The sequence below is a fragment of the Camelus bactrianus genome, chromosome 2 (genome assembly GCF_048773025.1).
Source record: "Camelus bactrianus isolate YW-2024 breed Bactrian camel chromosome 2, ASM4877302v1, whole genome shotgun sequence".
Classification (NCBI taxonomy): Eukaryota; Metazoa; Chordata; class Mammalia; order Artiodactyla; family Camelidae; genus Camelus; species Camelus bactrianus.
Genome location: NC_133540.1, coordinates 110,243,490 through 110,365,385, shown reverse-complemented (window position 1 = coordinate 110,365,385; position 121,896 = coordinate 110,243,490). Strand labels below are relative to the sequence as shown.

The 121,896-nt window shown below is 36.6% G+C and overlaps 1 protein-coding gene across 2 annotated transcripts; it reads left to right on the top strand.

The window, feature by feature from the left end:
- The first annotated feature begins 725 nt into the window (after positions 1–725).
- DTHD1 (death domain containing 1) lies at positions 726–62,231 on the top strand. 2 transcript variants are annotated; one of them, XM_010962714.3, is made up of 10 exons: positions 726–1,185; positions 3,493–4,105; positions 7,471–7,801; positions 10,352–10,531; positions 11,599–11,843; positions 26,655–26,819; positions 27,737–28,026; positions 33,678–33,922; positions 57,036–57,093; positions 61,730–62,231. In XM_010962714.3, the coding sequence occupies exons 1-10, from the start codon at positions 915–917 to the stop codon at positions 62,089–62,091; spliced, it is 2,760 nt and encodes a 919-aa protein (XP_010961016.3). In that variant the 5' UTR covers positions 726–914; the 3' UTR covers positions 62,092–62,231. The 2 variants fall into 2 exon arrangements, with proteins under 2 accessions (XP_010961016.3, XP_074205543.1); XM_074349442.1 differs by lacking the exons at positions 726–1,185; positions 10,352–10,531 and having other exon boundaries at positions 3,362–4,105.
- Positions 62,232–121,896: the final 59,665 nt, after the last annotated feature.

Sequence of the window (121,896 nt, the reverse complement as noted above, 5' to 3'; positions counted from 1 at the left end):
CATGGCAATGGCCTCATATATAGTGTGTAGACTGAGGGGCCAGCGGTGGTGAGAACTTGCTGTACCTGAATTTCCATCATACATGGTGAAGATGCCCTGCTGGTTCAGAGAAAGACACTCTTCAGGTTTGCTTTCTCTTAGTGAAGGAGCATTTCATCCAATTAGAGAGGAATGATCAGAGAGTAAAGAGGCCAAGGACTTAGCTCCATCTCCCAGGAGACTTGCCGGAGGAGAGGTACTAATTAAACTTACCTAACCAGTGCTAATAGACTCTGCTCCAGCAGAGGAGGAGTTTTTACATTTAAAAAAATAAAAATATGATAAATATATGCTAATTAGAGAGAATTATCAAGACCCCCCCCACCCCATGTAACCGTATTCATCTTCAAGGATTATTAACTTATTGCCAATCTTATTCATCTACACACTACTCTCCAAGCTCCCAGATAACTTTGAAGCAATTCAGATATCATATTAGTTCATTCATAAGTATTTTTGAGTATCACATAGAATTATTATTAGCAATACTTTTAAAAGAATTTACCTTTGATTAATATACTTCTCATCCTACCACAGAATCCATATTTTGTTGCCTCAGAACTTGACAAGTATATGGGGCTTCCTTCGTACACTGAAGTGTAAGCCTTACAGGGAGAGTGGGATAGTGTGAGCCAGCTCTGTCCCTGCAGTTGATCTGTTCTGTACACAATTGCAGCCGGGGTGCAGGAATGCCCCTGCTTTGGTCACCTAGTAACTTTTCACTAGTCAACAAGAAGCTGAACAAACTATTATGTTGCAGGAAAGCACTTGGCTAGCTGACTTGGATCGTCTCCTAGGTTTTAGAAGGAAAAAAACTATCACCAAGCTTGAATTTGCTAAACCTTTAGGCTTTGTTGTCACTCTTGGAGCCTAACATGGATACAGAAGACATAGGCTCAGGTAAACTAGGCCAAACGCTGAAGCAGATTTGGAAACAAAACCTGATGCTAAAGCAGGCGCTGCTGGGCAGTGACCCTGGCGCAGGGGCTGGTGGGGCCACCTGGGTAGCCACGGTGGTCTTTCTGGGTCAGGAGCTCAGCGGGGCCCTCCACCAGCTCCTGGAGCACGCTGCAGGCACTCTGCACTCCGCCTGCCAGCAGCTGTACGTGCTGCTGGACAAACAGGATCATGGTACCTGGAGACAAGGCAAGTATTTCTTCTGTTTATTCTTTCTCTAAGAAATATTGATTGATAGCCACTCTGAGAGGGGGCTAAGGAGCATACAAAGGCTAAGATAGAGTCTTTGTCCACAAGGGACTAACAATGCAACAGGGGAAATTAGGTAAGACAAACACACGATAATGCAAGGGACGCTGAGGCCAATTCCATGAAAGATATACAAATGAAGTGGGTTAAGTCTTCTGAAGTGGGTGAGATTCTATTTTTAGAGTGGGGAATTGGGACTATCTCTAGAACAAATGTAGTATTTAATCTGAAGCTTAAGGAATAAATAGGATTTATGCAGCCAGAAATTGGGCACCTGGAAAGAGCATTCCAGACAGAGGTGTTGTTAGCAGGATCCAAGGTTTAGATGTAGGAAACTATAGGCTTAGTTTGAGACAGAACAAGCAGTTTTTCTATATTGGAATATGATATTCTATTTTTATACTTATTTAAACTTGAACCTATTAGTCGCAAAAACACTAGGAAGACTGAGATGGGATGGGATATGGAATTAGACCTCTACACACACTAAGAGGGGCACAGGTTCTCGGCAATAGGCTGAGTTATGGATACTGAGAAGTACAGTGCGCAGGAAGAACGTGATATCCGATGCATATGATCTTAAACAACAACAGTTACTCTAGATAAGAAGATGGGTGGCATCGTGAAATCCAACTCTAAATAATATACTGTCCGCAAAAAAATTATTTACAAAACAGAGACAGACTCACAGATACAGAAAATAAACTTATGTTTACCAGTGGGGAAAGCGGGTAGGGAGGGATAAATTGAGAGTTCAAGATTTGTAGACACTAACTAGTATATATAAAATAGATTTAAAAAATAAGGTCTTGCTGTATAGCATAGGGAACTATATTCAATACCTTGTAATGGCCCATAAAGAAAAAGAGTATGAAAAAGAATATATATGTATAAATGAATGACTATCTGTATAATCAGAAATTAACACACATTGTAAATTGACTATACTTCAATAAAAGAAAAAAGAACCCCCCCCCCCAAAAAGACACACACACAAAAATGATGTCAAGGCAAGTGGGCAGGTCTCATCAATCAGGAATCCAGGGCAGATAGTATTAAGAAATTCAGTCTAGAAGGCAGATAGTGGACATCAGGGGAATCTGTCCAAAAGCGTGTGACCCAGAGATCATCAGCTAGAGTACATAGATAGGAACCGAATCTCTGGAGAAAACTGAATGTGGTTCTAGGCAACATACAAAGACAAATAATTACTCATGGAAAATGAGAAGGACTCAGCTACCAGAAGAGGAGTTCAAAATAAAGACAGGGTCTCAGACATAAGACAAAAAACAAGTTGTCAGAACTGGAGCCTGAAAATAAAGTTAGACTAGTGAAAGGATGATTTAGTGATGATTCTGAAAACACTAACTATGGGGCCTTAAGTGACATATTCCCGAGTTCAGAACTGAATTCTAAAGATTGGAGAGTCGCTAAGCCTGTAGGAAGCCATCAGGTGACTCCAGCTGTGAGGAGAGGAGGAATGGACAAATAGGAGAATAACAAGAAATGGGGATGCAGGGAGAGAGTACATCAGATCAGATCATGGTGAGGGCTTATACCAGGGTGATGAGGCTTCACTTGGTTTATTACTTCTTGAGTAGCCAGGTTCTAATCAGAGAATTGGTATGATAAGAGCTATTCTTTGAAAGACTCATTTGAAAATTGCCAATGATCACAAGCTCGGCAGGAGGAATGGTGTGAACCTAATCCAATCACCATGACAAACAAAGTACTCAATAAAATATACCATCTTCACCAGCAGAGGTAATGTATCTATGGTATGCCTACTACCCAAGTCTCATCTGAAGAGCTCTGCTAAACTTTAGGCAAATAATTACAGATGGATCATTGATAAACTGTATAGTATATCCAAAGAAGAAAACAATTCTCAAAATCATTCTGAATGAGGAATGATTGAAGATGTTGACTTCAATTGAATAGTATCTTATGGAGGGGGTTATGATACCTGTCTTCAAATGTTCAAAACATTTTCACATGCAAGAGGAATTAGATTGACTCTTTGCTACTATATTAAAAGACAACATGTCCCCAACTCCTAGGTGTGTTAAAAAAAAAAGTTACAGTTGTACAAGTGACTTTTTCTTCAAGAGGGAGAGGGGCTTAAATGCCTGGTAAGGGTCTTTGTAGATTTCTGGGTGTATCTCTCCATACCTCATGGCATATCATTGGAGAAACATAATTTGGTTTAGTTTTGTATTAATTTTTTTATGTGTCTTGTGTGTGTAGAAATCATTCCTTCCATAGACTGCCTCATGAAAATAAATGAATGTTTGGGGAGCACTGCTACATTTCTAAAGAAAGAAGAAAAGGAGATGTGTAATTTATGCGGCATGCGTGATGAATGTATTCCACGGCAGACAATGTCCGCCATTCAAGATATCAAAGCAACAGACATTGCTGCAAGAGGGGAACAAAATGTCATAGAAACAGTTCCTGTTTCTCCCACAAATGGAGAGGAAAGTCATTACACAAACCAGGTTCAGTTTAAAAAAAATAAAATACATAAGGGTTCAGAATTAGTGGAAAAAGAAAACAATCCATTATTAAATGGAGATGTAACAGGGCAAGAAGAGTCACAGAACAAAATGTTCCCAGATAATGCAGAAAATGAAGATGGTAAACAAATAGAACACATGACTGTTGAAAACATAAATGCCAACAGGGAAGAGACACATGACGTAATCCAGACAACAGAAAGAGAGATTCAAGAGACCTCAGAAAGCCAAAGAGAAGAGATTACCACATCCTCAACAGCATGTGATGTCTCCAATAAACGCATGAATAGTCTTCTCAGTGATTCAGAGAGTCTAAAGCAAAGGAAAAACATAATGGAAAAGGAGTAAGTAAATGCAATGTGAGAGGTGCTTCTATATGCCGACTTACAGGTGTGTCTCCACTTGTACATAAAACATAGCTTTTATACATGGATAAAATTTTATATTTACTTTTCAGATCTCCAAAAGATATTACATGTCAATAATTCCATGTAAATTAATCCCATAAAAATATATATGGCTGCTATTTCTAATATTGTTTAGTTTCAGTAAACAAACATTAAATGTTTCTTTAAAGGAAGAAGGAAGTAACTGTGTAATAAAGTAGTCAAAATGAACAATTGTCCAGAATGGACACTTTTCTAAATAACTACTCTTTAGTTATCATAAGAAAAACTAGGAAGCTGCAGAGTTCAAATATTAAAAGAGAATTTTGTAGCCTCAGATTTATCTTATTTGTATCTTCAAATAAATTCCCAGAATCATTTTACTTATAAATCATCATGAATTCTTACCCCGTGTCTGGAGAACTCTAGGAAGGCTCATGGATAAGCTTTGGGAGGTTCGTAAAATTGAATGTATATTTTCATACCTATTTTATCTCCTTGGGGGTGTTCAGAGCTTTCACCAGGTTCTCAGAGAGCCCGAGCCTTCAAAAAAAATGTTGAAATTGACTGATCTATTTAATGAATTATCTCCCCTGTACAAAGGAATAATAATCCATACTTGCCAAATAAAATATTCACAAGCCTTACTTTCTCGGTAAAAATAAGAAACTTAGAAGGCAATGGGGAAAAGTAATTTAAAAAATCACTGATTTAGGAGTCAGCTTTAAATTTTTCTCTAAAAATATGATATACGAGTTCTATGATCTTGGGCAACTTGTTTTATTTCTTAGCCTTGTTTTCTTATTTGTAGAAATTGTATATACTTCTTGGAGTAGTTGGGAAGGTCAAATGAAAAAGTCATGTAAAGGGCCTAGCACTTGTCTCTTGGCAGATGTTCCCACTTAGCTCAATAACAGTGTGTTGATTTATCTCACCCCCAGCAACCCTCACTTTCTCCACCTCCCACACACTACCTCCTTTCACTGAGCCCCTCTGCTCTTTCAGACGTACAATGCCATTTCCAGCACAACATCACAAATGAGTCAGTGCTCTTAGGCAAGTCATTTTAGTCATTTTGCTCACTTTAACTTTAGTTATCTCATCTACAGAATGAAAGGGTTGAGCTAGTTTAGCTGTGAGATTCCCTACACGTCTGAAAAAAATCTAATGAATTCTGCAGATGTCACAGAACTACATTCAGTGCATGAAAGACCCCCCCTGGTTTGAAAGACTTACTGATCCTTTAAAACAACTGTTAGTCAATATGTGGCCGCCCATTTCACTTGAGAAAAACATTAACACTTTACATCTTCACATTCAGAAATGACTCAAAGCATCAACTAATGAGTCACTGCTGAACCACTCCCTCTGACACCTCCTTTAGGTGTTCCCTAGTGAGCGATTTCCTCTCTGTGGCATGCAAACCAATTTTGCTTGGCTTGCATGTTTGAGAAGATGACTACTCATTGCGATCCCTCAGGCTAGGAAGCCATCATGCCACAAAAAAGATGAATCTCATAAACAAAACCTAGCTTGGAACCTCTTGTGCATCCTCCCTGGAGAGCGTTCTGAAAAAAGCCCCTCTCTTCCAGGGTAGTTGTCCTAGTGTGTACAAACTCAAAGGGAAACACCACTAGAATAAACCAATGTGATCGTTTTAGTGGCTGGACTAGATCTATTTGATTAGGGCTAGGGGAAATAGAAGCATTTACAGGGTTCCTCACCCTACTTTGTCTGTCAGCCTTTTGGAAGAATGCATTGAGATGGTTGTCCAGGGCACGAGGAGGGTCATATTTGACGTTACATAAGACTGGATCATTGTCTCCTCTATTAAACAGTGTATCTCATTTTCTGAAGTACCATCATCACCATTATCAGAGAATACTCAGACAGAACCATGTGCTGGGTCATTTTCTATTCCTTCTAAGGTCATGGGTTCAGAATTATAAATACAAATAACTCTCTGCAATTTCAACATTTTTTTTAGATTTCTAGGCTAGAGGGCACTGTAAAAGTCGATTGACTACTAATTGAAAAATAGTTAAAACCTGATTATTCTACAACTGGGTACTAATGCTGCATTTTACAGAGATCCTCTTATTTTTAACACTGCTTACATTTCAATCATTTCACTGGTATGAAACGAGAAGTAGCAAGGAGAAACATAAAGTGGTAGTTTTAATGTAGAGATATAGCATTTATGGAGCACTCATTTTGTGTTAACTCACTATTATAAGAAGTTCAAATATTTTATCTTATTCAATCTTCACACTGTTGTAGATTTAGTATTAGTTTCAATTTTGTAATGGATAAAGAAACCAGTGTTTTGGAATGATTTGAGGAAGTATGATATTATACTAGGAAGTCTGGGGTTTTGAGTTAAAGATGGATGGATTCAGTTATTGATTCTACGACTTACCACCTGTATGATCTTCAGCAAGTTAAATTTTCTAAACCTCAGTTACCTTATCTGTAAAATGGTACTGCCTGACTCCATAGTATGAGGATTAAATGAAATAATGTGTAGCCTAAAACCTGGTTCATAGAAAGAGCTAAAGTATTTTAATAATAATTATTAATGTTGAAGGTCAAACAAATAGTAAGGGACTGACCTCAAAATTGAATTCAATCTGTAAGACTCTAAAATCTTTGGCAAAGGTGATGGTACAAAAAGCAACAGTAAAACCAATTGTCAAAATAAGCTTTTGAATTGATTCTTTGAGAATTGTAAATATTCTAATTACCTTGATTAATCATAAATTCACAGTACTTTTGTACCTTTCTCAATTTTTCTTAAAAATACAATAAACATCATCATTAGATCTAAGGTGTTTAAACAATTCCAATACTACATATATATATAAATTCAAATATCAAAATTTAGAAAATTACTCAGGTATTAGGACTTGGTTTATCAAGAAGCTTCCAGCAATTTTAAGATTCATATTTGAATGAACAAAATTGAGGAATAAATCGACTGCTTAAATAATTATACTAATAACAATAGTAACAAGAGTAACAGTAGCTAACATATACAGTATCTACTATGTGCCAGGCATAGCTTTTTAATTTCTTAACTCATAATAGTTCATTTAATTCTCACAGCCTTCCTATGAGATACATATTATTTTATCGTCACTTTACAGTTGATGAAACTGAAGCACAGAGAGGCTGAGTACCTTGCCCAAAGTCACCGTCAGTAAGTGGGAGAGTGGGAGTCATAGCAAGACAATATGGGGCTACGACTTGTGCTTCTATGCATTTCACTGCATAGTCCATAATTCAAATAACTGAAAAAATGATGTCCTTTTTTCCCCCTGCAGATTTCTTGATGTGCTGAGTGACGATACTGTCCCCCAAGTGTCTTGTTATATTACAGCACCATCCTATGTTCTACAACATCTAGAATGCCGGATAATTAATAGCATGAGTTCTTTAACAGTGAGCGATAATGAAGAATTGGTCAGCAATGTCATCACTGTTAAGTGCTCAGATATGGAAAAGAGAATTCCATTTCCAATAAGCATTGCAATTCCATTTGCTGCACGTTACAGGGGAAATTACAGAGACATCATGGTGAAAGTGTCTGACGTAAACATGCAATCAAGTTACCTGACTCCAAATTCACTGGAAGGAATGAGAGGAAGTTACAAGGTCAGTAAATCCTTGGCTACATCTACATTTGCTGTTTCACTCCTCTTCTAAATATTATACAGGCTAGTATAGATACAGTTGCTCCACTGGTAACAAATGGAAGGGTTGATTAAGATTTATGCCAGTAAATTCGTGCTTTTTCTGTTTTTTCTCCTTGCCGACCATAAAGGTCACAGAGCAGAGCTTATTGGTCAAATTAGGGAATGAAGAACTTAAGTGTAGGGCCCATAAAGTGTTATCATTTTGCCTGGGAAGCAAAGCCAACATCATGGTTTAATCAGCTTCAAGCCTTTGACTAGCTTTAGATGAACATTTCTTGTGATGGTCTAAATTTAAAAATTCTAGAATCCCCAGATGATAGTAGTTTATTTTTATCATTCATGGATTGGAAAAATATGTAAAAAATAAACAATTTGTTTGTGTGTGTGCCTTGAGATAGTTATTAAGTCTACAAATCATGTTTTTAGTCTGTGCATGGAAAACAGTATATGTGGTAGTTAGGAGGTGGGTTGTGGAGGAGGACTGGCTTGGTCTGAAGTTTGGTTCCTACACTTTCTTGCTATGTGAGCTTGAGTAAATTATGTAACCTCACTATGACTCAATTCCTTCATCTAAAAACTGAACACAACAGTGTCTACCTGATAGGGTCATAACGATTAAATGAAAAAAAAAATGCTCTTAAGAAGATAAAAGGAAGCCTATAAACACATGCTAGTAGCTAATAAATTGTCATTTTTCATGGTAGACTTTTTTATAATAACTCCAAAGCCATCTACGGAGATAAATTCATATGTTTTGAAGAAGATATATACACAATTATTAAACTTAGCATAGAGTTGATGGGAACTAAAATTTAAAGTTCTTCTGTGGACCACTGAACTTACTTTTAAACAATTAAAATATTTCTCTTTTCAGTTTTATATAAGTTGTCATTATTTGAAGAGGAGGGCAAAGAATAAATATTAAAAAAAATCCACTCATACAAACAATTTTTTAATTCATCTCTTCCTTTTCTGACTTGGGTCTTTTCTGAGCTACAAACAAGATTATACATTTGAATATGAAAGCTAAGCCTGTTCTAATTATTTACTACTGTTCATGCAATTAAGACATTTTACATTTAGTCTAGGAAGCCTGTAAGTATAATAATCTAGTCAGCATTGCCCTTGATTGTGGCTGTTTAATCTTGACCACTCCACTGACTGTCACAAAAAAACAAAAACTTCATAGCACATGTGCTTTTCAACAAATAGACATGCAAGATGTTTAGTAATACAAGAGAAAAAAAGTAAGAGAACCATTGTCTACTGAAAAAACAAAGCATACACTTTTCTTTTTATGTTTTTCTAATTGTAGTTATCCCTATTTTTAACTAAAGAGAATTTAAACTCTGGATTCCTTCCAAATGTTTATGCGGTTCATATGACATTTATGAATTCTAATTCTGGAGTCAGATAAACTATCGTCAGAGTTCTATTCATGACGCGCCCCCACTTAAAAACCCTTCCGTTTCCCCAGAATCTGCCAAATACTCTAAATGCATGGCAACCACCACCAGTTCCCAGAAAACCCTTCTCTCTCTCTCACTGTTTCCCTCCAGCCAATTAGGAACATTCATCATGCCCTGAATTTTCCTAGCGATGGATTCACACAGAGAAATTGTGAAATCTCTTTCTTAGTCAGTTTTCAAATGATAGATTATTTTCCATTGTGATTGTCCTTGAAATGTTTGTGTGTGTGTCTGCATGATTATCCACTCATGCCAGGGTGGAGCCCGGCTGGTGTTTAGGGAAACATGAATAGACCAGATTACTTCTAAGTCTTCCTCTTCATTTTAAGCTTTGGTGATTATCTGAATAGATAATTCTGTTTTCATTTATGTACTCAGTTCCTTTTTGTGTGACAAAAAAGCTCGAATATGTCCCTGCATCTATGCACTCCAATTTTAAATGTCACTATGTGAAAAAGAAACACAAATGTGTCTCTTTGCAGTCATCTGCTCCCACTGCATGGAAGAGGGAAATAGAGAAAACGACTTTATCACGAGATTGTGAGTTGTCAGAAGGAGGAATTTACTGACAGTACGGGTGCTACAGTACTTGTGTAAACTACCCAAATGATGAAATTTCAGTCCTTGTAATTCCTAAAACAGTGTTAAATCTTCTGAGTAAAGGCCAATATTTAAAGTCCATGCTGGTAAAAGAGGATAGGATTCCAAAATAATTAATATTTGTGAAAACACTAAATGTGATTGCCCATTATACATTTACACTTTGGGGGAAATAATTTAATTTTAAAAATACATTTCTCTCTTTTCTGCTGTGTAGTCCAAATTTGAGAAACTCCTAATATCTACTACTTCATCTCATGAAAGGACCATCCTTTTGGGGTTAATGAAGTAATTCTCGACTGTGGGAGATTATAGGGACAGCATATAGTTTTTAGGGGTCTTTTTTCCCTTTCCACAGTCATACACAGCATGTACTCCCAGAACACTGCTGTATTGATGTCTTTTAATCTTATTGTCTTAATGTCCTTTAATCTATACAGGGGGCCTGTGCTGAAGTGAAAGTTTACAAGTTGGGTATCTTTTCTGTTGTGTCTTGTTTAAAGAAAGAGTCTTTTACAGTAACAAAGAAAGGCCTTACTCTTAAGCCAAGCATGGATCCCAGAATATCCTTAAATTACCCTCCAGGAGTTTTCAGCTCACCAGTGCTTGTACAGTTAAAGGTAAATATTAAAAGCTGGTGGGTTTCTTCTCCTAGATTTTGTGGGCCATCAAACATGGTCCTAAAAGGATGAAGAAGACATAAATATGTAAAATAATAGTAAATGAATTTTTCTCCTATAGTTTTAATGATCTAACGCTAGTGTCATCAGTGATACAGTGACGATTTGGAGCATATTGAATCTCATTCCAAAATAAATCCTTGCCTTATTTGAAAGTCTTTTCTAGCTATTTTTTTTTTCTGTTGTTTTGTTTATGATATTTGTTGACAAAAAAAAAATACTGAATATCTATGATAGAATTGATGCCAGACATTGGGACTTTCATCTGATTCAAGATTTCCACCTGAGAGGATGGCTAAATAAGAGGCTAATCAATTAAAAATTTATGATTATGAATATTTGGTTACATTTAATTTGGGGGATGAGGATTTAATACACACAAACATTATTTGCAAGGTGTACAATGATGCATCAATGTACAGTTTAGAAGACATGTTTCCTCAATATTTCCTATCCTTCTGGCCTCAACTCTCCCTCAAGCTCTCCCTGTTTCTCCATTGTTACTGTAAGTGGTAAATGAAGAAGAAAAGTTAGGGAGAAAACATAAATAATGTATTTATAAATATTTTCCATAAACGTTGAAATTTTGGAATTATGCTAGATTTTTTGTTAGCCATTTTTATATGAGAGGAAACAAATAAATATAGTCTTGTTTTTCTAGTTTCTGAAAATCACCCGCTCTAACAATAGTTCTAATTAGAAATTATGTAAAATGTCTATTTTATTTTCTAGGTCACTTTGTTGCCTACAATTAAGTGTGTTTCTCAGTTATTTATAACATAGGAGAGGGAACCTAGATTTCAGAAAGGCTTTCTAAAGAGAGGACCAAATGCTGTGCTCTTTTATAAACAATTGTAGTGTTGATTCCAGCCAATAAGGTATAGAAAAAGTATAAAACTATGTTCTATTAAATTTTCAGAAAACTGACTCAGAAATGTGCTGATATTTTGCATCCTTTGCTATCAAAATACAGGAATATATATATATATATTTTTTTCTTTGTTTAGGTCCAACCAATTGACCCATCTCTGGTGGCATATTTAAAAGCTCAGCAAGATACTTTCTACTCACTACTCTCCACAAGCCCTCTGATTCATGTTCAGCACCCATCAACACACCTTTTCCAGAAGCCAGTCACTGTATTCCTACCTTGTTCTCCACACCCTGATAAAAAAAATCTTGGATCTGAGATAGATCATAAAACAGCAACTAGTGCCATGACAAACAGAATCATACCTTTATACCTCAACCGGTGAGTTAGACCTTACTGTCACTAATTAACTTGATGGTAAACAAAGAAACTTAAGTGATTAAAAATGTAACCAGATGTCATATTTAAATATCAGTACTGATATTATGAAATATTTTTAATGTAGAAAAAAATATTGTGGATCCAGAAGGGTAATGATTTTAGCTGTAAAGTGTCCAAATGTATGCTATGTGATAAGATTGACACAAAAGAGGTAAAATTAATCCTTGATTTCAAAAAAAAATTATATGATTAATTATAAAGATATGATATGATGATTTTAATTTCTGTGGTTAAGAGTGTTCTATTAATGTGGGGAAAAGATTAACCTGATCGTCTACAAAACAAGTTAAATTTGAGTCTATATTTACCATGTAGGCAGTTTCCTTTCTCTCCTAATTTCTATAATTAAACAAAATCCTCATGAATAAGACTAATTTACATACTGAGTAACTAGCCAGAGATGAAATCAGAAGTGAAATGCTAATAACAAATAGGGTACACTGAGTAATACTAATTCTGATCTTAATTCCTGTCCTTTCATTTAATACTTTTTTCCCTAATAAGAAAGGAAGAAGGGAAACTTTCTATTCTTTGGTTCTGAAGGGAAATTTTTTTCTTCTTTGAAAAACCATCGGAGGGAGAAACAACTTCAGACATTTGATTGAAATAATAACTACTATTAACTGAGAAGCTACTATTTGCCGGGTTCCTTTTGTAGATTCTCATCCAACCTCCCCACCACCTTACCTTCATTTCATCAGTAAGAGATTGAAACTCAATGAGACTAAGAACTAGTACAACTATCTGTAGGTTGATACTACTTTCAACCCTACTGTGGGGTGAAAATTTTACAAAAACAAAAAAAAATTCTGGAAACTTCTCCAAAGCAAAACTTGAATTTGCTACAAACTGGCAACTATTTACATAGTGTTTACTCTGTACTAAGTATTATAAGTAATCTTGAAATAATTAAAAGTATACAGGAAGATACGTGCAGGTTATATGCAAAGACTGTGCCATATTTTACTTGAGGGACTCGAGCATCCACAGATTTTGGTATCTGTGGGGTCCTGGAATCAATGTCTTGTGGACATCGAGGGAGGATGGACTAAGGCTTGGTCTGGACTCAAGTATCTCCATTTCTAGTCATGACTATATGTAGTCATCATCTGTTCAGTTTGAGGCTGCAAAACTAGCAATTGAGAAGTGGAATATTTGCACTTCCCACTGTATTTCTAATTTAGGAAGCTGGCAATAGTAGAACACTGGGTTGTGGCTAGGAGAAGTTAGACTTCCCCTAGTGTTAGCTAAGTGAGAGGTGACATAGAAATATAGGCATGATTCAGATTTTTGCTACTTGGGAAATTATACTCCAATTGGCAACTGAGTTAATCCGTGTTCCTGTCTATCATGGTAAAGTAAGATTTAAAACCAAAAATATCCTGGAACTTCCAATTTAAAATGTATTAGTCTAACAGATTAAGACATTCACTTTCAAATACCCCCAAATACATATACATATGTATTTTATATACATATATACCAGACACACACACACACACACACACATATATTTAAAGGTGAGCATGTAACTCTAAAAATTGATTCCAACTGTTGACCTATTGCTAGAATCTAGTAAGAATTTCTATTGTCCATTTGGTAGATTGCAAAGGATTAATGAAAAATAATTTGTGCCTGACATGTACTTTACATCATAAAACAAAGCAGCTCCATTTGCCAGAAAGATGATAGAAAAAACAATTTTCCTGTCCCTGATTGTTAATCGCATAGTCTGTGTATACTAATGAGAATATAAATGTGTCCCTGTAATACACACATATTTGTGGAAGTGACTAGATGAGAGTTTCTTTGCCCCTCCTTTGCTATATTTCCACATCCCTCAGAAACAACAGGGCAGAATGTGGAAAGAAATTGGAAATTTGTAATTAAAAAAAAAAGTGAAGTTGCTGAAAGCATAGGGGTAAAAGTAGAGGCAATAAGAGGCCTAATAGACATTCATGCTGAGGGTGGCATGTTTTCACACACTTAATCGATTCAAAGCATCGGAAAACTAGTCAGCACAGATAGGAGAAGGTTACACCTCTGCCCAGAGAAATTATACTCAGTAAAAATGACTAGACACTGAAAATTGGTTTAGAAAGTATGCACACGGATCTGCCCTCTAGATCTGTGAAAGAGATTTAAGTGGCTACCAAACTGAAAAGTGGGTGGACAAATATTCATTCAAAGATAGGAAAAAAAATCCAAATTCTCCATGATGTCTTAAGGAAAAAAAATCAATACCAATCAACACCAAGATTTCAAAAGAAGAACAAAAATAACAACAACAACAACAACAAAAAACTATAGACATAAGGAAATAGGACATCATCCTGACATTTCACAGTAATTTGAATAATGAGAATTATAGTTACCTGGAGAATATTATAGAAATCTATTTTGTAAGTTTGGTAGTACCCAGTAAGCAAAATTTCTAAGAAACAGAAAGCCATCAGGATAGACCAGGAGAAGTGTAAAGGACAACAGGATGAGACACAAAGATTACAAGCTGAGATGAAAAGTCACCAAGTATGATAAGGACTCATCTGAAGTTATGTAACCTAATAATTACAAGAACCATTGAAAAAGAGACCAAAATGACCGTAAAAGAAGCAATAATCAAAGGCGTAGTTAAATGTAATTTGCTGATGTTGATTAAAACTTTGAGTTAGAAAGTCTGATTTCAAAATTTATGAAAAAATCCCATATTTAGACATAATATGGCAAATTAAACTGTACATTTAAATAAAACATACATTTTATAAGCATCCATTCAGCAGAAATAGATTAAGTAAAAAGGATAAAATCAGTCTAGTCCCAGTTTCATTCTTTGTAGCAGTGAATATCAAGGAAAAATGGACTAAAACCTTCAAAGGGAAGGGTTTTCATCTAAAAAAAAGTGTTTTGTTTTTTTTTTAAATACAGGGGCTCACAAAATGTGCTACTCACATGTTCTTACAATAAATCAGTAGATAAAATTAATGGGCTGATTTGATAAAATAAAATTTAAGAAATCAAGAATAGAGAGTCATTCTTATTTTCAAAAATCTGGAATTGAACATAAATAATATAAAAGCAAAAAGAAAAAGACAAAGTAAAGTTCATATGGCAAAAAGATAACAGAAAGAAAACAAGAAAACAGTATGATGACAAAAAGATTATATAAATAAAATCATCAGTTGTATTAAATAAATATAGATGGGTTAAACATAACTTATACCATTGTCCATCTTAATCTTAATGTTTAATATTTTAAAAAATATTTTATATGCTGTATTTGTAAAGACTTCCTTTGGTTTATTATATATTTTACCAGTTTTACTGTCAGTTTAAGCTGCTTATTTTAATAATTAGAATTGGCATTTCTAAAAGGCTATTGCTGTATTTTAAAAACCTTTTTCCAAGTTACCCCTGTATCAGTATGCTTTCTATTTCTTCTTTTATTCCTTTAATCATTGCAAACAGTTACATTTTATTTCTCATTTGGATTATTCGATCACCTATTAGCATGATGTTATTAACTATGATACCTGTTAGCATGGTGTCATCTAGTAAAATGCCTATCATCACTAATTCCGCTCCGTATCTCTTAGCTTTAGAAATTCATTTCCAAGTATTGATTATAATTTTTGATCAGATCAGCTTTCCTCCTCCCCTCCCCTTCCACGCAGAGAGCTTCTGTGTGCTTCACTGGTGCTTTCTTGAGCTAACATTCAGTGGGATTTGGGTTGTTTTTGTTGTTTCTTATTTCATGGCCAGTGCTGCCCTTTGGGGATTCCAGTTTTATGAGTGAGTTAGTTCCAGCTAACAACAGTTGGAGGCTGTATCTCATGTGCCTGAGTGAGTGTTAAACTCCAGCCCCCCCACCCCCAACATCGGGCGTGTGTGCATGGTTGGTGGGGTAGGGACAGCCTGATAAGAGTGGGAGGGTTCCTAGAATCAGTCCCTCACGTTCCCTAGGGAGGAAAGAGAATCCTAGCTTTTTGCAATTCCCCTCCCCCCAGATTTAGGGGATTTTCTTTCCACTTTTTGAGTTCCTCTAATTTGTGTGTGTGTGTGTGTGTGTGTGTGTGTGTGTGTGTGTGTGTGTGTGTGTGACATTTAGTCCAGTGTTCTAGGACTGCCATTTGTCATTGATTCCGTTGGCCAAGGTCCAATTTCGTTTTTTTCCTCCATTTCCTTGCCTTCCTTAGTACATGATCTCTCTGCTAGGAAACCCTTTTTCTACCATGTTTAGCTGAAGACCTCTCATTTATTCTGTAAGCTGAAGCTCAAATATTTCCCTATCTGTCAAGACGCTCTGTGATCTCGGGGAGGGACTGACTGTTCCTCTCTTTGTGGCAGCCCTATTTGTGAACATCCTCTATCATGCTGTAATGCTAGGATATTCCCTCTCCCATCTATCTTCACTCAGCGTAATTGCAGCATAGTAGCTGGCCATGTTGAATTCGGTGAAGCAAATATATTAATGAGTAAATTTGTGGAAATGTAAGTTGTGCTATTAATTCTCTATACTTTCTGACAATACTAAATTGGTAAGTTACAATATGCTCTGTTGCTATTAGTGCTAGAAATGGGAGATGCATTTTCCCTATCCAGTGGAGCAGACAACGATCAAATGAGAACCTATATGAATTATTTATTTAACATTCTTTCATCAAAGGGTGAATGTCAGTTGAACATTTTCTGTGGAAATGGAAACACACTGAAGCAATCCATGCCCCATAAAACGAAAAGATAAAACCAATTTGAGGCAAAAACATAGGCTGAATATAAAGAATAAAAGATCTTTATTGCAATACATTCTTACATGTGTGAATGATTTCTCGGGGGAAAAAAATGAGTCACTTAATTATGAGCCAGAAAAGATTTCTTGACAGTAATGGAAGGAGAAATTAATTTACTGAATAGAAACGTATTCCATATTATGCAATAAAATATGTTTGAGAGTTAGATGGGAAATTTTTTTTTGCATGAAAAATGCCATTTCTACATAGTGCTATTGGTTTTAAGGTTATCTATTCAAATGTAGTATGTGAGTCGTATACAAGAATACCTGTACAATATATGCATCATATCACAAAAAGTATTAAAATGGGCAAATTGGTACAGCTACCACATAACTTCAGAAATGAGATAACATCAATACAATAATATTTCCTTAGTTGGCTCCTCATTCCATTTCTTGCCTCCTTAACATAATTGCTCTTCATTTTCACCAAAGTTAACCACTATTTGGAAATTTTAAGTCATTCCTTTGCTTTTCTTTCATTCTTAGTTTTATCACATACGTTTTTATTCATCCCTATACAATGTCTTCTTTGGCTTGCTGTTTGTGAAAATGACACCCTACTATGGTCTTATGGTCTTGCCCTTTCATTTATAGTTGGATAAAGTTCATTTTCATTTCTATATAATATTCTGTTGAATAATTTCATATTTCACTTATCAATGTTCTTACTGCTGGACATTTGAGTAGTTTTCAATTTTTGCTAATACAAATAGTACTATTATGATTAGTCTTCACTCAAAGTACTTCACTACAAGTACTTCTTTAGAGTGTATACCCAGAAGTCTTGTTGAGTCATGGGGGTATGCACATGTACAATTTCACAAGTTTTATGAACTGGTAGAACTAAACTTCAAACTCCCACTCTTGCCCCTTATCTTTTCTAGCTTTGTATATTTTCAGACTTTATAATTTTGAAAATCAAATAGGTGTAAAATGGGTCTCATCTGGTTTTAATCTGTAATGCTCTGATCACAATGAAGGTAACATATTTCATAATGTCTTTTGTTAGCCATTTGTGTTTTCTTATGTGAAATGTCTGTTAATTTCTTTGCTAATTTTTTAATTTTTTACACTGATTTATAAGATTATCTATATTCTCAATGCTAATCCTTTGCCAGTTTGTGGCCTTTATTTTTATATTCATGTGCCAAATTTATTATACTTTTCTTTTATGATTAGTGCTTTTTGTCTAGTCCTAAAATACTTCTATCTCCTGAAATTATAAAAATGTTCTTCTCTGCTATCTTATAATTTTAAAGACTTTAATTTCATGTAAGTCTTCAAGCCATCTGAAATTGGCTTTTATATACAGTGTGAGGTAGGAATTCATTTTTTTCTAATGCGGGTAATGTTTTAGCAGCATGATTCATTGAATGATTCTTTCCCCAACAACCTGCAATGCCTCCTCTGTCATATAACAAGTTTCCTTATTCTGAGTTGTTCCTCTGGTCAGTCTTTTTGAGCCAATCTAACACCATCATAATTATTAAGGCTTTATAATAAGTCTATATATGGTAGGTAAATCACATCACATTCTTCTTATTTAGGAGAATTTTTGTTCTTTTTTTCTTGAAACTTTCCCATTCATATAAAATAGAATCAGTTTATTAAGGTCCACAAGAACAAACTCTGTTGGGATTTTGCTAATAATTGCCTGTGACATATGGGTCAGTTTGGAGAAAAATGACATCATTAGCATATTAAGTCTTTTAATCTATTTCCTACAATATATGCTTCTATCAGTGTAGTTTTCTAATGTCTTTCATTGAAGTGTTATAAGACTCTCCACACATGTACTACACATGCTTTGCTAGGTTTATTCCTAGATACTTTATAGTTTTGACTACTATTAACAATATTCAAAATTTTGGTTTTCTCTATTGGGGATATATATATTTATATGTATGTATATATGTGTGTGTGTATATATATGTATGTATATATGTGTGTATATATATATATATATATATATACACACACACATATATGAATATATGTAGTGGATTTTTCTACAATGGTATTGAAGCCAGCCACCTTTCTAAATCTTCTCATTATTTCTAATATTTTCTTTTTGAGAATTCCTTCAAGTTTTCTATGTAAATTCTTGCATCATCTTTAAGCAATGATAATTTTGTTTTTCCTTCCAGTCATCATGTTTATGCATTTAATTAATTTTGAGTTAATTTTTGTATGTGGTCTAAGTCCAATTTCATTCTTCTGTATACAGATATCCAGTTTTCACCAAACCATTTATTGAATAGGATAGCCTTTCTCCATTGTGTGTTCTTGGCATCCTTGTCATAGATCAATTGACTATAGATGTGTGGATTTATTTCTAGGTTCTCCATTCTGTTCCATTGGTCTATATGTCTGTTTTTATGCCAATACCACACTGTTTTGATTACTGTAGCTTTGTGGTACCTCCAGCATTGTTCTTCTTGCTCAAGATTGCTTTGGCTATTCAGGATCTTTTTTGGTTCTATATGAATTTTAGAAATTTTTTTTCTATTTCTGTAAAAAATACCATTGGGATTTTGATAGGGATTGTATTGAATCTGTAGATCACCTTGGGTAGTACAGAATATTAATTCTTCCAGTCTACAAACATGAGACATTTTTCCATTTGTCTGCATATCATTTTCCTTGAATAGAATTTTGCTCGGTGTTACAGTTACCTATCTCTTCATATCAAAATACTCCCCCAAAAAACCACTTCACTAGTTCTCATGATTCTGTAGTTTGTTTGGGGCCTCAGCTGGAAGGTTGTTTTGTTTATCTTTTTAGAGTCTGTTATGCATTGCAGTAAGAGAGTGTCTGATGTTGGGAAGTCCAAGATAGCATTATTCACGTCTGGAGGCTTGGCAGTGGTAGCTGGTATGCAGAAGTGGTTGGGCCTTGTTCTCTCTCCAAGGAGTCCCAAGGACTCTTTCTTTCCACCTGACTTCTCCATATCACCTCTTTCTGTCATGTGCTCTTTCCAGAAGAGTAGCTGGATTGCTGACATGAGGATCAGGACTTTCAAAAGTACAAAAGCAGATGCTGTGAGGCTTTCTTAATTCCTAAGCCTGTTATCAGATCATTACTTCTATAACAGTCTACTGATGGAAGTGAGTCACAGAGCTGACCCTAGTTCATTGTGGGGAAGTGTTACACAAGGACATGAATATTGGAGAGGCATGGGGAGTGTCTTTGGAGACCTGCTACCACATTTGGCGTAAGATTCTAGATTTACATTGTTTTTTTTTTTTCATTTCCTTGGTGATATTATGCTACTGTTTATGGATTTTACTACTGCTGCTGTGAAGACCTCAGTAAATTAGATTTTCATAACTTGACGGGTGATCTGCTTTATCTTCCTGGCTGCTTTTAAGATCTTTTCTTTGTACTTGGTGTTCTGCATTTTTCTATAATGTATCTAGATGTGAATTTTAAAAACTTTTTGTGAATATAATACATTGTGCTTTCTAACTGGAATTTTGTCCTTTCACATTTATGAAAAATTAATATATGTTTTCCAATCAAATATTGCCTCACCTCCACTTTATGCACTCTATTCTTCTAGGTATCCAGTGAGTTGTATGTTAGACCATGCCCTTCTAAATTCCATATTTCTTTTCTTTTCTTTTACATTTTCCATCTTCTTGTGTCTATATGTAAATGCTATATCCTGTGTACTGTTTTCACATTTCAGTTCAAGTGCCACAAATATTATATACTTTAAAATACACTTTTAATTTATGGTTGAGTTATTGTTTTCAGCAATTATATTTTTTACATCTTAAGATTCTTTGTAGCTCATATCCAGATATCCCTCATCATTCTTGATAGTCTCTTGCTGACTGCTTATTTTTAGACTATTCTTTATCTAATTAAACTTTTCATACATAGTTGTTTTCATTTGGTAGCTACTCATTCTAAGAAGTGTAGTTTTTGAGGGTGTTGCCTGTTGCTTCTGCCGACTGTGATCTATGGTATTTACCTCTTTACTTGTTTGGGGACTTTTGTTTGTGATCACATATAGATGAGATTCCTGCAGGCATAAAAGGAGCTGCTTTGTTCCAGATGGCATTTATTTCTGTCTTTGCTGAGAACCAGGTGCTACTTCCCTGGGACTACTTCAGCCTCCTTGAGAGTCTCAGTCAAGATCTCAAGTTCACCTTTTATGATGAGGATCTCAAGGATCACAGTTCTTTGTTCTGCTCACTTGATTATCACTTACAGTTTTATTCTCCTGTATCTAAGTTATTGGAAAAGAATTTGTCCTTATAGTAATCCCATTATTCCTGGCTGTTTGTTCCCTGACATTCAACCCTGGCTGCACTCATGTTTTGGAGGGGAATTTGAGACATTCCCTTAACATTCCTCCTGCTAAGTTCAAACCCCACCCCCAAATGCATTAAAAAGTATATTTATCAGGATCTAGTTGTTTAATATTAGGGACGGAGAGGCCTAGATTACTTACTCTCAATTTGTTATTTATAATCTTGTGTTTTGTGAATGTAATCTATAATATTTAAAAGATTCCACCTAAAAGGTCATTTTATTTATTTATTTATTTATTTATTTATTTATTTATTTATTTATTTATTTATTTATTTTATTTGTTTGTTTTATTGAAGTATAGTTGACAAATAACATTGAAAAATATTTGAAGCATAGATCACAGTGATTTTACATATGGATACATTGTGAAAAATTCCTTCAATCTACCCATCTACCTAATTAACACATCCATCACCTCACATACTGATCTTTTAAAAACATTTTGGTGGGAACATTTAAATTCTACTCTCTTAGCAAATTTCAACTATACAACGCAGTGCTATCAACTCCAATCACCATGTTTTATGTTAAGAAATAGTAGCTTTATAAGAAGTAAAGCCACACATGCCATACTTTTCTTTGTACTGATCAGCCAGTACTATACTGTCAGCATAGGTTAACCTCATTCAATAGAGTGAAATGGGTTTAGCAAAATTTTGAAGCAAATGCTTACTGAGAAAATATGATTTTTCACATTTATTAAATATGGAAATAGGATACTGGAAATATTTTTAGTTCATTATATACCTTTGTATGCAAAAGCATGTAATGTTACCTGTGGATTTGAAAGCCAAGCAAGGATGAATTTAATTTTCCAAATCAAAAAGAAACTGTCACCTAGAATAGCCAACACAATATTGAAGGAAAAGGACAAAACTGGAGGACTGACACTACCTGACTTCATGACCTGCTGTAAAGCTATGGTAATCAAGACAGTGTGGTACTGACAAAAGAAGAGACACACAGATCAATGGAACAGAATAGAGAGCCCAGAAGTAGATCTACAACCGATCTTTCACAAAGGAGAAAAGGCAATATAATGGAGCAAAAATAGTCTCTTCAACAAATGGGGCTGGAACAAGCGAATATCCATATGTGAAAAAATGAATGTAGACACAAATCTTATACCCTTCACAAAAACTAACTCAGAATGCAAACATAAATGTAAAACACGAAACTATAAAACTCCTAGAAGATAACATAGGTGAAGGCCTAGATGATCTTGGGTATGGTGATGAATTTTTAGACACAATACCAAAGGCATGGCCCTTGAAAGAAATAATTGGTATGCTGGACTTCATAAAATTAAAAACTTCTACTTTGGGAAAGATAATGTCAAGAGAATGAGAAGATGAACTACAAACTGGGAGAAAATATTTGCAAAAGACACATCTGATAAAGGACTGTTATCCAAAATATACAAAGAACTCCTAAAACCTGATTCAAAAATGGGCCAAAAATCTTAATAGACATTTTACCAAAGAAGAGATGCAATTGACAAATAAGCATTTGAAAAGATGATCCATATCATATGTCATCAGTGAGATGCAAATGAAAACAACAAGGAGATACCACTACATACCTAGAAGAATGGCGAAAATCCTGAACACTAACAACCTCAATTGCTGGTGAGGATGGGGAGCAGAAGGAATTCTCATTTGTTGCTAGTGGGAATGCAAAATGGTATACTCTGGAAGACAGTTTGTTTGTTTCTTAAAAAACTAAATATAATCTTACCATATGATCCAGCAATAGCACTCCTTGGTATTTCCCCCAAGGGAGTTAAAAATGTATATGCACACAAAAACCTGCACACAGATGTTAAAGCAGCTTTGTTCATAATTGTGAAAACTTGGAAGCAAGCAAGCTGTCCTTCAGCATGTGAATGAATGAATAAATAACATCCATATAATAAAATGTGTTTCAGCACCAAAAAGGAATGAGCTAACAAGCCACAGGAAGACATGGAGGAATCTTCAATGCATTTTGCTAAGTGAAGGAAGCCAATCTGAAAAGGCTACATACTTTATGATACAGACTGTGTGACATTCTAGAAAAGGCAAAACTATGAAGATAGTAAAAAAAATCAGTGGTTTTCAGAGTTTGGTGTTGGAGAGGGATGAACAAAAAGAACACAGACTTTTTGGGGTAGCGAGTATTTTCATGACCCTAAAAATTCTCTGTACTATGTGATAATGATAGATACATGTTATTATATATTTGTCAAGCCCACAGTATGTACAACACGAAGAGTGAACTCTACTGAAACTATGGACTTTGGGTGATTATGATGTATCAATATAAGTTCATCAACTGTAGCAGATGTACCACTCTAGTGGGGAATGTTGATCATGGAGGAGGCTATGTATGTATGGGGGCAGAAGATACATGGGAAATCTCCGTATCTTCCTCGTAATTTTGCTGTGAACTTAAAACTGCACTAAAAATATAGTCTAAAAAACAAACAAAGCTTTCCTTGAAAAGTTTCCTATTATGTCTATTTCTACTTACAGAGACAAAATATTGAGGTACCTTGGAACAGACCATTTTTATCTTAGGAAAAATCTTCTGCATGTCTTTCCATTGTGGCATTAAAGGCATCAGGACACTGTTAGATGTGAAAAAGGCAGCCTGGAGTAGATACCTGTTGGTTTGTCTATCTTGCCACTTTATTTTTGGGTAATTATACTGGAAATTATCTTCTCTATCCATGTGGCTCTAATGGGAGCTTTCATGTTCTTCAATGTCCCTATTATAACTGAATATTTAACCCAAAATGGGCCAATCATATTCCCTTAATGCCTGGAATTTTGGACATGGAGAGAGTTTTGTACTCAAGAAATAGCAAAATCAGTTATTCCTAAATAAACAAATTGATCTAATAAAGGTTGATTATGTTTTATGGAACTATTAGTACATAAAAATGTCATCTTTTGTGTTGTATGATCACGTGCTATCCACTACCAGGCAACACTAGTTGTCAAAGTTTGCTAATAGCATCCATGAAAGGAAGAGGTTAGTTGCAGAGCTGCTAAGAACAGCTGAGATAAATAAGGACGCCACTAAATTATTTAATTTCAGTATGAGTTGTATCTCTTATCATATTAAAGTCTAAATTTGAGGTGATAGATGTGCTCTCTAACCTTATTGCAGTAATAATTTTGCAATATATATAAGTATCAAGTCATCACATTGTACATATTAAGCTTGCACAATGTTACATGTCAGCTGCATTTCAACTGGAAAAAAATAAAGTCCAAATTTGATCTTTATATCATTAAGGACTTTTTTGACTTTAAGTGACAGAAATGCAAACCCAAAGTGCTCAAGGAAAAATGAATTCTTTGGTCCATGTAAATTAAAAATCTGGAAATGTATTTATCTTAATAGCTTTCTTGAACTAGAAAGAGCCCAGTCTCTCGTCTTCTCTGTCTGCCTTCCTCTGTGGCAATTCCATTCTCCAACATGCTTATTCCTCATGCTGGCAATATGGCTACATCATCAAAACCACAAGTTCAGTAGAAAAGAAGAATCTTTTATTCCCTGTGAGTATACGTAAAAGCCTGGGTCTTATTCTTACGCCAAATCTGTCACAAACCCGTCACTGAACAGATCACTGAGACTAAAAGGAAGTACTGGGGCAGACCAGCCTAGTTTATGGTATGATAACAATAACCTGTTTCACCAAAGACAGGCTGCTACCTGGTCATCCTCACCCCTAGACTGAAGCTGAAGGGCTCCCACTGTTTGGTTGCTATCATGGTGGTAGAAGAAAGAGCTTTGGATAGACCCGCACTAGCAATTAAATGCTTAACCTGAAAATGACAAAATGACTTTGTTCACTATTCATTAACCAGAACTAGTCACATGGCTCCACTCAACCACAGGCAACAAGGAAGTACGACCCTATCGTGCTCAGAATGAGGGGAAATTGGATTTTTTTTGGCAAAATGAATGCCAAATGCACTATTTGGCTCAGATTATATCCCCACCTACACCTGGGAGTAGGGTCAGCCCCATTACAATTGAGAACACGTAGGTCTTCATGGAAAACTTAGGTGATGAGCAGAAAAAATGTGAGAGTTGTTAACAGAAAAAAAAATTACATATAATTAAGTCAATTTCTAGTAAATGACCAAAGTTCTCAATTCAGTATGAATGTAACTTCCTGTGTTAATAAATTATTAACTTACAAGGGTTAAAAAATTTACCATATTTGTGGTTATAAACCAAAAGCCAAAAACTGTTCTGTTTTCCCCTGTCCTCCTGATTTTAATCTGGTTGATCGACCTAGTCTAAAGTTTTCAGAGTAGACATTTAAAATCTAGCTCATTTCCTAATCTTTGGTTCACAGGACAGCTCAACCTGTGAAACTAAAGTAGTTTTAAAACCGTAACAAATTCTATTCACAAATAAAGATGTGGGATTCACACTTGCATCTTCATTCTGAGTACCTCGCTAGAATGGTTCTGTCCTCTTGTGGCTTGTAGCACCATTAGACCAGGTTTTGTTTAGGTTTTTCCAGCAAGCTGTTCAGGATCAAGGATTTTTCTTCTTTTAGTTGTGAGAAACAGATATCCATTCAAGTGAATTTAAGAAAAGAAGAGTTTATTGTAAGGCTATAATAGCTGCTTTCTCCAGCTATAAGACTACATTGATTCTTTCATCTTGATTTTTCTCCTTTTCTCTTTTAGCATCTGCTCTGTTTCCCCTTTCTTAACAACCTCTCTGCTTATTCATTTTCATAGCCAGGACAACAAGTTACAATCTCTGGGCTCTTCCAAAGAAAGGAATCACATTGTCTGGGTTTTGGAAATTGGTCTCCTGCTAGTAAAATCAGCTCTGGTTGGGGAAAGTATCACATAGTACACGCAACTGCCTCTTTCATAGCTTCTGGGTGGGCAGGTTAAGCAAGAGGGAGAACTGTATGAGAAACTAATTGACCATGTCTGCTGTAGGAGTTAGGATGAGGTTATCGATACCATTTATGCTTATTATAATTTTAAGTGCTTTACAAATATTAACACATTTAACCCTATGATATAGATAGTATTATTACTCTCATGATACAAATAAAAAGACTGAGATACAAGGAGATCAAATAACTTGCCCATGGTCATACATTTAGTTAGAGGCAAAGCAGAGCCACTCAGAAGTTGAAAGTAGGCAGGATTGCTCCAGAGTCAATGATTGCTATACCACGAGTCTTGGCTATCCTGAAGCATCCGGTTTACGTTATTGAGTTTATTAATGTTTGGAGTCCTTTAAAAAGCTCTTTTGCCAGTAGTAAAATGCTTCTCATTCTCCCAAGCTCATCTCAGGTATTAGCATTTCCACTTTGCAAGCTTTCCCAAGCACCTTTCTTCTGCTGTTAAACAACCCTATACATTCCCATCATTGCCACACAGATCTCCTTGGCCTGTAACTGTTTCATATTGTTAATACTGTGAGCTTCTGTAGGGCAAGAGCAATATATTTCTTATCTTTGTACTCCTGGTGCACAACATAATTACTGGCACATAGCATATACTTAATGAATTGTTATTGGATTATTCACTTAATAAGAGAATGAATGCATTAAATATAATTTATGCTACTCAAATTTCACCAATTTCTCTCCTGCTACTGCAATACAGGACAAAAAGCACCTCCATAAGAAAACCTGGGAACAACGCCTGTGAATCTTTGAAATTATTGGGATTCAGAAGCCGAGATAGTGGTTGGTTTGTGCTTGACGGGGTTGCGGTGAGAACCATGCAGAGTGGCTTGATATCATTTGAATTGTGTGACCATTTAGAGAGGTAATACTACAGTAAACAATACCAGTTGATGAGATGATATCCTCATGGTTCATAATTGATGTTTACAGAAGCACAATCATAGGACGAGATTTTTTGTTCCTCAAATAGAATTATGGATTGTCCTTTAGGGTGTGCTAAAAATGCAAACTAGATCCGACATGAATATGCTATCTGTAATTTCATTCATGATAGTTTAATAAGTGCTTCTGGAAACCACTCTTAACTTAGATTTATTTTTACAGCTTTCTTCTAACTCCAAAATAGTTTTAAAATAGCACCTTCATTGCTGAAATTCCATGGAGATAGTAATTAACTGTTCATATTATGCTCATCTGCTAACTATGCATATAGAAACTGAATTTGTTACTTCAGTGTCCTGATTTTGCTTTCTCATTTCCATGTTCTCTAGACAGCTCATTATGAGAGGAGTTTTAGACAATTTTAAGGTTCACAAGAAGTAGACACTCATAAAGAGAGGGCAGTCATATGTCCAAAGATAGCTTTTATCTCATAAAGGAAAAGCTCACATCTACAGTTGTCTTGGGTCAGGGTCCCTAGAAAAAGAGATTAAGATGAGAATGTGAGTGACTCATTGAGAGAGGGCTATCAGGTGACTCCTGTAAGGGAAGGAAAGAAGCAGGCAGGGCAAGGGAAGAAATGGGAAAAACTAGGGTTTGGGCTCAGCCTGATACCTCAGGGAAGCTCTGAAGCGTGAGTACCAAGGGGGCTGGCTTTACACGCCTGCATCAGTTTGTCTTTGTGAATGTGCGGCTGTTCTAGGGGAGGGGGCGCTTACAGGCAGTTTTCTGGAGAATGACTAAGTGACGGGTGGTCCAGCCCAGGGAGAGGGATTTGTTTTAGTAGTATTTTTGAGACTGGATACTTCCCTCTGCTCACTCTTTTTTCCTTCCATGCAGGCTTATCGTGCTTCACCTGTCTTCCATGGTGGACAACATCCATTTGGTTTCTTTCGTCAAGTCTTTGGAGGAAGCCACGCTCAGCACCACTGCCTGCGTTGTGCTGTATCATGAGAAAGACAACCCACAGAGAGTCGTTATTTTAGTGGTGCCTGCTAAGGATTTAAACCAGGTGCTTAGGAATTTGCGCTTGGAAGGGTTCAGTGGTCCTCCAGAGCCATCTCGCCATTTCCAAGTGAAAGAAGGAGAACAACTTCTTTTAAGGTTTACTGGAAACATATTTGCTTCAAGTAAGTATATAAAAAAAAACTTTTTGCATATTCTGTGGGCTACTGGCCACAAGCTTCAGAAGGAGCTCACTAAATGTGTTTTACTAAGCAAATCTTCAAAGGATTAAGTGGAGGCTTTGGAAAAGTAGGAAGAGAAAAGAGACCTATGTGCTTCTTCCTTTCCAGTCTCTTTCTTCTCTTTTCAGGGTATGCGTGTTCCTTTGTGCACAGACATTCTTTTAGAAAGTTTCCTCCGTAGTCACTGTATCTGAGTCCAAGCTAGGATCATCTCTTTCTTACACCAGTGTAGCCACCTCCTAAATATTCCTCAGCTTTCACTATTAGCCACATGAAATGTATTTCCATACATTAACAACAGCGGTCTAAAAATATAAATCATACTTTATTACTCCCCTGATTAAAACTCTATAATTACTTCCCATTCTACTTAAAACAATATCCAAACTCTTTATGTTGTCCTACAAAGAATCCAATCTGGGGTCAGTGGACTCCCACGAGAAGTGTCATTAGTACTATATTCCAGTATACTTGTCCTATTTATCATTCCATTCATTCTATTTTATATATTTAAAAGACTACCCTGAGAAGGAATCCAGAAGTTTCACCAAACTCCAAAAGCATTCATGACACAAAAGCTGTTCAGAGCCCCAGATCTAGATGACACACCCCAGCTTCCCTCTTACCTTTATCTTTATCTAGTGATTTCTATTTCCATTATAAATCTTACCACAACCTGCAATTACTTTATTTATTTATCTGTTTACTTCTTTTCATTCCTATACTTCAGTTCCTCACTGGAATATAAATTCCATGGGGGCAGGGACTGTGTCTTTCTTGCTGTGCACCCCCGAGCCTGGAATGGAGCCCAGGACATCGCTACGTCATCACTACCATAAATACATAAGTAGTGAATGAAGGAAGATATGACAACGCTGAGGAAAACAAACAGGGTGAATGATGATGAGAGGTGGCAGGAGAGGTGGGGAAGGTGAGGGAATGGACGAGACAGAAGAGATAAAAGGAGAGAAAGAGAAAGAGAAAAGGAAGCCGAAGGAGAACACAAAGAAAGCAGCTGTGAGAGAGAAGAGAGAAAAAGATCCTTGGGGGAGTTGCCAGCACAGCAATTTCTTTTTCATTAATCCCGCCCCCTCCACCCCCCAGCCCTTCTAACTCCTTTCCTCAAGGTGGAATAAGATCTAACAGGTACACATGTAAGGATGAGGTGTGAGGGGAAATTCAGGAATGGGTTTTGTGGGGATTTCTGGTCCAGGGGTCTTGAGATAAACTTGATTGGTAATATTCTCTGTTTACTTATAAATTAGTATAGATTCCATTGATTTTTAAATAGTGCCCATTTTCTCTCTGATTCCGGAAATTACTCCAAGCTCCACTGGCTCTTTGCTCCCTCTTGCTTCAGAAAGCATGTGGCTTTGAAGCCGAGGCTGCCTTTTTTTCTAGTGTCCCAGAAATAAGTGAGAATCTAGGTGTCTCAGTTTGAAGTATCTCTTCCACTTTCATGTGCAGAGTTGCAGTCCTCTGGGCCAGCTGATGGGCCACAGTGTGAGTGACAGAATGTCAGGAAAAGGGGAAGGGAAAGGAGAGGAGGGCGGGGAGGAAGGGTGGAAGAGATCCCTTCCTACTTGGCTTCCGGAGCAGAAACCACCCTGAGACAATCCCTCTAAGAAAACAGTCAAAACCTGGAAGTGTTCCACCCAAACTCATGATGCAAATGACTTCCTGTAATACTTGGGACAGCAGCTGTGTTTCCCTCTGGCTATTTGTCTGTGAGATTCACAGAGGTGACCATGAGCCCTCATGGAAGGATGAAGTATCAGTTCCTTACTGAGGGTCTTGCTCCTGTTAGATGGAGAAAATCCAGTGAGGTTCCAGATAGAGCCTAGGTCTCTAGGAAAGGCAAAGCAGAAAGGATCCCAGCATCCTGCCTGACTCATTTTCCTTGAGTGAAGACGACTTCTCCATTCCTATATGGAGGAACTGCACACGTGCTGGCTACCTCCAGGCACTCTTATTTTAGCAGATGCTCCACTCCCTACCACAGGCAATAGGACACTCAGCCCTTGCCTATGAGAAGGTCAGTAACCCTCTCTTGTTTAGGGCAGATTGTGTAAGGCAAGGGTAGAAGCAGGAAGACCAGTTAATGTGCCACTGCAGTGAACCAAGCAATGGAAGATGGAAGCTTAGATGTGAAAGTGTTGAAGATCATGTCTGATACTTTCACCATCACTATCTTTCGCATAGACAGCTAGCCACAAGCATTTTTGCCGTATAACTAACTGGCTGTAAGGCAATTTTGTTATAAAAGATACAATTAAAAAAAAATAAAAGGGAATTTAAAAGGACATAATATAACAGGAGAAATAAAATAACAAAATTTTAAAGACTGTATTGTGAAATAGAAAATATTTAAATACAATGAAAATGTGCATAGATTCATGGCAATGCTGCACAGATAACTGATTTTATTTTGTGGGCTGTACCTAAGATCTTACCTTCCAAGTCTTTTGTTCATAATATTTTAGACATTTTTTTAAAAACTTGTTGATTAGTCTCTTTGTTTAGCATCACACTTTTTCTTATTTGCTAACGCTTATCCTTCATTAAAAGAGATATCAGTTCCCAAATACAAGGATGCCTATTTATAACTGAGATTTGTGTTGCGTTGTGAAACCTGTAGACACTGTGTGCCCTTGGCCTACTGTCACATGTCCATTGGTAGATGTTCCAAAGTTCTGCGGGAAATGGAGGTTCAACTTTGAGCTTGTCAGGCCCTTCGTCTCAGCCTCTTTCTCCCCCAATTTAGTATGTTTCAAAATGAGAAACCAATTTTTGGGGTAAATCACTGTCATCTGTCATGATTTTTTTGTTGTTGTTGTATATATCAAACCAAACTACTAGCCAGTTATTTTATCTTTTATGGTAAAATTGCCTTCTAGCCAGATATATGGTAAAATGTTTGTGGCAAAAATGCTTGTGGCAAAGATGTCTACAGCAAAGATGCTTATGGTGAAAGTACTTAAAACTGGTGGAAATGTGTTAGAATATAGGAATATTCCGAGCCAGTGGTTCTCATAGGAGTCTTCTGGGTCTCCGGGTTGCTAGCCTGTCACCTCCTCATCTGACTTTTCTAAGCAAAAGCATACATTTCTGCATTTGTAATTCCTATGTCTTCAATGAAAAATAGTTTAATACTCATTATTGAGAAGAAAATATATTGCTATAAGAAATCTCTAGTAACTCACAAAATATAAATAAATTCTGTAGTTCTTTATATGACAAATATTTATTGTATAGCTGTTAGCCTACTATCCTTACTAGGAATTATACACATAATATGTTGAGGAGAAAGAGGTTCTCAAAAGGTTAGCTAATGATTGACTTCATAATTTTAGTATGCAATAACAGCTTTTGGGTTGACTTCTCTAAATATGCCAGAGTGGGAGAAAAAAAAAAAAACACTACAATTTCTTTGTGCTATTTGTCCTTTTATCAGTTCTCTTTTTTTTCTGTGACAAAGGATCTCCAAAATATAGTGTGATATCTTTTTAAAAAATCTGCATAATGCTTTCTGTTTATAACACCAAAATCATGCTATTTATTGTTAGTAAATCCTCAATAATTTCATCCTTATTTTATATATAAGTATGACTCAGAGATTTGCATTACATATTTTTGTTTTTTAAAATCAACTGGCAATAAGAGGTAGATACATTTTATGTCTAAATTGAACCTATGTGGCTATGTTTCTTCCTCAATCCTTATACACTGTATATAAATTATTCCTTATAAGTAATTATGTACATGGAGGGAGTATCTTTCAAGGGGTGGAAGGAGAAATTTACTAAATTTTATTCTATTGTGACCAAAGTAGCAACAGATTTCTTGATAGTACTTTAGTGATATGGAAGCAGAAGTGTGCCAGATGTTAGTTACCCCAGTGATCCAGAAACTCTAATTTACTATTTACTATTTCAGTGACTCCAAATAATTTTTCTTTTTTCTTTTCTTTGTTTTTTCCTTTTTACCAGAGTGAAACTTAAGAAGGCAAACCCTGGCTAGCCATAACTGTCCTAGGATGTCCTAGGAATCTGTTTTGTTCAAGGAGCCAGGTTGCCTGTAAAATAGAAATTTGTGCAAAGGAACATACTCCTGTACCTTCCCTAACCTGAGGTATTCTAAGTCTAGAGTTAACCGTGCTTAGAAATTCACAAAAATGACCTCTAGCAGTTACAACAAGGAGAAAGGTATTGGTGTCATCTACATCTCTTACTCTTATTTCACTGGGCAAGATGGAAACCTTCCCATGAGAGAGAGGGAGAGAGAGAACTCTGGGCAGTCATCTTTCAGACCTCTCAGAGCAGCAGGAAGCTGCAACTTAGATATAGAAGTTTCATATTAACATTTCTTTAAAAATTTTAAATGGGTTGTTTTTTTGTCATACAAATTCAAAACAGTGGAAGAGTCCTGCTTCTTTCTTCTCATCTGCTATCACCGCTGTTATTTGCTGTGCCCTTATTATGTGCCAGGCCATGTGCCAATCATTCTACCTATATTATCTCATTTCATTCCAAAACAATGCTAGAAGATGAGTTTCATTTCTCTTGTTTTAAAGGTAAGGATATTAAGACGTCAAGAAGTTCAGAGACATAAAAGAAGTGGATAAATATGACAGAGGAGATTAATAGTAGAGGCTGAACTTGAGTCTACATCTTTATGTTTCAGAAACATATCATAACTGCTACATTGTAAAAGCTTACTTTTCAATTTGCAAAGGGTAATGTACTCTGCCTTAGGAAATACGGCAGTGTCTGTTGTACTTTTGCAGTGACAGGATCAGATATCCTGATTGTCATGGTAAAACCCCTGTGAGTGAAACATTATGTTCACTAAAGTGCCATTATTTTCAGTGGACAGTAGAGAAGACTTTTACATATCCTTGTTTGGGAGGAATTCACCAGGTTTTAATAGAAATTTTAGTAACTATTTAATCTAGTAACTATTCCATTTGGAAGTTCTAGAACAGCACTGTATTCCTGCGATGGTGAAAATGCTTTATATTTGTACTGTTCAATAAGGCAGCTACTAGACAAATGTGGCTACTGAACACATGAAACGTGACGAGTGCCTATGGAACTGAATTTTTCATTTTTTAATAAATTTTAACTTTAATTTAAAAAGCCACGTGTTGCTAGTGGCTACCATATAGGAGAGTGCCATTCTAGAATGTCCATTGTGAGGTTGTGATGGTGGGAAACATTGTATGACTACTTAAAGGAAAGGAAAATATAATTCTTAAGAAGTGAAAATAATTTTTTAAGTAGAGAAAGAGCGGGATATACCCAATGGTTTCTTGTTATAACAAAATGGAATTGAAAAAGAAAATGGAATAGAAAAAGAAACTCAAAGATTATTAGATCTAGAAGCAGCCAGAGAGCTCTTGGTTCAACCAGATGAATCGTTTCAGTAATCTGTAGTCTCAGCCTACTGCTGCCCTGTTAGGTTATGTTTTGACAAGAGTCAATTACACAAAAAGGATGCATTTTGAAAAACAAATGATTGTTTGGATTTTAAAAAATTAAGTAAGGAAACACGCTATGTCTTCATAGTAACAAATGCATTTTACTTCTATTTAGGCAATGGGAAGGATTATGGAAAAGACTACAAGCTTATTTTTCATTTACAAAGGAAACCTAGACTGGAACTCCAAATCAAAGAGGTGGATGAATTTGGAAACTATAGCTGTCCTCATTATAAGGGCACCCTGGTAGTTTATAAAGTACCTAAAGAAAGGATAGCCCACAACTTGGATCAATCTCTTATACTTAATGAAAATCATTATCAGTTGCCAATTTGCAAATTACCATTGAGACTGCCAAAGGTGAGTTATTTTACTTCCATAATTACTGTGTTTGGTCAGTTCTTTATAATTATCTACCAGAATCAATACTGCAGACATATGGATACTTATGGTTAAAAGAAAAAATAGGAGTAACATTGATAAGGAAGGAGTGGGTAGCTATAATTTTAAAGTGATAGATCACCTAATCAGAATTTCTACTTTCTTTCATATCAACTTTCTAATAGGAACAATTCAAGTCGGTCTGGTCCTGACAGTATATTGTTAATGACTATTGAAAAAAAATGTTATAAATTTTCTGTAACTGTATCTGAGCAACTAGAAAAGTCATTTATAAAAAACATTGAATACATTTCAGAACACAACATTTTAAGAAAAAATCATGTGGTGACTAGGAAAATGACATCAAAATATTTTGAATGAGAAAAATCCTGCACATTTAAGAGTTAATTACTCTTCATTTCTGATTTTGTTTGAGTTCTTTTTCTCTTGGTTAGTCTAGCTAAAGCTTTGTCATTGTTTCTTATCAAAGAACAAACTCTTCATTTCATTGATTTTTTTCTACTGTCTTTTTCATTTATATGCACTATAATATTTATCTCCTTCCTCCTATTAACTTTGGACTTGTTTGTTCTTTTCCTAATTTCTTTAAGTATGAAGTAAGATTATTTATTTGTAATTTTTCTTGTTTCCTGAGGTAAGCCTGTATCATCATAAACTTTCCTCTTACAACTGCTTTAGCTGCATTCCATAGATTTTGGTATGTTGTGTTTCTGTTTTCATTTGTATATATATTTTTTATTTTGTCCTTAATTTCCTAGTGATCCATTGGTTGTTTACTAGCATGTTGTTTAATCTCTACATTTTTGTGATTTTTCCAGTTTATTCTTGTAGTTGATTACTAGTTTCATGTCATTTTTTTTTTTTTTTTTTTGCTGGAGAATATGTTTGATAGGATTTCAATCTCCTTGAATTAATTGAGACTTCTTTTGTGGCCTAATGTGCAATCTAGTCTGAAGAACAGTCTATGTGCACTTGAGAAAAATGTATATTCTGCTGCTTTTGAATGGAATGTTCTATATATATACCTATTAGGTTCATTTTACTTAATGTGTTTGTTTAAAGTTGATGTTTCCTTATTGATTTTTTGTATGGATGAACTATCCATTGATGTAAAGTCCCTTATTATTATTGTATTTCTGTCAATTTCTCCTTTTAGATCAGTTGATATTTGTTTTATTTATTTTGGTGCTCCTTTATTATGTGCATATATATTTATAAATGTAATACCTAGAGGAGAAATTACAACTGATACCACTGAAATAAAAAAGATTATAATAAACTACTACAAACAATTACACACCAAAAAATTGGGCAACCTAGAAGAAATGGGTAATCTTCCAAGACTGAATCATGAAGAAATAGAAAATATGAACAGATTGATTTCTAGTAAAGAAGATTGAAACAGTAATCAAAAACTTCCCAACAAACAAAAATCCAGGACCAGATGAATTCATGGGTGAATTCTACCAAACAGTCAAAGAATATATAATACCAATCCTTCTCAAACTCTTCCAAAAAGTTGAAAAGGAGTGAACTCTCCCAACCTCATTTTATGAAGCCAGTGTGACTCTGGTACCAAAACCAGACAAGAATACTACAAAAAAAAGAGAAAGTTACAGGCCAATATCCTTGATCAACATAGGTGCAAAAATTCTCAAGAAAATATTAGCAAACTGACTCCAATAATACATTAAAATAATCATATGCCACGATCAAGTGGGATTTATTCCAGGGATGCAAGGATAGTTCAACTTTCACAAATCAATCAATATGATGCACCATATTAACAAAATGAAGGATAAGAACCATATGATCATCTCAATAGAAGCAGAAAAGGAATCTGATAAAATTCAACATCCATATATGATAGAAACTGTCAGCAAAGTGGGTAAAGAGAAAAGGTACCTCAACATAATAAGTCATATATGACAAACCCACAGCAAACATCATTCTCAATGGTGAAAAGCTAAAAGCATTTACACTACGATCAGGAACAGGACAAGGATGCTCACTCTCACCACTTTTATTCAACTTAGTACTGAAAGTCTTAGCCATAGCAGTTAGACAAGAAAAAAAAATAAAAGGCATCCAAATCAAAAAATAAAATGTAAAACTGTCACTATTTGCACATGGTATAATACTACATATAGAAAGCTCTAAAAATTCATGAAAAAACTGGGAGAACTAATATATCAATTCAGTAAAGTTTCAGAACACAAAATCAATATACAGAAAGCTGTGGCATTTCCATTCCCTAATAATGAACTAGCAGAATGAGAAATTAAGAAAGCAATCCCATTTACAATTGCAACCAAAAAAAAACAAATCTAGTAATAAATTTAACTAAGGAGGTGAAATACCTGTACACTAAAAACTGTAAGACATAAATAAAAGAAATTGGTGAAGACACAAATAAATGGAATGATATCCTGTGCTCATGGACTGGAAGAATTAATATTATCAAAATATCCACACTAACTAAAGCAATCTACAGAGTCAGTGCACTCCCTAACAAAATTTCAGACATTTTTCACAGAACTAGAGCAAATAACTTTAAAATTTGTATGGAAACACAAAAGAACCCAGATAGCTAAAGCAATCTTGAGAATAAAAAACAAAACTGAAGGGATCATGCTCCCTGATTTCAAACTATACTACAAGTCTACAGTAATCAAAACAATATGGTATCTGTATAAAAACATACACATAAATCAGTGGAACAGAATAGAGAACCCAGAAGTAAACCCACACATATATGGAGAATTAATTCATGACATTGGAGCCAAGAACATACCACAGAGAAAGGAAAGTCTCTTCAATGAATGGTATTGGGAAAACTGAACAGTCACATGCAAAACAATAAAACTAGACCAGTATCTTATACCATACATAAAAATTAACTCAAAATGGATTAAAGACTTGAATGTAACACTGAAAATCCTAGAGGAAAACATAGGCACAACCTCTTGACATTGGTCTTAGAAATGTGTTTTTTGGATCTGACTCCAAAGACAAAGGAAACAAAAGCAAAAATAAACAACTACATCAAACTAAAAACCTTCTAGGCAGTAGAGGAAATCATCATCAAAATGAAAAGGGAACCTACTGAATGAGAAAAGATGTTTACAAATCATATGTTTGACAAGGGGTTAATATCCAAAATATATAAAGAAGGCATATAACACAACAATGAAAAAACCCCAAACAACTCAATTTAAAATGGGCAGGGGACCTAAATAGACACTTTTCCAAAGAAGACATACAGATGGCCAATAGGCATATTAAAAGATGTCCAATACCACTAGTTATTAGGGAAATGAGAATCCACACCACAATGAGTTATCTAAAAACTCTCAAGGTGGCTGTTATCAAAAAGACAAGAAATAAAAAGTGTTGGAGAGGATGTGGAGAAAAGAGAACCTTTGTACATTTTGCTGTTGGTGGGAATGTAAATTGGTGGGAATGTAATTGGTCTAACCAGTATGAAAAATAGTATGAAGAATTGAGAATATAATTACCAAAAGATCCAGCTATTCCATTTTTGGATATTTATCCAAAGAATACAAAATTACAAATTTGAAAAGATATATGCAGCCTACGTTTATTGCAGCATTATTTGTAATAGCCAAGATATGGAAACAACTTAAGTGTTCATACATGGGTGAATGGATAAGAAAGATGTGATACATATATACAATGGAATACTACTCAGCGATAAAAAAGAATGACATCTTTCCATTTGCGACAACGTAGTTGGACCTTGAGAATATTATGACAAGTGAAGTAAGTCAGACAGAGAAAGACAAATAGCATATGATTTCACTCATATGCGGAATCTAAAACACAAAACAAAACAAAAACCACGTAATCAAACAAAACAAAACAAAAACAAACTCAGAAATACAGATATTAGATTGGTGACTACCAACCAGAAAGGAGGGAGGTTTTGGAGGGGTCCACAAAATGTTTGAAGAATGTCACTTGATAGTTGGTAACTAGATTTTTGGTGTTGCTCACTTTGTAGTGTATACAGATTCTGAATTGTAACGTTGTACACCCGAAGCATATATAATCAATTTTACCTAAATTAAAAAAAAAGTTACTTTTGTTCACTTTTGTTTAAAATTCTTACTCTTATCAGGAAACAAACAAAAATTTAAATAATTTTCTTGCTGTACATACTATTTCTTTCAGTGATCCAGAACTTGTACTTCTAAACTACATTCTAATGAGAGATATAACTGAAAAATTTATTTTATTACTCCAGAGGAAGAACAAACTTCTTATCCTTTAAAGAAAACCAAGATATTTTTCTGTGTTTTTACTTGTATTATGAACAGTAGTAATATAGTTTTCACGGGGTTAGATTTTTGTACTGATTTTAAATAAATTACTAAGATGAGTAATTAATTTGACACATATTAATTGAACTTCTGAAATAGGGAATGAGCTATGCTAGACATTATGATAAATACAGAGCTTATATAGGAAAATACATGTCCTACCTAAAGCTGCATTTTCCATAATGATGGCCACTATCCACACGTGTCCATGGAGCACTCGAAATATGGCTAGTCCAAATTGAGATGTACTATAAGGGTCAAATACATACCGGATTCCAAAGACTTAGCACAAAAAAGAAAATAGAAAAAATTTCAATAATTTGTTTAAATTGTTTTCATTGTAAATTACAATATTTTGCTTATGCAGTTAAATAAAAATATATTACTAAACTTAATCTCACCACTTCAAAATTTTATGTGGCTAAATAGAACATTTTAAATTATTTATGTATTTCAAACTGTATTTCTATGGGACAGCGTTGCTCTAAATGGTTTATAATCTAGCAGAGTATGCCAAACATTTATACAAAGTCAACTTTGTAATACAGCGAATAATTAGACTCATAGTATCAACAGTGTACTAATAGTTATTCAGAGGAGGGTAATGGTTCTTCTGGAAGCTAAAATCAATAGAAGTTTCATGGTGGTTGTGGTATTTTATCTGAGCTTTGTTAAGTTGGTAGAGATTTGGCTATTGGAAAAAGTATGTTTGGCTGAGGAGATGGAATGAATTTGAGTGGGGATGGTAGGCATAACTTAGCAGAAATTCGTAAGTCACATAAGAATGAAGCTGGAGGAATAACCCTCCCAGACTTCAGATAATACTAGAGAGCTACAGTAATCAAGACAGCATGATACTGGCATAAAAACAGACATATGGATCAATGGAACAGAATAGAAAGCCAGAAATAAACCCACAGATCTAGGATCAATTAATCTTTGACAAAGGAGGCAAGAATATATAATGGAGAGAAGACAGTCTCTTTAGCAAGTGGTGTTGGAAAACTGGACAGCAGCATGTAAATCAATGGAGTTAGAACACTCTTTCACACCATACACAAAAATGAACTCAAAATGTCTTAAAGACAAGTATGAGACAAGACATGATAAACCTCCTAGAAGAAAATACAGGCAAAACATTCTCTGGCATAAATCTTAGCAACATTCTCCTAGGGCAGTCTACCCAGGCAATAGAAATAAAAAGAAAAATTAACAAGTGGGACCTATTTAAACTTATAAGCTTTTGCACAGCAAAGGAAACCATAAGCAAAGCAAAATGACAACCTATGGAATGTGAGAAAATATTTGCAAATGATGTGACTGACAAAGGCTTAATTTCCAGAATGTATAAACAGCTCATACAACTTAAAAACAAAACAAAAAAAAAAAACAAACATGAAATGAACCCCAAAATGAACAGAAGACCCAAACAAGCAATTCTCCAGTGAAGACATACAAATGGCCAAAAGGCACGTGAAAAAATGTTCAATATCACTAACTGTCAGATAAATGCAAATCAAAACTACAATTAAGTATCACCTCAGACTAGCCAGAATGGCCATCATTAAAAAGTTCATGAGATAAATGCTGGAGAGAGTGTGGAGAAAATGGAACCCTTCTATGCTACTGGTGGGAATGCAGTTTGGTACAGCCATTATGGAAAACAGCATGGAGATTCTTCAAAAAACTAAAAATGAACATATCAAATGATCCAGCAATCCCACTCCTGGGTATATATCTGGCAGGACCTCTAATTCAAAAAGATACATGCACCCCAATGTTCCTAGCAGCATTATCTACAATAGCCAAGACATGGAAGAAAGCTAAATGTCCAACAGATGATTAGATAAAGAAGCTGTGGTCTACTTATACAATGGAATACTACTCAACCATAAAAAAAGAATAAAATAATGTCATTTGCAGCAACATGGATGGACCTAGAGATTGTCATTCTAACTGTAGTAAGCCAGAAAGAGAAAGTAAAATGCCATATACCATTTACATGTGGAATCTAAGAAAAGAAAAAAAGAGGACATTAATGAACTCATCTACAAAACAGAAACAGACTCGCAGACATAGTAAGCAATCTTATGGTTACTGGGGGAAAAGGGGTGGGAAGAGATAAATTTGGGAGATTAAAAAATTTATTCTGTATAGCACAGGGAGCTATATTCAATATCATGTAATAACTTTTACTGAAAAATAATATATTTATGTATATGCATGCCTGGGACATTGTGCTGTACATCAGAAATTAACACATTGTAACTGACTATGGTTCAAAAAAAAATAAAAGAACCACTAGAATAATTTCTAAGATGCCAAAAGTCTTTCAAGTGCTTTCCATGCATTGTGTCATTAATTCCTCACAAAAAAACCCTATGAAGCATTATCATTGTTCTCATTTTATAAGAAACTCAGACATAGAAATTTTAGGCAACTTTCCCATGGACTCACAACTTCTTAAGTGTCAGAACTAGGATTCAAACTGAGAAAATATGCTTCACACAAGTGCAACCACTGTGTGCCGTTCCCTCTTTAGCAGATAAAGCTAGGATTCTTAGTCAAAGATACAGGATGGATTCTAGGATCTTCAGGTTCTCCCTGGAAGTTGGTATGACAATTTCACTACACTATGCTCCAGTGTAGAGGTGATAGTAAAATTATTTAACACATGATAGGACATGGATTCTGGTCATTTGCACTGAAAGGAGCCATTTGATCTGAAGTGCAGGGTCCTGGAGACATTAACTCTTTACTTACTGTTTTGGGGGAAACCCTGGGGTTCCTGGGAGGCATGTGTAGGGTAGCAGAGTCTATTAGACCATTGATACTGAAAATCATATTTTAAGAACAGCATAGCTAGAGAGGTGTATCCCCACCATCAATGTCTCCTCTGTGCATTTTCGTTTCCATCCTAGGGCCTTTGTAGTGGCTGCTCCCCGCGTTTGGGGGCTTCTTCCCTCTGATAGTCACGTAGCTGGTTATTTTCCATCCAGGTCTCAGCTCAAGTATCAACCCCTTCACCCTACTCCTCCATCTCCTTATCTACAGTCACTCTTTAACCCCTGACTCTTTTAAAACTTACTTCGCAGCACTTACCATTCATTGAAATCATTTGATTTATTTACTTGTTCATTACATTTCTACTTGCCTTTGCTCCCTGAGAAGGCAAGTCCATGAGGGAAGGACCTATTCCACCCTGTTCGGGCCCTGTACTCAGTGATTACAACCGTGCCCGGCACCTCGTAGGCACTCTGCGTATTTGTGACTGGAGGGATGAGGGGAGGGCTGTAGAGTTCATTACATTCTACATGTTTAAGAACTGTTGACTTAAAGGAATGCTTGAGTAGTCCCAGATCAGTGGTGTAGAGCCTGGCTGTACAAATGCTTAGCTGGCAGGCCAAGGGGTGATTTGGATCAACATGAAGATTTGAGAGCAGAGGAAGGTTACATCGGGGTGCTCTCTCAACAGCTAGATTTAGCACTTTACTTCCTGAGGTCACTATGTTGATATGATGCTGTGGGGTGCCCAGAGGGAGACCAGTGAGGGCGGCTGTGGGAATTCTCTGGCAGGAGGTGGTGAGCACCTCTCTGTGATGATGGTGGACAATGGAATGAAAGGCCTTTAGGTGAGAGAGGACAGACTAGAGGTACCAAATATGAAACAAATCCAGCTTTCAGTTTGCAGTATTTTCTCTGTGCCCTGACTTCATGAATTCATTAATCAAATTAGCCAAGCTAGATAATTAAGGGGTTTATATAGCTTTTCCTCAATGAAAGTCCCATTCAGTGATTGTCCCTGTCTTTTGCATGAGCTCTTCTCTGCTTTGATTCTAGAGCAGCACTCTCCATCTGCTTGCCTGAGCAGTTCCTCCTGGTCATCTCTCACAGCTCTGCTGAAGTGTGACTTCTCCCTGGAAGCCCTCCCTGACCCCTGCTCCAAGTTAGCTGTTCCCTGCATGTGTTTCCACAACGTTCTATACGTTCCCCCATCACTGCAGTTACCGTATTTTATCATAATCACTAGCCTTCCAGTAGACAAGTGTTTCTCAACCTTATTTGTTTTTCCTCCTAAGGAGTCTCTAAACTATATGTCTGTTTATGTATTATATGTGTATCTATATTTTATACATTAAAAGTTTAAACTTTTTTGTCTTGCCCCAGAGCAAATTTTCTCTCCTTGAGGGTGATGTTACTTTGGTTGGGAATGTGGGCAATCAACCATGCAGGCACATCCACTGTCTTGCTCAGCTTGTACGGTCAGTGCCAGGCACATAGTACACACTTGAAAATTATTTGTGAGTGATTAGATAAAGGAGACAATTTTTCATAACTTAACATTGCCCAACCTTGAAATTTATCATCTTGAAACTATACTGGGATTTAAAAAAATTACGTTTTAAATGCCTGCTGCCTTTCATATATGAATCTGCTGCTAATATGTCATTTTTTTTTTCCTTCCGGATAAGTTTGTATAGGGTTTTCCAGAGTCACTTTTTGGGCCCTTTCTCATGCCTAAACTAAGTCTTTACAAGTAAGTTTGTTGGTGTTGAGAAAGAATCTGTGGCTAGAGAAAATTCTCCTCTTTTAAAACTAACATACCTAAATGGGAACTGAAACCATGACCTCTATTTTTATGAGAACAGACTTCTTCCATAAAGTTTAGAATTTTAAAAAATCCATCTCAGCTAGGCAGTGTTAGAATGTGCTATTTTTTCAGGAAATGGAAGTAGCCATAAAAGGTGGAGCTCGGCATTAATGAACACTATATTATGCATACATTTATAGGTGTAGCATAAATGAGGGGAAGGCATCTGTCAAAATTGAAACTGTTTTCCACGGAGAAGGCAAGCAGGAAATATTCATATGTATGTATATGGATATAAACACACACACATTCACATACAAATAATCCCAAGGTGTGGCCTTAATGTACTGTGCCTGTTTACCAAAGCAGTGAATATATCACCCATTACCTCATGCTTGTGAGGCTCTCTGTTCATCTTACTCTTCAGCCTCCACCTTCCATTCAGTCATCTATTAATTCATTCAACGAAGACTTCCTGCATCCATGGGCCACGCTCGCGGTGTTTCTGTCCATGCATGGTCTCATTCTTCCCTTCCCTCTCTATGGACTATTTTCATGTCAGAGGGCAGAGTGAGCTTTTAAACCATCAGTCAGATTCCCTCCTGCCTCTGCTCCAAGCCCTGCAATGACTATCAGTTTCACTCAAAGTCAAAGATTCTAAATGAACTTGGCCCCACTGACTCTAGGGCATTCCTTCCCATTGTCTCCTCTTCACTTAACTGTAGGCACAACAGCTCTCTGGCTGTCTGGAACTTGCCACCCATGCATCGGCTTTGGGTTTTTGTATTAGCAGTTCCCCTGCCTGAAATGCTCTTCCAACCATCAGATACCTGCATGGCTAACACCTTCATCTCCTTTAACGTGATCAAATTTCACCTTCTGAGGCTTACCTTGATTCTGTTTGTTATTTCAGTCTGTTCCTACCCACACAGCCTGACACTCCTTACCTTGCTCTGATTTTCTCCTTTCATCTAAAACATTGTTACCTTCAAGCATGTATTTCCCCATTTATTATGTTTATCGTAGGAGCACCTCCATCCTACAGCTAGGACATAAGCTCCTTGAGGGCAAAGAACTTTATCTGTTTCATTCACCAATGAATCACAAGGACCTAGAAGAGTGTCTGGCATCTGTTAGGTGCTCAATAAATGTTTGTTGAATGGGTGAATTCATGAAGAGAGCTTGCATTTTAAATACCAAAAGCGCGAAGAGGAAGTAAGAAGTGTCAAGAAGAAAAGTAAGTTCACATCAGAGGGTTGTCAGAGCTGGCAGTGGACACTTATAGAAGGGATGGCCAGTGAGGGCTTCACGGTGGAGGTGATTTCTGGGCTGAGGAGCCATGGTGACAAGAAGCCTGTGTGCTTGTGTGGCCAGAAAAGCACACTGGGAGGCAAACAGCAAGTTCCAAGACTGGACTGGGCATCAGTGTCTCATCAAAGACTCGAAGGAAGACCATTATGGTGAATGCACACATGAGGAACAGAGAAAGGTGATGAGGCTTGAAAGATAAAGAGGCCCTGGTGATAGTTGAGATTTCAACAGAATCTGAAAACAGTCATAAAATCAATATATGTGAAAATGTATGGCTGAGAAGAGTGATGATTTATCTCTAAACTTTTCCTAGGTTGTGCTTCAAACTTCCTCTTTTTACAAACATATTCAGGTGAATTCAGTTCACCTTATGTCTATTTGTGCTTTGACAGAAATAAGGCAAGTTTCAAAGAACTGTCAAAGACTTTTTAGGTGGCAGGAAGTGGTGTGCGTATGTGCTTCTGAAATCACGTCACATAGGTGACTGTCTGTGCTGTTAGGTTATTTGCACCAGCTTGAGTTGTGACTGCTTTTGACTCTTCCTGTCTGCTCAGAGGCTTTGCTTTGAAGGAGAGAAGGGCTCCAGGTGGCTGTTTTTGCAGGACTCTGACTGAGGCTGCAGTGTCCCAGTCATACCTAACCTACATATTTACGTAAGCCATCCGTTGACCCAAGTTTTGCTTAGCCTGAACTTCCTCTTTTTTTTTTTAAACTGATCTCCTGACATGTGATTTCTAGTAAATAATGATACTGTTTCAACACTGAATTCTCAACACATTAAATAACTTGCTGTGTCAAAGGGAGGAAGCAAGCAGAGGCTGGTGTCACATCCAGTTCTTCAGAATCACCACTTTCTCACCACTTTGGACTTTCATTACCATCTCCCTGCCCTGCCAGGGTTGACTTTCTTTTCTATATGATTTTTCCTTCCTAACCATATGAAAACCTAAAGAACAATCCTGGCTAAATAAATGAGAAGATTCCAAACTATTGCAAATGTTTGCATTCATAGGCACTTCAGTTGTACTTAGGATTTTTCATTGTAGTAACTTACAAAATTATATTAAGGTTCAAAAATGAAATGGAATTTATAACCCTTATGGTAGCTATTAAGAAAGGAGGTTAAGAAAAATATAGACTTTTAAAAATCCTTTAAGAGAAATCAGGGTTATGTCTGTTGTGGGAAATGGTGAATTTAAAATAGCAATAGGGAATTTTAAATAGTAATTTAAACATTTTTTTGGTAACTTAGTTTTATGCTCTCTACACTACAGTTAATTCCAATAATGTGTACGTTACTTCATCCTCCACCCCCTACCAATTATAGAAGAAAGTCATTTGAATCTTGATAAGGAGAGATATCATGTCAATTTCTTTAACCCAGGAAAGCTTTAAAAGCTACCTCACTCTTTGCAGTGATTCAGTTCTGGCACTCCTTGGCTCTGCCTAGACATGTCCTCCCTGTCTGTCATCTAACCTTCCTCTAAGCCATCAGAAAGACCTTCAAAGACACAGTTTTGACCATGTCACCAAGAACTGATTTTATATTGTACGTGAGATGTGAAAGGGAGAAAATGAACAAAACTAGTTTAGTCAGCAACAGGATCCTCTATTCTTTTCTGGGAAGTGCTTTGCCCACCAATTTAATCAGAAGAGAATCTTGCCCTCTCTTTTCCTCCTCCTTCCTCTTATTCTTCCCCCTTCCTTTTCTTTCCCTCTCCCTTCTTCTCCTCTTCTCCCCGCATCTCTTCCCCTCCCTTCTCCTTTCTCCTTCTCTGTTCCTCCTCCTCCTTCCTCCTTCACCCGCTGTCCATAAAAGGGAAGGTTTTCTCTGCTCAATCAGCAGTATAACTAAACCAGGAATTGTGCACTATATTGATGTGTTTGCATTTATTCTGTTAAAATTATAACATTTAATAAGTGAAAAATGATGTTCATTAATTCTGACAATTTTCTAGTTCATGAACTGCAACTGTTTTTTTTTTTGTAGATATAGCAGCAAACATACCAATTAACAAATACTAATTAAGTGCCTACTATATATGAGACATTATGTAGGGCCTTAAAAGAAAGTAATACCTGTCAAAGTCCTAGCTTTCCAGGAAATCACAGTCCAGTTCAGGAAATAAAACATAAACACTTTAAAAGTTGTAAAACAATGCAAAAGATAAATAATAATTGAATACAACAATACAGTAATATCATAAGACAGGAAGTGATGATAATTTGCAAATAAATGACTAAGATGGTAAGTGCTGGGACATTTCAGAGAAGGCAGGAATTCCAGTGGGCTGAGGTGACTTGGGGACACTTTACAGAGCAAGAGAGTTGTAGAGGATGATTCGTTCTGGAGAGGAAGAGAGAAAGAGGAGTGGGTTCCATACAAGGGGGATGACCTGAGCTGAAACTTAGAAGTTTAAAAAAAAATGACACAAAGGAACTTATTCACAAAACAGAAACAGATTCACAGACATGGATAAAAAACTTACTGTTACCAAAGGAGAAAAAGGATGGGGGAGGGATAAATTGGGAATTTGGTATTAACAGATACAAACTACTATATATAAAATAGATAAACAACAAGGATCTACTGTAATAACCTATAATGGAAAAGAATCTGACAAAGAATATATATATATATATATATGTATATATATAAATATGTATGTGTATATATATAAATATGTATGTGTATATATATATATATACACACACATATATATGTACCTGAAATATTTTGCTTTACATCTGAAACTTACACAACATTGTAAATCAACCATACTGTAATAAATTTGCAACAAGGATAAGTTGTATAGCACAGGGAATCATAGTTATCTTGTAGTAACTTTTAATGGAGTGTAATCAGTAAAAATACTGAATCACTATGCTGTACACGTAAAACTAACACAATATTGGAACTAAACTATACTTCAATTAAAAAATAATGAAGTAAAGGGGAAAAAAAGAAGTTGCAAAGCACAAAGCACGCTTCAAGAAAGGACAATGAATAGATCTGTGTGGCTTGAGTGAAATATTTGGAAAAATCATACTGGAGATACGTTGGGGAAAAGTTATGGAGGATTCTGAATGCCTTGTTTAGGTCATCCAAATGTTTCTGTGAAATTGTTATGGGGGGTCCTTTTGTCAAAATTTGTCAGAAGGATGTGACTCATTTCATAATATAGAGATCATGTGCAAAGCCGAGATTCACATCCGAGATTCTTAGGGTATGAGGAAACAACACAATCTCTCAGCTGCTGTGCTCTTGGAATGAGTCTGGCCATAACTGAGGATGGAGCAGCGGGTATCTAGCTAGTTTTCATTGAACATCTTTTATCCTATAAGTAGTGGCAAGCCCTTGGAAAATTTTAACCAGGAGGGCAACATGATCAAATTTTGTTAGCATATCATTGTGATAGCCTATAAGGATAAATCAGAAAAAGGTGAGCTTAGCAACAGCAAAATAAAGGGCTAATGAGTTGTCCACGGAAGAGATGATGATGGCCTGATGTTCAGACCACGGCAGTAATGATAGAGAGAGCAGAGGTCAGAGAGGGAGTTAGGATTTGAGATCAACTGGACTCGGTGAAAGAGTGAATACGAGTAGGGACCGGGAGACAGTGGAAGTTGTGGACTGGGCGCTTCCTAGGGTGGCTCCCAGGACACAGGTTTGAGCTATGGTCCTATGATACAACAGAGTGTTTCACTAACTAGTTTAGAAGTGTGTTCAGACTTGCATTTCATCTCTGTTCCCCCTAATATTGCCCTATCCAGTGGCTGATTATAAATTCTCCTTGAAGGCCTATCACCGGCCCCATTTTCTATCTAGATCACACAACAGATGGGGTATTTTTTTTTCAAAAACAGATATGACTTTTCACTCTTCTCCTAAAACTTCTCAGTTGGCTCAGACTTTATGTCTATTGATCAAAAGTCCAAGCCACTTACTCTGGCATTTAAGGCCCTTCACAACCCCCTCTAACTCATTCCTACTGCATTTACCCAACTAATGTCTTTTGCTGCAGTTCCACTTAAGATCTCATTTCTTCTACACATTATGGTCTTAATTTCCTCAGAGGTTCTTCCCACAGCTGCCCTTGTGACAGCACTGACTTAGCTGTATGATCATCTCTTTAGAAGAAGACTAAATTTCCAAGGCAGAATTAGGTACTACAGTGGTATGTATTAACTAAAGCCCTGAATACATACTAACGTATGGTCTGTTATAATTTTAATTTGTGTAATAATAAAGGTAATGATAACTAATATTGTTATTTCTTGCTAGTAACTTGATAAAGCATTTACACATATTGACTCATTTGCTGAAAAGGTAGATGGTTGAATCAACTGAGGCACAGAAAGGTTTGCTCAACAGGAAATAGCTAGAGAATGGCAGTGTTACTGTTTGAACCCAAGTTCATCTGGTTCCAATGGTGGCACTCCCAATCTCTGTACCAGTGTTTCCTTTTGTGACTGAGTTCGTCAGGGCTGGGAGCACAGCTCATCCAATTTTGTAATCCCATCTCTAGGACACATTCAATAGTATTTTGTTGAACTATTAAAGAATAAATGAATGCATGCTGGGAAAATTGATAAAGCAATTAAAGGTGGAGACTTAATAGCTGATAAAAGCTTTACCTGTTTCCTTTCCCAGGTAATAGTTACATTTAGCAGAAGCCTTTCATGCCGACAAGCGAATGACTAATGTGGGGATTTCACACACTGTGGCCAGACATGGGAGGAAGATGTTTGTGGCTATCCAGGCCTTTCCCAGTACATTCATATCACTCTTTCTGTCAGAAAGGATATTCCTATCTATAAGCCAAAAAAAAAAAAAAAAAGACAGGAAGTTTTAAAAAGTCTGTTAGGATATTCTAGAAAAAACTTTGCTTAGAGTTGAATAGGAAGCTTGACAGGTCTTCATAACTGACAGAAACTTGTTAGGATTATAATTTTAGAATGGAACAATAAAGGAATGAGGTGGAAGTTTATGCAAGTTCTAATAGTGTTGTATGTCTTTAATTTGTTGAGTTGCTTTTTAAAATCAATAAGGTCTCCTACATGGCTGCATTTACGGATCAAAGAATCTGCTTTTGCCAGAATTGCTTGGAATAGTGAGCAAAGTTTTAAGCATATTCACAATAGCTACCATTGATGGAGTGCTTGGTTAAGTGTCAGACATGTCTGAAGCATTCCATATACATGATGTCATTTAATCCTTCCTGCAATCCCACGTGGTATGTATACTGCTTTGCCCTTTGGTAGATGAAACGTGAAACTGAGATATTAATTTGGAAATGAGGTTTATCTATTCCAGGTTGCTTTTGACAACTTTTCTTGACTGACTCCATGTGTATTCCATATATATTTCCTGACTTATCCAGAACTTTCCTCACTTTATCCCTGCAGCCATCCCCAAAAGCCCCTTCCTGCTGTCTGTTCCAGCTGCTTGGATCAATTGGGGTTTCTTGAATTGGTCTATCTGGTTTCCAGGGTCCTAAGCTGTCTTCTTTTGTGACTGACTCCTTCAAAGGCTGAAAGATATTTTAATTCCTTCCTCTTGACAAAGCCATAATCAAACTGAAGCCTTAAAAAAAAAGTCATTTTCTAAGAAGCAATTGAAAAAATAATGAATAAACAAAACGTAAGTTTGGCTGCAGTAAAAGGTGCAGGGTTTAAAACTGAGAAAGACCTGAGCTAAACAATGATATGAATGGGCATGTCTTCTGGGATTGATAACAGCCTGATTTCTTTTCCAAAAATCTTAATTCCTAAATATATTGCACTTGAGACTCCTCTGGGTCAGCTCTACTTGCTCTAAACTCAGTTCTTTTTTCCACACTAAACTTACATCTCTGTGGGTTTATGCTGGTCTTCAGATCTTTCTATGTAAAAGCCTTTCCTTTTATTGTGAGGACCAAGCCTTCAGGAAGTTTAACACTGAATGTGCAGTTATAATAATATCCGTGATTAATACAACCACAGGATGTTTACTGACTGATGCTGGTGTATTTTAATCTATACATATTTATTTTAAAAGCTGTGTGTGTGTGTGTGTGTGTGGCTAATTGCAAAGGCACACAGAAATAGAGAAACTATACAATGAATCTATATGGATCCACCACCCAACATTTCTGCCATTCCTCTTCCGTCTAACAGGTTTTGTTTGTTTGAGTATTTTAAAGCAAATCATAGCTATTCTATCATTTTACTTGTAAATAATCCTATATGTTTCTCTGAGAGGCAAGGACTTTTAAAACAAACAAACAAACAACCACAAACCACTGCAAAACCTAATAAAATTAGCAGCTATCACTTAACAGCATCTCCTATCCCATCCATGATCTATATTCATCTACTGACTCACTTTTCTCTTTTTACAGTTAATTTTCAAAAACAAGGTTTAAAAAGTATTCACACACTTCATTTGGTTTGTGGGCCTCCTCCATCATTTGCTGAATTCTCAGTGTAGGTAACGTCCTTTACAGACATTTCACTCTAGCCTTGTAGCATACGTCAGAGGTAGGAGCCATCATCTCTGTTTCACCAGTTTGAGGATTTAGCCAGAGCGTTTAGTTGGCTTGCCTAGGCTTACATGACTTCGCAGGGGCAGAGGCTACGCGAGGATCTGGAAATTAAAGTCATTTCTCTTTATGCTCTTTCACTTCCCCCATTCCTTGCACAGGTCAGAGCTTTTGTGTCCTTACATTGTCCACTTTTATCACTATGTTACATTGCCTCTCGTGTTTTTTGTCCCCTTCAAAATGTTTAGCGCAAATCTAGATCTCCCAGAAAGCCAGAGTGGTTGTACCTTTTGTTGAAGCTAAGCTTTGGAAAAGAGCAACTGTAGCTTTGGATGGCGGTTTCCTTTTTTATTTGGAATTTTTCAGCTCCTGAGGCAGAAGCAGACTTTCTGCATCATCTTGGTTGTAAGTGCAGAGTTACTTCTGAACAGTCCAATATGTTCCTCTGTTGCATCCATGTAAGGGACATCTCATAGCTCCTCATTTCAGAGCAGAGATAATGGCCATCCCTTAAAGATGATAAAGGCTCTAGCTTTCTCTGTCCTACGTTATGAGTTCACGTTCCTTGCTTTTTGTTGATGACTTATCACTCGGATGCCCTCAAAATGTTCTCCACAATTTTAAAAGAACAAAAATACTTTGCATGCATGTTTACAGTAAAAGATGGTAAAAGATACAATTCTCAGCAAATAAAAGGTGATACTTATTTATATTTTTCAAAATTTTTGGAATTATAAGTGCTTTTTATTTTAAGGACAATAACATGCCAGCTTTGAATAAAATGGATTCAAAATGGATTCATATAGTGAGGCAGTTATTCTCTTTTTAATTCCTTCCTTGATCCACTGAGTAGATCGCAGGTTGGTGCCTGCACGTTTCTCTCTCTCTCTCTTTCAAGGTTTCCCTGTTAATAAGAAGAGAACAACTCTCAGGCTCAGAGATCTTGGCTGGCAACAGAATTTAATGATATTGTTTTGTTCTAACTGTATTGGTTGTTAAGGTTTCCATGTGTTTATACAAGTTAAATGGCATTACCACTTAGGACTGAAATATGAGTTTCTTTGAAAAATGAATTTGTGTAGGTAAAAAAAAGTAACTTTAAAGAAAAACATTAAGAAATAACAGCTATGGTTTCAATCACTTATTTATATATGATGCCCTGCTCTGGGTTACATGATGTGACTGGATGTTCCCTTTAAGGGCAGTGTGAAGCGGATACTATTATCATGCCCACTTCATAAGTGAGGCGAGCAAGGCACAAACCTGCAAGATCACAACGTTAATAAGTAGTGTGATTAGGAGTTGAGCTCTTTCCCTCCATCTAATACTGCTTCCGAGTCCAGAGCAGCGATGTTGACATATATGAATGGTGAGCAGAATGCAGGAGGTCCTGGAATGACTGAGTGAAAGTCCTTACAACCCTCACTTTATGTACAAGTTTTAACTTACAGACTATGAATAAAGGATCTGCAGACTTACAGACGGCAGTTTACACATTACATCTGCCACTTAGTGTATACGTTTTTGGTCAGATTATTTTACCTCTCGAAACCTCAGTTTTCTCATTTGTAAAGTAAGCATAACGACTAGCTCACAAGATTCTAGATACACTAGACTCTGCCAAGGTTATAGAATATATTTTCAATTGTTAGAGTAATCACTGGTGCATGGTAAGTAATTAAAAATAGTAGGTGATATCATTCTCTGGAGGCAGTGTTATTTACTGTTTAAGTGAGGGCTTTAGACAGACCTAGATTTCAAGATTAGGTCCATATTACCTTGGAGAAACTACATGTGTCAAACCGGGATGACAGTTCTTCAAACTACTGTTAAGAGTTTGGAATGAAATAATACAGTTACGCATTCAGCCCAGTTGTTGGCATCTATCCTGCCTGGTATTCTCCGAGCTTCTTGGATCTTTGGTTTGGTGCCTGATGTTAATTTGTGGAAACTTTCACTCACTATTGTTTCATATACTTCTCTTTCTTTCTCTTTTTCTTATTCTGGAATTCCTATTACACGTATGTTTTTATAGTTGTTCCACGGTTCTTGGATGTTCTGCTTTTCTCTTTTTCCTTTTTTCTTTTCAATTTTGGGGTTTCTATTGAGATATCCTCAAGCTCAAATTCTTCCCTCAGTCACCTCCATCTACTAATAAGCTTATTAAAAATATTCTTCATTTCTGTTACGGAGTTTTTGATCTGTAATATTTCCTTTGGATTCCTTCTTAGGATTTCCATCCCTCTGCTCACATTGCCCATCTGTTCTTGTGTGCTGTCTACTTTTTCACTAGAGCCCTTAGTATGTTAATCATAGTTCTTAAAAATTCCTGGTCTGGTAATTCTAACATCTCTGCCATATCTGAGTCTGGTTCTGATGCTTGCTCTGTCTCTTAAAATTGTGTTTTTTGTCATTTAGTATGTCTTGTAATCGTTTTTCTTGAGAGCTGAACGTGATGTACTGGCTAAAAGGAACCACTGTAAACCGACCTTTAGTGCCAGGGCGGTAAGTGTGGAGGAGGGGAAGTGTTTGTAGGCCTATGACCAGGTCTCGGTCTTCAGTGAGCCTGTGCCTCTTGACTGTGAACTTCACATGTGATTTTCTGCCTTCTCCCCACCCCCACACTTGGTGGGACAGGATGGTTAAGAGGGGCCTGAAGCTGGGTATTTCCCTTCCCCAAGGTCAGTCAGGCTCTGAAAAACCCCTGCAGACTAGGCTTTAGTTAACCGGCCTTGTTAAGAACAGTGTGCTCTGGTACATTTCAAAAGGTTCTTTCCCCTCTCCCTGCAGGGAACACAATGGGATTTTTCTCAGGTCTTCACTCTGAGAACCTCGTTGAGCTCCTGGAGGTAAAATTCACAAAAGTGTGGAAACTGCCCTCATGACTGGGTCCCCCTGGAGTTTTTAACTCTTGGGCTTGTCCGCACTGAGCCTCTAGCAATTTGTCGATTACAGTTGAGCTTCCTTACCCTGGCACTGGTTCCTGTGGTGGTTTGTGCTTATGGGTTTCTGCTCTGGTAAGTTGTGCTTCTCCGTATTTGCCTGTCAGTTTCTTCCAATTTGGCAAGGGGTTTGCCCTGTGACCTTACTTCTTTGGCAGATCTAAAGAGAGCTGTTGATTTTTCAGTTTGTTCAGCTTTTTACTTGTTGTGACAGAATGGAAACTTCTAGCCTTTCACATGCCTGCCTGGAAACTGAAAGTCCAGCTCAGTTCGTCATGCCAGCATGTCCTCATGCAACACTGATACAAGCTTTTATTTGATTTGTATTATGTTGGACCCATAACTGAAGCACAAAGTTTTTATGCTAACATTAATCTTTTGTATCACATTACGTCTTTAATCAATATTCAGTCTAACTAATCTAACTTATTTACAATGTAAAATTACTAAGAATTTTATAGGAGTTGTACATCATAAAATCTGAGATGCTACAGTTGACCATTATGATGCAATCAGTGAGCTCAAATGGCAACTCTTACTTAGTTAAGAGGACTCTATATGCAATAAATACAGCATAGAGTAAGCAGTGAAAACCACTACTTGGCTATGGTATCTTAAAGGCCTCTGGTAAAATCTGTGCTACAGATACACAGAAATATCCTAATTATATACACTTCTTTGAGTTATTATTCATACCACTTTCACTTTTATATCTTCTGACTACAAATAAATGGCCAATTTATCAGAAAAATCTCTACAGTAAGTGTTTGGAGGTGGGCGGAGTGTGGGGGTTAAGGCTGGATGGAGGACTTGTTGCCACAAGATATTATAATAATAACCTGTGAAAATCTCTTCGTGCATAAGTGCCTTAGGGTAAATGATACAAATGATAATGCCAGCATGGCACTTTTGTTGTTGTTAAATGTGTTACACTGTCGTTTACTGGAATGCTGTGTGGCATTTGTGTTAGATGGTGCTTCAAGTGTCAGAAAGTACTTAGCATGTTACTTTACACAAAAACTGGTTCTTGAGGAGAAACTCCAAGCAAGAACTAGCAGACAGGTAGAAATTAAAAAAGAGAACTCTACCACTTATTATTTCCTTATCCGCCAAATAGCAATAGTATTATTGTAGGTGCCCTTGAAATTAGTGACTACCCAGTTCCAAAGCAGCATCTGCCAGTGCCAATATTAGCAAAGTGGCCCGAGATCATGACAATGACTCCCATCACTGACTCAGTTCCTGGGGAATATCCCACCTGGTTGCAGCCTCTCTGGAAGATGCTTTAAGATTAGTAAGTGGGTTCCCTTTTCCTATGGTCCATGTGCTTTTTAATCTGGTGTTTTTGCTCTGGTTTTTGAGTTGAGTGAGTCTTTGTGCAAGCCCTTTAAGAGCAGGCTTGCTCCCTGCTGCTCTGTTATTTTCCTGGATGTATACACTCTGTTGGTTTTCAAAGTCAGGTATTTTGACGGGCTCGTCTCTTCTATTTAGGATCTAGGGTTTGGGTGCCTGGTGTGGAGGAGTTTCATTCCCTCACTTCTCAGGGAAAAAAATCTGTACTTTGTCATCCCTCCTGATTGTAGATCGCTGTGGCTGGGTTTTGGATTTTTCCTTGGTGAGACCTTTATCTCTGTCTCTCCTCCCTGTCTCCATGCTGTTCCTTTTACCCTTTGTTGTGGAGGCTTTGTTCATCCAGTTTTAGGTCCTTTTCTGAGGGAATTATTTCATATATGGCTGTAGATTTGTTGTGACCATAGGAGGAAGTGAGTTCAGGATCTTTCCACGCCGGCACCTTGCTCATATGCCTTAATGGAAGTTTTATATACATGTTTATGTAATGTCTATGACTTGAATACCTATAGAATATTATAGTCAGATTTAATAAACCTGTATCAAGTGCTTTTTATGAACCAGTGTGCTGTGCATTTATTAACATAGAGCACTTACATCATTCATGTACCATTGCTATGAGTAGGCTTTTTAAAAGAAATTGTTTTATTTTGAAATAATTATAGGTTCACAGGAAGTTGCTAAATATAGTACAGACAGGTGCTATATATTCTTCCCCCAGCCTTCCTCAGTGGTTACATCTTACATAACTGCAGCGAAATATCGAAAGCAGGAAGTGGATATTGTGTATTTATAGTACTTTACCATTTTATCCCACGTGTAACCACTGCATTCAGGATACACAAGTGTTCTGGCACCACAAACACCTCCCTTGTGCTATCTTTTTATGGTCTTTCACCACCATCCTAACCCCTAGAAATCACTAATCTGTTTTATATCTTTATAATTCTGTAATTTCAACAATGTGATATAAATGGAATCATGGAATATGTGACCTTGTGAGACTGTAATTTTTCACTCAGCACAATGCCCTAAGGTCCATGCAAGTCGTTGCATATATCAATGATTTATCCATTTTATTACTAACATCCCATCCTGTGGATTTACCATAGTTTTTTTAGCCATTCACCTATTGCAGAAAATTGTAGTTGTTTCCAGTTTTTGGCTCTTACAGATAAAGTTGCTGTGAACATTTATGTACAGGATTTTGTGATGGGTGTGTGCATTTTAATAAATCACTTTTCAGAGCTGGGATTGAGGGGATAAGTAAACTGTGCAAAGTACTTAACAGGTTTCCAAATCCAGATGTTTTTACTTTACCTCCTGTGCTGTTTTCAGGCTCCTGTATTAAGTGAGAACAAACTGCTCTGCAGACAGCATAGAAAAGTTATGATTATATATTTGATTTCTTCTTGACAAAATTTTGGTTTCAGAGTAATATCTGCTTAAAGACTTAATGGTTTTTAGCATCACTTCTGCATATTGACTCATTTATTACAAAAACAAATGTTTGATGACTGGAACATTGTGCTGTGCACCAGAAATTGACACATTGTAACTGACAGTACTTCAATTAAAAAAAAACTAATATTTGAGTACCCATTGGGTACCAGGCTTGGTGCTAAGTGTTGAGGCAAGGTGCCTGGCTAACGAGGGTTTTTACACAATACTATGTAACATAGAGGTAGCTTGCTCTATGTTAGCTAGTATTAACAACTCTAAGTTTTAGTTTAGAAAATGTTTATTTAGAGTTAATATGACTGCTATAATAATATTTAAATGTGTATTCTTACATTTAAATTTTCTGAAAGATGTGGGTCAATATATGTTGCCTTATCTCAGAAAACCAATTGCTGAGCATGAATGCACAAATACACAATCTAATTTTGTAATCCATGCAATTCAAGACTTTTTTTCAAGTTGAGGTGAGGTTCAGATGGATTTTTATGTGTGGCTTGTTCACAAATTAATGGTTTCTTCTGCTTATTCTGTGCCCCTTTCTCCCTAAAGCATGAAAAATTAATCAACCGTCCACAGAGTACCAAAAGAATTTCTACAGACCCTCTAGGTAAGGAATATTTTCTATGTCCTCATTACAGTGATGTTCTTTTCCCCTTATATTTTATATTTTATGTGAATCTTTTAATAAACAAGAATGTAGAATTTAGCAATTAAATAATCCTTCATCAAATAATCATTTATTATCAGCCTAAGAAGTAAGTTTTCCTTCGGAATTCATGCACATATAAACAAAAAAAAACCATTCTTGAATGTAGATGTAATTAAAATTTTGCTAAGATCTACGAGAAATATGAATTTAACTAAGTAGTATTTAACTAAGACAACTAGTAATTGCCTAGTTTGGTAAATAGACAACTACAGTTTGTTCTGAAATGTTGACTCTTAGTTACAGATCTTAAACTAGATTTTAAGTAGAGTTACATTGGTACGAAACCACAAAGCAAACATGTAATATTTGATTGTGGTTATGTGTAATCTAACTATATAACAATAATGCATATTTTAGGGTAGAATTTGACACTTTTAGTCTAGTTTAACCTTTGAAACAATTCATTTTGTGATATTAGTAGTTACTGCTGCAATAATTTATTGATCTTCAAAAGACATCAGTGAGTGCGTCTGGACTGCTGTGTCAGTCTCACCACTGATGGTGTAACATTCCGTTCAAGGGTTATCTTTACGGACTTGTACAGAAAGTGCACAAGCTTCACTGAATTAAATTAGAAGTGAGTAGGATGGGAATAAACCTTAACATCAGACACTCTCTCAGAGGCAATAAAATTATTTTCAAAGAGAGAACAGGTGACAGAGGAAGCAAAACAAAGAATACTAAAGCCACAAACCAAAAGAAGAAAACCCCGTTAAAACAACTGCAGCAGTAGCTGAAATCCCGGTGAGTTTGATAGTGTTGTCGACTCCCGAAGAACTTGACGTTCAAATAAAAGCGCTCCAACCACCGGAGAGGACAAAGGTATAATGATCTCTCCTAAGTGTACCAGGACGTCCTAAGTTGTTTCTCAGTGTGATCCTGCACAGTAATACCACCTGAGCTGTTGTAGGATGATGGTAGATGGTCAGTTAGAGCAGGATAGAACTATGAACAGTTTCGAACGCCAAGTTCAGAAGTTTAGACAATGTAGGTGCCTACAAGAGATTTATTAACAAAGAAGGAGTAAGATCAGATTGGACTTCGAAAACTTCTATTAGCTGTGTGGAAGACTAAAGTCAGCCAAAACTGAGAGCAGGGATATGACTCAGAACCCTGGTTCTTGCAGTCCTCCAGGAAAAAGAGGCAGGGCATGGTTAAGATTGAGTCAGTAAGGCTGGAAAGTGGGGAAGTATCTGAGATATGTTTAGTGTTAGGACCAATAAAACTTGAGTACAGGCGATACGAAATGGGCTTTGAGAAATTGGAATAGTATTACATGTGTTAGTGTACAAAGCTGAGTGGTCACATTCACTAAGAAAATGATTAGAGTGAAGGAGCAGGTGGAGAGAGGGAAACACCACAGTTGACTCTGATTTCAGAAATATGGAATTTGAATTGGCTGTGGTATAAAATGGTAACAATAATTAGGAGATGAATATTGCAAATGCTGTGCAGTTGTACCTTGGAGACATTGCAAGTTTAGTTCCAAATCACTGCAATAAAGCGAATATCATGATAATGTGAGTCGCATGAATTGTGGGGTTTCCCAGTGCATATAAAAGTCATATTTACACTAGATTGTAGTCTATTAACTGTGCAATAGCATTATGTCTAAAAAAGTGTATCTACCTTAATTTAAAAATACTTTATTGCTAAAAATTAGTGTTAATCATCACCTGAACCTTCAGGGATTCATAGTCTTTTTGCAATAGCAACATCAATGTTCACTGATTGCTGATCACCATAACAAAGAAAATAATAAAAAAAAAGTTTGAAATATTTTAAGAATTACTAAAATGTGACACAGAGACAAAAAGTGAGCAAACGCTGTTGGAAAAATGGCGCCTGTAGATTTGCTTGACACAAGGTTGCCACAGGTTTTCGATTTGTCTATTTCTTGGAGGAGGGTAATTAGGTTTGTTTATTTCTTTTTTTAATGGAGGTACTAGGGATTGAACCCAGGACCTAGTGCATGCTAAGCACACACTTAACTACTGAGCTATACCCTCCCCCAAATATTCAATTTGTAAAAAAACACAATAGCTGTGAAGTGCAATAAAGCAAAACTCAAGAAAACAAATTCTACCTATACCAGGATTTAGGGAAACAGAGCCAAAGCTGAAGAGATAGTAGATCTGGGATATTTCACATAGAGGAGAAGGTTAAGGTAGTAAGATTTGGTGAATTCACTGCAGGGATGGGCAGAAACAGAAGGGCCCTGAGATAGAAAGCAGTAATTCAGCACCATCAGGAGGAAGGGAGTCAGCAAAGGGACAAGGGAGGGAAGAGGAAGACCAGGGCAGGCCATGGAACCCAAGGGAAGGGGTGCAGTGCTCTGGAAGGCAGGGAAGATACAGACCAAGAATCAGTTGCTGTAAGTAGTATCTAGGAGGGCTCTAGAAAGACCGGAAAGAAAGGTTTTAATAGAGATTTAAGAGACGATGTATCACCCTAAAGCAAGGGCTCAGGGAGTGAGCTAATAGTGATGAGCTTAAGGCATCAAGTTTATGTTATACATGAAAAGATTTCATGGTCAAGGGAAGGGGAGAGATGAGGGCTTGAAACATCAGCAGAAGCAAGGAGAGGGGAGGCCTGAGAGTGCTTGTGGGAAGCATGGGAAGCACCTGACGGAGGAGGTGGTTAAGGAACAGGTGTGAAGGAACAAATACTTGATGAAAAACACTGTGGGGGATGGAACCCAGCAAGCACGGAGGAGGGATATTTTGTAAGAAACTGATTTGGAAATGAAAACGAGGTTATGAGAACTTAGGTCAAAAGGCTTCGGGTAAAGTTAGGAGAGACAGACACTGGCTGAGTGAAACAGAGTAAGAGTGAGACTGAGGCTTAAGGGTGGTAGAGTTTTGTGTCATTGCTATGGAAAATTTTCAATTGGATTCAGGGAACAGACTTTTTAATGGATTTATAAGCTGCTAAGGCGTACCCAGCACAGAGATTTTTGATCACATTCAGTACAGTTCCGTAAGCCTGGGCACCCCAGTAGTTGACCTGCCATGTTTGTAAGGCAGGATTGGCGATTGAAAAATTGGGCACATTGAAAGCTAAAGAGGACAACAGATTTTAAGGAGGACAATCGTTAAGGGCAGTGTGGGTACAGAGGCAGAGACGATGGAATGATTGACGGCATCAAGGGACTTGTTCTATTGGTGACAGGGGCAAGAAGCACATTAAGCAGGAGCAAAGGAATAGAAGCTGCGGAAGTTTAAGAGGTCAGGTAGTGGTCAGCAGCAATACTGAGAAGCTGAGGCCATGGAGGTGGGATTGTTCCGGCTGAGGATGAAACACAAGGATTTGCCGTGCAAGTCAGTTTCCAATATGGCGTCACCACACAGGTCCTTGAGATTGTCAAGATTAACAAACCATGTGGTCCAAGGTGTGACCTTATCCACAGGGTGGCTGACAATGCTGCCTGCCAACGGCAGGAGACAGGTGGTGTAGATGGGGAGAGGAAGGCGTACACATGTAGCAGGACATTAAAAGGGATATATTGCAAGATGGAAGCAGAATGTTGGTTTGAAAGTGACAATGGAGAGGAAGGATGTGTTGGCTCCATTTTCTGAGTAGCTTTCACAGAAAAGCCGCAGGATTTATAGTGTAAAAGCAGGTGCAATTTATGTGAGTAGGTTCATGGAAAGAATAGTTGAGTAAAAGATGGCAGACCTAGTGTTCTTTTCCGACACCAGACCAGGGAAACTGGTGCAGAGGTCTGCGTGCAAGCGGGATGTGCAAGTGCAAGTGCCGCCGCTTAGGGCTGACGTGTGGAAGGAGAGAGGGAGGAGGGCTCGGGGGCTTACTGCGAGGAACGGATCTGAGCTACACAATGAAATAAATAACAGCCAAACAACAGAAAATGGGAATCATGCATTTAGGCAGTAGACAGGAGTCACAGAGTAAAGGAAAGAGTATGCTGAACACATAGGATATATTCAGAGATGTTTGTGCTGCTAAATAGTCCAGAGGCCAGGGGAAATGTTGGTGTAAAGGACCTTCCCCTGAACTGTACTTTGGTTAGTGGATCTTGGTGAGTTGTGTGTGTCTGTGCACGTGCATGTAGCTGAGGGGCTGGGGCATAAGCATTGCTTAGTTGCCTTTATGCATCTGGTTAGTACTAATTAAGAGAAGTATCTTTTGAACCTAAAAACATCATTTAGCATAGTGCCACTCAAAGTATGGTTAAGGACCTCAGTGTCAGCATCATCTGGGAGCTTGTTAAAAATCCCGTTTCATCCCTACCCTAGTCTTCCTTAATTAGCCTGTCTGGGGAGGGGCCTAAAAACCATTTTAACCAGTCCTCCTGGATCTCTGGGAAGTGAAAATTAGAGAAGTATTTCTAACCGTCTGCAGTGTAGGTGGTTCCCTTAGAAGAAGATCCCAGAAAGATCAGGGATTCAAAGGCTCTCAACTGTCCATCCGGGTGGTCCCACATTTTTCAGAGGCCAAATAAGAGATGGTGTAGCATAGATGTCCTGAGAACAGGTGGAAGGGTCCTGACACTGAGTGACCCCTGTGCCCTCAGAAGCCCTGTGGGACAACCTGCTCTACTGGCTGGCAGAGGAGCTCTCCGAGGAAAACGCCCTGTGTCTCTCCTCCTCCCTCCCTCTGCGCCGCAGCACCATTCAGCTCATCAAACTGAAGAGCCCTGATGACCTCACAGAACAGACCCACGAACTTCTCTGCTTTTGGAAAAAATCACTCCCAAATTCCACCGACAAACTCCGCCTGCTGGCTCGTCACCTCCGCAAGATCGGCAGGGGTGATCTTTCAGAAGAGCTCAAATTCAAGTGGGAAAATAAAGTGTTCACCGAGCCACAGCAGTGGTCCGATGTGGCAGAGGAAAGCCGGGTTGCTCTTTCTTTTGCTCTAGAGAAAGGGTCTTAGTCGGTTGGAAGATGGCTTCTGTCAACATTTTACTAGCGGTTTCCAAGTAATGTTGTTTGAAGGGAATCTATTTGACAGACATGCTATTGAGACAAGGGAAGAAGCACTAATCAAACAATAAAAAACATTTGTGGATTTGAGTTCTCCTTCATGGTTCAGTGATAGATGTTCTGCAAGCAGGATTGTCTTGAGTTCAGCCAAACTCAGTAGCCTTTGTAATCGAGTTCACCCTGTTTTTATTTCATAGCTGAGGTTGCTCTTTAAGTGTGAAGGAAAGGTAATACAGGCAGGATCCATTTGTTACTGTTATCTACAGGAAAGTAAACTAGTCATGCAGGAAGGACACCCAGCAACTAATTCATGTTATGCACGTACCGCGGAGCCCACAGGTAACAATAAAGCATAACTGGGCTACAGAGACCTGATGTTGATGACAACAAATCGCTTTAAGAACTATATTCAATACCTTGTAATAGCCTATAATGAAAAAGAATATGTAAAGGAATATATATGTATAATTGACTCACTATGCTGTACACCAGAAATTAACATAACATTGCACATCAACTATACTTCAATAAAAAAATTAAGAAAAAAAGACAAGGTTGAAATAAATTAAAAATAGAATAACACTTCAGCCATTTACTGCCACAAATTTTTCTTTTAATAAAAGATAGCCTAGACTAGGAAACCCTCATATTTTATTGTTAGTGAAATGAGGTAGCGCAGAGACAATGAAATTATCAGTGAAAGAACTCAGGGCCTTTTGCACCTGCTTAGGAAAATAACCTGCTTCGAAATCAGTTTGACAGAAGCCTTATTACACAAGCCCTATATGCTCATTATATTTTTTAAAAAACCTGCCTGTAAAAAACACAAAACTAAAAGAAACAAATCATAATTACCTAAGTTCCTCCATCATTGATAATCTCTGTGAATGTTTAGTGTTTACATTTTGAGACCTTGGAAAACCTAAAGCACTGTAGCTCCCTGAAACCGTGTGACACGAATGGGGCATTTCATTAGTACCACCAAGTCATGCGTGGGAAGCCATTGGGGCCTTGACTTGCAAACGTCAGTAGTGATTAGTTTCGATTATTGAAATGATCTGAAAATTAATGAAATTACATGAAAAATTAAACACTTATACGGTTCTCAAATTGAAAGATAACATCTATAAATTAACCAGGGACTTAGATCTCTGTTTGGTTATGTATTTAAAAAGAGAATTCCAATTTTCAAACACATTCCTATTAAGAAAGCTTTTAGCAGGATTTTTATTTTTATGTATTTCCAGAAAGGTACAATATTTTTCATGTGTGAAGAAAATAGACTGAAATGTTCATTGTTTTTATGACTACAAAATGACAAAAAAGTCAAGAAAATAAGATTTGTCTCTTACTCTGCCCCTAGAGATGACTATTAAGAAAATATTTTATTCTGATTTTTCTTTTTTCTTGGAAAGAAATATTTCTACTTCAGTGCATATAGATGTCTATAAACACAATCACCTATGCACACACACACACAAATCTCCTCATACATATCACCGCACTCACCACCTCCTCACTTACACACATCTCCTCACACCCCCTCCCCATGTCCGCACACCCCCACAAGCCGTCTCACTCACACAAACACACGTCTCCTCCCACGTACCTTTCACAAACAGCCTCCAACACATATGCCTGCCCCGTACACAGACACCCACAGACTGTCATCCTCCTGTACATCCTCAAGTGTGTTCACACACTGTCACACATCCTCCCGCATACTCCACTCCCACCTCTCTTGCACAAACACACTGCTTCACATACGACTCCCCCACACATCCACCCTTACACACAGACAGTCTCGGGTCCACAGGGACACTTTCACACATGCCTACACACATGCACACATACACTCATTAACATACACATATACTTGTTAACATCCTCACCAACACACACTCACACACCATGTCACATTGCCTGTGCACCTTCACATACACACATACACTCTCACAACAGCTCCCACCTCTCTCTCTCTCCCCATCGCTTTCTCTCACACACAGACACTCATTCACTTTCATACCCTGACAGGCACACATCCCTTCACACATACACTCTGACACACATTTTCCCTCAGCATTAAAAAATGCACATATTATTGCAACAATAAAATAATATAAAGGTATATGAAGATAAAAATGGATCATCTCTGCAGCACCTGCTCTCCCTTAGGTAGTCAAAGGAATCATCAGTCCCATACATGGCATGTGCCTCGTGTGTTCAGGGTGCCACACCCATGCCTTACCCTCACACATCCTGCTGTCTGTCTGGTGGGCTGACCTGGAGGGATCACGTCGCCAACGCTCTGGCTTCTCTGTAGGCTTGGTAATGCGGAGCCCCAGCGGGAGGCTGGGAGGAGGGAGGAAGGTGAGCTGGACTCTTCCTCTTTCTTTCTCCCTTGAATTCACCATGGCCCGGCTGTGTCCCCCACCCGATGGCCACCGTTCCTCTCCTTTCTGGCAGTTCTCTCCTGGGGCTGGGAATCTCTCCTGCTGGGGCCGCATCAGTCCTGGGACAGTGACAGCTCCACTACTGCACTATCCCTTGTGGTCCCTCATGCCCTGCCCACTCTGAAGACAAAGCCTCCTCTAATTATTCTAATTTGAGGTTATCATGTGTTTCTTTGAGACCCTGACTGATACTTCTCATTGAAACTTAGACTTTTTTTTTTCCAAAATGGGGGTCATATATTGTATGTAGTTTTAAATATTATCATATTTTATTAATTTGTGAACATTTTCCTATGTCTTTAAATGTTTTAATAGCTGCAGAATATCCCACTTCGTAGCCATAGCATAATTAATTTTAGTATTACTAATTTTTGAATTTAAAAATGGAATAATGCAGTATATATTCTTTCACATCTGGCTTTTTTATTCAACTTTATGTTGTTGAAATTCAACCATGTTGTTTGTGTGGCAATAATTTGTTCCTTCCCATTAATAAATAATATTCCATTCTATGCAGATACTATAAATTACATACCTCTTCCACTGTAAATAGGCATTTCAGAGGGTTCCAGCTTGGAGCTATCATGAACAGTTATTTTATAAACTTTCTGTAGACACTTTTTAGTGAACATATGTTCTAATTTCTTCCAAGTATATGCCTAATTTATTTAACCTTTCCCCTCTTGTTATATATTCATATGACTTTCTTCTTTCCATAAACCAATACTACAATGATCATTTTTCTACATATGTATATGAATTATTATTTCATTAGGATACTTACTGGAAACATTTTTATTACTGTTCTCAGTAATAAATGGGATTACTTACTGGGAACATTTTTAAGGTTCTTGATACACAAGTTGCCATTTTATATTCCAATCATCAGGTTATGAAGATTCTTGGGAAAACAGTATTTTAAGTATATAAATGAATCAACAGTATTTTAAATACATAAATGAACGAGGCACATAACATGAAATTCTACAACCTAGGTGAACCTGGATTGTCTTTAATTTCTCCATTAAGAAAAAAAAGATATTGGCTCTAATCTTTTATGGTGTTTCTTCTACTAATGAATAGAGCATATTCTACTGGTATTGACATTTTAAAAAAGTATCAGAAGGAGAAATAATAGAGCAGATACATGGACAGATTCCAGGATACCAGGGAACTTAGCAAATACAGCTAATTGCCAATGAAAGGAATGTTAAGTTCATTTATTCAGTGGATATATATTGAACACAAACCCCGCGTCAGGCAACATTTTCACTGCCCCGAGCACAGAAATGGTAAGAGACAGTCCCTAGGTTATGCTTTCTGTGTAAAGGAAGAGCCAATGAGTGCGATCAACATATTGTTTATTGCCTATAGTGAAACTAGCTCTTCATGCTTAGCCGTTTACAAGTATGCACTTATTTAATTCTCCCAGTGTCCTATGAGGTAGGTACACCGCCCCGTTTTACAAGAGAGGAGACTGGAGATTAGAAACATGCCATGCCCTGCTGATGGTCCCAAGTGAGTGACATAGGATTCAAACGTAGGTTGTTGGCTTAGTTCCCATCATATCATGTTGTCACTAAGCTAAGAAGAAAAAGGAGGGGAATGGACATACTGATTTGCTCCTAAACTTTCACTATTCCCACTTCTCATTTCGCACAACATTTCTAATTCATATCAGAGGTGCAAATAGATACTGGTTTTGCGGATGAGGATGGGGATGGGAGAAGGGGCAGGAGTGAGAGGGGATTGTGATCATTGATATTTGTCCCAAGTCAGCTAGTTAAATGCTCTCTTAAGACTTGTCTGAGAGACTGATAGATTAGGATAATACTGCAAACTGACCTAACACAAGCTGGTGATGCATAAACATTGGCTTATTTGCGGTAGATATCAGCAATAGTTAGAGCTACATTGCCACAACTTGGCTACTTGGGCACATCAAGAGCCCTCCAAATAGTGGCTGCAAAGCAGGACCGTTGAGCAACGAATCCTTCTGCATCATTACTGAGATGCCTGTTTTATACCACAGAGGGGTAAGAATGTTTCTACATTTTAGAGTCAGTCTATATACCCTGAGTCACATCAGTTTCACTAATGAAAACCCATTACAGCCATCATTTTGCTAATTATTAAGTACCAAATTCTACAAATTAAAAAAAAATTTCTAACATTTATTATTCTAGTTAACAAAACCTATGATGTTAAATCATAGTTATCTTGAACAAATGCTTACCATAACTGAGATATAAATTTATGATTAGAGCAATTGATTATTCCCAAAAAATATAGCTTAAATGAATGCACACACAATATCACATTGTATATTCTGAAATATTTTAAAGTAAAATAGAAACAACTTAATAAGTAAGTTAAGTAGGCTTTGAAAGCAACATAATACAATTTTCAAAATTTCTAAATTTTGTGAGGAAAGTTCGATTTTCCTAACCCAGTGTTTCTCAATGGGAGTGTTACTGGCATCTTGGCTGAAATATTTTAAGTAACCTGAACTGGCTCACACATTGTAGGCCATTCAGCACCCCTGACCTTCACCTATCAAATATGCAGATCATACCCTAGTAAGTGTGAGAAACAAAACTTCCACATAGTTCCAGGCATGGGGGAGGGCAGTTGGGAGAACAGAGAAATGCTATCACTGGACTTAAGAATAGGGTGCATGGACCTTAAGGGAGGGTGTTGAGAACAATCGTCTTAACTTTTGGTTTGAAGCAGGGCGTAAAGAAAGGGTGGAATAAGTTAAGGGAAAGTTGGAACATTATAAGCAAAAGAGGGTCCTACCATACACTCTCCAACTGCTATCAGTGTTTGCAAGAAATGTCAACTGCTGTTTGATGAGCAGTCCCAACATACTTCTACTGAGGGGACCCTCTGAGTTATAGCCAGAGTTGTGCTATCAAATGAGAAGTTTGTCTAAGGCACACAGTCAGGCTCGCTGAATTTAGAAAAGCAGTAGTCCAGAAGAAAAGGAAAATGTTGAGTGAAGTTGAAACAGTGGCTGACGCTGGGCTTGGGCGTCCCCCTGTGGCTTAGCTAAGCGTGGCTTCTGTGACTCGACCTCATCAGAATGCCCCGAGCTACGGACGTCAAGATGTTCTGACAAACTGCACATCATTTAACCCTCATCTTGCCCCTTCTCTCAGGTGTCCTCCACTGGAGCTTTCAATTCTCCCCACTCTGCATTTACTACCTAACAAACTAAATATTTCACAGTTCAATTATGGTTATTGTTTATTTTTTTGCAAACCCCCGCCTGAGGGCATGCTATGCAAGGGTCAGGGAGCCCGTCTCTTTTGTTCAGTGATGTCTTCCCATGACTTAGAACTCCATCTGGCACTCACTGAATGTTTCTCTGTTTTCTTATCCTTACTTTACAGATGAGAAAACTGCAACACAGAGTTACAGTGAAGCTCAGTCAGTGGCAGAGCCTGGATTAGAGCCCAGACGATTCTGTTTTCAAACTCCTGGTTATTTTTACTTCTGACTTCCTGCCCTTAGCTCCCTCCACCCCTCTCCCTTCCGTAGTCCTCTCTTTTCCATAACCTCGGGTAACGTTTTTCCAGTTCCCTGAGTACCTTTATCGTCCTTGGCACTACTTATAGTTATAGCACTTCTGAACCCTGTAGTAATTGCCTATTTATCTGTGTTTTTCTCCAATCAGTCTGTAAGTGTCTTGCAAGCAGAGATCGAGTTTTGTTCATCATTGAATTTCAGCACCCTGTACAGGTCCCAGCACATAGTAGGTACTCAATAGGTCTTTGTTGAATTAATGCATGAATAATATCCACACAGTGACAGGCTTGGACCCTCTTTTCCCATTCCATCTTCCTTTTGGAAGCGACACTGTAGGGGCAGGTGTCATGTCTGAAAAGGTAAAATTTAGCGTGGACTGTAAACATCTGCTTTGCCATTCATCAGGCTGGAATAACAGGCAGAGATGAAGCCAGCTGCAAGGTTAACAGGATTCAGTATTTCTCCCTCAAACACACTGCAGCTATAAAGTGTTCCCTTCTTTGAGAGACTGCTGCTTTCTTACACACTGAGAAATTTTGTTCTCCCAAATCACAAGACTACCAGAAACTTTGCTGTTTGAAATTGTAACAATAAGGAAGAAATACTGCTCTCTTGCCTGGAGGATGTAAGTCATTTCGACAGGAAAGCAGTCTCAGTTGACAACCTGGGTACAGAGCATTGGATAAAGGTTTCTGGATACAACAAACACATCTATCTCAACATTAACGTTTCCAAGGAAACAGGACTCAGGGTCCACTTTGCAGAGAAGACCTGATGTTGAGCCCTTCACACAGCTCTGCTTTGCTTTGAACCCATCAGAACACTCAGCTCCACCCTTCTCCTAAGACCTCAAGTAACTGTCCTTGCCTTTGTTTAGTGATACACCACTGTTTCTCTGGTGCACAGTCTCTTTCATTTTAGTGAGCCATTAAACCCAACTTTGTTAAACTTTAAGTATGTGCCTGGTGGTCCGAGGCTGAGTGGGCTACAACATCTATGCTTCTGTGCTCTGGTCCAGTAGTTCCTAAATTGGAAGCATGTTAGACTCAGCAGAGGGTGCCTGGATCCACCTGGAGAAATTCTGATTGAAGTAGTCTTGGGTGACTCCTGGGAGTCATAATTTTAAAGCTCCCCAGTTGATTCTGCAGCCAAGGCTAAGAATCATTCTTCTAGCCAAGTGGACCTAGAGAAATCTAGAATGTGAAAATTCAGTTTCACCAGACCACAGCTTAGCTCTCTAAGCCAGAAACTTTGGCTACAGACTCGAGGAGACTGTATTCTTAGTGAATAACTGAAGTGATCTTTCTATACATGGAAGCTGAAGGGTATTGCCTACTCTTTTGAATTCCTGCCCAAAGTACTCTCTCAATTATTGTTTTTATTTTTCATGGTTATCACAGGCCCAAGAGTAACACAGGAGGGAGAGTGGAGGAAACAGAGTAGGCTCTGTGCTGTGCTGAATATAAAAGGTTTTTTCCCTTGGTTTATAGTCTTCTTTTGAGACAATTCATCTGTTCATAAGACTAGGTAGGGTGGAGTCAAGAGCTGAGGCAGGGAGTTCAGATAGCTGGGAAGGACTCAGAGGACACTGAGCCAGAGGAACTCAAATATAATTTCAGTAATCTGTCTTAGTGAAAATAGCCACCCCCAAATTATAAAGCTGAATTGACATCCCTGGAAGTGATTATTGTACACCTTTAAATTTGGTCCCATTAATTGACTACACACCTAATCATACACTGTGAATCAGTATTTTTGATTTTTTTCTCTCATTTTAAAGAGAAAAATTATATTTCATTATATTTGTGTGCTAAAATTTTTAAATGTACTGTATTATATTATTTATAGCATATTTTTGGCCATTTTTATACATGCTGATGGCTTCAAAGATTGAAAGTGACCCAGGCCTTGCTCCACCTGAAAGGCTGTATCTGTGCCAGACAAGCTGAAACTTAACAAATAGTCATGGCAAATACCTAGATGCCACCACAAGAGGGCCTCTGTGTCTCAGATAAAATTAAGGAAACATTCAAGACTACAGAGAAATCCTTTTATGTTGACGAATAATTGTTTTGCATGATACTTAAATTTTTTTTATAAGTTATTTTAGGGCAGAGGGCATAACCTCACTTATGGTCAATATACTGTTAATGTAATAGTGCATCACTCTGTGGCTAACTTCTTCTCTAATATTCTGAAATGTCTAATTCTCATTTGATATGAAGGAACAAGGTACACAGAAACTCCAGCACCTGTAGAGGCTTTATGTTTCATTGTATCTTCTGTTTCTTTAATCAAAGCAGCAGAAATAATAGTGGAATCTATTACTGATCACAGAAAACAATATGTATAATTTCTTTGAAGCTATCTGGATATAGAAATTAAAAGTTAAACTATTAAAAGTATTATGGAATAAATGTATTTTTGATTCACTTCACTTTCCAGTAAGTGCTATTAACTGATTTGATGTCTAAATAATTACCTTCTAGCTTCTGAAAGGTTCTGAATGGAGTGTTGCTATGTTTGTCAGTAAATAAAAATGGCTTACATTCAAAATGAAGTAAGATTTTTATTAAAATTCAAATTCTGAATTAAGATTATTATTTAAAAATAATCAAGTGATATTTTTCAGAACATTTTAGTTGTGATTTTAAAATAATGTATTTCTGGGATTGAATTCTTAAAAAAAGATGAATATTACCCCTTCCACAAAGCATCACAAAACACACAAACCAACAACAGTGTGATGGCAGTGGAAAAGCCCCTGAACATAAAGCAAAAATGAGGACAACTGAAAACAGTCAAACATACAAAGATGACTACTAAAATGTACTTGACTGTATTAAAGTATTTGCCATTTCTCTTTGTAGGAAAGCAATACATTCCTGACCCATTGATGTTACTCTTGGCCATATGACTTAGAGTGCCCAATGAAATATGTGACATATATGAGCAGAAGCTACATAGCCATTGAGTGGTTCCACCATGTTTCTTTTCTCCCTGCTTTGAGGTCAGCAAAGTCTCAATGAAGAATATTCTGTTAGCCTGGATCCTAGAGCACAGAAGAGATTCACAGCCTGCTTATAATACATAGCATAGAAAGTATATGTGAAAAAATATATTTGATTGTAACTTCCTATTACCCTGATCGATACAATTAATTTACCAGGTATAAGGAAGAAACCAGACTAGCGCTGGTTATCAATGCTATCAGACTTTAATAAAAGCAGTAGAGCTCTGGGCTCTATAGGCAAGGAAAAAGACAAAAAATTGATGAGAAAGGCATCAAAAATGCAAAGATCAGAACTGTTGGTATTAACAGCAGACTGCCACAGCAAATGGGGGAAATTAGAAGCCATTATAGGAATGACAAGCCCAAATATTATGCCACTGAGGAAAGATAAATAATAAATACCAATTTATTGAAGGCTGACTGTATGCCAAGAACTTTTTATGTATAATTTCATTTTATTCTCTTAAGTATCCTTCAATTATTTGGTATTATTTTTCTTTCCTAGATGATGAACAGGTTTTGAAATGTTAAAAGTTCATTCATTTACACATTTCCTTGTTCATTTGTTTACCTATTCACCCATTCATCATTCAATCAACAAGTATTTATAAAGCAGCTATTATATACCAGGTGGTGCAGTTAGGTTTTTAAGTCCATCCCTATCTGATTTCAAGAGTCTATGTTCTCTCCACTCCATAGAACTCTGCAGTCAGCAGAATTCTAAGATGACCCCCAAGATTTCTCAGTCTTTTGTCATAGACACTCTAAGTAATCCTCAGGATTATGAGTGTTATGGATTTAACTCTAGGATTAGGAGTTGGCACAGCTGATTTTAAAATGAGATTATTCACTTGGGCCTGACCTAATCACATGAGCTGGACTCAGAAGGAAAAGTCAGAGAGAACTGAAAGAGATTCAAGAGGAGGAAGGTTCTCAGTTTCTGAGTTAGAAGGGGGCATATGGTAAAGATCTAAGTGTAGCTTCTAGGAGAAGAAAGCAGTCCCTGATGACAGCTAGCAAGAAAATGGGGACATCAGTCCTACAACCCCAAGGAAATGAAGTCTATCAACAGCCTGATGGAGCATGGAAGTGTAGCTTTCCCTAGTCATACCTCCAAATGAGGACAAGGCTGGCCAACATCTTGAATTCAGCCTCCTGAGACCTAGCTTGAGTGAAGGACTAGCTGAAATGTGCCAGACTCCTAACCTATGGAAATGATAAGCATATAAATATGTGGTCTTCAAGTCATTAAGTATGTGATAATTTGCTACACAGCAAAAGAAAACTAATGCATTCCCCTTTTGGCTGGTAACTTTGAATCATTAACAAAAGTACAGTTTATGTTCAGAATTATTTGCTTCAGAAGGTAGGAAAGTATGATGATAGAATTTAGAAATATGTTCAATAAAAAGCAAAGCAAGAAAAGGGAAAAAGAAAAAGCAATGAGAAATGATTATAATAGAGGATCTCTATGTTTCCTTCTAAATTCAGAGCTTATAATTTGATTTTCTATGATTTTATGACCTCTCAAGTCCCTTCTTTTCAGAGTTAGTCTCTGAATTTTTATTAATTTTGCCAGATACATATTTGCTGACTCTGGGTGAAGGTCTGTGGCAGTTGTGGTCCAACCATAATATATAACTTTTGAACATGAGATATTTTTCAGGGCTGTGAGTCATTTAATTCAGACATTTACATTTTAAAAATTTTGTTATGACTACCCACGTCTCTGCAGCAGTTGGACTAGAATTCATCCTTCTTTCCTTTGTGAGACTCAGAAGTCCATGCAAAAGCTTTTCCCATGAGAACAGTATGAGCAAATAAAAGGGCACTTTTATTACTGTAATCTTTTATTTCAATGTACGTGTTTCCTACAATAACCTTGACCTCTCTTCACTTACGTTTTTCCTCTCTTCTTATTTATGTAGCCTGGGTTAAATATTCTTTGACCATTTAAGATTTTTATTTTGGACAAATCCCTGTAATTTTTGTGCAAGATCTTTTTTTATTTAACCTTAGTATTCCTCAGGAGCAAAAGCTTCGTGGGTAGTTTAAATTTGCTCTATTCATAATATGTAACTATGATGAAATATCATTTAACTAAAATACTTGGAGAATAAAAGCCCTTTTATTTATTTTAAGAGAATTCCTTTCCCATTTCAAGATCTATGTGAAATGTTACTCAGTATTATTAGAAGGGTTTGGACAATCCACTACAAAAGGGTTAAACAACATGATCTTGAAAGTTTACTAAGTCTCCAAATACACAAATAAGGCACAAAAGCAGCAAACTTGCCCTCCAACCTACAGCTTCATGAAAGGAAATCTTGTCGTGAGAATGTATTCTAAGCTTCCTAAGTAATGGATCTTCTTGTGTCTCCCTTGAAGTGTGCGCCATTATTCGTTAGCATTTACTGTCAGGATGCCCTTCACCCAGGTTCAATTTCCTTTTCTTTCATTTTAACTCATTACATTGAATTATATGTCTCCATTCAAGAAAACAATTCTCCTCTTCTTTGTTTTTCTTATGTATTTGGGAATGTAAATACTTTTTGATTCAGTAACATCTGTTTCAATTAATGTCTCAAGTTGTCTTTCTAGAAGAGAATTGTTCATGTATTGTCTGTTTGGGACTTGCACTGTTTTGAATAGCATGTAAAGAAGTTAAATTGCCACTCCTAGTCATTGAACAGAACACTGTAGTTAGCTCTAAAGGAGCTATTTATCTCGTTTATAAAATCTTGCAGAGGAGCAACTTTGCCTTTTGGAGAAGAGCCTGGGTTAGAGTATGTAAAAATTGCATAGTATGGGGCTGTGAAGTTACTACTTTATGACATTATGTGAAAACATCAATATTCAGGGCACTGAAACTAATTGACTGTTAACTTTTGGCAAGTCCCTTGATACCTCTGTCTCAAGTTTTTTCACTTAAGGATGAAAAAATGGGATGTATTTGGGGTAGAATACATACTGCTTGAGGGTTGTAATTCTCCCACCCCTACACGTATCCGTAACATCATGACACCATTCATTCATTCATTCCTTCACTCAAATTCAACCAAAATCCTCATTCTTAAACCCAGTAGTTTTCAACATACTTACTAACATTGAGTTATCATTTAATATGAAACAATATACCACTCCTGAAATAGACGGTCCCCAAATCCTTTTCTAATTCTTTTAGTGTTCTGTGTTTCTTGCTGCATCTTCTAGCACAAAGAATTTTGCATGACCTCAGAGAGGGCTCCATTTTGCTCCAGCTCTTGACTAGGTGCCTTGCTCACCCGCCCTTGCTTTAATGCAGGACACTCTGTTCCTGAGTAGACTGGACCACTAGGACAGGGGTTCCCAAACATTAGTGTGCATCAGTACCTACTGAGACACCGATGGCTGGTCCCCCCCCACCCCCGGCTAATGATTCGGTATGTCTGGAGTAGGACCCATCAAATTGTATTTCTAACAAGTTTCCAGGTGATTGTGATTCTGCTGGTCTGAGGAGCACATTTTGAGAAACATCTGCTCTCTAGAAGAACATTTCTTAATCTAGAGTTCACATATTGCAAAGGCATCTATGGATAGAATTCAGAGACTTTATGAACAAAGATGAGTTTAAAATTATATTTATATTTTTACTAACAAAGCTGAATGTAGGCAATAAACCGCAGAAATAGTAGTAGTATCTGACTTTGTCACAATAGAAATCAGAGATATTTTCCTGTCACTTTACAATTATTTCAGATTGTTTTAGATCTGTTTCTTAAAGTATGACTTATGCATACCAGTACTACGACATGATATTGGTTATTTTCCTCTCATTAGATTTCATTATTTTATGAGTTACTAAAATACCAGTTATTATTATACCTCAATTAAATATACTGATGCCTGCATTTCAATATAATTTCACCTTTGTCATTTTATGTATTTTATTTTAAATGTAGAAAACACCACTGTGAATAGCAGCCATAGGCTGCCTCCCTCTGTCTGAGGGTTCATGCAGGAGACATGAACTCCCTTCCTAAAATGTGGGTATAATAAAGACTTTAGAATCAAGTCATATTTTACCTACTAGGATCCTTCTGGTTGTACACCACCAGTCAAGGATCTAGTGGCAACAGAACAGAAGGTACAAGGTGAAATCTATCTGTAATCATCTTTGCACCTAAACAGGTAAATATCAAGCAAAGTGACTGGATAAATAAAACTATACATTAAATTTTATTTTTCCCCTGTTATTTTTGCTATTCTAGATGGCACTACAGCGAGATGCCACTTATATTTCTTTTAGTTTATCACTTAGAGCAATAGTTCTCAAAACGTGAACTCCTGGTGTCAGTGGGGTCCCTGAAACTCTTTTGGAGGATCTGAGGAGATGAGGCAAAAACTCTCTGCAATATAACTAACATGTTATTTGCACTTTTCATTCTCATCCTTTTATTAATTATACAGTGGAATTTGCTAGAGGCTACATAATTTAAATTGTGAAAATTTAAACCATGCCACTCTTCCCTATTATTTTTCTGTTTAGGAAAACATAGTTATTTTTAATGAAAATATTTTAGTTATGTTAACATATAATGGACTTATAATTGTTATTTTAAAATAAATTAATCAATAAATATTTCATGAATTTTATTTTATAATATGGTAAATATAGCCAGACATAACCAACATGAAAAAAGCACTTTGAGGTCTTCCATTTTTAAAGTGGAATGGGGTCTTGAACCAAAGGATTTTTTTTTTCCTTAGAGAATTTATGGTTCAAAGAATGTAATTATTAAACTATCAAAAAGTCTGTTAGTGACTGTGTACTTTTACCAGGTCTTGAACCAAGCGGAGAAAAACAGGCTTTTCCTTGGGAATTTACTAAGACCATCTACCTTGACAGGAACTATAAGAGAAAGAACAGATCAAACAGGGAACATGGGTGATCTAAAGAAGTTAAAAGAACAAAGCTTCAATAGCTTTAGGGGAAGACAGGGTTAAATAGAAGCGGAGCTGGAACAAACAGGATAAGCTGGTGGCCACACCTGTGGCATGTGATGGCACGCCAGGGTGCTTTCCTTCCCTCCAAGTCTCCTGCATCTGCTTGCCATTTTTATTACAAACTTGGAGTAAATGTAAATGTTGTGTAAACAGCTGTAAGTGCATTGTAAATGCTACATAAATAGCTACCAGTGTGTGACAAGTTCAAGTTTTGCTTTCTGAAACTCGCAGGAATATTTTTTCAAATATTTTTGACTCACTGTTGGTTGAATCCATGGATGTGGAACTGGTGGATACAGAGGGCTGACTGTACTACCTTCTTTCACATGTTTCTAAAGAGAAGGAATCTCAGCCAAAAATAATGATCAAAACCTTCACCTGATAGAATTTGGATCATTGTGAATATGTCCTCATGACCAGAAGGGTGTCAGGTTCTGGGCCGCTCACGGTGACAAGGAACAAAGTGATCAACACACCTCTCCATCCTTATGCTGAACATCATCTCCTCTTCCCTACAGCTCTGGTACCATCAAGGCCAGCCTTGAGTGAGAGCCCTCCCTTCTTCCTACACTTAAGCATTAATTAAGATATGTTCCTACACTTAAGCATTAATTAAGGAATGTCCCTCCACACCATTGTGGTTATTTTGCCAGGAGAAAAAAATAGGTTAAAGAAAATGTTCCTCACTTTGCTAAGCTCTAAAACAGTGGCTGCCTATTTGGCTGATCATCAAAGTCATTGTTGAATTTTCTAAAAATTTAGATTTCTGGGACCACAGCTTGTGCTTCCAATTCAATAGGTTCCTTATGTACTTCTGACTATCAGGTTTTAGAAGCATTCCTGAGAAGCACTGCAAAAAATTTTGGTACAATATTTGAAACTACAGAGCTTATTTGTATTGGGTTTGACGCTCATCCTCTTGGTGTTGGGTACTTTCTTCTCTTTGTTTTCCTTGAGATGATAAGCATATTAAAAGCAAAAACTGTCTTACTTATATTTATGCCTCACTGCATCATTATATTTGATATGTTGTACAAAGTGTGTGCTCAACAAATGTGACTGGGCTTGACACAACACCTCAAAGGAGAGGGGTAAGGATGTGGGACCACACATCTGGAAAGTTCACCAGGTGTCTAAGACTGCTTTTGGAAGCTGAGGGATCTACACCTCACATTTTACCTGGAAACCACCCTGCAGATCAATCAGGAACATGGCTCTTTCTCAATAATCAGGGAATGGTCAGTATGATAGCTTAGTGCTATGGTCAGATTGAAACCTGTATTGTATCCACATAAATAAAAATATTTCTAATGTAATATTTGACATGTACCCAAATTATGTGCCAATATTTATCAGATAAAGTTAGAGAATAAGAAGAGACTCACTATAGATTAAAAATTCAATATTGTTACTGGAGACAACTAAGGAATAATTATGCCAGCACCTATTTTCCTCTATTATAAATTATAATATGTCATGAACTTTTCTACTGTAGTAAAAATTCAACAAGTCTAATTTTTTATTTATATCTTAAATCAAGGCAAAGAAATCTTGGGAGATTAACATTAACACTTAAATAAGTATAGTATTTATTTGGATACTTCATTTAGTGTAAAAATGATTGATAAAGTGAACACATAAATACATATATTTTTATGAAAATATTCATATTCTTGATAACTTAAGTCTTTCAAGTGAATTATAAACTCAGCATATTCTTGGAAATATGGAGTACAATTCTACGGGTATTATTTAGGGAAAACTTTTTTTTTTTTTTTTTTACAATTTTTCAATTTGTGGAGTTACTGCTGTCCACATTTTGCCAATAATTTAATCAGTTGTTTTACTGAATGGGCTCCTAAGCTAGAAAAGCACACAAACATGTGGCTATTTCATAGCTTCACTTCCTAAATTTACCATTTAGTGCAATTTACTAAGGATCCAACTTGCTGCCAGGAAGTAGTTTGCTTCTAGGAAAAATTTGTCCGAGTTCTAACATCAATTCTCTATTCAGTGAAAAATGTACACACAAATTAAAAGCAAGTGAAAATACTTGTTTCTTTACAAAAATACGAAATATAACAGAGTTGGAGCTGGAAGGGCTCTTAGGGAACAAGGTGATGCAACACCTTCATTTTGCACATGAGGAGACTGAAGTTCAGAGTGTTTAAGTAACATCCCATAGGCTATGCACCTCTTTATTGGCAAAGCAGGGATAGAACCCAAGTTTCTTGATATCTAGTCCATTTACCTTCCAGTATAGTAGCGTATTTCAAAGTCTGACACTTTGTAACCTAGATGGCAGTAACCTAGATGATTCCAGGTGGATATGGATGAGCATTAAAAATTATTATGCATTCATTTTAAAATAGACTGGGGACTTCTGGCATCTGCTTAAGAGACAAAGATCTGGGAAAGGCATTGCTCATACCCTAACATCCAGAAAAAGCAAGATGATCTACAATTTTCTTGAATCCATCAGAGATGGAGCTGCAAGTCCACCAACTAACCTGAAGTCAAAGGAATGGCAGGTACCTTTAAGGAGATACAGGCCTTATACACCAACTCCTGTGAAAGATCACAGGTGGAAGATGGGGCTTCCATGCATGTTGCTAGGAGGAAGTCAGCTAAAATTTTTAATGAAAAGTTGCTAAAAGTGAAGTGTGGGCAAGTGTGAGAACATAGAACCCCTTGAATCTGAAGCTGCAAGGGGAATTTGTACCCACTCAGAGGCTCTTCTCCACTGGATGTTTACAAAAAGATTGGGAAGAGGTAAGAACAGACAGCAAGCTTCCCTCACGATCCAGGTCTGGAGAGGAGGAGGATCACTACTAGGGGAGAGACAAAGTCCACCTGGATGCTTCGGCCCATGGGGAAAAAAAAGCCTTGTGTTACTGGGGGATGGGCAGTAAATCTTGTCATAGTTAGGTCACAGGTCAAGACTCAAGTGTGGCTTGGAAAAGAGGGGGAAAAAAACACTGTACACCTTGGTAGGGACAGGAAATCTCCTGGGCCTGGGCCAGAAGATTTGTTGGACTACTGAGGGAGAGGAAGGATCACAGAAAGACCTGAGATGCAGTGATACAGAGCCCATCTAAGACGGAACCTGAATCAAGGCAATAGTGGACCCTGCTTCCCTCCACCATCAGACTAGTAACCACTGAATAACAAGCAGCAGCCGTCTTTTGCTGGGAGGTGGACAAAAACTTGGAGAGGAAATCCTCTCTGAAGCAAGGGTTCACAGGAAATGCCTAAAGCTGAGGGTGGAACAGGAGCATTGTAAAAAGCCCTCTAGCAAACTAGCTCTCACCACAAGCACAAGGTAATACTACAGGAATCGAGGCCAGTAATGCATGGAAAGTGAATCTTTGCTGTAACAAAATCCCCCCTTCCCTACATGCTAAAAGACTAGCAGAAGAAGAGGTTTGCCTACTTCCAGCTATAAATACTAATTACTTCAGTCTCTACTGTCCTATACACAATGTTACACTTTCAATTGAAACTACAAAACACACAAAGAAGTAAGCAAAAAACAACATACTATCAATGGACAAAGTAATAAATAAAATCATATTTACATAGAACCCAAATGTTAGAACTATCAGACACCAATTTTAAATAACCATGATTAATATGTAAAGGCTTTAGTGGAAAAGTTGGACAATATGGATGAATAAGTGGAGAATTTTAGCAGAGAGGTGAAGAATAGAGGAATAAAGAAAACTAAATATTAGAAATAAAATTAGAGTAACAGAGATAAGAATGCTTTCAATGGGCTCATCAGTGGACCTGACACAGCTGAGGAAAGAATCAGTGAACTTGAAGGTAGGTCAACAGAAATCACCCAGGTTGAAACATCAAGATAAAAAGAGTAAAAAATGAATTAGAAAAATATATACAGCCCACCAAACATATATCTGAATTCTACTAGTTAGATGAGGTTGAAGTGAAAAATAAAAAAAAAAAAAGTTAACATCAGAAGAGATAAGTCATAGTGAGAGTATGTAATCTTGATGTAATGAGATGAGAGCGGGCGCTTTACCTCCATGGTCTTCCTCACAAAAACCTGTAACTCCAGTCTTATCATGAGAGAAACATCAGACAAATTCAAGGTGAGAGATATCCTACAAAATATCTGACCCACATTCCCCTGAAATGTCAATGTTTTCAAAATAATGGAAATCCAAGAAACCATCAAAGCTAGAAGGAACCTAGGGGGATATGATGACTAATGTAATGTAGTAACTTGGATGGGGTTTTGGAACATAAGACAGAAATTAAGTTAAAACTAAGGAACTCCAAGTAAACTATGGCTTTTACTTAATATATCAGTATCGATTCATTCATTGTGCTAGTATAAGATATTAAAAATAGGGAAAATTGGGTAGGGGATATATAGGAACTCTTTGTACTATATTCACAATTTTCCTATAAATCTAAAACTCTTCTAAAAAGGTTTATTTAAAAATAAACAATTTCATTTAAAATTTCATTTAAATAATTATACAAGTAGTATGCAGAAAAATTGTGATTTTAAAAATTGTGACTGTGGTAGGGGAATAACAGGTTTGGGAAACACTATTAAAAAAGTTAAGGGACTATACTATGACATGCTATTTGCTGATTTAATTTTAAAAATTCCAAATTTCTCAGTCCTGCGTCTATATTTTACAAAGCTCCTTAATGGTGTTTTATGGTTTCATAGCTCAACAGTATAACTTTCCTTCTGATTGGAAGCTTCAATAGAGCAGAACACATGCCTTTATTCAATTCCCTTGGGTGCCTGTATGATAATGTTCAGAATGGATATGGAACATTTATTCACAAAATCAGTTCATGTGAAGATGAATGAATGCTTCTTTGTGCTTTTCTTTAATTTTACCTCACTAATCTCTCTCAATTGTTGAGAAGCCCAGATTATTGTATATTTTCCATTGGAGTGACTCTAACATGTTGATCATTAATAATCAGAAAACTGTCACAGGGACATTTTTCTGTGATCACTTGCTTTGTCTTATTTTGAGATCAAGGTGGGTGAATCTCTTGATCACTGCCAGCTGTCAGTAAATCTGCTTAGAGCTGGGAGAGCAAGTTGGTATCATTTTGCAACTCAATTCCAATCCTTTGGCGATGGCTTCCTAAAAATTTGTCTTGAGGATTCCAACACCATGAGTGCTGTGACCAATTTAAGGGTGAGAGAGAGAGAACGATCATGCCATGATGGCTCATGAATCACATATCTGGCAAATTCTACTTAAAGATTACTTGACGTTAATAAGTGTTATTACTCTCATAATGGGCCCCCAAAAGCCTGAAAAACTTAAATATATATACTTACACATGTATAAAACTTATACATATATATGTATATATATTTCAATGGGCAAATTCAGACATTGTGGCAGGTGGTAGGGTATGCAAGAGCCTTCCTGGACTCCTTCAATTCTTGCCACAAAGATGGTTACCAAACTTACTTAATTGTAAGGCTGCTCTTTTTGGCAGTCTTTTTATATATTTTCACCAAAGTCTTTTATGAAATATATACAAAACTCAATTTTTAGACAAAAATTGTGAGTAAAAACATAACCACTATTATTATTACTGATGAAAAAATACAAAAAATTCACATGAACATAGAGATGAAAAAAGTTCCATTTACTAGCATAGAATTTTTTTAAAGAAGAGAGACCAAATGGCAATCTCTCAAATTAAAAAACAGTGTTTCTCAGTTAGCCTGGCAATGATCCCAGACCTGGCTTCTGGGAAAGTCTGAATCACCTCTGACTTACCACATATGCCAGCTTAAGTATGGTTCATCCCCATTAAGGCCAAAGGCAGTCAATTATTTCCCTACAGCACCTCACCTGTCACCCTGCTATTCTTGGCTGAGAAAGGTGCTCCTGTGATGACCTACCAGATAGGACTTTTCCAAAAGTATTTTAGAATTTCCGTTTGTAGGAAATGTTTCCAAAACATTACCTAGTGAGCAAACTCTCCATTGCATCACTTATCAGCTAGATTGTAAGCCCTTTGAGTGGTACATCTCTGGGACCAAGGGCAAATAAATGAGATTACTCCTCACACTGTTTCCTTGTTGAGGGCTATTTGGCTTTGGTATATGCAGGTCCCTCCCATCTGTCCATCTGTCTCTCCATTCATTCATCCCTCTAACCAGCAAATATTTATTGAGCATCTATATTATCAGGCATAAAGAGATGAATACATCAGTTTTTGTTCTCAAGAAGATTACACTCTAGTGTGGGAGAATTATCATCCAATATCTCTACTTTGATTTTCTGTAGATACATCAGAAGTGCAATTAGTGTCTGCCCAACATTCAAGGAAAACAATTTTGAACAGTTAAAAAAAAATCTAAATGTCAAAGCTTTTTATAAAAAACATCACTTCTGGGCAGGGTTTTCTTGTAATTTGGGAGTCATAGTAGAGGGAACTTATGGCTCACTGTAAAGGGCACAACAGTTAAATGATGATTTCTATTTAATAGGAAGCATCTGGATCAACACTGAGGACAAGTAGGTAAGAAAAGGAGTGCTCCTTGCCCTTCTGTTCTGGCAGAAGTACAAGACTGATGGATGTAGTCCTTGCTTTGGAGAAAGACACCCACTCTATCATTTTTTTCTTAGTAGAAATATCTGTTCTACTCATTAATCTGACAACTGAACACCAGAGACATGATTGAAAACATATCTATCCCTCCTCAGATTCTGCAAAGATTCTTTCCTTGGCAGCTCTAAAAAGTCAGAAAGTGTACCTGTGGGGACCTTGGCACCATAAGCAACAGTAACAGATGCAGAGCCAAACCTGCCCCACACAGTTTGCAAGGGTCAATGGGAAAGTACTTCTCCATTCATCAGTTTGTAGCCTGAGGTTCCACAGTACTCTGCTCACCAGGCAAACTGGAAGTGTATCCATTGGAATATATTAGGACAATAGAGTCAGCGGATAGATTACAATTTTTGAGTATCTTTCATATTAGAGAAAAGAAAATGTGAGGTAGTATCCATCCCTTTTGAGTATCTGTGCATATTTCAGTGGAGATTATTTCATTAATGTGTTCTTGCATTCATTCATTCATTCATGATTGGTTTTTCATCAAATTAATTATTGTATACTGATCAGCTCAGAGTCAGGTAGAGTGCTAGATGATGTAACTTCAACAACTTGAAAAAAATAATTTTTTCCTGAGAAACTTTCATTCCCTAAGTCTTTCATTCAGCATGCATTATTTGAGCACCTACTATGTGCCATATATTATGCCAGGTTCTAAGGATATAATGGTAAACAAAACCAGACATGGCCAGGTGTCTGCCCTCATTATTTTGGAGTTTTCCTTTTAATACTTTGCTGAGAATACTAATAAAATCTATTGGGTTCTCTGTGGCTTGTGGGTGGAGCTGCAGGCTAAATGCTCCCAGCAGGGCAAACCTATTCTTTCAGAAGCAAAGAATCAGGAAGAAAAAGAAGCCTGTTTACTACATGGAGAAAAAAAAATCATAGTTAATCTTTGCCTTGGAAATGAAGGCTGTTAAATACACTGCTTAGTCTGATAATATATCTACCATATTAGTATATTATGCTGAGATATACATTCGGTTCAATGCAAAATAAAGTTTTGGAAAGTATAATTATAGATACAAAGCTGATGTAAAAAACATGAAGGAATAGTAATAAACAGATCCTTTTTATCAGTATATTGTTTTTAGGACAACTTTTCACATTGAAATGACATGAAGCAGTACAAAAAGACCCTAAAAGGAAACAGAATTGTGACATGGCTGGATTTCTTGTCATGGAAACCTCCCTCCCTGTCATGTTCTTTGACGTTTGGCATCCCAAAATATCTGGGGAGGAAGTGAGAGTTTAGGTTTCCTTTATCTTACACTGCTAATAGAGGATAGAAATCAAAAACAAAAAACAGATAGGTTTTAAGAACAAGCCACACCAAGAAAGTGACATGAAGAAAATAAAATCTATGGCTAGTTTTTACAGCTATTTCTGATTTTTTTTTTTTTCAGAAGAAAATCTGGAAAGTCTGATAAGAGATGGCTGATGTGAAAAAGTCTACTATTTGGGATTGAAAGGGGAAAATTCTAAACAAGAGGAGGGGTCATTTCAAATGTTCTCCTCACTGTCCTACAAGAACATTCCTTACAGCACTGGCCTGTTGCACATGCTAACTAACTATCTCTGCCTGGAATAAACTCTTCCCTTCAGACCTCTAGCCAGATGAGATGTTTCTCAAATCTTTTCTCCTTTAGGGCTTTCCAACCACAGTGACTCCTCTGAACTCATTACACTTGTCTCTATCACCCATTTCTCTGTTTAACCACGTGATGCTTTGTGATTTTTTTTTTTTAAGATTACTCATTTGCTATTTCCGTTAAAGTGTCCAGACTAAACCCAAGATGGGGTTGCTTATGCTAAGCTCCACATCAGCAAACCTGAACTTAACTAAGTTCCTCTGCTCAGCTCTTCCAGAAAAGGAAGGCCTAGGCAAACCAGCCAGGTCTGCCTACTCAACACAAGTCACCAGGCCTGGCTGCAAATTCCCTTTGCTCCATATAAGGAAAGTAACCCTGCTTTAACCAATCAGCAGACTCCCAGTGTAACTTCCTTGTTCCTGCTCACTTTGGTCTATAAAATTCTGCAGCTTTGTATAACTCTTTGAAGCTCCATTCTATTTTCTACAGTGGATGCTTCCCGATTTATGAATTGTTGAATAAAGCCAACGAGAACTTTTCAAATTTTATGATTGTTGGACTTGAACATTATCTAACTCTTCCAGGTGTATGTAACTCATATTGTTTCCCATCTCAATCATAAACTTTTAGGGATCAGGGATGCCTCTTCCATATATTTCTCTATCGATCGCATGCAAGAGGCAGAGAATCAATACCTAAGTCACTCCGTAACCTTAGATAACTCAGGAACTACTCACTACATTTGGATCAATTGGATTTAGGAGCCAGCTAAAGCAGCAAGCAACTTGCAGATCTCATCTGGACCTCATACATCCTTTGCCCTATTCTGGCTTCTTTTATGAATAATTTCTGGATCATTACAATAAATATTTGTTAATAATTAAGCAAATAAGTGAGTTGTGTCCCATCTGGCAGTTTTGTTATGGCTCCAAAGATATGAAATATTTTGGATACTTGAAATGAGAACAATTTTGGGGGAATGTTTATTTAGAAGAAGGTTTAAGAGGGACATAGGGTAACTTCTTCATCCTCTTGTCAAATATGCAAAATGCTGCAATTTAGCCTTTGCTCAAGATAATGCCTTGTCAGAACTCTGTAGAACCTAGAAGAGTATTCTTTCCTGTTTCCTTCGGCCCCTCCCTCATGTTATACCCATGTCCTTACTGAGAGAAGCTTATTCTGAACGCATTCGTTTTTTTCTTCTCTTCCAAAGTGATACTACTCCAATTTTGCAGTCCACTTTAGAGTCCTTTTTATTTCTTAAGCTTAGATATTGTAGTTACTTGAAAACTTTAATAACAGTATATCCAAGAATTTGGCTAGTACAAAAGAGTAACATAAACATTGCCAAACTAATTGCACCTTTCTTTAAAATTTCAATATGTCCATAAGCCACTTGATACATCTAAAAATAATTGCTATGAACATAAATTACATGTGCCTTGGGAAGAAAACAAGTGTTTTAAGCTTTCTATTTATGTAATCACTGTATATAGGAAGATTTAATATTTTATTTTACTAGAATAAGAAAGATTATTATCCTAATATCAATTAAAAAGATGATACAGGCAAGCCAACAGCTAATATCATACTCAACAATGAAAACCTGAAAGCTTTTCCTCTAGGATCAGGAACAAGACAAGAATGCCCACTCTCACCACTTTCATTCAACATAGTATTCAAAGTCTTAGCTGGAACAAATGGGTAAGAAAAATAAATTGAAACCATCCAAATTGGAAAAGAAGAAGCAAAACTCACTATTTGCAGATAACATGATGATATATATAGAAAACCCTAAAGACTCCATGAAAAATCTGTTAGACCTAACAAATTCAATAAAATTGGAGGTTACAAAGTCAATACAGAACATATCACCTTGTTCATTAGCAGCGTCATTTATGATAGCCAAGATATGGAAACAACCTAAGGGTCCATTGATCAATGAATTAAGAAGATAAAGATGTGGTATGTACAATGGAATACTATACAGCCACAAAAATGAAACCTTGCCATTTGAGATGGATGGATCTTGAGGGCACTATGCTAAGTTAAATAAATCAGACAGAGAAAGACAAATACTGTATGATCTCACTTATGTGTGGAATCTAAAACAAAACAAAACAAAATCAAGCTCACAGATAGAGAACAGATTGGTGGTAGCCAGAGGCAGGGGCTGGGGGTGGGAGAAATGGGTAAAGAGAGTCAAAAAGTACAAACTGACAGTTATACAATAAAAAAGTAATAGGAATGTAATATACAGCATGATGACTATGGTTAATAATGCTGTATTGCACATTTGAAAGCTGCTAAAAGAGATCTTAAAAATTTTCATCATAAGAAAACAATTTTGTAACTATGTATGGGGCCAGATGTTAACTACACTTATTGTAGTGATAATTTTGCAACATTTACAAATATAGATACATTATGTTGTACACATAAAACTAATATAATGGTATATGTCAATTATACTTCAATAAAAAGATGATACAAACATAAAAATAATAATTAACATACATCAAGTACTTGAATTTTCTAAGTATTTTACATGAATTATCTCTGTTATCAATTCTCTCAAATACCCAATGAAATCCTACTTTATTGCCATTATATAGATAAGGATTGAGACATATAGAGGATAAGTAACTTGTTCAAAACACATAGCCATATTTTGCAGAGTCAAGATTCATATCCAGGCATTCTGATGCTGGAATTCATGCTCTGAATTCTGATAGCAGGAACTGATTGTTCTGCTGGCTCACATGAGCTGATTGCTAAAATTTCAGAATTTTTTTGAGCCCATTGTTTCATCTTGGTAGCTTGAAATTGGCCACAGTGAGTGTTGTAGGCAGAATGACGACCTCCCAAAGTTGTCCCTGTCGTAATCCCTGGAACCGGTGAACATGTTACTTTACATGTCAAAAGGGACTTTGAAGATGTTATTAAGGATACTGACTCTGGGGAGATTACTATCCAGGTGGGTCAATCTGATCACACGAATCCTTAAAAATAAGGAACTTTCCCCACCTGTAGTCAGAGAAAAATATGTAAAAGCAGAAATATGGTCAGAGAGATGAGTGTGGATAGGAAATTTCCATGGCAGCAACAGAAAACTAAGGAATTTAGTGGGAGTATTTACACTGCAGAAATCAGCAAATAGTATCAATTGGCATTTGTGTTTTTTTCTATTTTCCTAGAGAGACAATTTCAACGCTTACCAGCATATCACTGCTTTTAAATATTATATTATACTGTATCCTATTAAATACATGAAGAAATAAAAATGTCAAGAATTAAGTAACTTATCCAAAAGACAGACTAGAAATTTGATTGTCTCTGTAAAACTGTTATAATGAATATATAAGCATGTTTTTAATCTTTGCCGTAACTGGGAGGCTTAATTTATTTACTTATTGCTGTACAGTGTATTTATGTTAAATGTATGTAAGTAGAATCCTTTTCACAGCACATCATTTCAGGGTCCCCTATCTTTCCTGAGTACACCTTAGCTAGTGCATTTCACTGTGTCTTCAAGAAATAGTCTGGATAGGATCTAAGGATATGTGGCCTATTTAAAGAAAATGAATCAGCCAGTGACTCTTCATCCATCCATTCATCTATCCATTAATTTATGCATTCAAACAATAATCCAGTTACTTCTTCAATTTAACAAATACTTATTGATGAGCTACTGTATGCTTAGTTTTAGATATCTGGTTATTAGTAGTCAAATCAATTAAAAAGCAGCAACACAAAACCACCTGTTCTCAGAGCAAACTACCCTATTCTCATAGAGCATAAGTTCTAATGGAGCAATACACAAAAGTTACCCCTAGACACAGAATACAGAATATTAACTTGAAGAATAGGGGCTCTCAGATACGTGGATGCTGTCATTTTGGGAAAGTCCGTGGCCGAATAAGAAAGTAGGGGGTCTGCCCTTATAGACTCCTGACTTTTCATTGTCTTTTCTCCTTCACATGTTATCCCTCCTCTTCTTTTGTTTCTCCCCCTTTATATAAAGTGGGTCTCCCTTACAAAGGTTATCACTCAAGGTCCTGGCAAATAAGGATAGGGTTCAAATAAAAAGCCATTATTGAAGTCACTACTTAAAGAGGCATGATCAAAACTATGAGAATGCCAAAGGATGGTGAAGGCACTCAGAAATTAGCAGTGGCTGCACCCTGAAGGAAGAGCCTTAGATAGGAGCTGTGCTCATGGAGAGATACAACTCCTGCCAGAGGCACAGCACCCGAAGGCCCAGCACCCAAGCAGGGAAGGAGTAAGGAAAAACACCAAGATATCTCAGTCCTCCTGCCACCTGTTCTCCTGCTGGTGCCTCGCACTGCCCAGCCCAACCAGAAGCCAGGCAGCAAGGGAGCCTGGGTGCCACAGTCTGCTGTGGTCAATACCTGGGGTTGCAGAAGTCAGACACTGGATCCAGGTGAGAGGCTAATGGAGAGTTAGCAGCACAAACATAATTCAAATCATGTTGCAAATGGATAAACTACATTATTGCATTTGAATAAGGGATATACCTTATACTAAAGACATAATCTTCTAATAGTATAGCTTAAGGTAATGTTAGAAACATTTTGGGCTGATGAGGGCTAACTCTTAACCCTCAGGTCACACTGATCTCTTACTAGGTGCCATCCCTCTAACACACCTGTGTCACTAGGACACACTGCTGCTTTCAGTCATTCACTAAGTCTCAGGTCAGCTGCAGTTGCAGGTTTACTAAGTTGACATAGTTTTAGAGGAAACACCATAGCACTCAAGAAAATAATAAAGACATAGGAAATGAGGAAGTTAGGATATCCCAAGCTGACTGCCTTTTATTCTCTAATGTGTTAGTATTTACTTGTGTAAAATGAAATCCTGCTGTTTAAAGAATGTGAAACATTTTGGATGAACGGAAGCCATTTCGTCCTGTGGGAAGTTATCCACTGATGTATTTGGAAAAAAAATTAGCTTTTGCATCATGTACACCCTTAACCAGCAGATGTCATGCAAAGTCCTGTGCATGTGTTTTTCTGCTTATGTTGTCAGTAGAAGAATGACAGCATATGAAATCAAAGAAAAAATCTCATAGGCTTGAAACACACAGAATTATCTCTATTTTCATTGAGAATAAACAGCAAGTTTAATAAAAATAGTGTCTATTTTAATATATTTGAGGGGAAGCGGCACAAATAGATATCTAATATATTTAATGAGAAGAGAAGCAATTGGGAAAAGAAGTAATCAGATATTCTCCAACTTGTATTTTAATCTTAAAGTACAATTATTCTGATTATTCTCCACCGGCATTCTAGCCCTCATACTTTAGTAACTGCGCTGTTTCCAAATGTGTGGACAGGGTAATTTTAGAGTGCCTTTCACTGCCATTGATCCTGTTCCTCTGATCAATGGTCTGGGATATTTTTAAAAACTAAATCACACAGATTTATGACACAGTGCTGTAGACTGAACACGTGCTAGCTCTTATTCCTCACCAAATCTGCTTGTTAAACACAGAGAGTCACTGTCCAAAAACCGTGCAGAAAAGGAGTCACACCCTGCTTATATCTGGCTGGAATATTTTTCTTACTTCATATCATATTGATGGGGGATTGTTTCCACATTGAATCCTACTTTGTTCATTCTGTATAAATAAAATCCCCTTGAAGTATACTTCCTTCATTTTTCCCCTTTACTGTTAGCTGCATCATTTATAATCTTTGCATCACCCCCATATTTTATACATTTGCTATTATCTTTCTCTCTTTCAGATCTAATAATGTCTAACGTCTAACAATCTGTTAGACATCACTGGGCTAAATGCTGGGTTTTATGATACCCTATTGTCCATCTCTTAATTATTTGGAAAAAATGCAACATTATAATCTATGTGATTATATTTTCATTCACGCTAATGTAAACAATTTAGACAAATATTTAGGATATGTTTTAATTTTTTTTTCTTAAATTTAGCTAGAACTTCAGAGTTACAGACCATATATTATTCAGGATTCTCCAGAGAAACAGAACCAAAGGGTATGTGTGTGTGTGTGTGTGTGTGTGTATGTAGATAGAGGGAGGGGAAGGGAGGGAGAGAGAGAGAGAGAGAGAGAGAGGGAAATAGATTTATTATAAGAATGGGATCATACAAATATGGAGGGTGACAAAACCCAATATCTGCATTCAACAAGCTGGAGACCCAGGAGAGCCAATGGTGTAGGTGTAGTTCAAAGACCTTTAGGCTTGAAACCTAGAAAGAGTCAATGTCTTCGTTTCCTGAAGGCAGGAAAAAGCCAACGTCTGAGCTCAAAGGCAGTCAGGGAGGAGGAAGTCTTTCTTATTCAGAGAGAGGTCAGCCTTTTTATTCTATGCAGGCTTGATTAGAACAACTGATTGGATGAGGCACACCCACATCGTTGAGGGCAAAGTCCTTTACTCAGTCTACCAATTTCAATGTGAAGCTCATCCCAGAATACAGAAATACCCAGGATACTGTTTTGACTAAAATATCTGGGTAATCCAGGCAAATTGAACATAAAATGGCCCGTCATAGACTGTAAGACACTTCATTGTTCTTCTTTCAGTTTCCTCACTGCACACTGGAGGGTTGGTTCTGGATCGGTGGTTTCCAAATCCAGTTAAATGTCAGCATTACTTGGAGACCTTAAAAACACAGATTTTTTTTGTGTTTACTTGAGAACCTGAGATCTACTGAGTCAGACTTTCTCTCCACGAATAGAGCCCAGGAATCAAGTCATTCTGATTCTCTGTTCTGCAGGCTGATGATTGGAACTCTGTGAATTATTTTTTTCTGTTGTCAGCTGCTTTCTTCCCATTTCTTCCAATAGGTTTCACTAGAAGGAGACTGAAATGCAGGGCAAGGAAGGAAGGGATTTCCTCATTCCTATTTGCTTTCTGTTCCTGCCAGTATTGCTCTAGAAGTGGCACTTTCACCCTAGAAGAAAAGTTGATTCTAGTTTTCAAATTTTTTTGGCACTTTGGAAGAGGGTCTCATTTTGGCCCCTGAGAGCCCCCATCTCACAGATCTAGGCCTCAGCTCTCCAATCCCCTCATTTGGTTCCCTGAGGCATCAGTGCAGACAGGCAATGGTCCCTCTTCTGAGATATGAGACCAAACATTACCGTCTTCTCCTCTGAGCTCCTGAGATCCCGACAACACAAGATGATCAGTGTGCCATCCTTGGATGTCTGAGCCACGACTCCATGGCCAGTCCTCTGAGCTGCTGGGTTTTGAAAGCCCCAAAGCCTTCCATTTGTGTCTCCTACTGCTTGAGGTGGTAGCTGCTTCCTGTCTTTATTAACGAGTGTTAACCTTACTCTTGGGCTTTTGGCTGTTCCTGCCCTACAACACCTGCTTCACCAATTCCATATCACATCTTCTCTGTTGAAAGACAATGTAGTTTGTGTTTCCTGATGATCACTATCTGCTGCAAGTTAGTGAACTTCCCATGTGAATGTCTAGGTGAGGAATTGGCCAGGCAGTGGAAGGAACAAGTTCAAAGCTCTAAAGCGGAAAAGCATCTGGAATGTTTGAGAAACAGCAAGGAAGTCACTGTAGCTGGAGCAAAGTGAGTGAGAAAAGCATTTAGAGATGTCAAAAGGGGCCAATCATGTATGGATTTGTAATTGATAGAAAAAAGTCTTTGGTTGTTTTCTGAGTGGGAAGGGATGCCACTGAATCTACTGAAACCACTTACCTTTAAGGAGAGAAGTGATATGATGAGTTTGTTTGAAGAGTATCACTGTGGCTGCTGTATTTAGAATATATTTAGGGGAACAAAAACAAAAGCAGAGATACCAGTTAGGAGCCAATTGGAAGCACCTGCACAAGAGAGGATAATGACTTTTTTCAGGGTAGCAGTAGTGGAGGTAAAAGTAACTAGAGAGATTATGACTATATTTTGATAGCAGAATCAATCAGGCTTGACAATAAAGTAGGTAAAAGAAAAGACATTAAGAATAGCCTCAAGGTTTTGGCCTGTGCAGTTGGAACGATGAAGCCACCATTAACAGAAGTGGAGCCGTTCCTTTTTGTGGGGGTGGGTGGGAGACAGGCAGCAGGAGCTGTGCTTTTAACATGCTCAGTTTCAATGTCTATTAGACCTCCAGGGTGCTAAGTAGACCACCGTATATGTGGATCAGGAGTTCAGAGTAGAGGTCCAAGATGGAGCTATGCATGTAAGAGACTTCAGCACATAGATGCTATTTAAAAGGCACAGGCATGGACCAAATAATCTAGGGGACACAGATAGAATCAAGGGGCAGGAGATGCCAACATTTCGAGACTGAGGAGACCACCAAAAGTGACTGAGGACCCAAAAAATTTGGAGGGATATTAGGAGAACATGGTGTCCTGAAAGCTACTGATGAAACGAGGGCATAGCATGAACAGTGGCAGAAGCTGCTGGTAGGTCACCTGAGATAAAGACTGAGAAAAGACAAGGTGGCTCTAGCAACATGAAGGCCATTGATAACCATGATAGAGGGTTGTTTCTGTGGAGCAGTGAGGTTGCTAGTCTACTAATGTGGGATTAAGAGCGAATGGAAGTAGATACATTGCAGTCAGAGCATATAGACAACTTTTTCAAGACTTTTTCTTTCTTCCTTCCTTCCTCTCACCTTCTCTCCCTTCCTCCCTCCCTCTCTTTCTTCCTTCCTCCCACCTTCCCTCCCTGCCCCATTCTCAATTTCTTTCTTTCTTTCTTTCCTTTCTTTCTTTTTTCTTCCCTCTCTCCTTCCTAAAGGAAATGAGAGAAACAAGATGATACTTAAAGTGGGAATGGGGGTTGAGAAAACTTTTTAAAGACAGTAGAAAAAACAGCGTATTCATGTGTTACTGTGAAAATTCCACTAGAAAGGATAATTCGATGTCTTTGATGTAGGGCATCAGAGAATTGCTTTAGAAACATGGAAATTCATCTACAGTATTTTAAATCATAAAATATATTATTTCACCCCCTCCCCCCACTTAAAACTGATGAATGATTTTTCCTGGGTTTAGAAGAAAACCCACAATCCTCACCCTTGTCTTCAAGATTGAGCACTTCCTGGGCTCTACCTGTCTCACCCGCACCATCTCTTCCCTCTCCCTGCCACACAAAGCTCCAGCCAGACTGGCCTCCTTTTTGTGTCTTGAACACATGAAGCTTTTCCTTGCTTCAGGACATTTGCACTTTGCTTTCTCTCCGCCTGGTAAACTATTCTCCTAGATTTTAGGCTTCCTCTTTCACATATTTTAGGTTTCAGCCTAAACACTTCTTTTTCAGAGAATCCTTTCCTGATGATCTCATGGAAGGTATGAGCTCAGAAATTACTACCACTATGCCTTGTTTAATACCATCTCTCACCATTTGTAATTATCTTTCTCCCCAACCAAAATGTAAGTTCGAGCTGTATCTCTAACACCTAGTAAAGGGTCAGGCTCACACAGGTGATCAATTAATTATGTCTGTGACATAGATAAATCTTTATTAAAATAATAATTAAAACTTCAGTGTCCGAAAGTTTTTAAGGCCTCTAGGGTGTGTATTATTTTTCATATACATGCAACTATAATCTAATCTCCCATACTGGATAAATGAAAGAAGTCTATTCTCTTCCTAAGTATTTCTGAGATCACTCCTTCTGTGTTCTAGAAATCCATTTTGTCTGCTTCTCACTTATTTTTCTCCCTTACAGATTGCCTCCAGCTGTCTCATCATCACTTTCTCATTCCTGAGCATACTTCATCCCAAAACACGAACACAGGTTCCTAAGTGTAGTTAGAGCAATACTCTCATCTTTACTATTTTACTAACTCAAGGGGATAGTCATAGTGTAGGTAATAATAATAATATATTCAGCACTTGTCAAGACTAGACAGTATATATACACACATACATATATTCACTTATTATATGTATTCACTCTATCCCACCAATTTTATGATAGAGGTATTATTATTCCCATTTTTTAGATAAGATACCAAAGCACTGGGAGGGTAAAATTCCCAAAGACATTTAACTAATAAGTGATTACCCCAGGATTCCATCCCAGGCAGTCTGGCTGTAGAGTTCATTTTCTTAAATGGGAGGGAATTATCATCTAGAGAAGGGAAGATTAAAACTGGCTATCTGATAATTTTCCTCTAATGTGTTGGCTCATTCTCTGTAATCTAAGTTCTCCCACTAGACACATCTTTCTCAGCTGCTGGCTTATTTCCATATTACTGGGGCCTGATTCTCTTTCTTTGGGATAAATTCATCTTTTCTTAGCTCTTAATTCATCCTCATTCCTTGCTTGTAGTCAGAGAAAATCAATATATCTTAACAACATAGTAATCTTTTGCAAAGACTAACTCAACTCAAAGTAAACAGAGCATTTTGCATTATTAAATATGGAATAGCAGCTTGGCCTGAAGCATGAGTATTTTTATTTCCTCACTGCCTTACATATGGGAGGCTAAAAGGACCAGAGAGGTCCTTAAAATTGCAAAGGGAGGATGTTGGCTTCACCCAAGAATTCAGAAATGGCTGTAGCCTTTTAAATGGCACGCTTTGGTCCCCACTTTATATGCAAGAGACAGCAAGGGTTACATGAAACAAAAATGCCATTTGCTACTCCCAGGAACTAACAGGAAGAGAGGAGACAGTATGACACATGACTTCAAGTGTTACAAAGTAGCCTTCCAGAGCTGGGAAATAACAGTATCTTGTTCAACAAAGATATGCTACAATGCCTGAGGAGAGAAGTAAAAATCAAGTGTGACTACCACAAGCTATTAAGAGGGCATGCATGTAAAGAGTTTGGGTCAGGGGGATTGCTATTGAAGAATAAGAATGTTAGAAAAGAGTGATTCTTCTGGTCTCAGAATGTAGTGACCCCTGGTATAATGGAGACTCAACAGCACACCTTCCCTAAATATTTTAAGGATGGTCCATGCCTAGGTGGGTTGGGGATTTAAAAAAATTCATGACATCTCTGTTTACAAATATCATAAACTCCCTGACCTTACATGAACAACGAATACAAACACAGCAATACAAGCAACTGCTATTAATTAATCAATTACTTATATAAACGTTTACTAAGTAGAGTCAGGAGCTGGGGTTTCAGCAATGAACAAAGAAGATGAAAATCCTGGAGCTTATGTTCATGGAGTATTTACTGTGTGCCAGACATTGTGTGCTGAGTTTTTACAGACATTCACCATAATCGCTCATAACAGCTTTTGAGGTAGTTTCTCTTCTGACCAGCGTTACACAATTAAAGAATGAAAAGAGCGAGGCTTAGGAGGACTGATCAGGGTCTAGTAAGTAGTAAGCAAGGTAGTCAAGTTGTAGACCCAGGCTTGCCTGGCTCTGAAGTCTAGGGGTCTGATGCTTTTAAACACTATTTGTGCTGTCTCCTACTACACCCACTGGCATTCTGTGAATTCCTTGCCCTCGATCATTAGCTTCAGGCTACCAGTTTGGCTTTGTCTCCTCTGCTCTATCCATAGATATTTCTATTCCATAACAGATTTTTGTCTACAGGTATCACATATTTGCCAATTCCACTCAAATATACACATAATCATAACAAGCACCATGAGTGCTTCTTATTTTCTTCCTTACATTTCTGATGAGAGCATTTACAAAGTAGTGTCACTTTGAAACCTCAATTTGTAGATGCCTCACTAAAATAACATTATCTGGGTACATTCAGTTCTCTAATAAGTTTGTATTCTGGTACTCAAATGTGTTCTAATAAAGTCTTGCATATATGTAGACAAAAATTTCAAGCACAGATTTCATAGCTTTATCTGATTTTAACAAGGACAGAGTATATATATGACATTCACGGTGGTGAAATTGATTAGGCTGGGAGTTACATTTCCCCACAAGCGTCCAAATTAGTGTTGGTCAAAAGGACTTGTATGCAATTGGAATGCAGAAATAAAGCAGTATCCATTGTCCCTGAAGGCCTTTTCCCCAGCCATATATGGTGACAGACATTCACAGAGGTGTTTGCTCTGTGTCCACTTGTTCTTCCAGACTCCTGGCCATGCTGACCAACAGTGACCTCAGGCTGTCTCCCAGACACTTGACCGTGGATTCACTGATTCAGTAGCTACTCAAAAGCAATGCTTTCTTATATGTTTCTCCACAAACTCACCTTTCACTGTTCTAGATGTATGGCTGGTAGGACATGGCTTCTTTAATTGATTGGTTGTTGATTCAATCTCTGATCCAGCATCTCTTCTGGACCTCTGTTTTCTAACATTTTGTGTAAGATCTCCTTCCTATAATAACTCCCTTATCTTACAACACTCAGACTGACCCTTCGCCACTGACTGAACTTGGATTGATTCACGATCAAAGGGTGAATGGTAATTATTAGTGAAATGAGAAGCAAATGTTAATTATTTATTCCCAGACATAGAATTCTCAGTAAAAATATTTCTAATCTCTTAAGAAACGTCCCTATCTCAAAATATCTGCACCCCTATGTTTATTGCAGCATCATTCACAATAGCCAAGACATGGGAACAGCCTGGGTCCCTCAGTAGATAAATGGATAAAGAAAATGTGGTATATGCATACAATGGATTATTCAGCAGTAAACAATAAGGAAATCATGCAATTTGCAACAACATGGATGGACCTTGAAAACAATATGCTAAAGGAAGTGAGTCAGACAAAGGCAAATATTGTATAATCTTACATTTGGAATCTAAAAAAGCTGAACTGATAGAAACAGAGAGTATAAAACTCATAAAAACAGAGTTGAATTATAGTTGTCAGGGGTTGGGGAAATGGAGAGATATTGGTCAAACTGTACAAACTTCCAGTTATAACATAAATTCTGGAGATCGAATATACAGCATAGTGCCTATCGTTAACAATGCTTTATTATAGTCTCAAAATCCATGCTAAGATAGTAGGCATCTTTTTGTTTATTTTTGTTTTTAATGAAGGTACTGGGGATTGAACCCAGGACCTCATGCATGCTAAGCATGAGTTCTACCACTGAGTTACATGCCTCACCCCTCAAGAGAGTAGTTTTTAAATACTGTCACCACACATACACAGAAAAGGTAATTACGAAAAAAAAAGTTTGCCTTATTGGGAAAATTAAAGTACTACACATGACTTGGTAGTTTAGTGGGTCACATTTTTTTTAAAATGGTCTACCTTCTTTTCTGCTGATTTTAAAAAGCAGTAGCCTGAAATTGACAAGGCAAGGAATAACAGGACAAGTAAGTTTGCTCTAAACAAGCTTGGTTTTGCATATAATACACAGAATAAAAAATACTGATAAATTTTTGACTCTGCTTTTTTATTTTAAGTCACTACTGTAGAATATAAAAAATTGTTCAACTGAAATTAAGTGATCCAGAAGTTGTTTATGTAACTGTCTGAGGATAATATGTCAAAGATTATTATGGTTCTTGGTAAATGACTGGGAAAAACAATTTATTAGTCTCAATTTTGAAAGGATAGAAAAACTATTGGAGATCATGTTTGAAATATACATTCTGCCTTACTGAACTTCTTAATTTGTATTAATGATTGATGATCATACTATGTTTTATTTAATGTGCACATTAGCTTTTATGAGCATGTTGAGAATTACTGCAAAATCAGTTTCATTTATTGTCTCATAGTTCTGGAGGGGAGAAAGTCTGAAGGCAAGCAGTCGAAACGTTCAGCTCCTGAGGGTGATGAAGGAAAATTTGTTCCACACCTCTCTCCCAGCTTCTGCTGGTTTGCTGGCATCTTTGGAGTTCTTTGAAGTGTACACACATCACCTGGAAATCTACCTTCATGTTCACTTGGCATTCTCCCTGTGCTCGTGGCTGTGCCCAAATTTCCCCATTTTATAAGGATTTCATATTGGATTAAGAGTCCACCCTTCTCCAGTATGGCCTCATCTTAATTACATCTGCAATGGCCCTATTTCCAAATAAAGCCGAATTCTGAGGTACTAGGAGCTAGGACTTCAACATATGAAGTTTTGGGGGACACAACTGAAACCAGAACACTTGCTAGCTGCTGTACACGCTTAAGAGTAGGGAGTTATAGTCTACCTCATTTATTTAGTTTAGGATGGACTCATTGGACTTGGTACTTGCTTTATACTTTGGGTTATAATCCAGTGCTACTTTATTTTGTTGCTCAGCTGTAGCATTTGGAGCTCTTTCATTTGGCTCCTATGTGTCTTTAATATATTCCCATCAACATAGTTTTTATTTTAAACCATTTTAGCACTTCCTTCCTTTCTGACACCACAAAATGCTCCAGCCTCATCTTGTGCATTTTCTATCTCAGTAACAGTGTGAACACTTTCTCCATAGATCCAAGGAACCCTGGTTTCTTTTACTGGAGAATGGTATTAGCAAGCAAGATCAGGGCATTAGGTGTGCTCGTTGCTACTGAGCTGTTTCTAGGCCCTCCCAGTCTGCAAAGCAAGGAGACATATGAGAATATAGTAGCCTTTGTATATACACATATCTATATATATTTCTGTATGTAATCATTTGAATCTATATTAAGCTAAATGAGTTGATACAAATGTTTCCAATTATAATCTACTATCATGTGGATCATTCTAGCCTCTTCCCTTGCTTATCTATAACCTCCCACTGTAACAATGAGAAACTTGGCAACTACCACCCACCATCCATTCACTTAATTGTTCAGTTCTAGTGTATATTTATAGTAGTTTTCATTTACTTTTAATCTAGAGAATTACTAATATATAAATATTTATAAACAATCATAAATATTTAAATGTGCAAACATTCCACACAGTAATAGCTTACATGTCCTAGGAATAGCAACAGACTAAACTGAAGTGTAGTTTCTTCTCTGGATCATTGTTAATGAGGATAGTGCTCTTACTGCAGTGCAACTGACTCTCTGTTTAATGTAATGTATTAAAATATGCATTAGACCAATTAGAATATAAGATACAAACATCAACTTCATGTTTTCATTATAGTAGTAAATAATTAAGTTTATGTAATCTCCCTAACCCTCTCCTCTCTCTCTCCACATATATATTATTTGTATCCATAAGTTATATATACATACATCCAACATACTCTACATATGTTTACACACATACACTAAAAACTTCATTATGAACAGTTCAGAAATAGTGAAATAATTATTCAGTTTCTAAGACAGAAATAAGATATAATGTTGAAAACTGAAAGGTATTTTCAATATATTAAACACTGCTGGTTACAAGAAGGAAACAGAGCTCCTGATGCCAGAGGTTTGCATTGGTAGAATTTGAGCCATCTCTAACACATCAAAATATAAAATTTTCTCTTTGTTCATCATGTGCAACATTGAATTTTGTATATAGTATAGTATTTATCATAGTGTTTTCTTTTCTTTCTTTTTTTTTTTTTTTTTTTGGTTACAAGTTTGGTTATAATTGTAAAGTCCCACTTGCTTCAAGACAAAGGAAGAATATTGAGTAAGTTTGGGGAAAGGTTCAAAAAATTAAAAATTAAAATAAAAGCAATTGGAGTTAATGCACAAAATGCATGGCGTAAATTCTCTGCACTCATTGTCCGCAAACTTGGTCTAAGTTTTCCATCAGTCTCTGTGTAGCAGACACCTCTCCTGTACGGCTTCAGTGCCTCTCAGTCTCCCTTGTCTCTTGTCCCAGCTGCCTCTGTGGTGACCAGCTCAGCCTGGAACTAGACTGACTTCACACAGGTGCAACATGACAGCCCCAGCCCTGGCCCCAAGCCACACTCCCTCACCTCCATCCTGTAGTTTCTCTGTTGGCATTGTTTTGGGACCTTCATTCTGAAATCTTATCACTGTCATCAATACAGGACAATTTCCCCTTTCAAAACTTTATTCCTGATGCCATTTTTCCTTCTACTGCTCTTCTCTTAGCAAACTCTTATTCATCTGTATGTTTACTGTGTTACAGAGAAAGCATCAGACATGAAGTGGGATCCTGTTACACGTGAGCCTTTGGGTCTCTCAAGGAGAGACCATGACAATTCATTACATTAGTAGAGTTGATAATAGCATTTTTAAACCTTGATTTGTCTTACAAGTTCAATGTAAAGCTGTGAAGAGCTGCCTGGACATGAGGAGAAAAGGCTGGTTACCCTTAGCTGATCAAAGAACAAGGGGTTTAATTTTTAGTTTAGGCTCATGAGATCTCTTAGAGGCAAAAATCTGCAGATGGCATTTAAATGCAAATGCGAGCCCAGTGTTACCTGGGCAGGTGTCCCTGAGGGAATGAACTCTCTTGATCAAAGGATTCACATCTGATCCCAAGTCCCCTGAACTCATTCACTTGGTCACATTTGTAACTAACTGACTGTTTTTAAAATAAAGTTTCTGTTCTACTAGTCCTGATAATATTCTGAGATTCTTAATGCAAGCTGGAGAACAAAATAGGAAAAAAGAGAAGAACATTAAGACTTCCTCCCTAACCATCCAAAGTTAGATTCAGGCTGTGAAACAATGATGCTTCCCCTCCAGTCTCCGTGGGGACTTCATAACCTTTTATTCATGGGAAATTCAATTAAAATGTGCATCTCTGCTGTTTCCTGAAAAATTTAATTTGTATCTTAACTTGCTACTGCTGTGCCCAAGATTTTCAAATCAAATATTAAAAATGAACTTGTCAACTCCAGCAGCTTTATGCTGGGAGCTAAACACTTCATAAATTATCTTTCATTTTGTAGTCTATTAAGATACACTTGTAAGTGAATGTGTAGTGTCCTAAATTGTTAATAGGCAAATTTTACAATGAATTTTAAATTAGAGTATCTCCACACACTCATTAATGCACTTCATTTCCTGTGTGTATTTTTATCATTTGGCCAGATTCACCATCTCAGAATCCAACACAAGCCATTGTGTTGTCTGAATAATCTCGGAAGTCCTGTAGTCTACTATCTCATAAACTTACTTTTTCTCTTTTATGTTTCTGAACAATTTTAGATCTACGTAAGCAACAATGCAAAAAAAGAATCAGAATTCATTAGATATGTCATCCTTTGAATGGAAAAAATATGACTTTATAAATCCTTAAAGAAATAGTCAAGATTGAAATTCAAGATAGGTTTTCTTTTTGTAAAAAATGTATATACTAAAAAAAAATGTATATACTAGTTGACTGTATTCTAATGATATTCACTGTATATGTCAGAATTATTTTTTACTTGCAAGTGGGAGGAAAAAACCTCACACTAAATTTTGTAGATGTGGTGAGGTATAGCTGATTTCAGGCATGGCTAGATCCCAGGACTCCTTCAGATTCTGTATCTCCTGTCATCTCTTCTGTTCCAGTGGTTCACAAATGGCTCCCAGAAGCCCTACACTTGTATCTTTCAAGCTTACTAACATTAGTGGAAAGATCATCTTTCCCAATAGTCCTTAAAGAAAAGTTCCCCCTAAGGCATATTTGTCTGGCATGTAGCCCGTGATCATTACTGAACTAATCACTGATCAGTGCTCTACAAAGCCCTTTTGGCGAGACCCAGGTCACGGGAAATACCCCTATGGCCTCACAGAGCCGCAGGAAATGGTTTTTCCCCGAAAAGAGGACTTTCATCACCTGAGAAAGGACAGGGAAGAAATACTGAAAAGGCAAAAATAACGGAAGTTACTAGGTGTTATTTATTACTCTGTTTTAGTGTCTCCTCACACCTGACCTTAGATTGTATTCTCCTGGATTATAGAATTTATCATGTTGCATTGTGATTGTTTTGACCTTTCTTGCCCTGATCAAACTCAGAAAATCTGAAAGCTAAGGTGTAAATATTATTACTTTAAAAGTATTGTCATTGTTTCATTTGCAGAGTCTAATCCAGTATTTGGCACTTAGTAGCTCTTCAATAGACCATTACTAATTATACTAAATAACTACATGTATACTATGATTCTTTTCTCCATATCGCTGTTTTGGCATTCTTTTATCTTCTTATTCAGGCTTTGTGAGTTCTTTCTTTTTTAATTTTCTTTTAACTTTTTATTTCATCTTTTCATTTCAGGCAGTTCTCAAATCACTTTTCTAGGAAGCCAAATAGAAAAAAATACGTAAGCTTAGCAATATATTTTATTTACAAAAGACACTTCCATTTTACAAAAAAATAGCAATCTCTCAGGTCTATAAAAAAGAAGCTAAAAATTAACATGTAATTGCTTCATTTATGAAGCTAACTAAATTTTAAAAAAATCTCTGGTCCCTCATTCCCTCAGATTCATGAGGGTACCCTGACTTCTCTTTGGCTCTACCCCTGATCTCCAGTTTCTTGGAGAGACTAATTGCCATTATTACTTCAAACGAAACTAATTTTGATTGTATTGTGTCATGTTGCATTTTCATCCTGGACTTTTGGCATGTTTTCTATAATTGTCTGTTTATGAGTCACATGTATTGCTATTCAACTTATTATAAGTCCAAAGCTAGTCTCATTCTAGTTAAACTCAGTGAGATTTACTTTGTCTTGACAGGCAATATCCAGGTCTTGTCCCAAAGTCTTGTGGCTCTGGATTGGTCTTTGGGCTGTTGTTAAGGCTGAGGTTACTCGGGATTAGGTGCCATATTAACAGATACGTACCCAAAAAACCAGGATGAAAGGAAAATCAGTACAGCTTCCCACGCAGCCACTTTTCTATACCATACACTCTTCGTGCTTATACAGTTCTTTCATCTTTCTTATATCATGCCACATTTAAGTGAGTTCTCTTCAGTTACTTCTCTCTAGAATGTCTTTCTGGAAAATTTCCCCAAGTTATTTCTACTTATCCTTATGCTTGCCTTCTTCACAGTTTAGAGTTCCCTAAACTCTAAAAAATTAGTTGGGTTACCCTACAGTGTACTGTGGTATCACTTTGTGATTTATTTATCATCTTATCACTGGTCATAATTAGACATTTAAAAATTAATTTTGTGTTCCCTACTATATTGTAAATTCAATAAAAACTAAGACCACCTTGTCTTATTTACTATTGAATACCCATTCCAAATACAATGGCACACAGTAGCCTTTTTCCCTCCAGCATCTTCCTATTTCTGTTTTATTTTATTCTATTGACATGAGATCTATCCTCTTAGCAATGTTTAAGTGTACAGTACATTATCATTGACTGTAGATACAAGGCTGTAGTGTAGATTTCCAGAGCATATCCATCTTGCTTGACTACAACTTCATGCCTGTTAATTAGTAACTCCTCATTTCTCCCTACCTCAGTCCCCAGGTAACCAACATTCTACTCTTTGACTCTGTGAATTTGATGATTTTAGATACTTCATATAAGTGGAATAATGCAGTATGTGTCTTTCTGTGACTGGCTTATTTCACCTGGCATAATTTCCTCAAGTTTCATTCATGTTGTTACGTACAGTAGAATTTGCTTTTTCAAGTCTGCATAGTACTCTATTGTGTATTTATTTACCATATTTTCTTTATCCACTCATCTATTGATGGACATGTAGGTTGTTTCCACATCTTTGCTATTGTGAACAGTGCTGCAATGAATACAGAAGTGTTAATATCTCTCAAGATCCTGATTTTAATTTTTTTAGATGACCGAGAAGTGAGATTACTGGATCACATGATAGTTCTATTTTTAAGTTTAGAGGAACCTCCATATTGTCTTCGATAACAGATGCACCATTTTGCATTCCTACAAACAACGTGAAAGGTTTCTAATTACTCTGCATCCTAGTCAACATTTGCTGTCTTTGGGGGTTTTTTTGATAGCAGCCTTCCACAGAGGTGTGAGCTGATCATCTCATTGTGGTTTTAATTTGCATTTCCCTGATGATTAGTGATGTTGAGCACCTCTTCATATACCTGTTGGCTATGTGCATGTCTTCTCTGGAGAAGTGTCTATTCAACTTCTCAGCCCATTTTTAAATTGGGTTACTAGCGTTTTGTTTTGTTTAGCTTCACGACTGAGTTGTAGTAGTTCCTTATATATTTTGGGGACTAAGCTTTTACCAGATATATGGTTTACAAATATTTTCTCCCATTCCATAGATTTCCTTTCCACTCTACTGCCTGTTTGCTTTGCTGTGCAGAGCTTTTCACTTTGATGTGGTCCCACCTGTTTATTTTTGTTTTTGTCGTCGGGGCTCTTGGTGTCACATCAATAAAATCACTGGCAAGAACAATGTCTTGGAGCTACGAAGCTTTTTCCTTATGTCTTCTTCTAGGAGTTAGAAAGTTTCAGGTCTTGCATTTAAGTCTTCAACCCATTTTAAGTTGATTTTTGTGTACAGTGTATGGTAAGGGTCCAATTTCATTCTTTTTTTGTGGGTATTTAGTTTCCTCAGCACCATTTCTTAACGAGACTATCACTTTTTCCATTGTGTATTCTTGATACCATTGTTGAAGATCAGTTGTGGATTTCTTCTTTCTCAAATTTGATTTGGCTCTCCCTGGTCTTCTGTAGTTCCATGTGAACTTAAAAAAAAATTGTTTTTTCTATTTCTGTAAAAAAAAAATGTCATTGGGATTGGTATTGTATTAAATCTGTACCTTTCTTTGGGTAGTAAAGACATTTTAACAATATAAAGACTTTCAATCCAGGAGCATGGGATTTCTTTCCATTTGTTTGGGTCTTAATTCTAATCAGTTTAGATGTTCAAACTGTCATTTTTGAGTGAAATCTAAGTAAGCTCAGTGATGGAGACCTTATTTTTCTTATTCATTGCCGTATCCCCCAGGACCTAGAACATTGCTTGGCCCATACTTTGTGCTGAGTAATTGCTTCTTTCAATAAATGTAGGAATCTTTTAAGGTTTAAATATGTATTGGGTAATAAAATGTCTCATCTCAGAATTAAAGAACCAGTTGCTGAGTTAGTGGCACCCTCTGGTGATTTAAAGTCATCACTGTAGCCTTTTTCTTAAACCAAATGACTGGCTTTGGGGCTTCCCTTTTATGCCTGAACAGTTCATAGTATAATGCAACTAGGGGTTGTCTCAATGAGATACACTTAAGAAACTTCAGTGCAATCCTAGCAGTATAAGAAAAATGCCTTATATATGTATATCACTAAAGTTTTGGGGGCACACATAGATGTATTAGTCAGGGTTCTCCAGAGAAACAGAACCAATTATATATATACTAGAATACTGTTGGTATATTCAGAGAAGAAAGTTAGTGGGGCTAAGAACAGTGAGTGACGATGAAAGAGGTTGTTGAGGGTAGAGATATTGTCAGGAGACTTGAGCCTTGTTTATCTCTAATCAACACTAGGGGATATTTACCTAGTGTAACAGATGTTATAAAAACGACTTCATTAATTAACTGAGTAATGGTCAAGACTTATGAGTTGGTTAGAAACACTATAGAGACACTGGTCTTCACATAAATAGCAAGCCCAGCAGCCTGTATGGTTCTGATGACTCTTGAATTTTTATCCCAAGGTGACTGGTATTCAGTCTCTATTTTGAAAAATATCTGATTGTTCATTGCTTACAAATAGATAAGCAGAAAAAAACCCTGATTGTCCATTGCTCGCAAGTAGATAAGCAGAGTCCTGGCTTTAGTTGTATTTTTTTTTTTTTCCTAGAGAAGCTTTCATGCCAAGCACAGTCAAAGCATTTAAACATGGACAGAAAGGTGATATTCCATTGAACTTAAGGGAACAGATTGCATGACTGTCTTAGTTCCTAATTGCTAAACATTTGTATGTGTACAAAATTTATCCTAATGATTGCTTTGATACCTGGCAGTACCTGATGTTCAGAAGCTCTTAGCTCTCACTTATGTATAAAGACTGGATGCTATGATACCAAAATGAAGCCAGCAACTCTGAGGCCCCATATTGGATTAGATCAATGTACAACTTAGATAAATTTTAATGGTTTCCTTGGAAGTCCCTTCCAAGTTGATGAGTTTGCATCTACCTTCTGCCTTGTGTGCACCATAGTGGAACTGTATATGAACAATGACATCATAAGACATGAATTGTTTAATGGAAAGAACATTGCTATAAAAATCGGAGGACAGAGTTTTAGTCCCAATTGTACTATTACTTGATTGTTTATATTAATAAGTTTCTTTATCTCTCTTGGCTTCTCTCTATTTTACTGTAAAATGAATTTCCTTCAGACTGAAAAATCTTTGAGTTGGTATGAAGCACAAAGATTCTTATCTCTCTGGAAGGAAACTGTATGGACTGAGTTGTGGCTCCCCCCAAATTCATATGTTAAAATCCTAACCTACAATGTTACTGTATTTTGAAATACTATTTACAACAGCCAAGATGGAAATAATCTAAATGTCCATTGACAGATGACTGAATAAAGAATTGTGATATTATATTACACACATACACATAAACATACATACAATGGAATACTATTCAGCCACAAACAGAATAAAATAATGCCATTTTCAGCAACATGGATGGACTCTAGAGATAATCATACTAAGTGGAGTAGGCCAGAAAGAGAAAGAAAAACACCATATGATATCACTTATATGTAGAATCTAAAAAAAAAAAAGACACAAATGAACTTATTTACAAAACAGAAACACCTCAGATATAGAAAAACTTATGGTTACTGGGGCAGTGGGGAGTGGATGGGAAGGGATAAATTGGGAGTTTGAGATTTGCAAATACTAACTACTATATATAAAATAGACAAACAACAAGTTTATACTATATTGCACAGGAGACTATATACAGTATCTTATAGTGACCTATAACGAAAAATAGTATGAAAATGAATATATGTATGTATATGTATGACTGAAACATGCTGTACACCAGAAACTGACACAACATAGTAAACTGAATATACTTCTAAAAAAAAGTTAAAAAGAAGAAGAAGAAGAAGAAAATAGGGCTTATAAGTGTAATAAAGGAGGAGGTAATATAATTAGGACCTTCATCTGGTAGGACTGGTGCCCTTATAAGAAGAAGAGATGAGAGAGTCCTCTTTCTCTCCACAAATGCACAGAGAAGAAAGGCCATGTGAGAACAATGAGGAGCTGGCTGGCTACGAACCAGCGGGAGAGGCTTCATCAGACACAGACCCTGCTTGCACCTTAATCTTGGACTTCCAGCCTCCAGAACTGTGTGAAAGTACATTTCTGTTGTTTAAGCCACCCGGTCTGTGGCATTTTGTTATGGCAGTCCTAGGAAACTAATATAGAAGCATTACATAAACGATTTCATCTGAGAGGTAAGGTCATTCTAATAAAAAAAAAGATCTATGAGATTTGGAGTCAGAAATGTAGCTAAATACTATGTGAAGCTGGGAAAAGGGCTCAATTTTTCGCAGGTTCAAATTCTTCTTTTTAAAAACCCAGGCAATAGTGTCTAATTTACTGGATTACTGGGAGGATTAATGATTAAATTAGATAATTTAAGGAAATGCTTTGTAAACTGTAAAGAATTATATAAATATCCTAGGTCAATCCATCCAGCTTGGGAATATTCTGTTTAAAAAATAACATCTCCTTACAGACACTAGCTCAGATCTCATCAGACCATTCTTGTTCAGGAAACTCCACCCAAGTCTTTCAGACTGAGAAGACAAATATTCCAACTGAATATAAACAATATTCTTCCACAACTGCTTTGAGGTCAAGTTGTATGAAAGACTCCTTTTAAACCAATAATTTTTAGGAAGCATTTCTATATAGAATAATTTTCCATTCAGTTTTTTTCTGACTTCACTGATGAATTTTTGATGTATGAATATTTAAAGTCTATAATTAGATGATTATATATACATACACAAAAAAAACAGAATAAAATGGAATGATTGCCAAGATCAATATAATTAACACATCCATTACCTCACATAGTTAACTCCTTTTTTTCTTTTTTCCTTTTTTTTTTTTTTTTGTGGTGAGAATCCGTAAGATCTACTTTCAGCAACTTTCAAATATATAATATTACATTATTATTAACTGTAGTCACCATGCTGTATGCAATTCAATCCTCAGAACTTATCTCAGTTTTAGACAAAGATGATAAAGGGAAAAGTATAGGAATATACTAAAAAGTTGGTTTAAGGATAAAAATCCATTACCTATTTAATCATTCAAAGATAACAAATAAGTGGGTTCTCTGTGTTAATTCCTATGCAATACCTTCCTTCTATTTTAAAATTATGCATTCTTTTAATATAATGTGATTTGGTTCACATAACAAGTTTCTATCCACTGTGATTCAATTAGGAGACTGGCATTTTTTTCCTTTAAAAATATTAATTGAGATAAATATGTTTTCAGGACAAAGATGACTTTCTCCAGGGTCTTTATTGAAAAGAAGTCACCCTGTTTTGTTGTCAAGGACACCAAAAATTGCTGGTTGACTGGTTAGTCATTTCTTTTATAATGAAAAGAGACAGCATTGAGATTTCCTGGAAAAATGAATCAACATGAAGGGGATAGTGGTTTAGAGTCTTTCTGTTGAACCATTTAGAACATGACAGAGACCAAACAAGATTCCAGAGCAAAATGAAAATGATATAAAATGTGTTTAAAAGACTTCACATTATGCCTTTAACATAACTGAATCTACCATGGAAACAAGCACATGCCAATGAGGAGACTGAAGATCACGCTGTATAGAATTGGGTTATCCCTGTGTTGTTACAGGAACTAGGGCAAAGTGTCTCCCCTTTATTTTTTAAATTAATGTGCCTTTTGTTTCATTAACCAATAGGCATTGTGCACTTTTTGTTCACCTAAACTTAGAATTCATAATATTATAAAGAATGACTCGTGACTTTGATGTAATAGAAGATGATGGAGCTTCTGGGACTCAAAAGTAAAATTCTCTTAGGCTATAACCTAACATTTTAGAAAAAGAAAAATTAATTAATTTAGAACCAACATCCAAGAACTGTTATGTGTGCTACATCACCAGTCTTTGAAAGTTCAAACACAGGCAGAATGGGCCAAATGAAAGAAAGTCAATGAGAAAAGATAATGGGATCCAATTATGTTACTGCTTAAGCAAAGTACAAAGAAGAAAACAAACTTTAGTCTAAACATATCTGCTATTGTTTAAATAGAGAAGCTTTCAGTCATATATTTTATTATTTTTAATTACAAAAGTAATACATGCTTCATATTAAAAAAAAAGCATATAATGGTCTTTTGTTGTATCCACTTGGCTAGGCTACAGTCTTGAGTTATCACTCAAACATTAATCTAGGTGTTGCTTTGAAGGTATTTTGTGGATGTGATTAAAGTCCATAATCAGTTGACTTTAAGTGAAGGAGAGTATTCTAGATAATATGAGTAGGTTTGATTCAATCTGTTGAAAGGTCTTAAAAGCAGAGCTGAGGTTTCCCTGAAGATGAAATTCTACCTGCAGACTGCAACTTCAGCATCTGCCTGGGAGTTCCAGGTTGCTCTTTCTGACATCCTGTCCAACAGATTTTGTACCTGCCTTGTCAGTCCTGACAATCACATAAACCAATTCCTTACAACAAGCGTATTATTATATTTCTCCTACTGGTTCTACTTCTTTTGTTGAACCCTGACTAATACAAATGAGTGAAGTCAGAGGAACAGAATCTGAAGAATGAGTTTTCTGAATTAGTTCTGGGTTTTCTATAATTGGTAGATTCAAGGCAATAATGACTCTATTTCCAGTAGTAAAGGGAGTACGAATAATCCATGACTTGGTGATATGAAAACCATTGCATTGGATACTCCTAATCAAGTATCTATAGAAGGCAAGGTTCTGGATGACCACAGATTTGTTACTTTGGGATATTTTAGTCAAACTAAATAGTATAATGAGATTGATTGGTTGCCCCTAACTGAGCTGTAAAATATGGAGGCAAAAAAAGATGAGCTCAGGGCTTCAAATTCTTAGTACAAACTCTGGAAAAATAATTTTAAAGCATCTATATCTTTCCTAAAAGAAACTTTTGTCTACTGTAGTTGCAGGGCTAAGAATTCTGAAAGCCAAACCCAGAGTCTCATCCTGTATCTCACTGAATTATAATGCAAACTGAATTTCCAACCTCCCAGGGAGTCTTCTTTTAAACTGAGGGCACTGACTAGGAAGGAATGAAATTCTAAAAACTGGTAGCTCCCAATAAAGCTGGGGATATTGAATCCCTAAATTCTGCCAAGTCTTCTTCACCAGGAAAATCAGCCCTTTCATCTTTGCCTAAAGAGACCATAATGACCTCCCAGAAGCAGTTCCTGACAAGGCACTACTGATTCTCCTCAGGGCAAATCCCCTACCACCCTTCTTTGATGCTAAACCTGTCATTAGACTCAATTCACAGCAGGCTCCAAAGGCTGAGGTAGAGACTGTAATCTAAGAAGAGGTTCACTATACATCAAAAGAGCTGTATTTTTTTTTTTTTCAGTTCATATAAACAGAAATCTTGGGAATGTGGTGAGAATGGAATTTAAAGGTTTGGTATAGTAATGAGAAAATATACAATTGCAGCAGACTAACTTTATTGACATGAGCCCAATTATGAGACAATCTGGATTCAAAGTTTTAGCTTGAGGGGTTGAAAAATGCTCCAGTTGTTTGGTTAGTTAACTGAAACATGGACTCAAACATATGCTACATTTAAGGAAATTGAAATGCCAAGACTGTCTTGGTATACTTTCAAAGGGAGGTGTCCAAAGGCTTAAGGAGATTGGAAAGTTAAAGTGTTTCTGTCATGTAAGATCTGTTTACTCACCCTAGGAAGCCGCACCTTCCCCCACAAGTGAACGAAATAAATTTGTGAGAAAGCCTCAGTGTCCCAGCAGAACTCTTGAACAGAACTGTGGTAGTTTTTCTCTGTAGGTCAGAAATGGCAGTGGGAACCATCAAACTGGGATCTGTAAATGTGATGTAGATAAATGTAATCCTGGGGTGGCAGGGGCCAAGTGGTGGCACTTAATCACCAAAGACAAAGTGAGTGTGGTCACCACGAAGGACCATGGATGGACCCAGAGCAGTAACCAGAATAGTCTGACTCAGAAACCAACAGCGAGTCTTGGATTTGGTCCCATTCCCCAGTGTTCTAAGTCCTCGTGCTCTTTTCTCTCCTAGTATAAATTATGCTATAATTATATCAATTCAATATAGGAACAAATTCATTTCTGTTATCAAATTATAGACATAGTATCAGTCTTTTATGTAAGCATAAGTATGCCTCTTTTGACTCTGAAAAGTAATATCTCAATAACACATTACTTATGTATCATTAACTCAAGAAGGCTGATCTCTCTCTTGATTTATTAAATATTTTTTAAAAACCTTTATTTAGTAACCAAAAGAGATTTCAAATTGTTTTGACTTAACAAAACTATAATAAATAAAATCCAAAGAGTATTTCACTTAAAAACTCCTTTTTCCCTCCTTTTATGAACTAATATTTATGGTTGCCCAGTGGCCACCTGAGAAATACTAGTAGTAGTTTAGGTTTAAAAAACATCACAACAATTTCATTGTTTTGAATATGGGGTGAGAATTAGGAAAGATATTATTAAAAAGCATTGTCAGAACATATTGCTCAAAAACACAAAAAATCTGTGATGGTGTCTCCATTAGTCACAATAACAATATTTAAAATAAATATGCAAAGTTTAAATGTAACATACATTGAAAATTCTAGTTCTTGGAGTGAAACATTCTTATTATTATATTTAAAACAAACTAGGAACATGGTAAAAGACAGCATGAAAGCACAAAATTAGACTCGGGAGAATTAAAAGTTTACATAAATAAGGAAAAATAAGCTTCGATTTTCTGAGTAAAATATATAGATGCCAAACAATAATTCTTTTTTTCCCTTCATATGAAAAGCTAACTGAATACTCTAAGACCACAGTTTTCATGTCCTTTCAGTTATCTCCTTTTTATTACACTTAAGGCTTTTTTCTTTTGCTTTTTGATATGGCATGATATATTTAAACACAGAACAGTCATATTGCACAATGTTAGATGACAGTAGTATTTAAAGTTTCTCTTTTTGGGGGGCCTTAAAATATAATTAAACTTATTTATATATGACAATGTATTTATTAAAATAATTTTAGCATTTTGATTTAATTGTTATAAGATATAAATGCACAATATATATAGGTACTTATACAGTTGATCCTTGAACAACTCAGGGGTTAGGGGCGCAAACTCCCCACCCAGTCAAACATCCACACATAACTTTGCAGTTGGCCTTCCCTATCTGAGGTTCTGTGACCACAGATTCCACCAACCATGGATCATGTTGCACTATAGCATATATATAGAGAAAAAAATTCACGTTTAAGTGGACCTGTTCAGTTCAAACTTATGTTGTTCAGGGGTCAACTCTATATGTGGGAATATTCTATATAGGTATACACACACACACACACACACACATATATATATACACAAGATTATAAGTAAATACTATATGACAACCCTGTATATTTGTTCTCTCTGATTTAGGGAGACTGATTTCCATAGGAATTTTTTTTTTTTTTTACTAAAAAATTATTCACCAATGACTTTAAAACAGAGAATAAATTAGAGTCATTCTTTAAAAAACAATATGGTCACTGTTGATATTACAAAGTTCCATAAAAACAAATCACTTTTCAAAATTGATGTAAACGATTTGAGTTGAATAGCTCTCTAAATTCACATAATTTATAACAGTATCTGAAGTTGTGAGAATCAATCTGTTTTATAAAAACTTTGGTTATTATAAATCACTTTGGTTAAAAACATGTTTTCCTTTTCATAATTGGAAATATTTATGACATAAGTGTTAGTTCATCTGACCAGTAAAGCCCGAATGAGAAGCTTAGAAATTTCTATTTAGGCTTTTTATTTAAAAAGTAACCAGATCTTGCATAAATTGAAATATTTTCTAATATTGTTTTATATTTTATTATTTTTACATTCTGATAAAATCAGAAAGAAAGCATATTCTCAAACAAGTATGATTTCAATAATTCATCTTGATTAAATATATATTATTTGTCATCCTTTTTAGAGATATACACGTATTGAAATTTGCTAAATCACTTAGAAGGAATGAATATCCCCATAGCCCATATTTTGAAACCTCAAAAAGTCATTAAATTGACTTAAATCAAAAAGCCATTATTATTATGATAGCATAACTTCCCCCCCCTTATATAATGAGCATATTTAAAATGTTAAAGAAATTTTTTTCCTTTAGAAATTATGGAGTTCTCATATCTTAAATTTATATAAGCCTTTAAAATCTCTATAAACCAATTACTACAGGCGCATCTAAAAAAAAAAAAAGAGATCTGAGAAGCTGATATATTACTTTTCACTCCTTTTATGTTAGATTTATCTGCGAGATATATTTCCAGAGTGCACACATGCCAGATTTTATAAGCAACTGGAAAGGAAGACTAAAGTAAAATATAACCTTGTTCCCATTCTGTTCTAGAACTCTACAGAGCTGTAAAACTTGGTTAGATTTAAAACTTCTTCAACATGACCACTGAGATTCTAACTTATCTTTAGTGAAGTACTACCACTTAACCAATTAGACACAGGAATTGGGATTATAGTGTAAGAGCAATAAAAAACAGTAGTCTTTTCAGGAGGTGGTTGAGATTTAGATATGGATAAACACATACAGACAAGGGAAGAAAGTACCATGATCAACCTTCTGTGCTTTAAACGAGCAGAGCTGGTTAACACATGTGTAGTCTCCCCGTTACCAACATCCCCCACCAGAGTGGTACATTTACTACAATTGATGAAACTACATTGTCACATCATAATCACCCAAAGTTTACATTAGGGTTCACTCTTGGTGTTGTACATTCTATGGATTTGTACAAAGGTAATAGGACATGTATCCATCATTACTGTATAATATAGAGTATTTTCACTGCCCTGAAAATCCTTTGTGCACCACTTATTCTTCCCTCCCCAGAGGAGTCTTCTTAATTCTGGAATGATTGGATTAATTGTAAAAGCGCCAAAGTAGAAATTATGATATTAGCATTTTTTTCAGTATCAATTGGGTAAATACTAATTAGTGTGTTTCCAGTCTTAACCTTTTGGTCCTAGGATGAACCAAAAAACATTTTAGTACCTGTTCAGTCTGAAAGCAAGGTCTTGTTCCATATTCACTATAACCAAAATGAATTTGTGATCTTTTTCCCTCTAATACTTGTTCCTTTACCATCCAAGTAGTCACAGAAAAATCTCCTTCTTGTATTGCTTAGGTCAAAAACTTAGAGTTATTTTTGACTTTTCTCTTTTCCTCATACCAAACATTTCAATCCATCAGTGAAACCTCTTGGATTTACCTTAAAAATATTATTTATCCAACTATTTTCCTCCATTTTCATTGCTATCATCTTAGTCCAAGTCTTCATTATATTATGTGTAAGTTATTACATTGGCTCCCTAAATGGGATCTCAGTTTGCAAACCACTTCCCCATCTATTCTAAGTACAGAAGATAGAATAGAGATAATCTGGTTTAAAATTAATTAATTCATGCAAACCTGTTGCTTAAAATGATCTAGTGACTTTCTGTTCCATTTAGAGTTAAAAACCTTAAAAGTAAGAACTCTTTAAAAATTTATAGGATTTAGTCCCAAATCTCTCTGTGGCCTCATTTCCTGCTATTCTGGGCTGAGCTTACCCCCTCTGGTTGTTCAAGCCTGCTTGCTGTTTTGGGGGTCGCCACGCTTGCTCCTGCCCCAGTCATGGCACAGGACCTTGCTTGTCTTCTTTTCTCCCTTTTCCCCCAGTCCTCAAAGGGCCCATAAAAATAATGAGCAAATAGAATTATGGACTCAGCACAAATGATTTCACTTCAAAAAAGAAGTGAGATAACAATCTTTAGAAAAACAGAAACTCTGAATATTCACCATCAGGAGACCCTGACTAATGGAGAACCTGAGAAGGAAAATGATCCTGGACTGAAGGTCCGAGATGCAGGAAGCAATGGTGGGCAATGGAAAGGGCAAACATGTACAGAAATCCAAATAAATACCAATTGTACAAAACAAGAGAAAAAAATGTCTTTTGACATTTAGAGTATATAGAAAATTAAAATACCCAACATCTATTTAATACTAGTTGGAAGAAGCTTAAAAGTAGTTGAAATAGTCAAATGTTATTGCATTATCTAGAAAGTGCTAAAAGAACAAGTTTGTATAAGAAATTAGGGGAAATAACAGCAGAAAAATCCAAGGAAATTGTAAAGAAAAAATAATAGATGGAAGAAAAGAAAAAATGAGAGAAGGTACAAATAACCAGAATCAGAGTTTACAAAAAGGATATCCTATAGACCTTAAAATGCCAATAAATTTGAAAATTTAAATAACAATGGACAAATTCCTAGAAAAAAACAATGTATCAAAACTGACAAAAGAAATAGAAAATACAAAAATTCCAGTACTATTAAGGAGAAAAATTATAGAAGAATCTCAATAGATGAAAAATAAACGTTTGATTACAGGCAATATCTATTAATAACAAAGAAAATAGAAAATTAGTAACACAAGGGAACTTCATTTATCTGATAATGTTTACATTTAAAATATCTCTTTTCTATCCTTTTTGTCACCTTCTCTCAGTATGGTTGTTTTCTTATGTCTATTTTCTGGTTCTCAGCCAAAATTTCAACTGTGTTTCATAGTCGTTTAAACATAATTTTAAATATTCAAAAAAATAGGTATAGTTATTTTAAAGTCTATGCTTCGTAACTATGGCTCTTTTGCTATTGTTTTTTCTTTTGATTGTGAATCCATGACCTGTCTCTTGAATATAAAACAAAGTTGAGATAACTGTTGGGATTTTCACGACATAATCTCATTTCAGAAAGGATTTCTTTTTTTCTGATATGTGGCCAGGTTGGAGACCCCAGCCTAACCTAATCAAAGTTTGAGATTGAGAACTGGACTTTACTCTTTGTGAGGACTAGCATGTTCCTAGTTCATTTTTGCTTTCTAAGTATAGCCTTTCACATTGATTTTTAAATTCAGAGTCTTGGCAGATCTTCAGTGCATTGGAACAAACTTTAAAAAAATATCTTGTTTAGTTTTTCCTGTTGTTCTCAGTAGGAGGGTTTATCCTAATTCCCACTGTGACATTAGCTAAGCCGAACTCTCATTACATTTATTATTAAGTGTAATGTGTGTATTTGAAACATAAATTTCAAATTTATAGTAATGATACAAAGTCCCCATTAAAATAAATTTAGTGAGTACAATGTGAGTCCATCTAAATACAAATATCAAGTAAATAGTATGTATAAAAGTTCAGTAAATATGGCAAAGAATATGCCAATGACTGAAGTCTGGGAAAGACAAAAATGAAGTCATCTATATTAAATAAATAGTACAAGGCCTTCCAAGTTCTTGGTACTCAGAGATGTCTGCCTCTCTTAACATTCTGTCATCCTCATTGGTAGGCTCTCTGTTCATAGACTCAGTTTCCACAAACCTGCTTAGATCCTTATTTCTGCTTAGATCCTTATTCCCAAGTCCCTCTGTGGTTACAGTTTTTCTTTTACTCTTTCAGCAAACATTTATTTAGAATCCACTGTGTATCAGCATGTTTGTAAAATATTGGTGATCTGATCTCAAGGAGATCACAGCCTGCCTGATAAGATAGAAAAATGAGCAAATTGCATTCATGGTGTAAGAGCAACAACAGAACCATGGACCCAAAACAGAAGAAGCACAGTACTGGTGTGAGGAACTTTCCCTTGGGATGGGAAGTTATGAAAAGTTTTTTGGGGAATCTGGGGCCTAATAAATTAATAATAATCTGCTAGGTATGGCAGAAGGAAGGTGAAGAGGATCCACTGAGAGCTGGAGAGGGGATTCTTGGGAGAGCAAAGTGCCTGAGTTTATGCAAAGAGGCATGAAGCATCATGGTCTGGTTGGGTAACTAGAAAGAGTCAACTGTTGCTGACATAATAATTGAGAAGAAGGAGCAGCAGGAGAATCTGGTTAGAGAGGAACACATGAGGGAGACCCTGAAGGAAAAGAGGTCTGATGATCCTCTATAGTCACAAGAGAACCCTTGATGCAGTTTAAGCAGAGCAGTGACACCATCATATTGGTGCTTATCCAAGGTCATGCTAGTGAAGCAAGAAAAGATGATTTGGGTATCAGGGTGAGGACTGGGGCCTACACTATGGGGCCACTGCACAACAAAGTCTGCCATGGAATTATAAGACTTATTTTTCAATGAAGTCATATCTTTGATCAGAGTTACAATAACCACCAATTCTATTAATACTTCAACGTGTATAGTTCTTGTTCTTACCAACATTTTGGGAGATACATTTATAGGACAAGAAATCAGAGTTCTGTATTGATGGCTATAATTAATACTTCATGGAATGAACATTTAAAACACATATTAAGCTTTTGTTTAGAGCAAAAAGTTCTTAGAATTTTTTTTTTTTTATAATAGAACACAAAACAACTCAGTTTACTGGATGGAATTATTCCTAAATTCAACAGGTAGAATGCGCATTCAAAGTCAAGCTTTTCTGAGTATCTACTGAAGCTGCAGGGAAGGGAAGGGAGGAGAAACTCCCAGCTACAGCACAGCGTGCCTATCTGTAATGCAGTGCTGGCAAATAAACATGAGAATTCTTGACACTCATTTTTGCTAAACATCATCAATATCAGCACAGACCTGGGACCCAATGTGCTGAATATCATTTTGTTTCAACCTCTATATAATAATTATAAATTAACTAGGAAGAGGGAGTAGAAAAGAGATAAGTAAAAGATAAGAATTTGTTTTTTCATACTATTGTAATGAAAAAAAAATCTTTACCTGCTTCTCAATTCTCACCACATATATTTAAAACTAACCAACTATTCATAATTTTGATAAAATGATAAGTTTTAAAACACTCTCTCGCAGAGATGTACTCTGAATTCTCCTCGTTAAATAACTAGGCCTCCTTTCCTTCATGAATAAAATCTGAATAAATTTAATTAGTACTGAGAGAATTCTAGCTCAAAATTGTTGTTATTTCTGTTTACTTCAATGACAATGGACTATGAAAAGGGACATAGAAGTACTAATTTTCTAAAAAATATACGTACAATTTTTATTATTAGAAATAATATTAAACTATCAACTAAGAACTTAATTAATCTTTAATGCATTCATGCTAATCTGGGTTTTGAATTTTCTTTAAGAATATCTTTTTTAAAAAAAATCAAAATACTTTCTAATGAAGACATAAGTAAATATATTAAGATTGGCAAGCTTTTGAAAAATGTACCAGGAAACTGCAATTTTAATTTAGTCATATATTATTCTTTTAACTATTTCAAATAATGTCACCAAAAGGAATACCGAAGAACATTAAGTACTGATGGCTACTGAAAAGGTATTATTTAGGCTCATTACCTTTCATCTATTTCTAGGGCTCTGAAATGTCTGTTTTTAAACATTCTGTCTACTTTTAAAGTCATTTTCTGTAGAAAGGCTATGCCAGCTTCCTCACTTTGCCGTATTAGACATCCCATCTCTCCACACTATTTTGTAAGGGCCAAGAAGACAGCTCATCAGCTTTGTTTTAGGATATCTCTGCTAGCAGCGAATGCTGGGTCAGACTGGACCAGTTAGGAGGCACTGCCTACGACCAGAGAAGAGTTTATGTGCACCTCAACCTGGGCAGCAAAATGGAATAGGTCTGGATTCAAGGGACGTTTGCAAGTTTCAGAAGTACAATCAATGGAACCGGATTATTGGATGTGGGCTGTGAAGACAAGAAGCATGAATGTTGCCTTTAGATTTTTAGCTTATATGACTGCACAATCAGAGCTCTGTTAGTTCAAAAAATATTTATTTATCTTCTATTTTGTGCCAAGAGCTTAGCTAAGCATTAGGGATATATGATAAACAAAATGATGCTGTCCGTATTATCTGCTTGCATCTACCAATGTCGTCATCAAATAAAATAAGAGGCTGATAAATCATAATTATTTTGTTGACATAATAAATTGGGCAGCTTTCATCAGAAATCTTGATGAATCTCAAGGTACCAGGTATGGAAATAAATGGAACAAAACTGTAAGAGGTAGTAATGATTGCTTCTTTCCACATGGGGGCACTTTTAAACTCAGAAACTTTTAGTTCTCTGCCCCTGTCCAAGCCTCATATGCTCTTAAGAGCAGAATGATTGTGGATGTTTGCGTTAATCCTTAGTATTTTTTAATGTCTTCTTTTTGAGAAAAACAAACAATGAGCATCTTTTCTTCGAAATCATTGGCAGAAATGATATCTTTTGAAAACACAGCCTCTTTCTCCTCCATTTTTCTTCCTATGATTCTAAAAGTCTGTACAAAGAAGCAAACTTGGCATGTGTTCAGTTTTTCCCTTTTCCATTTGCTCTTCAATTGTTGAGAAAATTTAGAAAGGTAACTGAGAGCTGGCATTCACATAAGAGCTTGAATTTCCCCCATGACCTAAAATGCTTGTAGTCAGTAGACAGCTTTTGAGGAAAATGTGCACAATTTGAGTGCTTTCTTGACAATTGCAAAGAATTCTCTAACCTTGAATTCTGACTTTGATAAAGGAAGACTATCCTTAGACTCTGGCAAAATAATGGGCTGTTTCTTAAAAAGAAATGTGTCATTAAATAGTAGCTTTTCATTAAATGTGTTTATATACTCATTTCTAGTCATAATGTGAAGGAAAAAAAATTTATCACCTACCTTATTGATATAAAAAACTTCATCATCTTATCTATTAATATTTTGCAGGGTTTTTTTTTCACCATATGTGATATGAAATTCTTTCTTACTGGAAATTGATATACAGTTACTTGCAGAAACATCTACTGTGATTTCTACAGTTTTGTAATCTAGTCTGTCTGATTTTTTTAATATTTATACTTATATATGTTAACATATTTATATAAATATATTTATATTTATATATATACCTATATTTGTTAAATATAAATTTTTCTGAGAGTTAGTTATACCCCACCCCTTTTTTCTTCCGAATGGAGTAGAACAGAAAAAAAATAGGATAATTTTTATTTAAATTGAGGTTCTGACATGTCTTCTTCAGAGTTTTGAGTGAATTATACAAGTTAAGAAAAGTGATTGTATCAAGTTTAGAAAATGAAATTAATCTACTAAACCTAGACTCTAAAATTCTGTGATTTAATTATTTTTATTTAATTTATTAGAAATGAGTGAGAAAGTTTCTTAAACATATCTGTCCTAATCTAACCATATGCTTTTTCAATTGAATAGTCTTCTATACTTTTATTCTAAGAATGTAATACTGTCCAAAGCACGCTTGGCACTCTTTTGGAACATCTTCAAAGACTAGAGAGAATTATTTTGGAAATCTGCAGCTACAGAAAGTCTCAGAGAATGAACTGAACTTCTGGAAGGCATCATATTTCTTCAGAGTTAAATATGCCAAACAGGGTATATGAGATCATCCATATCTAATTCACTGTCCCACTTTTCTCTATCCCCATGCTATTTCCATTTTTATTGGTTTTTATTATATTTTGTCATGCTTTATCATGACACTATATACGTAAATTATTTTTAACATTTAATCTAGCATCTCTACTTCCCTACTAGATGGTAAACACACTGAAGTCAAGGACCATCATCCTGATTTATCAGAAATTTCCTGGAGCTTGCCAAAACTTTCTTGATGTTCAGATACATCAGGTAGTTTTTTGATTTTATGTAATTTAGAAAATACAGTTGGAGACTTGCATTCATCCGGACTGATAGCCTCCATGCATGAAGTACAACTATCAATATGGGATCTCCCATCCATTGCTACTGTGAATGAAAAATACTGCAAACCATATCAGTAAACAAAACTGCTGACACCATCAGGTCATCAGCGGCTGCCGCCATGCCCCAGGGAAGACAAGCCTGCAGCCCAGCCCCTGCAGCCACTCACAATGGTGCACCCTGAGGGAACTCAGAATAAGAAAAGACAGGATTTTGGCCCTAGATAGCTAGATGCTTGTCAAAGGAGTGAATTCAATGAGCCCAAATGTTTGGTTCCTCCCATACATACAAAAGTGCTAAATTCTTTAACTTAAGATGTCTGGTTTTCTTTAGTTAACAAGTAATCTTTTAATGTTCCAACTACCTGGTCTTTGTTGTAAAGCTCCGATATATCCTAGCTCCTCCCCCACCTCTTCGGAGCAGTCTCCCAGAGCGATCTGAGAGGCTGTCATCCTAGACTGAGTCCTCAGAATTGCCCACCGAATAAAACATAACTCTCAACTTTTAGGTTTTGCATTTATTTCAGTTGACACCATCATCCTGAAATTTCCTTTGCTTCTCAGATATATCCCCTCATTTCCATATCTTCTGTCTTCCACTTACTCAATTTCCTCCTTCATTTTGGTAGGAGCTTCCCAAGAAAGGGTACATGGGAGGTAAATTTTTCTAGAACATGCATGTCTTAAAAATGTCTGTACTGTGTCTTCAGGATGTTTAAGGTTTCTCTCTGGTTTCTGTTTGCCTTGCTTTGCATAAAACCATTAAAAATTAATTTTTTAAACAAAATTTATTGAGGTAACATCGGTTTATAACATTACATAACTTTCAAGTGTCCAACAT

Excerpts from the sequence above, each read along its gene's own strand:
- DTHD1 (XM_010962714.3), top strand. The coding sequence starts at position 915 with ATGGATACAGAAGACATAGGCTCAGGTAAACTAGGCCAAACGCTGAAG. Across the intron at positions 11,844-26,654 it reads ATACCTTTATACCTCAACCG|GACAAAAAGCACCTCCATAA; the intron begins GTGAGTTAGACC and ends ACTGCAATACAG. Across the intron at positions 28,027-33,677 it reads TGGAAACATATTTGCTTCAA|GCAATGGGAAGGATTATGGA; the intron begins GTAAGTATATAA and ends ACTTCTATTTAG.